Below are 130,428 nucleotides of genomic sequence, written 5' to 3' on the forward strand. Positions count from 1 at the left end.
GGTTACAAACATGTGTTCAAATCTTGGTTGGTCGGCACCTAACCCTATTTTTCCCATAGGGCCTGTTATTTATATTGCACGAGGATTTCTGGGAACAACTATCATGCTAAATGAGGACTGACTGGTATTGTAATAAACTGCTAAGCTCATTAAAATAAAAAGTTTGGATTTTATGCAAAGTCTAGGAGCACATAAAAAATTTAGTTTAAATTAAATTCAAAAGACCATTATTCAACTAATGGAACATTAAGACAGAAATGACCAAATATTCCACAGCACCCCATGACTTTAGAGTCACTTGTGATTTCCTTAATGAATTTTTACACTGTAATCACGTTTTAATATTATATCCATACTGGTGTAAACAACTCCCCCTTTTCCCACCACTAACAGCCAAAATCGAGGTGTGCATATTAAGAATACTGTGGTGAAGCCCCATATCCCGGTAATTTAGTTTTGCATTCACTCACCCCTGCAAAACATTCATAAAATAGCAGCAAAAAGCATCATCAGAAATTTTTAAAATTACAGGCAGCCACTGTATAACACGTTATAGAACTCTATTTCTGAGCTTGTGCTGGGAAAACCCCGCTATTATGTTAGACGTAATTTTCAACGTTTCCAATTTACTTTTTGTGAATCCCCACTGTGGACTTGCTGGTCTTGATTGCCTTCGTGATATTTTTTCTAAAGCACATTTCTGAAGGTCATAAAACAAAAACGATTTGCAGCTTCTGGTTTATTGGTGTAATCAACTATAACAGGTAGTGAACATGATCTTCTTGCATTTGCTGTAGTACAGCTGGAATTCAGTGGGTTTTCATGTTATTATGGTGAAATGCATTTCTCCTTCCATGAAAAACAAATTTTCAGAAACTCATTACTCCCTATCTCATTGTGTATCTTGTTTGTTACAAGTTAATTGCTTATCATTTTTACTGTTTTAAATTAAAACAGTAAAAAAAAAAAAGTCTGAACAGAAAGATCAATTAGTATGCAAATATTAACCTATGGACGTAAGCATAAATTTATTTTTATTTTGCTAACTGGAAAATATTCTTCCAATTTAACTTTATTAATTGGTAAGGTAATAAAGTTAAATTTGTGCTATATATCTTTAAAGTGGGGGTCCAGTCCATTTTGTTGGGAGATCCCTGGGTTAGGGATGTGCTTGTGCCAGACCATAAAAAATTGCGACTCCGAAGTGCGTAGATCGTGACTTTTAAAGAGAGCAGAAGGTACACAAAATCATGGTCGTGCTTAGCGGTGATGAAGAGGAAGAAAATTAAATGAATGTACATTATCTATAAGTATCACAGTATATAAAGTAAGACGTTTGTTCAGTTATTACTATTATAAAAATAATAGTTAAAATACTAAGTTATTACTACTATAAAAATTAACTTCCTGATCTTCGTTAGCTTTTGGAATGTAACCCCCCCCCCTTTTGTACTGGTATTTAGTCCCATATAGCACTGTTTCACATTACATAAGATTTTGTAGGAATCAAACTACCGTGTATACTAGGGTTACCAGTATAAAGTATCACAAAAAAAAAATAAAAATAAAAAAAAAAAATAAATAAATCCTGATGCTGAGGAAAGAACAGAAATAAGGAGAAAAAGAACTATGTATTATTGGTATTACTTTATTGGAAGTCATGAATTTTCTATTTGAGGTGTACTTTTTGTTTGGCACCTTCTCAATTTAACTTTTGTTGCTGAATAAAGAAGTAAGGAAGCTAAACAAATGTTGGTTCTTAAAAGCATGAAAGACTACTCTCATTAGCCATCTTTAATAATTTTTTTACACCTTTAAAGTTACTAACATACATCTAACTGTGAGCAAATCCATGAATGTGATACATACGATCAATGAGAAAAGTTGTCATACAGTGATTTAAAAACTTTTGTGGAAAGGTATTTCTACATCTGCTACACACAATACAAACCTGTTTCATTGAATATTCATTCTACAAATAAAAAAATCCATGAGCACAAGAAAGTTCATGCTGATCTTGTTTAGAATCGTGAACCAGATGATGAAAAGCACAGTTTCAGAACATATGGAAACTTCCCATCTGGTAGAGAGGAGAGAAAAAAAAAAAAAAAAAAACACATCATTTACAAATGTTTCATTAAAAATAAAATTAAATATTGCTGAACAATTTAGGATAGGCAATTACAACTAATTTTTGAAATTTCACATGATTTAACTATACAGATATCAATCTGTTATATATGATCTCACTTCATGCATCTTCACTATACCACAATTTCAAAAAATCAAATTAAAAATTGGTCCCAATGACCGAAACCAGAAACATCACAAAAGGATACCTCATATCTATATCAAAGCAAATCTATAACCATTGGGGGGGAGGGGGGATATTAGATGTGATCAAGAGGTATAACAAATGGACTTACCGTGGAACCACAGGAACCTCTAAAACGACATTAAGAACAATATGGAATGGAGATGAGAAAGACGGCTAATAATATCGCACAGATAGGGCTGTCGCTCATGCAGAAAACATTGCTCAATGGATTGAATATCAAAATCAATGTGCTATTCCTATATCCATCCGTATTATCCAGGCTTAAACAAAAACTGTGAGAACCTCAATGCTATTGAACCCAATCCGAAAGTGCAAATCTTTCTTATAAGTGCCATTTCTTTGTTTGTAGGTTTTATGGCACCAGGGGCTTAGAGGGGAACAGGTATCCTGTGTGTTACCAGACACTCAGCCTAAAACACTGATGGATCCAATATCTCTCTATTACAGAAGATTTAGGAGAAGTCCGGTTGGCCTGCCTCCCTAAAATCCACGCCTTCTCGATGGTAAGCCCTGTTACGTCACTTAAGTGGCAACGAACGTGTAGAGTGGTTCTCTTCAAGACGCCTGGTCAGCGTGAAGAGGAAAAGACCAAACCCTCCAGCAATGAGAGCACAACAATACAAACGGCCCTCAGTCCCCAGCAGCTTTCACTCTCCCTCTTACGGCAGCGAGAGGATCAGAGTGGAAGCAGAGGGTGCTAAGAATCTCTGGGTACGACCAGGCTGCCATGCACGGAAATTGAACTTGGCCTGTTATAACGTACGACCACTCATCGGTGAAGACAGGATATTAGAGCTGGAAAAGGAATTAGAAAATGTGAGTTGGAATATCATCGGTTTGGCTGAAACAAGAAGAAGAAATGAATCACTTATAAGTTTATCAAGTGGAAATCTGCTGTACACTAATGGAAACAATGAAAGGAGTGAAGGTGGAGTTGGGTTTCTGGTCCATAAAGATTTTAAAAACCAACATTTTGGAATTCAAAAGTACATCACCAAGGGTGTCAAGACTAATATTCAAGATTTCTAAGAGGTACAAGCTAAAGGTTATAATGATTTATGCACCAACATCGAGCCATGATGATGAAGAGGTTGAAGAAATGTACACCGAAATTGAGAGTCTTCTAGATGAGCAGAAAACCCACTACACTATTATTATGGGGGACTTCAATGCTAAAGTTGGAAAAAGGCAAAACAGCGCAGAAAGAGGAACTATAGGAAATTTTGGAATTGGTGAAAGAAATAAAAGAGGTGAAAGACTTGTGGAATTTGCAGAATCTCAAGGACTGTCAGTAATGAATACTTTTTCAAGAAAAGGGTGAACAGAAAGTGGACATGGAAGAGTCCAAATGGATTAACAACTAATGAAATCGACTTCATCCTCACTAACAGAAGATATATTGTGAATGATGTTACCGTCCTGAATAAGGTAAATGTTGGAAGTGATCACAGAATGGTAAGATGTACACTTGATATAGATGTAGGAAAGGAAAGGAAAAAACTGACTCGAGTAAATAATACAAAGGTCTTTGAAATAACAGAGGAGGAGAAAAAGCAGTATGTACTGGAACTTAAGAACAAGTTTGAGCTTCTGCAGACTGCTCAGGACCAAGATATCGACGAGGAATATTACAACTTTCTGAAAGTGATAAAGCCCAAGAAACCTATAGGGAAACAGAAATCCAAAGAAGAAAAAATTAGTCAAGAAACACTTGTCATGATGAACCAAAGACGACAAATGAAGAGCAAGAAAAACACTGACAGGGAGAAAATTGAGTATACTGAGTTATGCAAAGCCATTAGAAAGAGACTGAGAGAGAAGATTTAACACAAGAAAAGTAGAACAAGCATTAAGGGAAAACAAAGGATTTAAATCAGCAGCCATGAGCAGTAATACAGAAAGACAAATGATACTGAAACTGAAAAATAGCGATGGTGTACTTATAAACAGCAGAGAAGGCATAATTCAAATAGCAGAAGACTACTATAGAGAATTATACAAGGAGCGAGGGAATGATACCAGCAGTGGGGAAGATGGATTGCAAAGTAGCAACACATACGACATACCCGATATTCTTCCTGATGAGGTAGAACATGCATTGAAGAAAATGAAGAATCGGAAAGCCCCGGGGGAAGATGAAGTTACTGTATAGTTGTTAAAATTGGGAGGAAGAGACATAACACAAAAACTGGCAAGGCTCTTCACAAAGTGCATTAGAAAAGGTGTGATGCCTAAGCAGTGGAATAATGCAATCATAGTTTTGCTGCATAAGAAAGGAGATAAATCAGAAATTGGAAATTATAGACCAATTAGCTTGTTATCCCATATCTACAAGTTGTTCACAAGGGTCATTACTAACAGATTAGAAAGAATACTTGATGAGAATCAACCGAAAGAGCAAGCTGGCTTTAGGACAGGATTCTCAACTATAGATCACCTTCACGTAATATCACGGCTAATGGAGAAAGCAAATGAATATAAAACACCATTATGCCTGGCATTTGTGGATTATGAAAAGCCATTTGACTCCATACAGCATAAGGCAATGTTTCGGGCACTGGAAAGACAAGGCATAGATACTCCATATATTATGATTTTGAAGAAAATATATGAGAGTGCTACATCCTTTATTAGACTAGACAAAGACAGTAGCAAATTTAAAATCGAGAAAGGAGTTCGACAAGGAGACACAATATCTCCGAAGCTGTTTACGGCTGCCCTTGAGGAAGCTTTCAGAAGATTAGACTGGTCGCAGAAAGGAGTCAATGTGAACGGAGAGTACCTAAACCATTTACGATTTGCAGATGACATTGTGGTCATAAGCCACGATCCCAAAGAATTAGCGGAAAATCTTAATCAGTCATGCACAGTTAGTAAGGATTTTGGACTAAAGATGAATATGGCTAAAACAAAAGTAATGATGAACAAGTATGCCACGGAAAGGGAAATAATGATTGAAGGAGCAGTAATTGAAAAGGTGGAGTCATATACTTATCTGGGACAAGTTATTAGCTGTAATAATGATAAATGGCTGGAAGTCAAGAGAAGAATAAATTTTGGATGGTTAGCATTCAGGAAATATAGTCACATACTGAAGAGCAATATCCCAGTTTGTCTGAAACGTAAAATAATGAAGCAATGTATACTCCCCACCATGACTTATGGAAGTGAAACTTGGGCACTCACCAAAAGAATGGAAGAGAAGCTGAGAACTACACAGCGAAGAATGGAACGAATTATACTGGGAATCAGACTGTTAGATAAGAAGAGAAACACATGGATTAGGCAGCAAACTCAAGTAAAGGACATTCTTATCAAAACTAAAGAACTAAAATGGTCTTGGGCAGGACACATAGCTCGAAGACATGATGACAGATGGACTAAGAAAATAACAGAATGGTACCCAAGAGGAGCTAGAAGAAAACCTGGAAGACAAAGGCGGAGATGGATAGATGAAATTCATGAGTTTTTGAGTAGTAAATGGATGGCCAGTGCTCAAAACAGAAGGAATTGGAGAGTTGCTGGAGAGGCCTTCATCCTGCAGTGGATTGAAAATGGCTGATGATGATGGCACCAGGCCATAATGCACCTAACCATGATGTTAAATGCAGTTATATCTGTACAGATGTTATTCAAATTTACACTGCATTGTACAGTTTTATATGTTAGAGAACTAAAAATGTTGGTCACATGTGTCTACTAGGTCAGACATGCTGAAAGAGGTGTTAGTCATGGAAAATGCAGTAAATATAGCTTGTCGATCAGTATTGTATTTCGGACAATCAATAAGTACATGCTGCACAGTGAGCAGAGTGGTGCACTGTGGTTGATCAGTGCCTGCAAGATAAAGATGGGTCAGGCGTGTATGGCCTGTTTGTAGTCGAGTTAATACTACATGTCTTCTCACACATACTTGACTTCCAAGGCCTGAGATTTCTTTATAGAGAGCAGCTTATCAACTTGATTTTACAAAATGTGTTGCCATTGTTCAAAACTTCGCTTCTTTATAATTAACTTGAAATCGGAGAGTGGTATGCTAAAGGACTGATGTACAGGATCTATAGCAGTTTTGGCAGCTAGCAGCAAGTGCTGGAAGGTTGAATGTTTTTAAGAAGTAACATGGATTCTGCAACCCTAAGTTTAAACATGCAAGGCTGTAGAAACCGATTCAGGTTGCCAAAAACTTTCCATCACAACTCCAAGCAACAATTGAAGGCTGTGGTTATTTGCCTCAACAAGTATTCAATGTAGATGAAACAGTTATTGCCGATGAACATGCCAAGGACATTTGTTTTGGTGCAAGAGGAGAGCACAGTTTTAAAGCCTACACTGCTGTTAGGAGGGAATGCAATTGGAGATCAAAATATTCTTGATGGTTTATCATTCCAAAAACCCACTAGCACTGAAAGGCTATTCTAAGGATCATTTGCAGTTGTATGGCAGTAGTCTAACAAGAAATTTTGGATCACGGCTGATGTTGTGATCCTTGTGAGTTTCACAAGCAGGCTTGGAAATAGATTTGGCCTGGTAGAACTGTCTCATGACTTCGAAGTTGAACTTTCAAATTCAACATGTTTTGCCATTGCTATTTGTTTTTTTCTTTTTTAAGGAGCATTAGCAACTAAGGACATATTGCTCCGGGATATGCAGTGGTCATTCCCTGACCCTTCCGCATTTGGTGGTGATGGGCCTGAATCCAGGTCTAATTAAGAAGTGTCTGCTTCGCACTGCAGCTCCTTCCCACCTGGCCACGGAGGCGCTGTTTTGCCATTGCCATTGCAAGGAAGTTGTATTTGAGGATGTAGATGAGTTACGTCAATCCCACACAGAAGAGCTCACCAATGAGGATCTTCTCAAATTAGAGAAACATTTAGGGGAAGATGGCCCTCTTTGCTGCTGAACACCTTTCAACAAAGCATTTAGCTGAATTTAAGCAACTCGACAATGACAATATAGTATCACTACAAACGTTTGGGGGGGGGGGGGTAACATCTCAAGGAATGTGAATCGCATAGGAACCCATAACTGGAAATGTCACGGGGAAAGTAGTAGCAGAGGCACAAGAAGCAGAAATGACACAAGAGAGTAATTAGTGGCAAACATTTATTTAACATAATATTAACAATGGAGTAAGAGATGGATACTTTTCGTGATGTTACAACAAATGCTCGAAGCCATCTTTAATAATTTTCTTACACCTTTAAAGTTACTAACATACTTCTGTGAGCAAATCCATGAATGTGATACATACGATCAATGAGAAAAGTTGTCATACAGTGATTTAAAAACTTTTGTGGAAAGTTATTTTTGCAGTGTCACGCATGCGTGACACTGAAGCAGTATGGATTGGTGGACATCGTCGAACACACCTGGAGTTTCTTTGAGCACAGACGACTCTGGCCACGAGATCCATTTCCGTCTCAACATGCAATTCGTACACAATAGATTTGAGGCCCCCCACAGAAAGAAATCAAGGCTCAATAAATCAGGCAACGGGTCCACCCCGACCAATCCATCGACACCCAAAACGCCTGTTCAAATGGTCACGAACACACCTTCCATAATGAACAGGCACCCCGTCATGTTGACACGAAATGTTGCGTCTCACATTTGCCGGAACATTGTCAAGTAACCCTTGTAGAACTTGTTCAAGAAAGATCCGATATTTAGCAGTTCCTGTGGGATGGTAACAGGTATGGGCCGCCTAAGCAGTCACCGACCATACCTGCCCACACATTTATTGCAAAGCGATGTTGTGCCACATGGGGGTGCACACCATGTGGGCCCTCTGCTAATCCATACACTAGATGCATGTCTGCCAGCTCATAGTTCGTACATCGATGCATGCTCTTTGTGCGGCAACTACTGCTTGAATGAGTAAACCAGAAATTTTCCCTCTCGCGAGGTGATGAACAGTGCCATGTACCGACTTACGGTGACGTTTCCGGTTATGGGTTCCTATGCGATTCACGTTCCTTTAGTGTTACCTACCTCCCCTAAATGTTTGTACCTATATTTTTGAGACACCCTGCATAAAGATGCTGCTAGTCAGCTCGCTCTCTCTCTTGACCTTTTTTTTTTTTTTTTTCAGAGCTGAGAATTGTCAGTCCACTGACCCAGGGCCTGTATTAGTATCAGTTGATTCATTATCTGGTTAAATGAATTACAGTATCAATTCATCCCTATTTTACTCAGGTAAAAATCAATTCTCTCTACATAGTGATTTCTTGAAATTAATCACGTAATGCAAGGGATACCTGCATACTTTTAGGAACAAGTTAAAAAAAAAAAATAAGTTAATGCACCAAAACAACCACCAGTGAATTAGTAGAAAAAGAGAAATGAACATGAGTGTAATTTATTAATGTTAAATACCAGTGCCAGACTTAAGACATTCAGATGTATGAGAGCTGTAATACATTGCTTATACATGAAGTGACAGTGTCAAACCTCATATCAGTATTGTAGTTCTAATTTTTCTCTGCTGACAAATTACTTAAAAACCTGCTGCAAATTTTTGAGCTGCAGCACACTAATCAGCAGATAACCAATTACTTGCAACCAACACTCCATACATGAATACTATGCATTTTTTATAGCGTTGAAGCCATCACTTGTTTTAAAACAACTGCACCATCAATCTTTTGATACAAGGCTTCCATGCTGTCTTTCTTACATTAACAGCCATTGTCTGTCATCTCTAATTTTGGTTTCTTTCAAGTTTCTTTATCATGAATCTTTTTAAGTGATAAAGAAGGGAAAAAAAAAAGACTCCATCACCATTTTTTTTAATTATTTTCTTATTTTTGTCTTAAAGGTGGGTTTTAAAAAATTGAGTTAGTTGTGTGCAAGAGCACACACAACTAATTCAACAATTTTTTTTAAAACCCACCTTTATGAAGTCTCTCCAGAGCATAAAAATCTTATTCCATTCGGAGCAATATGGCCATAGTTGCTAATGCTCCTAAAAACCAAATAAACAACAACAACAATCTTATTCCATTAATTTATGCAATATTCAATTATTTACTGTAATTACAATAAATAATTTTAATGGTGTAAATATGGTTCAGAATAGATGGAACTCTATGGGTGGACTAGTGTAGTATACTAGCCTACTAGCTGAAAGCATACTGGACAGATAAGCATGCTTGTATTGTATGAAATAAAAAGGTTTCAAAAAAATGAAACTGTTGAAGGGAAAATTTATTATTAATATTTTTAAAATTATTTCAAACTATAAATTTAACCCTTTTGGATACCCCATACGTGAAGCCGTTAAGCATGAGCTCAATTATTTGGCTTGTACACAAACCATACAAGAATAAATTTCACTGCACAAGGCACAAATTTAGAACGACTAAGTACTTTAACAGTAAATAAATTTGTATATACATATAAAAAAATATCAGGAAAATTATAGAAACTTGGTAATTAGTGAATTTCTGGAGTAAGATATCACTTTTGGCAAAGCAGATGACACAAGTTGTTTCAGTGTGTTTTTTTTTTTTTTTTTTTTTTAGTTGTTGGTGCATCAGCATGTGGCCATAATGCATCTCCCAAACCTTTTGCATTTACAGGTGATCCACGCTTAGCGAGCGCCACATTCCCATCAGGTAACATATGTATTTGTGAGTTGCGGTCAGTGCCATAGGATATTATTTCCTAATCAATAATAAATTGAAAAGTAATCGGTCAAAATATTTAATATTCAAACATTCGGCATTACATACATATATCATTATGTGGTAACTATTTACGTATCAAAATTAAACTTAATATAGTGATCTGTGACAGGGTTATAGCAAATCAGCATAAAGCGAACTGCTTTATAACGGGGGCCTGTTGTACTCTGATCCAAGCCCCAGCTTTGGGTTGCCAGGAATGTTTCACTGTACTGTCACATGTTTTATTATTGACTATAATTATCAGACCTGCTCATAGCCAAAAAGTGGTGGTTAAGCATTTACAAAGGCAAAAACCATCCTTTTGTTGTTAAAGACTCAAAGAATAGTTAGATTAGAGAAAGTAGTAGGCATGTTTGGATTTGACCACATATTCCTCATTTAAAACAAATACACATGAAAACTCTTATTCATTATACTATTGACTACTATATTGCTGTTTTTCAGGTATCCTTTTTGAAATTACTTAATTAATAGTTGATACGGTGATTTATCCATGCAGTTTCCCAACTTTTGGCTTTTAAAAAGCAGATCAGGTAAATTAGACATAAACAAAACAGATTCTTTACCCCACAAAGACAAAAAAAAATGAGTCAGTAAGTTACCCCAAATTGTTCTAGATCGGCGGTTCACAAACCATTGAGATCCACATATGTGTGTGTGAATGCTACCCACCCTGCAAGCAATTCTTCACTCAGCTAAAAACCATCTTCAGCAATCTTACTACTACCTGGATTATTAATAATCCAATCTGTTTTAAACGTTTTTAGATTCAATCTTTATTACTAGTATTGAAACTTTTGATTTCACAAGCTTGTTCACTTCCATCCCACTCATGGTGGGATGGAAGTGTTTGTGCTAAAACACCAGTTTGGTGTTTGTGCTAAAACAACTGTTCAACAAATACCACGAGAAACTTAATATCTACACGAGTACTTGGGACAACCTCTTCAATCTCTGCATACTCAATAACATTTATTGACATTTATGACTTTATTTTCGATGGCAAGCTTGCATATAAACAAATTATTGGAGTTCCCATGGGTTCATAGATTTCCAGCCTTGTCTCCAACTTATTTTTACACTACTATGATGGCCGACCGGGCTAGCCGAGTGGGTCAAGTGCCTACCTAGCAACCCAAAAGTCGCGGGTTTGATTCCCGCCTCGGGCTTGGATCAAAGTACTGCAAAAACCTTGGGAGGTGCATTATGGCCACAGAAGCCTATGCGCCAACAACTACCAAAAAAAAAAAAAAAAAAACACACTACTACGAGGAATTATTTGTTACCAGCAATCCCAAGCTAAAATTTTTAGCCTTCGGGTATGTTGATGACAATATTACTTTTAAATTCTAACTTTGAATGCTTAGCTGCAGATATTTACCCCTCTGAACTTAAAGTGAATAAAGAAAATGTTGATAATTGCGTAGCCAACTTCGCCAATCTGAAAATTACACTCTGCAAGGATGCAGTTCTTCATCTCATTGACATTTATGACAAAAGAAATGATTTTAACTTCAAAGTCATTTACCTCACAAATTTGCAATCTAATATTTCTAAAATATTTCACTGAATAATTTTATTCAGTTAATTGAATTAAATGGAATGTAATTTAATTACTTTTGTAATTAACATGTATGAATTCTGCAACAAATAAATCATATAATAAAAAAATTAATGTAGGCTGAAATTTGCCCCAACACACACCAATAAGCACATGAACTGATCTACAGTATAAAACAGGCATGGCCCACCAGATGACTTTTATACTACTGACTACATCAGTGGGAAATCAATCACTCAATAATAACCATAATGCCCTCATGGGAAGCACAGTTGATAGAATCCCCACACTGCACAGAAAAGACCAGAGTTCGAGTATTGCTGCACTAGGCACGAATTTAGACCACTCATTCCCTTCTTCGAACCAGAAATATAATACTAGACTAGCTGTACTCCTCTATCTGCAGAGGAAGGAAGGAAGAATGGTTGGGCAAAATAAATTACGGCACGAGATCAAAAATCAACTTTTACAACACATACGTAACAGTTGAAAACTACCTTAAATTAAGATTTTTTGCACAAAAATTGAGCACCTTCGGATACACGTTTCTGAAACTTTCTTTTCAAAATGAAAATTATTAAAAGTAAATCGAGCTTCAATAACAAAACAATTAAGATGTGCAACTACCAATATTGAAGTAGATTTTTAAAAAATTTGAGTGATTGCAAAAAAAAAAAAAAAAAAAAAAAAGAGCAAATTTCATTGAAGTAGATATACAGTCAGTCCTCGTATAGCACGATAGTTGTGTTCCTAGAAACCCTCGTGCAATGCAGAACCGTGCATTATAAACAACAGGCCCTATGGGAAAAATAGGGTTAGGTGCCGACCACCCAAGATTGAACATACATTGGTAACCAAAACATTACCAAACACAATAAATAATCGCAATAAAATACTTATGTATCTTATAACGATTAAAATACGTAATAAAAAATATTATAATTTTTTATAATATTATTATTATTATTATATTATATTTTATTATAATATAATAAATAATATGCAAGTATTTTTTACGAATAAAATACGTATTTTATTACGACTATTGTGTAATAAAATGTTGTTAATGCTTTTGCTTCTATCATAAGAAAACTTGTTTTTTGTTTGATTTTCTATCCAAACAGATGACAGCCGTTCCATCTCTTCCAATTCTTCGTGTCTTAATCTAATGGATTTTAATTACACTTTTGAGTTGTTCCTTCTATGAAAGTTGTTTTTATTTTCTCCGCATTCTTTGTAATTCTCAGCGTTGCCTCATTTAGGTCTGCAGCACGTGCAATATCACATGGTCTTTCATTTCACTCAAAGCGTTTCACAATTTCATATTTTTTCTCTATTGATAGAGGCGGACTGGCCATAAGCCTTACCGGGGAAACGCCGGTGGACCAGAGGCCAGTGTGATTTTGGCCATAAACCATAATACGAGGCTACTATAATTTCCTGGTTAAGAATTTTTGACCCAGTCCACCTCTGTTTATTGATATTGCTTTTTTCTCTCTGAATCTGCAGTGTCTTCACCAGGACGCTTCCTTTTCACACCTTAAGTATTTTACTCATGTTTAGGGAATAAAGCACAATTACAAGATGAGGAGGCACGCTTGATACACAAACAAAGCTGCGTGTGTGTAGCAACTGAATAAACAACAACGTAAAGACAGAGATACACTATTAACACCTCACATTTTACTAAAGCACATTTCTAGGGGTTACTACCATAAAACAATAAAAACTATTTCCAGTTGCGTTTCTGCTAGTGGAATCTGTTATAAACTGGTGGTAAACTCGATCTATCTATGCATTTGCGATTATACTGATAGCTGGAATTGTGTTAGTTTTTACGTTATTATGGTGAAATGTGTTTCCCCTTCACTGATATAAAACACATTAATACATTTTCAGAATCTTCTCTTCATTCCTATCGTGTTGCACTCTGTTCGGGTGAGTCCGCGTTCGACTGCCATTTCTTGTAAACACAAAGACGAATCGTGCATAAGCGAATTCGGATCATGTTATATAAGATATCGTTCCCCTATTTATAAATCGTGTATGATCGAATTCGTGCAGTGTAAACAAGTGTTATACAAGGACTGACTGTATAATAAAAATGAACGAATAAAATAAATTTCTATGACATTCGATTTTTTATTTTTAAAATAAAAAATCAATGTCAGAAATTTATTGCCTCCCACAAATGTCAAGCACAGTATAAGCAACATTAATCCTATCCACTGTCCAAGTGTTCATGTTTCTGAACCTAATCCTTGACAAGGCACCAAGTGTCATGTTCTAACATGACTCTCTGATTACCAAGTGTCACACTGACTTACTATAGTCTTTCTGTTACTCTGTAAAATTCTTATCTTTGTCTGCAGCAATCAAAGATTGGATATTTCCTTCACTCTGGAAAGACTCCTGAATAATGCAGCTACAAAATCAGCACAGCTCACACTAACAGTTGTATGATACACACTACAAATAAACACATTCATAATTACTTTGAAATGATATACCTATTATTTCTTTCTATGCAATGCACATTGTTATACTCATACCTACATATAAAATCTTTGATAAGTCTTAAACATTACATTCATATTTCTGTGGTATCTTGCGTAATGGCATTGTTATAGCAAATTTTGCTCAACTGCACAAAGAAAAGGGTTTTTGAACACCTTTTTGACTAGTACACAAAAAAAAAAAAAAAAAAAAAAAAACACTTGTACCTTTTTCAGGGTACAAGGGTTTGGTGTCAAACAACATTAACTAAAAAATTGCATGTTTTCTTTCTTTTTTTTTGGAGATAACTTTAGTATTACTTTATACAAATAACAATGCATGTGTAACAGAGTCATATCCCTCTGGTAGTTTACAAGTTAGCTCAAGCTGCAAGTACATTTCCAGTAAACAAAGAAAATTTAAAACGACTTGTTCTCCATTAATTACAAAAATGTTGACTACAAAATGATTTAAGCTAATGTTACACTGTCCATATTTTGTGGTTACTGGAACAAGTAAAACATCTAATGTTTTACTTGTACTTGATATGCCATTTGTAGACAAAACAGCATGTTACATCAAATCAAATTAACAAACAACTAAACGTTAAGTGATTGATTACTGTCAATATTGCTGTGTAAATTCACTTACTTGGATTTGGAAGTGGTGTGTGATTACAAGTAATGAGGCCTTCAATTGCTTCAGATACACCATCAAACTCCAGAAGTCCAGAAGAACTCCGTTCACCTAAACAATAGTAATTAACATTCTTTTAGCAACAAATATTTTTATAATAAATGTGAAGTCAACATACACAGCAATAAACAGTGCAGGGAAGCCAGAAAAAAAAAAAAAAAGCTCCAATTATTTTGGAGACTCCAAAGACTCCGCCACCCGTATCCACAGGAGATACGCTCCAAGACCTACTGTGGATGGCTGAAACTGCAGATGTAGGTGAACACCTGCTGACCTACATAACATGATTTTCTTGTACATACAAACTTAATTGATAAAGTAAACACACAGTAAGACATTATCAATAATAAATACAGTAATAATAAAGTACAACAGACTCCAAAAAAAAAAAAAAAAAAAAAAAACACACACCAGAAATCATAAAATTCAACCAATAACTAGAATAGGTATAAACAGATATTTTGAAAGTCATAAATAAGCGACAAGAACCGGCAAGCAACGTAAGTCGTTATTGGGAGATTGGTGTACCTATTATCTTGCGACCCTTGCTGTCTTCACACTTACTGCTAAAAAAAAAATAAATAAATAAAAAAAAAATATATATATAAATATAAATAAATAAAAAATAATCCCCAAATGTTACATATTCCCTGCAAAAGGATAGGCTTTTCTATGTAAATATATTACAGGGGATTCCGGCTATTTGGGGCAAATCTTAAAAAAACTGAAGAAAATCAAGAAAATAGCCAGGGTTTACTTCGCTTAATTGGGACAGCATGCCGTTTAATCGGGGCAGGAGACCGTAGCACTGGATATTACCCAACAATTCTCTCCGATGGTACCACGTGGTTAAGTTGGAATTCTGGAGGTCACAACCATAAAACAATAAAAGAAATTAGCAGCCACCTGTTTATTGGGCTTTTCTGTTAGTGAAATCTCTCATAAATGGACAGTAAACTCGATTTTACTGAATTTGCGATAATACCAACAGCTGGAATTCTGTGGGCTTGCGCTTAATATATCTTTGCTTTTATAGCCTGTGGATAATATTCCTACTATTTTTGCTAATTAGAATTGCTGTTTAATAGAATTAAAATTCAATTCGCAATGACCAACGCTTACTGCACATCGTATAGTGAATGTTACTTTACTATGTTGAGTTTGTTGTAATGTGATTTGATTGTACAGTGAACCAATTGTAAATTTAACTATTTACGTGAAACTTCGGATAATTGGGGCAGCCGCTTAATCGGGCCAAAATGCACTAGTCCCAAATAACTGGAATGGACTGTATTACAAAAATCATTTAATATGCAAGTTACTTTTCACCCTGTGAGAAATAAATATTTTTTTTCTTGATGTGGCTGAGTTAGTCAGTCTCGAGTGATGGTAGCACGAAATATTTCCTCCTGATAATTCAGGTTTCTTGTCAAGAAAATCAGAAAATTAACCTAACACGCAATTTACAGACAAAATACACATGGAGCAACATGGTCAGTCAGTGATGCAACTAAAATCCTAATAAATTTGATAATGGGTGTGCTGTAGTTAAAAATGTATACAGACAAAAACTGTGCAAACAACATTGGATTCTTTCTTTAAATTAGATTAATTTGTTGAAAAGTTAATGGTTCATATGTCTCCTTTTATATTAACATTGTTTTTACTGTGATACTAAAATATTGTATACATCAAAATATTTTCATTTCCATTAATTGCTTTTCTCTTACTTTACCTTACAAAAAAATTAAAACCTTTAAAAAAAGTGTTATTCCTATTACTGTATTGTTAGACAAGGCTTTTGTTTTCATTCATTTTTGATATTAGATATAGTACAAACAACAAAAAAAGGGGGGGGGGAAGACACTTTTGTATTAATGAGATTTGACTGTACACACATAGTATATAATTTCCTGTACAGATAGAAAACACGCAATGTTGTTTTGCAAGCAACTATACTGAAGTCCAGTTCCAGTTTCAAAGTCCAGGTATGGATGAAACTACAGCACGTTCCTGCTATTCGTGGGGGTTATGTTCCTGAGTTAGGGCTCCCATAGTAATAAAATGGTTCCATTCCAATGTATAAAAGATAAGAAACACTAGTCTAAAATTCTGTCTATGTATGTATTATATGTACCTGCATAACATGACGATGTACATATACAAACAGAGAGTACATAGTGAAATACAAGCATAAGGCATCGAAATGAAAATAAGAAACAATTTAATATTAAATGTAATATTTATTAGAAATTTCAAACCAGCCTTTGCTAGCTAAAAAACGTATCCTGCCAGTGCTACCACCATTTTTGTCCTTTCACGAATGATGAGTGAATTTAACAGAATTTTATTTTAAGTTTGGCCCTCTATCCACAGCCTTTTCCATTTTTTCTAATTTAACATCACAAGTTACAGAGAAAAATTTTTACGCAATTAGCGCGTTTTCAGACACTACGGAAGATTTTTTATTCCGATTTCTTGATTGATCATACCGTTGACTCATTAATTTTATAATTGTTTGCCACTGATGAGACACTTTCACCATTAGAAATTTTGTCTAATAACTCAGTTTTACTTGCTAATGTCATCACCTTTAATCTTTTCACAATTCCCCTGTTATTCATAGCCATATTTTTGTAGGGGTTAGAAAAGAACTTATCCACAATAAAGTCACTTTTTTTATTCTGTTTACACCAACACATTGCAAAACGGTAGATTTTTCACTTTTGTAAGCATATTAATTAAAAGTAAATGATGAAACCTTCCATGACAGCGCATAACACATTGAACAAGGATAAGTGGGAAACATCCACGCTGGTGATTTTGTCATCCCTCTCCCCCACCCACTGAGTTCTGTTAGACCGGGCAAGATGATTATAGCCATGCCCATGTTTTTTTATGGCGGAAAATTCACGGCACTTTAAAATTCACATTTTTTTAAGGTTTCATTTTATATTACATCAGCAACCGGGTTTACTGTATAATAGCAGGGGGTTTACTGTATTCTTCTAGGTGGCAGATGACTCAAACTGGTGCAATACCACCACTTTACTTAATGGAGGCTTGAAATTGTGAAATCCATGCTTTGTCTCCAGGGCAAAGTTCCTGTTATACCCCCACCCCATCTGCATGCAGTACGACTGATGCCCTTGGGGCCATCATGGCAAGATGCATTCTTCCTAACATCATGATGGTATAGCTCTGAAGCAGTGTTTGCAGATAGCCTGTAGACTGCTCACCAGATCAAACTAACTGTCCTGGATCAGCTAGTGTACAATCTTGCCGTCTCTACTGTCATATTGACTGGAACGATTCCAAGTATTGCACACGTAAGAAGCATCGTTGAGGCCAAATTATGTCAAGGATGCTCAGTATATTCTTGTTATGTGTACACCATAACCAAAAATTTCATTACTCAATACAACATGTCCATCCAACAATTTCTTACTACTGAATACATCATGAATATTCAAACTAACAGAACTTATATGCAAAGAAATATAAACTTCCCAAAAACTTCTTTGCTCATTTCACAAATATGTGATCCCAGTTCCAATATCAAGATGTCTCTTTCCATGTTACAGTTTTGCCAACTGTTTTTTATAATTGGATATCCCACTTTTCTCTGTGACCGTTCACTGAGTGACCAGCTCAGTTGTAACTTCTTCACTGAAGCATGTTTTTACCCCAGGTTCAGTTCTTTCTTCCACTCCTTTCCTGATCTATATTAATCATCTTCCATCGAGTGGAAATCATATCCAGTTTTATTGATGGTAGACAGCTCACTGCACTTCACCTTTCAGTTTGAGAAACCTTGACCTGTGCAAATAGCTTGCACCTTCTGGAATGTCCACTAGCAATTTTCTAAATGCTGATCTTCAGGTACTTCTCCAGCAGGACAAGATAACTTTCAACTTGATTTCAATTCTTCTAAAACTTAGTCCTGTCTTATACCTCAAAAAATTTCTTCTGTTCTTATGCTCATCTCCAATGACATACAGATTTCTAGAAATCACAAATCTCTATTAGGGGGTTACCCTGACTTCTAATCTCTCTTGGCATAAGCACATCAGAAATGTTGCTTTCTTTGCATCTTAAAAAAAAAAAAAAAAAAAAAAATCTCTGTTTTACCCCTCGCTCTTTACTTTCCAAATGGCTGCTCACTTGCAAATCCACCATACCATAACATTGTAATTACATCTGGAATGGTGCTCCCAAAACCTCTCCCCAGCTTCTAGTTTCCATTTATGGAGGGCAAGTAAGTTAATTAATGAACCATTCTTATAATAGAAAATCTGCACTCTGTCACACAGACATTCTGTTGCACATCTTTTCTATAGATACTTCATGGGCACTGATGTAAATTGGCTTTTATAATTGCTGCTCTCCACCCCCCAAACCAGTCTGAACCTGTGCTGCAACATGTCAGCATCCTTTTATGATCTAACTTCAAATTCACAAAAGCCAGCTTTTCTTCTACATTTATTGCTTCTACTTCCGTTTTCTGGAATAACCTCTCTTCATACGCATTTCCTGAAAATTACAATCTAAAGAAATTCAAATCTAATGTCAAGAATCTCCTTTCATCCTCTCAACTTTCCACCCATGCATTGTACTAAGTACCATATCCTAATACCTTTTTTGTCTGGGATTTTCATAAAAAAAAAAAAAAAAAAAAAAACAGGTGCTGAAGCATATACTCCCTTCTATCATGCCTAGATTGAATTGAAGACAAGCATTTTTAATTCACACACACAGCATTTTTCCAGCTCTATTTAGTCTTTTCTCAGTCGTACATTTATCCGAAAAAATTGCCTGTATGTGCTTAATATCATGGATTTTCATATGAATAATAATTCTCTCCCCCTCTTTCCCTTCAAAGATGACAGTCCGTTTTTATATCAAATATTGCTACTGGTAGACCGGCATTTTTCTACCTTTTTGACATATCAAAATTTAACATAGTAAACTTTCAATCTAAATTAAAAATGTAATTTAAATTCACTTACTCTTAGACTGGAACAGCTTGACACTTTTAGGTGGGTTTACATCAGCATCCTCAAAGACCTACAATTCCAAAGGATTAAAATAAAAAGGCTGTGCTTAAAAATAAAAATCTTACAAACAATATAATTTTCATCACTGTTTAACTCAACTAAGTGCAAAGGTCATCAATAACACAATGTTGTTATAATATGATTATAAAAACATTCACTGAATTAAAAAAAATTATCCACTACACAACAGAAGACAATGTAAAATTGTCTTCTGTGCTAATAGATAACATTGGAAGATAATGTTATCTATTAGCACGAAACGAAAAAATTCTGAGTTCAATATCTCAGAGAAAACTTTGGCCCACTGAACAATGCTAATGAAAGTCCTCTCAATAATTGACTGAATGTTCTCCAAAAAAGAGATTTGTTGCAAAATGAAATTATGGACAAGGCAGAAATCATAGATACCATTATAGAAACATATTGATCTAACTAAAGAAGAGAATTAATCCAAAAATATCTCATGCAACCATGCAAAATGCCTCAGGAAAAAACATTTTACATTATACAGTAAACCCCCGCTATTCGCGATCGCTGATTTAGTATAAAATGAAACCTAAAGAAAAAAAAAAAAGTAAATTTTTAAAGCGCAGTGAACATTTTCCACCATAATAAAAAAACATGGGCGTTGCTGAAGATCCACAATCTGAAGGTGGATCTGAAGATCCACCATCAGATTGTGCTGTCAGACGTTGGTTAAAACAATTTCAAGAGACTGGCAGCGTTCAGCACCAAAAAGGAATGGGAAGACCGAGCACTTCGCAGGAAGATGTTGAAACCCACTGAGTGTTTTCTCGAAGCCCACAAAAAAAAAATCAACTAGACGAGCTTATTTGCAGTTAGGTATACCACAAAAGACTGTTTGGAGGATTGTTCACATCTGCCTTCACCTCCATGCATACAAACTGCAAACTTAAGCCAAATGATAAAATCTGCCGTTTCCAATTTGCCCAAGAGTCAAAATGTCGAAGCTGATGAAAAGATTTAGTGATGAAGCAATGTTTTATGTATCAGGGAGGGTAACTCATCATAACTGCAGAATATGGGGATCAGAAACACCTCATGCCATTTGAGAATTTGAAAGAGATTGTCCAGAGGTCAATGTGGTGTGCTCTGTCATGCTCGGAAATTTTGGGGCCCCTTTTCTTTGAAGACAAAACAGTGACACTGGTGACCTATCCGGACATACCACAGCTGTATCTGTTATCCCAGTTGGAAAATCATCGGCCAAATGTGGTGTTCCAGCAAGATGGCGCACCACTGAGGTGGGCTAGGCTATTATTGTCCGAGAATTTCTCGACATGCATTTTCCTGTGTGCTGGGTTGGGCATGGTGGACCGATTATGCGGCTTCCGCTTGATTTCTTCCTGTGTGAATATGTGAAGGACATTGTGTACAAGACCCCCCCCCCCCGTGACCTCCCTCGATAAACTGAAGCTCAGAATTGTTGTTGCGATCGAAACAGCTACAATGCAAATGCTGGAAAACACCTGGACATCTTATGTGCCACGAAAGCCGTGCATGTTGAAGTTGTTTAGCATTCTGCAGTATCGATTCTATAGGTAATAAAACATTGAGTTACACCATCATATTCCGTAAGCAGTTGTATTGTTGTTGTTTCCGGTTAGAAAATTATAGGCCACAGAAACCCCAACAATAGTTTAGAATTTAGTTTATACAGCAATACCCTGCATAGCACTGAAAATTTGTACCGAAACTGTTCCGTATCATGTGAAACCATGCTAGTTGAGGTATAATTACAATGGACTTTTAATTGAATTTACCAGAGAAAGTCAGTAAACCAATTATAATAAATCTATAAACAATTTGCACTTTAAAGGCAATTAAAAAGATTTGAAATAAAAAACATTGCAAAAATTGTTAACAAAAAGGTAACACAAGAGATGGAGAGAAAGAAAAAAAAAAAAGCAACTTTATTGTTTATTTAGGTATTTCAATAATGAAGTCATCTCTTTTTCTTGGCATAAAATCTTTGTAGCAACGAATTCCATCTTGTAAAATTTGCTGTATCTTCATGTTACATTCAACAGTCAGACCTCCATTCATAATCATCATGGATGGCCGTTGTCTAAAAGCAACAGTATTCTTAACTACATTTCTTCCTCTTTGCAGTAACGTTCAACTGTTGGACAAAAGTAATTTGTGAACCATTCTGTAAACAATTCTCTTGTAACCCATGCTTTGTTATTGAAGCACCAGATTACGGGCTATGTGCTTTTTACACAACCCTTTAGAGCATGGGTTCCCAACCTTTTTCAAGCACAGACCCATTACAAGAAAAGAAGAGTCCATTGATCCCACTTTAAAACTTAATTACCACTAAATTTTTTAAACTTTTTTTTTTCAGTCTTCAACACAAAATGACTTTTTTTAATGCCTAATTATCTTCAACGGAAACAACAAAGAGGATCCTTAGATTGGGCATTTCCCTCTATATAGCACCCAAAACATATATTGTTAAATTTCAAGTTAATTATGATATGTGTTTGGATTTTTTAATCAGTGGTATATTATATTAGCTCTAATTAAATTTTGCTTGACTGATTGAAATAAGCAAAATGTTCCAATAATAATTTTTTTGTACAAAATAATATTACATACAAGTATGAAGTCAGTAATAGTAAATAGGAAACGTAAAAAAAAAATTAAAAATAATATTATTAATGAGTTGGTTGGAATTCATGTTTAGATTGTTTAATATTATCATGTTTAACATCATGTTTAATATTATTCGTAAATTTCCTAGTTCTGATTTATTTAATCTACTTCTACCTTTTCTTAATAAATTATTCAGGTGGCTAAAACCTACCTCCACTAAATAAGAACTCAGAATGGCTAACAATAAGGGTTCAAATGTTTTAATCCTGGGAGTTTTTGGCATATATTTTTTGAATTCCAAAATTTTGCATGTCCATTTGTTTTGAATAAAACTTTTAATTTGAAATCTTCTCTAATTCTTCTCTAATTAATTCTTCTTGTAAAGAAATATCTATTCTGGTTCAAATGGCTCAACAATCCACAATGGCACAACCGAGTTTTTGAGATCTTTAAAGCAAACATTCATATCTTCTTTCAAATAATCAGTATATACAGTGGATTCCGGTTAATCGGGGCAGCCGTTTATATGGGGCAAATGTTAAAAAACAAAAACCAATCGAGAAAATAGTTTCAAAAACATTACCTCTCTTACTGCAGGTAAAATTAATTTTTCACCAACTGTATGAGGATATCCTCCTTTTGCAATTAAGTGATATGTTGTAAGATGCTTTCATTCCACCTTCAACATTTAAAATGGATGATTTAAAAAATGACTGAAGTCCCATTTTTGAACGTAAAAGAAATTTTTCTTTAAAATACTCTAAATTACTTTTTTTTATTAGGATGCATTCTTTCAATGTGCTCTTTCATCTTTGATGGCTTCATAGCATTGTTAGTAAATGTTTTTTCACAGATTTTTTTTTTTTTTTTTCACAGAGGCACTGTATCATTTCCCAGTGTAGAAATAAACCCCAGGCTTAAATATTCTTGGGAATACTGCTGGCACTTTCTTTTTGGTACTGACATATTTATTAAATTCCTTAAAATCAAATAAAAATAATCAAAACCATTCACACAAATTAATATATTTTTATAAACTGCATCTACCATAAAATAAATAACACTAATGTATGTTTAAATTCCGAAATCCACACTATAACTCTGGTCACTGAAACAAGAGAAATTGCACATGACACGTAGCATTCACGTGAACAGTAGACGGGCCTAAAGGGCCCGCATTACATTGTACAACTTACTAGCTACACAAAAACACTAAACCAGACTTCTGAACAATACAAAAATTTTAAAATAAATGAATTTAGTTAAGAAAAATGTATATATAAAAAAATTAAATATAATAATACAATATAGATCTTATTTAATCGACCCCCCAGTCGACAACTAATAGTTCACTGACCCCACAAAAGGTTCATCGATCCCGTGGGGGGGATCGATATCGAACCCCTACTTTAGAGCTCTTCGGTTTTCTGTTCTGAACAAGAGTAGATTTCAATTTAAAATTGCCCCAGATGAGTTTCCACCCAACAAAACTGTTAAACGATCTTTTGATGCTTTATATCCGTGTTGGGCCTTCAGCTAAAAGTGTGTGAGAGTATTACATTGAAAATTTGCTCACCCTTGTGGCCACTTCTTCAATGATGTCTTTCTCAATTCACTGTGAAATCTTGCAGTGTCTTTGTTTGCATTTGCACTTGAGATGACATTATGAAGTCAACATGGTTTTTAAAGTGGAAAAACCAATCACGATGTGCTGTAAATATTTCTTTGGTCTCCCCTCCTCTTCATTTTCCTTCAGTATGTTTGTAATGGTTCATGGCTTTTGCTTGAGTGATGTTTTGACTCAAAGGAATTCTCTTTCGATTACAATCTTCTACCCATATCTATTAATAAAAGATGTTCCATATTAATCAATAACGAACTTCTTTGCTTAGTTATCACCTTTGTCACATAAGATGCTGTAGAAATTCCCTCCTCATACTGATCCTTTTTCGAATAATCGTTTGCACTGATAGTTCATTCATTCCATTTTACAGCACGACGCACCATCTTCGTGGCACTTGACAATATCAAAAAAATTTTTTTAATAATGTAAGCCATATACATTAGCAGCTCCACTGCTTTCATAACTTTTCCTTTTTTGACTCATCATTTCGTATTTGAATGGGTAAAAAATAAATTGTGAAATGAAAAGCTATCACGTCTCGTCAAGATGGAATTAAGAATACTGAACACTTGCCACTGACTGCTTGGGGGGGGGGGGTATGTGAGACAAGAGTTGGCATATATATGCAGCGAGGACCTTGTGGTCCTCCGTTGATATGGGGCATAATGGTCAGTCTACTTTTTTTATTTTGGTTTTATTTTATTGTAGTTAGTCTCTGTGATATTTCACGTAATTTGGAACTGGCAACTTAAGAAGGGGGCACCGCTAAATTCTTATGTAATTAGATTTTCTAAATTATTTGGAGATTTTCTGCTACAATTTTTAGTCTTGCCTTTTCTTTTCCCTCCCAGCTGATTAATCATTATTTTTAATTTATCATTTTTCGCTCACAATAGTTTTGCCATGCTACTCGCATTAATTTTGATTTAATTTTTAATACCAGATGTACATGTCTAGGCCATTGAATGAGTTTTAATATGTACAGTTTTAATTGAAAACTGTGCTAAGCAAGATATTGCTGTATATATAAATATATACAGGTAGCCCCCGTTTTGCGCTGATCACTAACCACAATGCCATTTTTATTTTTGCGATTTTTTTTTATAAATTGAATTGGCAGACAAAATTTATTGGCATTATACTGTGCACTGTTCATCTGAAACGAATGCACAAATTTCTGGGCCAATTAGCGCATTCTTATCAGAGACGAGAAAGATTCCCGCCCTCAAAGTAATCAGTCATGGATGCAGGTAGAAATGTCCATGTGGTGAAGCATTCAGTTGGTTGTCTACGCTATTTACACGTGATGGAAATTTATTACGCTAAGATTTTTTAAAATTAATTGTACTATTAATAAATTAAATAATGATAGTTGTGTACAGTTTTTTCCAATCGTGTTATGAAGTTTTTAATTTAATAGAATAAAGACACGCCATGTCTTGTAAAAGTAGTTAATTTAATCCTAGTGCAATACTTGGAGGATAGAATCTGATGAAAGCCACCCCAATGTGTGTAGGGCTACGAATATGCCCCCATCGACTATTACTGCAACTATGAAGAATGGTAAGTAATAAAATAAAACCGATGCAAAGTGGTAGGTAAAATTTTTTGTGCACAGAACCTAATCCAATGATTCCCAATTGACTCCATTATATAAAGGGTTCCATTTGTGCCTGTTCCCCCAGGAACCTAACCACGACGTAAATCGAGGGCTACATGTATATATAAATGAAATAAGCAGAGGTGCAACATGTCAATTTCATCACCTAAACAGGTGCTTAGAGGGGAACAGGTATCCTGTGTGTTATCAGACACTCAGCCTAAAACACTGATGGATCCAATATCTCTCTATTACAGAAGATTTAAGAGAAGTCCGGTTGGGCTGCCTCCCTAAAATCCACTCATGCACACCTTCTCAATGGTAAGCCCTGTTACGCCACTTAGGTGGCAACGAACATGTAGAGTGGTTCTCTTCAAGACACCTGGTCAGCGTGAAGAGGAAAAGACCAAACCCTCCAGCATGTGACAGCACGACAAAACAAATGGCCCTCAGTCCACAGCAGCTTTCACTCTCCCTCTTACGGCAGCGAGAAGATCAGAATCTCTGGGAACGACCAGGCTGTCGTGCACGGAAACTGACTTGGCCTGTTATAACGTAAGATCACTCATCGGTGAAGACAGGACATTAGAGCTGGAAAAGGAATTAGAAAATGTGAATGGGAATATCATTGGTTTGGCTGAAACAAGAAGAAGAAATGAATCACTTATCAAGTTATAAGTTTATCAAGTGGAAATCTGTTCATCAATGGAAACAGTGAAAGGAGTGAAGGTGGAGTTGGGTTTCTGGTCCATAAAGATTTTAAAAACAGCATTTTGGAATTCAAAAGTACATCACCAAGGGTGTCAAGACTAATACTCAAGATTTCTAAGAGGTACAAGCTAAAGATTATAATGATTTATGCACCAACATCGAGCCATGATGATGAAGAGGTTGAAGAAATGTACACCGAAATTGAGTCTTATAGATGAGCAGAAAACCCACTACACTATTATTATGGGGGACTTCAATGCTAAGATTGGAAAAAGACAAAACACCGCAGAAAGGGGAACTATAGAAATTTTGGAATTGGTGAAAGACTTGTGGAATTTGCAGAATCTCAAGGACTGTCAGTAATGAACACTTTTTTCAAGAAAAGGGTAAACAGAAAGTGGACATGGAAGAGTCCAAATAGATTAACTACTAATGAAACCGACTTCATTGTCACTAACAGAAGATATATTGTGAATGATGTTACTGTCCTGAATAAGGTAAATGTTGGAAGTGATTACAGAATGGCAAGATGTACACTTGATATACATGTAGGAAAGGAAGGGAAAAAAACTGACTCGAGTAAATAATACAAAGGTCTTTGAAATAACAGAGGAGGAGAAAAAGGCAGTATGTACTGGAACTTAAGAACAAGTTTGAGCTTCTGCAGACTGCTCAGGACCAAGATATCGACGAGGAATATTACAACTTTCTGAAAGTGATAAAGCCCAAGAAACCTGTAGGGAAAAAGAAATCCAAAGAAGAAAAAATTAGTGAAGATGATTAACCGAAGACGACAAATGAAAAGCAAGAAAACACTGACAATGAGAAAATTGAGTATACTGAATTATGCAAAGCCATTAGAAAGAGACACAGAGAGGACATAAGATTTAACATAAGAAAAGTAGAAGAAGCATTAAGGGAAAACAAAGGATTTAAATCAGCAGCCATGAGCAATAATACAGAAAGACAAATGATACTGAAACTGAAGAATAGTGATGGTGTACTTATAAACAGCAGAGAAGGCATAATTCAAATAGCAGAAGACTACTATAGAGAATTATACAAGGAGCAGGGGAATGATGCCAGCAGTGGGGAAGATGGATTGCAAAGTAGCAACACATACGACATACCCGATATTCTTCCTGGTGAGGTAGAACTCGCATTGAAGAATCAGAAAGCCCCGGGAGAAGATGAAGTTACTGTAGAGTTATTAAAATTGGGAGGAAGAGACATGACACAAAAACTGGCAAGGGTCTTCACAAAGTGCATTCGAAAAGGTGTGACGCCTAAGCAGTGGAATAATGCAATCATAGTTTTGCTGCATAAGAAAGGAGATAAATCAGAAATTGGAAATTAGACCAATTGGCTTGTTATCCCACATCCACAAGTTGGTCATAAGGGTCATTACTAACAGATTAAAAAGAATACTTGATGAGAATCAACCGAAATAGCAAGCTGCCTTTAGGACAAGATTATCAACTATGGATCACCTTCATGTAATATCACAGCTAATGGAGAAAGCAAATGAATATAAAACACCATTATGCCTGGAATTTGACTCCATACGGCATAAGGCAATGTTTCGGGCACTGCAAAGAAAAGGCATAGATACCCCATATATTATGATTTTGAAGAAAATATATGAGAATGCTACCTCCTTTATTAGACTAGGCAAAGACAGCAGCAAATTTAAAATCGGGAAAGGAGTCCAACAAGGAGACACAATATCTCCAAAGCTGTTTACTGCTGCCCATGAGAAGCTTTCAGAAGATTAGACTGGTCGCAGAAAGGAGTCAATGTAAACGGAGAATACATAAACCATTTACGATTTGCAGGTGACATTGAGGTCATAAGTCACGATCCCAAAGAATCAGTTAGTAAGGATTTTGGACTAAAGATGAATATGGCTAAAACAAAAGTAATGATGAATAAGTATGCCACAGAAAGGGAAATAATGATTGAAGGAGCAGTAATTGAAAAGGTGGAGGCATATACTTATCTGGGGAAAGTTATTAGCTGTAATAATTATAAATGGCTGGAAGTCAAGAGAATAATAAATTTTGGATGGATAGCATTCAGGAAATAGTCACATACTGAGGAGCAATATCCATTTGTCTGAAACGTAAAATAATGATCCAATGTATACACCCCACCATGACTTATGGTTATTGTTATTTGGTTTTCAGGAGCATTAGCAACTAAGGCCATATTGCTCCGGGATATGCTGTGGTCATTCCCTGACCTTTCCGCATTCTCCGTATTTGGTGGTGACGGGCTCGAACCCCGGTCTAATCTAGAACCGTGTGCTATGCACTGCTGCCCTTCCCACCTGGCTACGGAGGCGCCCCATGACTTATGGAAGTGAAACTTGGGCACTCACCAAAAGAATGGAAGAGAAGCTGAGAACTACACAGCAAAGAATGGAACAAATTATATTGGGAATCAGACTGTTAGATAAGAAGAGAAACACATGGATTAGGCAGCAAACTCAAGTAAAGGACATCCTTATCAAAACTAAAGAACTAAAATGGTCTTGGGCAAGACACATAGCTCGAAGACATGATGACAGATGGACTAAGAAAATAACAGAATGGTACCCAAGAGGAGCTAGAAGAAAACCTGGAAGACAAATCCGGAGATGGATAGATGAAATTCATGAGTTTGTGGGTAGTAAATGGATGGCTAGTGCTCAAAACAGAAGGAACTGGAAAGTTGCTAGAGAGGCATTCATCGTACAGTGGATTGAAAATGGCTGATGATGAATATCTAGTGGACTAATGTATTTCAACCACTTACTTCTAGTGTTTACATAAGTGAAGAATATTTGTTGCCTTTGCCAGAGACTTTTCGTAATCTGCTTTGTTGATTGGATTTGTATCTACTGGCCAGTGCTCAAAACAGAAGGAACTGGAAAGTTGCTGGAGAGGCCTTCATCCTGCAGTGGATTGAAAATGGCTCATGATGATGATGATGAAACAGGTGAAAATTGCAAATTTTATGAAAATGAATACAGCAATACCATGCATAGCACTGATAATTGGTACAAAAACTGTTCCGTGTTATGTGAAACCATGCTGATCGAGGTATAATTATAATGGGTTTTAATTGAATGCGTACCAGTCCATAAACAAATTATAATAAATCTATAAACAATTTGCGGTTGATAGCCAATTAAAAGGATTTGATATTTAAAATTTTATTACTGAAAGATAACATCATTAGAGATGAGAAAAAAAAGCTTTGTTTATTTAGATATTTGAATAATAAGTTCCAGTGAAGTCATCTCTTCTTTTTCTTGACGTAGTTAAGGTGCAGTCAAAAACTTATACGTCGAGAAAAAGAAGCACCAAAGAAACATTTTTTAGCATTAAAACCCACCTTGTAAAATTTGCCATATCTTGATGCTACATTCAACATCCGGATCTCCATTCATAATCGGCTCGCAGGCCACATCAAACCCCCCCTTCACCCCAAAAAACTTTCTCCCATTCTTCTGCTGAAAACCTTTTGGTGCCACTTCAGTGTTATCCAATTCACAATTGTTTTCCTCTTCTTCATATGCAGTTTGCTCATCAATTTCAAGGAAAGTTGCATCATCTAAGTCGTTTGCATGTGAGTCAATGCAGTCATGTACATAGGCAGTGTCCAAAGTTTAAAATCACAAGTCTTTTCCAATCTTCACAATGTCTTTGGCAATTGTCTGAATTTGTAATTCAAAACCAGTGAAATAATTTGCCAAATAGGGCAAAACATGCTGCCAAACAGAATGCATGTTGTTGGCAGCGATTTATCGCCAAGATGCAAATATTTTCAATCGTATTTAAAGGAGTAAAAAATAAATTGTGAAATGAAAAGCTATCATGTCATCTTGTCAGGATGGAATTAATACTGAACAATGTTGCACTTTGCTAGTGACTGACCGAGGGAAGCTACTGGCACATGTGCATGTGAGACAATAGAGTTGGCACTGCAGCATATATGTATAGTACATGTCTAGGCTATTGAATGAGTTTTAATATGTACAGTAAATTTTTGAAACTTAATTGAAAACCTTGCTGTTTGAAGCAGTGCTAAGTGAGGTATTGCTGTATACATGTATATGTTTGAAATAAAATCCCAGTATACTTTTCTTATGATTCCTTGGTTTTACTGACTTGGAATTACCTACCCACAAATTTCGGTCAATATCTGAAAATTCCTGTTGATTTACTGTTGAATAATGACATTCTGATTTACTGGCCCACTGTATTTGTCTGTTGCATAAGAGCATTTCTACTGGATAAGCTATTTAGGGTTGGCTATGTGCATTCACATTTTCCGATGAGTGCCACATGCACCATTGGCAATTATTCCAGTGCCAATCCTTGTTCTGCATAAAATCTATAGCAATGGCTACTTTTATATACACCGAATGCTTTCTTTGACATGACTAAACTTTTTATGAGTGTTATCTCAGTAATAACATCAATACATGTAATACTGTGTGATAAGTGCATTATAGCCAAAGCAGCTTATGCACCATAAAACCACTATAACAACAACAAATGTGTGATAAAAAGCCAGTGGCCATATGTGTGTAGGAATGCTGTTCATATACAATTCAGGGCAGTTACACTGGCCACAAGAACCATTAACAGCAGACAAGAAAAGATTAGGGGGAAAAAACCCACCCTGGTGGTATGAAAACCCTTGGTTTGTTCCATTTCAATTAATGGGAGGACCAGAATAAGGGAAAAAAACAGCTAAGTCCAAAGACCCATCCCGTCACATGTCAAAAATGCAGGCAGGTGGGAAATGTGTAATGATGCATAGAATGTGTTCATGTTGGACATTGGACCCATTGATATCAGCTGAACAATGTTTGTATGTTATATATTATCTGGCAATTGTTTCTGATCAGGACCCAGGGCTTGTTTTGCACAACAATGGTGTATCCATCTGCAAATGGGTTCCTCCCACATGATGTGCCACAATGTTAGAGTTGTGCAGTACTAGTTCCAGAACCCTGACAATTAAGTCTACTGTGGTGGCCTATCCAAATCATCAGATCTCAATAGAAATGAGCACGTGTGTTTGTATTACAGATTCAGAACAATAAATTTAAAAGAGCTACGAGAAGAAACTGAATGAACACTGACCAGCATCCCCGTTGCACATTTAACAACACCTTGTCAAGTTCACACTATGAACCCAGGCTGTACCACCGGGGATGGTTTGACACACGCAGTTGGCATACGTTGGACCCTCATATTGCATTACAGTTTAAAAAATAAAAATGCTCACGTCACACGAACAAAGAGTACACTGTTCACAGTCGAAGGAAATTGTTCAGTAATAAAATTAAATTTTGTTAGAAGGGAAGGAAATTTTGAAAAGAAAAAAATAATAATAAATAAAAATAAACAAATAAAAAAAAAATATATATTAAATAAAACACACACACACTTTTAAATGAACACCGAAAAATTTTTTCTAATAAACATTGCTAAATAAACACTGAATCACATGAGTTTCTTTTAAAATCCTGAATCTCAAATTTTGATATGGAAAAGGTGTCGTACATGCTTTTCCACATCAAAGAAAGCAGAGAAGTATTCACATTTAGGGAAAGCATCCGAAATCTCAGATTTGCAAGCTAGTCAGAGCAATGAAGTAGTAATTGTTCGGGATTTTTGTATCCTTACCTAAAGTTTAGGAAATCCAACCACAATTGTATTATGCTCAGAATCTAGACACTGGTTTTCACAATATATTCCAAAGAAAGATGTTTAATCATATCATTGGTGTCACCTGGACCATCAGTGCTAGCCAAGATAGTCTGCCTTTTGAAATCAACATCACTTGCTGTTTTGGAGATTTTTCTTCAATGGTCAGAAACTGGAGAATAAAATATTCAGCAGATACTTTGGCAAATTGTCAGTCCAACTGATTTACTACAACTTTGCTGTTTATTTATTTCTCATGCCCTAGAATTTGTCTTAAGAACACTAAATCAAAACCAAATATCCAGCCTATCATAGCAAAATGAAGTCATGTGATTTCTCCATAAATCACCTTTCAGGTCATGTATATACTTGTCCAGTTTAGCTCTCAGCAGTTTGATCTTTCCTAAGTGTAACTTCTAGTCAAAGATTGGATGTCGCATGCTGTTTACAAAAATTTACTTTGTAACCAATGCAACACACTTGATAAAGGATGTATTCTTCTCAAGATGTAGCTGTTTGTAATTAGTGTTCCAGTGATATACTGTTGTGTCTCTAGCTGAGTGAAGAAAGTGGGTGTGTACAATAATTAGTATCTGACAAGTAAGGTACTGTTGTTTTTTTAAAACACAACTTGAAGTAGTAGTTCATATTTTGAGCATTAAGAAAATTTAAGAAAAGGATCCACGGGAAACTTTTCTTTACAACGGACCCAAAGAATCAATGCACAATTGTCCGTAAATATAGTTTCAATTTCAATAATTCAGATCACCTGGAACCTTTAATGTGATCTTGGTTATTTTGAGTATCTATTTTCCTTTTTCTTCTGAATATTATAATACACCCACTAGGGGATTAGACATAACCACATACAAATAAGGAATAGACAAAGGTGTTTTATGACCCATAGTTATGGGCAAGTAAAACACCCCTGCTTATGCATGTCTCTTCCTCATTCAAAGAATATATGCCATGAGAGTGCAATTTACATGTGAATATCCAAAATTCATTTGAATAATTTATGGGGCATCATTCAAATGATTTATCTTTCCTTTGATTAAGGAATAAATAGACCTGTTATTTTAATATGATAAAAAATAAAACTTTGGTACAATGCTATTAAATATAATATCAATACCTTCTTCATTTCATCCTCTGTGATATTAGGAGGGCTGTTGAAAAAATGAAGAATTCTGGATGGGGGTTGGATGCGATTTTTACCAGCTGAATCTGGATTAGTGAAGCGATTATTTCTGTTTCCCATGTAATCTTTAAAAGATGGAGTTCCATCAGGTAATTCAAATGGTTGCTGGACATCATTCAGGAAAGCTTGCTTTGAATATCTAAGAAAAATATATTAAAAAAATTCACTTAATACAGAAATGTATAACTGGCACAATCATTTTCAGTGTACAGGAATTATTATTTTTAATGAGAACCCCAGGCACAAGATGTATTAGAATCGATAGTGTTTGGTACTGTTCAGGAGTTGCAGAATGTGAAAATGAAAGATACTCGTTGACATTAGACTTGAATTTCTGCAGATTGTAATTTTCAGGAAATACAAGTCTAATGTCAACGAGTATCTTTCATTTTATTCCTTCAACTTCCAAAAAAGGAAGTTGAAGGAATAAACGAGAAAGAAGAAAAGTTGGCTCTGTGAATTTGAAGTTGGACAGTAAAAGGTCGCAGAACATGTTTGGGGGGAAATTAATTATTGAAGCTAATTCAGAAAAAAAAAAAAAAAAAAAAAATTTGCCCATGGAAGTATCTATAGAAAAGGAATGCAACAGAAACTGAATGTCTATGAGATAGAGTGGAGAAACTTTGTAAGAGATAGCTAATGTTCTAAGTCAGTTGAAAAACAAATGCCTTAGAACATAAACTGGATATTTGTTGGCGACTAGATTGCTCAACAATTTGATATCAATGCCCTGTTATACACATTGGAACTAACTTCTCAATAATAAGTATGTGCGTATATACAGCGTGGTCCATAAGTAAGAAAAATGAAGTGTGGCAATGAAGTTTTGTTTGAGGATATTTCAGAATATTTAAGACAAACTTTGGTTCCTTTTTATTGCACCAGTCTGGAAATATATAAAAGTTATTTGGGGTGGGGGGAAAGACTCCTTTTAATTGTTTCGTAGTGATTTGAACATAGTAAAGCACCATGAGACTTACAATAAAGGAGAACACCAAAACATCATATTTTATAATTCCTACCATCATACTGTCATATGAATGACATGGTATTTATAGACATTTCAGTTTGTTGACTAGGCTTGCCAGAAGTATAGAAGTAAATGCTAAATGCATCCTGGTCACCATACTTTAAAGATGTAAATGCTAAATGCATTTACATCTTTAAAGTATGGTGACCAGGATGACTCGAGAAGAGATAACATTCATCCATTTTACTTAGGTAATAATTAATAATTATTTAATAGAGTTCTTTTTAGTATTATGAAGGAAATTTTTTACTTGCCTATTTTGAGAGTTAACAGGTGCACGTGCTAGACCGATGTGCCCGAAAACTTTCCCCAAAATTTATGTGGATAGCAAAAAAATTCAAAGAAAAAAAATAAAATAAATACAGTTGTACCTTTTATTGCGAGTAACTTGGTCTGCGAGTGTTTTGTAAGACGAGCAAAAAATTTTAATAAATTTTACTTGATAAACGAGAGGTCTTGCAATACGAGTAGTCAGTCCTTTTATAATGAGTGTTTACACTACACAAATTCGACCATACACGGTGCATAAATACGGGAACGATATCTTACATAACACGAACCTAATTCGCTTATGCACGATTCGCCTTTGTGTTTACAAGAAATGGCAGTCAAACACAGAATCACCCCAACCAAACGCAACACGATAGGAATGAAGAGAATATTCTGAAAATGTATTTATGTTTTTTATATCAGTGACGGGGAAACACATTTCATTATAATAATGTAAAAACCAACAACTCCAGCTATCGGTATAATCACAAATGCAATTAGATCGAGTTTACTACCAGTTTATAACAGATTCCACTAGCAGGAACGCAACTGGAAATTGTTTTTATTGTTTTATGTAACTCCTAGAAATGTACTTTAGTAAAATGTGAGGTGCTAATAGTGTATCTCTGCCTTTACGGTGTTGTTTATTCAGTTGCTACATGCACGCAGCTTTGTTTATGTGTATCAAGCGTGCCTCCTCATTTTGTAATAGTGCAAGCGATGAATCTGTTTAACAACAATGCAATGTCATATTTCCGTGAAATCCTCAACAGGAGGCAAAAGCAAGTGTCATTGGATAGGTTCCTTGGTAAAGTCGCACAAAAAGAAAAAGTCAACAGATTGCAGTGATTCCGTTAGTGACAGTGAAAAGTCGTCCTACCCAATAATTAATAAATTCGATTTCTTTAAGTATATTAAATTTAAATATTAAAAATATATAAAGGTATGTATGTATATTGTATTAATCATTTTTACAGTATATGAATATTTTTGAGTTTTGGGGAAACTTATGGGGAAATTCGCTTTGATATATATGAGTGCTTTGGATTACGAGCACGTTTCCGGAACAAATTATGCTCACAAACCAAGGTACCACCGTAATATAACGTGATTCTACTATCCACATAATTCAGTAGAAAACTGTTAATCTCAAGACTTGTCAGTGTTTTGGACAAAGCAGAATCAAGCTTATTCCATGTACATAGCTGCCAACTTTAGATGTTAGATAAAAGCTGGAGATTTGTAACAGGCTTTCCCCCCCCCCCCTCTTTTTGATTAACACTGCACTAGAAATTAACTTATAAAAAAAAAAAAAAAAAAAACACTCCAGCAAAGTTATTCAGACTTCAATTTCAATAGCATTTCCAAAACTTCTCTTTCTGGTGCAGTTTTGGAAAATGTTATTGAAACACGATTTCAAGTGTTTTCAAAATTGCACCAGAAAGAGAAGATCTGAATTCAGTTTTTTTCTCATTTTCAGCAGGGCTGAGGAATTATTAAAAATGCAAAGAACATTAAGTAACCTTCATTTCTTTCTGAATTGAGAGTATCACCCCTCGGGGCCATATTGTACTGTCTGCTCTGGAAATGAAAACCTACCAAACCGGGTTTTTTTTTTTTTTTTTTTGCTCACAATTACGACCAACTATTGAGGCATTTATTATAATTCATTAATGAAAAAAAAAAAAAAAAAAAAAAAAAAAGAAGTCCAAAATCACAAATTGCATATTGTTTTCATTATTTTATGCTTGTGACCTCTAGAAATATGACATCCAGAAATGTGCTTTAGAAAAATATTACAGGTGTCCAAAATTGATTCTTATAACTGAAGATGTGATTCCAATGAATGTTGAGTGTAATGAATTTTATTGATTTCCATGGGTTTTTTGAAATTTGATTCCATAAAGCACCTAATTCTAATAACCAGTGATCACTATAACTGGCAATTGTTGAATTTGTACAACAGCTAAAATATTAAACCAAGAAAACAGTGGTTCTGATAGTCTATAATACAAAATTATGTAAAAATAAAATTTAGTATTTTGTACAATTATTTTATTGCCTTGTATGATTATACATACCCCAGTTGCATCTTTGATCCAAAGAAAACAGCATTTTTCAGGTTAGACACAGCCCTTTCAACAGACAATGGATCTCCCATTTGAATCATAACACAATCCTCTTTGCTTTTGAGAAACTTTATCTAGAATTTAAAAAATGTTTGTTTACTATTTCATAAAAAAAACCAAAAAGTCAATATTCACTAGTTTTGTGTCATACAAACGGTACTGCGTGTATACTGTGTGCAGTATACACGCACCCTTTCTTTTTAAATAGGCATGAACTCACTGAATGACTCCAAATCTCAGTAAAGTGATGATTATTTTGAAAGCTGAAATGGAAGAATGCAGAGAACTCCAGCTATGACAATTTAAGACTCTCTATGCTGTCAGGGAGAAGCAATTAAAACTTGATGAAAGGCCAATGAATACTAAGTATACACACTTTTTTTTTTTTTTTTTTTTTTTGGTGGGAAAAGGATAAAATATAGTAATAAAAAGAAGAAAAAAAAGGTCCTATTTTTTGTAAACTTCATTTTTATAGATGGGAGAATTTTCAATTTACTTTCATGGGGGGAATAAAAAACTAACATTCTATTTTGACACTAACTGGCAACACTGCACTGATACAAATAAAGTAAATATAATTAATAAATAACTTCCAAAGTTCAATGCTCAGTTTTACAGGAAGCAAAAGACAACTGCATGCAAACTACAGGGGTGACACTGAACACCTTGCTGTTTGTATAGCCGTTGACACCTGGCGACTTCGCAGCAAGGGGGCAGGAGACACCGAAAGGAAAAGGGATATAGAAGTAGTATAGAAAATGGAGGGAAAGGAAAGTGGATAGAAAGCAAAGGGACGAGAGTAATAGGCATCCCCGGAAAAGAAGCAAAGTAGGAAGAAAAGAGTAAAGTTTGGTGGAAAAGACAATCAATTTTTTAAACTAAGAAATTAATCATTTAGATTAATATTGTAGAACAATAACTGTCTACCAGGCAGCAGTACTAAGAAAATTAACACGTCACAGCTGCAACAATCAGATACCAAGCCATAATTTTCAATTGAATTGGTTAAAACTGTTAACAATAAAACTCTTGATATTATTATTAACACAAGACTATGTAGTGAAGAAAAGACAAGAGGTTAAGGTACTAACCTCTAATGGGGATTTCCCCAGCCAGTAAGAAAGCAATTTACGCAATTGAAAACATCCAATTATTATACTGAAATGCAGCACCTACGTTAAACCAGAAATCACTGTCTTGTGATAATAGAGATATGTCACACCAAGAATTCTTAGTGTGACATATCTTTTTGTATGTCAGAGTATCACAGTCAGGTTTAGTTTTCGGGGCAGTCTACAATTAATTTGTGTTCCCCAAATTTCGGCAGTAGTAAAGTCTTCGTCAGTGGCAGTTTCAATTGCAATGCCTTTTTCTCTAACTTTTGTGATAGATTTTATTTTAATCTGTTTAAGTTCGGATTTAAAATTCGTTGCAATCACCTGTTTAACTTCTTCGCTCGTTTTTAATTCACACTTTTCACAAACTTTAATCAATACTACATGCTTTGAGTTCCCAAGGGAATCAGTTCAGCAGCAGTCTTTATGCCTGCTGTTCGCTGCAGCCACCTAAGCATAAGTGGCCACAGGGGTGGATGTAGGCAAAACTCTTAAATCTAAATTGGTTTTTAACCTCTGATTATCAATGGTGAGATCAATCACCAATTGTTCCAGATTTTACCAGCTTCCACCACCATGGGGGGGGGGGGGGGCAGTGGATTCTGACTTAAAAATATCTAGAAAATTATTTTTCAGAACACTTAAGTAATCTAAATTAAGTGTACAGTTCGAATGTCCCGGGTTATTTACCGAATGCAATGTAATGTTAGAAGTGCCCACCTACTTTCAAATGATCTTTGATTAGGAGCATGTGTAGTTTGCTGTTTTGGAGGCATTCATGATGCCCACTGAGGCCAACACTTTAAGTGCCCATCTAGTATAGCCCTAAAAAGTAGGATGAAGAGATGATAGTGAAAAAAAAAATATTTTTTTTTTTTTTTTTTAATAAATGCAGGGGAACGAGAAACACATTTCACCATAACAAAAACCCACAAAACTCTAGCTATCAGTATTATTGCAAATACAATAACATCTGAGTTTACTACCTGTTTATAATACATTGCACTAACAGGAATGCGATATTTTTCTGGAGGTCACTACCAGTAACTCTGGTAGTGACCTCCAGAAAAATATCGCAAAGGCATTCAAAATTGATTGTAAGTCATGGAGAATTTGGTTCATGGAAGCAAATGACTAAACTCTTATCAATCATAGTTTCGGAGAAAAACCAGTCCTATCCAACAATTTACCAGATATACGATGTAAAAAAAAAAAAAAAAAAAAAAAATTGACAGAAATACTCTCGTAACATAATACACACTTGTCTCAAACACTATCAAAAAAAAAAAAAAAAATCCACACAAACAAACCAGCCTTTAAAATTATTCCAGATAACCAACTTTCTACTCTACTTGTATATGAACAAATGCTGGCAACAGATTTTATAAATCTTTTGCATTTTTAAGTTGTGCGAGGGGAAGAGTTCTTCTGCTTGTGTATTTCTAGAGTGTTAGACAATTGATTACCATGCAGACTTTACCGTATACAAAAATTTTAAATCAAACTTTTGTTTACAACACCAACAGCCTCTGTCCAGACCTGTTGTCTATGAAGAGGATTTCTAAACTCAGTACAGGTCGACTGTCACTAATCCGGCAGCGTTGTGACTTGTGGGGTGCCGGATCACCGGTGGTTATTTTAGCAATTACAGTTTACCCAACAGCTAGCCAATTGACTGCCAAGCTAGTTTAAGAAAAAAATTCCCCAGGGGCCAAAAATATTCAGCAAATAATCTGATTAGTAATTCTAAAATAAATATTTTAATAAAAATAAAATAAATAATTTAACAAAAATAAATTTTTACAACACTGACGTGTTGTAAAAAAAATTCATTTTTGTGTCACGTGTGTGGCCGACATAGCCCAGTAGGTTAATTTTATTTCCTGAGAAGTTATGTCAGCCACATGTGTGACGCTATTGCGGCATACATATGAGGTCGTTTGTGATTAGTTTATTGCAATAAAATAAACCCTCAAATTTCGCAATAAGTTTGTCAGTATTGTTAGAGATTTTGTGAAAACAAGTTCGCTAGCACACTGCATTCTAAAATACAGTATGCTAACGAAAAACACACATAATCCATCCTACTGTGTTGTTAAAAAAAAAAAAAAAAAAATCTAAAAAGGAATGGCTAAAAGAAAATTACAAAAATAAGGAACTGAGAGAAATTGCTGGAATTCACAACTAAGCAGAGTTAAACTTCTCACAGACACATTGCTGTTGAGTTTTTCCAGAAGTTCAACTTTATCTGTCATGGAGAATGTATGGTGTTTGCACTTTACACCACGAGAGGCACTTCCTTTATGCATTGGAACCATGGCTGGGGCTAAATGTGAGCAGGTTATAATAACAAATGCAGAAAAACAAGTAGGAATGGCTTACTGGTGTTTATGAGTTGGCACCAACAGCTGATGCTGCAACCAACGCTACCAAAACAGCATTCTAAAATTTGCTACCTGTTGCTACCAAAACAGTAGCAACAGGTCAATGTGCTGGCCCAGGACATTTGAAATTACGTTCGAATTAGCAGTAAAACCAGATTAGTGATGGTTGACCTGTATATGTTTTTGCATACCTAGCCAGACATTCTCTTACTCAGCACTGCTACGAGGAATTGTTAAAATGCTAAACATAACTTGGGATAATTTATATTTCAAGCTTCCTTGAGCACTTTTCAGTATTGCCAACCAAGGACATCAATTCATTCATTCTTTCTTTCATAGCAGCATCTGGTGGGTTCTCATACTAAAACTCGCAGAACCAATGCTGAAAAACAATTATAGCGTGATCTATTACAATAATTTATTTATCATCAATGGGCTACAGCAATAAAGTACTTTCTCAATGAACAAAACAACTGAATATTCCCCACTTTCTGCCATTACCCTGGCAGTTTAAATGCCTATAATCAAGTGAGACTCACACTTCTGAAAATGAAAGGTTCAGAAACTGCTTGAATAACAATGTGCATGTCACATTCAACATATCTAGCAGTTCACAAGCCAGATTAAAGAGCTCTTCATATTTTCAAAGACATAACACTTAAAAAAAATAAATAAAGCAAATACTGCATTAAGTTTTAAAGTGATTTCAACAATACTTACCCTAATAACATTTCCATAAAGACAAAACAAGTTGAAAAGTTTATCTGCGTTTACTTTGTCTTTGGTGACACCATAAACCATAAGCACAGAACACTGCTGAGGTCCACCACCAGGTGGTCCACCTGGCATTAATCCATATCCTGGACCTTGTGGGGGAGGGCCATCAGATCTGCCATCATAAATATCACGTCCATACCTGTAAGATATATCAGCTGTAACTTTTCAGAATATATCAAAATAAAATGAGGGAATCTTATATACAAGCCTTAAGCACAACTGCTGTATAAGTACAGCAATTGTGCTTAAATTTCACTTTTAGGGACTTGCAAAAATATTTATCAAGTGGCCAGTGAAATTTTTTTTTTGCACAACAGAAGTTTAATTTCTTAACGCACATTATAAAATAAACTACTAAGTTTACAAAGTACAGCAATATCTCGCTTAGCCCAGTTTCACTATAACACGGTATTCAATTAAGTTTAAGTCTGCGACAAGGCTTTTGGTATTGGGTTCCATAATAGTTGTAAAGTTTATTGTTTTATGACTATAATGTTCCATCACCCCAAAAGCTTGTTTGTTTATATTTTTGTATCTTAACTTATAACAAATTTATTAGTTTTCGGAGGAAGCAAAACTTTATGACTAAGTTTAAGTCGAAATTTTACAGTAATAGCCTAGACACGTACTCCACGTATATGCTGCGGTGCCAACTGTATTGTCTTACATGCACATGTGCCAATAGCTCTCCTCAAGCAGTCAGCGGCAACAGTGTTCCTTCCTGACGAGACAATGTAATTGGTTTTTAAACTTTTTATTTCACAATTTATTTTTTACACCTTTAAATACAAAACAATGAGTCAAAAAAGGAAAAGTAATGAAAGCAGAGGAGCTACTAAATGTAAATGGCTTACATTAGAAAAAAAACTTGATATTATAAAGTGCCATGAAGATGGTGCATTGTATGTTAAAATCACCCGTGAAAATGTAATGAATGAAGCATCAGTGCGAACGATTATTCGAAAGAAGAACAGCTAACCTGCTCAGTATAAAGAGCAGGGAATTCTACAGCATCTCACATGACGAAAGTGATAACTAAGCAAAGAAGTTCGCTATTGATTAACATGGAACGTCTTTTATTGATATGGATAGAAGATTGTAATCAAAAGAGAATTCCTTTGAGTCAAAACATCATGCAAACAACATGCTGAAGGAAAAAGAAAATGAAGATGAGGAAATTAAAGAAATATTTACAGCCAGTCGTGGTTAGTTTTTTCGATTTAAAAACTGTTGGGCTTCAACAATGTTCGTATCTCAGGTGAAAGTGCAAGTGCAAGATTTCCCAGTGAATTGAAAGGCATCAATGAGGAAGGTGGCTACAAGGACAAACAAATTTTCAATGCTGACGAAACTGGACTGTTCTGGAAAAAAATGCCCTCACAAACTTTCTTAGCTGAAAATGAAAAGGCCCAACATGGATATAAAGCATCAAAAGGTCGTTTAACACTTTTATTGGGTGGAAACTCATGTGGGGATTTTAAATTGAAGCCTCTACTTGTGTTCAGAGCAGAAAACCCAAGAGCTCTAAAGGGTTGCGTAAAAACCACATTGCCCATAATTTGGCAATTCAATAAGAAAGCATGGATTACAAGGAACTGCTTACAGAATGGTTCACAAATTATTTTTGTCCAACGGTTGAATGTTACTGCAAAGATGAAGGGATGGAGTTCAAAATTTTGTTACTTTTAGACAATGCATCAGGCCATCCACCTGAAATTTCTGATCTTAATGAAAATATAAAAATATGCTTTCTTCCACCTAACACATCTCTCCTATACAACCTATGAATCAAGGTGTAATTGCTACATTCAAGGCATATTATCTGCGGCAAACTTTTTCCCAAGCGATTGAAGCTTCAACAGCTGCTAAATCAGATAGAATTGCTGCTAAATCAGATAGAAACATGTGCATGCTTTTATAACAAAATGATGCAATATCACACTATCTTTAAAGGATGGTGTAAGCACGTTGAAATGATAATTTTTAAATATATATATATATATATATATTTTTTTATTTAAAAATTAACATATCAGTTACTAAATCAGAATGCCTTATGATCTACTCACCGCCCAAATCCATCTGAGGGAGGCCCACCATAGCGGTCCTGGGGCCCTGGGTATGGAGGTCCATAAGGATCTGCACCGTAACCATCATAGCCATCAGAATCAGGACCATAACCCATTGGAGGTCCTCTCCCGTCACCTAATAAATGAAACAGAAGTTAAGTGCATAAATATAAAAATAAACTAAAAACGGAAGAATCACAGTGTTACATTTGATGAATTTCAAAAAAAATGTTCCCTAACTTCCTTATGTTTTGTGTAGCCTTTCAATTTGGAAGTTAATTAAATACCTACTTTTCATCATAATATATATATATATATACACGCCACAAATATGAACTGAATGAACTTGATTAATTCTCTCACCAAAGAACAACAAACTGCTGGTAGAAATTGTAGCCCACCTATACTTCACATATTCTGAGTGATAGGAAATACTGAAATTGTCAACATATAAAGCGTTATAAACAGATTTTGGTATATATTCAGTTATGGAGTTTACTTTGATAGCAAAGAGGGAAAGGGTAGTGCTAAGCACAGACCCCTGAGGCATGCCCTCTTCTTGGGTGAAGACTTTCCAAAGAGTATTCTGCAACCTAACTTGAAATGTCCTGTGGCATAAGAAATTTTGAAATTTAGGAGGATGTCCATGTAATCCATGATGATATAAGTTTTGGACAGTTCCATAATTCCATGCCATAAGCTTTTTCTATATCGAAACAGATTATGTGATCTTTTCAGATAAAGGTACAGTCTGTCCTCGTATAGCACGATAGTTGTGTTCCTAGAAACTCTTGTGCAATGCAAAATCGTGCAATATAAACAACAGGCCCTATGGGAAAAGTGGGGTTAGGTGCCGAAAACCCAAGATTGAACACACATTTGGAACCAAAACATTACCAAACACAATAAATAATCGGGTAATTTTAATCGTTATAAAATACATGTAATAAAAATATAATATATTTTTTATTATATTATAATAAAGTATTTTTAGTATTTTTTACGAATAAAATACGTATTTTATTCGTAAAAAAATTATTATTTTAAATAAAATAGTCGTAATAAAATATTGCTAATGCTTTTGCTTCTATCGTAAGCAAACTTGTTTTTTGTTTGATTTTCTATCCAAACAAATGACAGCTGTTCCATCCCTTCCAATTCTTGTCTTAATCTAATGGATTTTAATTAACACTTTGAGTTGTTCCCGCTATGAAAGTTGTTTTTATTTTCTCCGCATTCTTTGTAATTCTCAGCGTTGCCTCATTTAGGTCTGCAGCACGTGCAATATCACATGGTCTTTCATTTCGCTCAAAGCGTTTCACAATTTCATATTTTTTTCTCTATCGACAGAGGCGGACTGGCCATAAGCCTTACCGGGGAAACCCCGGTGGGCCGGAGGCCGGTGTGATTTTGGCCATAAACCGTAGCATGAGGCCACTATAAATTTTCCCGGGTAAGAATTTTTGACCAAGTCCGCCTTTGTTTATCGATATTGCTTTTTTTTTCCCTCTGAATCTGCAGTGTCTTCACCAGGATGCTTCCTTTTCACACCTTTTAAGTATTTTACTAATTTTTAGGGAATAAAGCACAATTACAAAATGAAGAGGCACGCTTGATACACATAAACAAAGCTGCGCGCGGGTAGCAACTGAATAAACAACACCGCAAAGGCCGAGATACACTATTAACACCCCACATTTTACTAAAGCACATTTCTGGGGGTTACTACCATAAAACAATAAAAACAATTTCCAGTTTTGTTTCTGCTAGTGGAATCTGTTATAAACTGGTAGTAAACTCCATCTAATTGCATTATACCGATAGCTGGAATTGTGTTGGTTTTTACGTTATTATGGTGAAATGTGTTTCCCCTTCACTGATATAAAACACATAAATACATTTTCAGAATCTTCTTCATTCCTATCATGTTGCGTTCTGTTGGGGTGATTCCGCGTTCGACTGCCATTTCTTGTAAACACAAAGGCGAATTGTGCATAAGCGAATTCGGTTCGTGTTATATAAGATAACGTTCCCCTATTTATAAATCGTGTATGATCGAATTCGTGTAATATAAACACGTGTTATACGAGGAAAGACTGTATTTTGCAGTTTTCTAATTCCATAACTAAATTAGTGTTGAACGATTTTTCCTGAAACCATGCTGGATTGAGGTTATTTCTGTTCAACAACCAGGTTAGATGAGCACTGATAATTTTCTCCCTAACTTTTCTGAGGCAACTCTTCTGAGAGCTATTGGACGATAGTTGCGTGGGTCAGAGATATTTCTCCGGTTTTGGGACAGCAAGAATTAATGAATGATGGCAACTGTATGGAAATTGGTTTTCTCAGAATATTCAGTTCTAGTAATGCCATTTGGGATTGATCACTGAGCTGCTTTAACACCATATAGTGAATTTGGTCTGGTTCTACAGCACTTTGCTTTGTCTGTGATAGGGCATGTTTCAATTCATGTAATAATTTCTTGTGGAAAATTTCAGTTTGCCTTTCTACTCTTGTCTTGTATATTTGAAAACTAAGAGTATATGAGGTGGCTGCCGATATTCTGGCAAAGGTTTCGGTGCATTGGTTATTTCTGATGGCTCTGCAGTGACTTGTACATTGAAGTTTAGGATGAGAGTTGCGAGTAATCTGGTATCTGCTATACACTTTGTTAATTTTATTCCAGATAGTTTTTTAGATGGTGTAGATGCAAATTTTATCCAGGATGCTTTCCTATTGGCTCACTTAATATGTGGCTCTTGCCCATGCCACCATGAACAATGAAGTTCACTATAGCTGGATATCTTCAAAAAGTATTCCAGGGTGTTTCACTCTTTTTTTAGCTTGCGCACATTCTACCATGATTTTGGATGTGTTGGAAAGTGAGACAGTGTTTTTGGGATAGAGTACTGCTGCATCTAATGGTTTTTGCTTGATAGTATCAACATTTAGTTTTACAAATGATTTATGTTTCTCAATCTGCTTCATTTGTTTTCTATGCCAATGTTTTTAATTTTATCTGATTTCCACACACAGAATCTGGGAGTTTTACATCGCATGTGATTCATAATGCCATGGTGATGATTATTAGATAGTGATTGCTACTGAGAGGATCACAGTGTGCACTGACCAATCAAGTACTGGAAACATACAGACAGATCTACAGCTGTATTTCCTGGTGGAAGATGTGTATACAGGTAGTTCTCAACTTTACGAGTTAAAACTTGTACAGCAGGAATTTATTTCCACAGAAAATGTTAAAAATAGGGGTTACGTTTTCAACAATGAAATGAAAACATAGCCTGTAAAATCAAGCAAATTATAATAATACAGAAATTATTTATAACTCACAAATGTTGAAAAATGTTTATTCTTCATCATCGACTAAATGCACACTTGTTGATCACTCATTATTGCCGCGGCACTCTGTTTGTTGCACAAGGAGTTGTCTTATTCAGAAATGCTTCAAGAGGCGTTTGTTTCCAAGATAATCTCTCTTCTTTATAAATTTCAATAGCATGCATAAGCATTTTTTAGCAGAACACACAAATTGCAACTAACACAATTTGCACTGAGTACCAAGTTTATGAAAAAAAAAAAAAAAAAAAAAAAGAACGAAGAGAAGATTCTGAAAATCGAAGATTTCAGTAAATGGCAAACACACTTCACAATAATAACGTAAAACCCCACACAATTCCAACTATTGGTATTTTCGCAAATGCAATAACATTGAGTTTACGACCCGTTTATAACTGCTTGCAGTAACAGAAAAGCCCAATAAACCGTAAAATGCAAATTGTTTTATGGTAGTGACCCTCCAGAGATGTGCTTTAGAAAAATATCACAAAGCCATTCAAAATTGGTTCTTATAACAGAACATATGATAACAATGAAAATGCAGTGCATTTAATGATTTTAATTGGTAACTAATACAATTTTAGAGAATTATTCAAAATTAACTTCCAAGGTCGTGAAATGAATCGCCAAAACCAATGTGTTATTGGGTACATGTCACAATACGATGGTAACGGATTAATATCGTAAAGTGGAGTACACTGTATTGTATAGCTATGGGCGTGGTTTGAAATGCGGTATTTATGAATGTTTGACATTCATTTTTTGCAATTAATGTTCATATTTTCGATTTTGTTGATACCTAAAAGATAATAAAAAAACACCTCTTAAAGCAAGAACTGCCTGATGGCACCATGTATATATGTGTGCCATCGTTCAACAAAGTTAAATCATTCTCATCTATCCATTTTTCAATTTGTTTTCCACTCTAATCTGCAGTTGTGTTGCCCCACATAGGGCTATACCCGCTGAGTCGCAAGGTATACAGAAGGGGGTAGGTAACTGCATTACTGTGTCTTCTACGTCTTGTAATAAACTGTTATTACTATTGTATCAAGCGGAACAATCTGGGAAGGAATGCGAGAATTTACTAGTATTGTCACACCACCGTGGGTTGTGTCACCTGTTAATCCCGTCCTTTCAATATCCTGTATAGTTCTTTATTAAGGTAGTCTTGAGGTCTGAGATAGGTTTTTTTATAACCAAAGACATAGCAGTGCGTACTGTGCAATCAGATCGTACATGTCACCTACGTTAGTGTGGGATCGTCTACAGTTACACTGGATTATGGTTTTCATTATTTTGTTTTGGAGAGGTTTTATGACTGTTTCCTAGATGCTGTTTAGATATGGATACCAGAAATATGGTTTTCTGGTATCCACATCTCCTTCTGCAAAAAGCTCTAGTACTGATTCATCTGCTTGGTTGGTCACTTCTGTCTCTATTTGTTCAGTTGACTTCTGGCTTATGACATTACATTTTCTTTTAGGGACTTTCATTTCTGTGTATTTTACATCAAGAGGTGCGGATAGTGGTGTGTTGGTGAGTTCCTCTTGATGTTTTTGACGAGGATTCTGTAAATAGCACTCGTGCCCAGTCTCAGATGGACTTCTTTGGAGGAATTGTAATATCTGTTTGGGTTTCTATTGTACGCAGATTCATCATGACCTGCACATAGGAAGGTCTGTTTAAGATAGTACAGTTCTCTTAGCGTCTTGGTACGTGACAGAATGGTCTACTTTATACTGATGAATCTGCTTTTCTCTTTTCCAATATTCAGTTCTTGGAATAGGCAGAATGGCCTCCCTTACAGTTTGGACATTTAAGTTTGTCGGCTGAACAGTTCTGATTGCTGTGCTCCTGAGACCCACAGTTGGAAGACCTGGAAATACCACAGCATACCATTTGTGAATGACCATACTTTTGGCATTTAAAGCAGTGGAGAGGATTCAGAATGTATGGTCTGATGTTACAATTTAGATATCCGGCCATCATAAATGTAGGTGGTTTAGGCATGTTAAATGTCAGTATGATTGGGCAATTTTAATCCCCGTCATTGCTATGATGCCTTGATCTTCAAGTTCATTTTTAATTTCTTCTTCAGACATGCTGATAAGGTCCCATTCAGAAATTACTCCTTTCAATGTATTTAGCATATTACTGGAATCACACCAAACTGAAGCAGTCTTTCTGCATGCTTGGCATTTGCTGTCTCGACTAGAATTTCACCTGATTTTAGTCGCTTCACATTTTTTGGTGTTTCAGCCACACTTTCTAAACATTTCTGGATGACAAATGGCAAGTTTCCCTAATAACTGTTCTGACATAAAAATTCTGAGAAATTATTTTTGTCTACATGAGGAACTCGTTCCTGAAGTTATGCCTGTATATACACATATGCACGCACACATTTGTTTGTTTGTTATTTGGTTTTTAGGAGCATTAGTAACTAAGGCCATATTGCTCCGGGGATATGCGGTGGTCATTCCCTGACCTTACCACATCCTCTGTATTTCGTGGGCACGGGCCCGAGCCCGAGTCCAATCAAGAAGCTTGTGCTATGCACTGCTGCTCCTGCCCACAGATGCACTTATATATATATATATATATATATATATATACACACAGGGTGTTTCAGTTAAACGTTTCAGAACTTCTAAGAGGGATAGGGTACATCCTGACAACTCGAAATCATATAGCAATGTGGGGTCGGAAATGCTTTCCTGAAGCGGTGTTGTACACAGAAGCACCATAAAGAAAAGAGACCGTAAGTGAGAAATCGTTTTAATAATACATGAAAAGAAGCAAAGGGTACATGGATTAAAGTAAGTGTTCGAAGTTTCTTCCACGGGCTACAATGCACACCTCACATCTCCGACGCATGGACATCCGAACATTCTGGAATACTCCAGACGAATTTCTTCGGCAGCTACTGCGATTCTTGCAACCAGCTCCTCAGCATTGTCAACAGGGGTGTCATAAACTAGCGATTTCATATGACCCCAGAAATAAAAATCAAGACATGATAGGTCGGGTGACCGAGCAGGCCAACGCACGGGACCACCACGTCCGATCCACTGTTGACCAAATGTGACATCCAGGTAGTTACGAACATCTCCGCTATAATGGGCAGGGGCTCCATCGTGTTGGAACCACATTGTCTGTTGCGTCGATGCAGAAATCTGTTCATCTCTCAAAAGTTGTGGCAATACTTGCTGCAGAAAGATCAAGTAGATAGGTCCGGTTAGACGACACGGTAACAGATAAGGTCCGATGAGGTGATCTCACATAATACTGGCCCATACATTGACCGAAAATCGAATCTGTGCTGCACGACGACTTCTGTGTACAATACCGCTTCAGGAAAGCATTTCCGACCCCACATTGCTATATGATTTAGAGTTGTCAGGATGTACCCTACCCCTCTTAGAAGTTCTGAAACGTTTAACTGAAACAACCTGTATATACATGTAGTCCATTCCGGTTATTTGGGACACATCAGGACTAGTGCATTCTGGCCCAATTAAGCAGCTGCCCCAATTATCCGAAGTTTCACATAAATAGTTAAAAATACAAAGAACCCCCCCTTTACAATTAGTTCACTGTACAATCAAATCACGTTACAACGAACTCACCATAGTCAAGTACCGTTCACTATACGATATGTAGTAAGCACCTGTCATTGTTATTTGGTTTTTAGGAGCATTAGCAACCAAGGCCATGTGCCCCGGGGATATGCGGTGGTCATTCCTGACCTTTCGCATCCTCCATATTTGGTGGTCACGGGCTCATCAAGAAACGTGTGCTACTGGCTACGAAGTTGCCACCAGTCATTGTGATCACATTTGTGAATTCAATGTTAATTTTATGTTGTTGTTATTATTATTTGGTTTTTAGGAGCATTAGCAACTAAGGCCACATTGCTCCGAGGATATGCGGTGGTCATTCCCTGACCTTTCCGTATTTGGTGGTCACGGGCTGGAACCCAAGTCTAATCAAGAAGCGTGTGGTATGCACTGCCGCTCATGCCCACCTGGCTACGGAGGTGCCGGTTGTTAATTCTATTAAATAGCGAATCTAATTAGAGAAAATAGGAGGAATATTATCCACAGGCTATAAAAGTAAAGACATATTAAGCAGAAATTTACCTTTATTACCTTACCAATTAAAAAATACGTGAAAATCGGAATAATTAATATGTACATAGCAACTAGTTGACATTTCTGTTCACTGACATTTGTTGGCGGGGGGTAGGGGTATAAGTTTAAAACAGTAAAAAATAAGCAATCAATAACAAAGAACACGGCACAAACAAATTGCAAGTGAGAACAGAGTAACGAGTTACAAAGCTTTAAAAATAGGAATGAAGAGATCTGAAAATTAATTTTTTTCTATGATTGAAGATTTCATGGAAGTGTAAACACATTTCACCACAATAACCCACAGAATCCAGCTGTCGGTATTATCACAAACTCAGTAAGATCGAGTTTACTGTCCGTTTATGATAGATTTCACCAGCAGAAAAGCCCAATAAACAGGTGACTGCTAATTGTTTTTATTGTTTTATGGTTGTGACCTCCAGAATTTCAACTGACCCATGTGGTACCATCGGAGACAATCGTAGGATTGTCTCCAGTGTTGCGGTCTCTTGCCCCGATTAAATGGCATGCTGTCCCAATTAAATGAAGTAAACCCTGGCTATTTTCTCGATTGGTTTGTTTTTTAAGATTTGCCCCAAATAAATGGCTACCCAATTAACCAGTGGTCCAAATAACCGGAATCCACTGTGTGTGTGTGTATATATATATATATATACATATATATATACTGAGCTTGAGAACGAGTATAGCCTTGTGCAGGCGAAGTTTTTTACTGCTCTTGGAATAGAAGTTTTTTTCTGTTTTATTAGCTTAAATTAGCATATTAACTTATTTTCTAGAGCAGCTTTATATTCCTAGTTACGATACTTAGTTTAAAGTTTAACTTAAATAGAGATTTTGTAGGTATTACTTAGTATCGGTAAGGGTATCAAATGTACGTGTTACAAGTTGCAGCTCTGCTGAATGAGAAGTTTTTTAGCCATATTTAGCCGCTTTATTGACCAATTGTTATGTCAAATTATTTTCTATAAGTAGCTTATAGACCTAGTCAGGATCCTTAGTTTATTCTGAATTGAGACAGCAAGATTTGGAAGTTAATTAATACTTAAGCGTCCGTAGATTTACCATTCGTAACTTGCTGCCATTGTTATACGATATGTTATATCCCGAACTAGATAGCGTACACTTAGTATAGTATAGTATAATATAGTCAATCAATCAGTAAAATCTATTAATATTGTTAAACTTCATTGTCAATTAAATTTTACTTTTTAATTAAATACATAACGACTTAGATATTCAAACGTAACATAATTAATACAACTTGATACGGAAGTTATATAAACGATACTGAAAAATATATATAGCATTATAACTGTGTTGGGATACAAGTTTAGGGTTATAATTTTGTACTGAAATTGAAATCATGACTCAGACCAGAGCAGCAAAGCAAAAGGCTCAAGCTAATGGGTGTACTGTGGCTCAGGGGAGAACTGAGGGGGGACAGTTGCCCTGTGAATCACAGCCTTTTAAAATGCACTGCTTGCATGATGTTTGTGGAGCAATCGGGTACAAGACATGATATTGCCATGGGGGATGTCTGTGTGTGATGTAAGGAAATCAGGCGAGAACTCAGCATTGTTATGGGCCAATATGAGAGCTTGAAGGACAGGGTGGATGCCCTCGAAGGATCTAAATTGAGGGGCCCATCAAGCTATCAGCTGCTGACATCAACGCCAGAGCTTGCACCTGGTCATCACGCAACACAGTGGCAACCCCCAAGGCAGAATGCGCTGGTTCCACAGGAACTAGTAGGTTTTGGTGACTACTGTCAGGGAAACGTGCTTTGTAAAAAGGATAGGTGGAACAGGACCAGGGTATGTCTGCCAGGGGCAAAGGTTGATGACACTGTAGAGTGGATATCATCTTTTAAGGGCACAAAAGGTAATATAGTTGTACACACTGGCACTAATGATATTAAGAGTAGGAGACCGACAGAATTACTTAAAAAGTACAAGTCACTGTTGAACACAAGGTGAGAATTACGGTTGAATTTGAAAGTATCTGCAATTCTGCCCAGACACGATAGGAGGGAGTATATGATGTCGATCAATTCGGCACTGGAAAAATTGTGCAAGGCTCAAAGGTTAGAATTTTTTTCAGCCTGATCTGTACTTGTTAACAGGAGCGACTGCTTCTACAGGAATGGGATACACTTAAATAGAAAGTGTGCAAGAATATTTGCTGATGCTATCGAGGCAGTGTTAGATGATCGGAAAACTGCTAGCTTGGGGAGGGATACAAGGAATAATAGATTAACTTGCTTTCTTGCATCATATGCCTCTATTAACACACACACACACACACACACACACACACACACACACACACACACACACACACACACACACACACAATTTTCCCATGTATAAGACACACCCTTTTTCGAAAAATTTGGGGTCTAAAAACTGGGTGCGACTTATGTGGTTGTTGGTTTTTTTTACTTGCATTTCCCGCTTGTTGTCTTTGCGCTCATTGTTTCGGAATTGTTACCAGTATATTGGGTTGTGTTTTGACACCTTCTGCCCAGAAATGGCTCAGAAAAGATTTTTGTACAGTGCTGAATTCAAGTTAAAAGTGATAGTTTGCAAAATGTGAAGGGAAATTGTGCTGCTGAACGTATGTTTTGTCCTCCTCCAACTGAGAAAACAATCCAAGACTGGCTAAGGGAAGAAGAAACCCTATTGAAAATGCCACGGCAGAAGAAGGCCATAAGAGGCAAGTCAGCAAAATGGAGAGAAGAAATTGAAGATAGGGATTGAGGAGGAAAGGGCAATTGGAATTTCTGTGTCCACAAAGATGGTTCAGCATGAGGCAAGAAGAATTGCTGATGAAAAAGAAGTTACTGATTTTAAAGGACAGTTGGTACTTCAGGTTCATGAAACGGAGTGGACTAAGATAATGGATGGGAGTTTTTACAGTGATGAGTTGTATGAATTTTATAATAAATAAAACGATTTCAATAACTTTATGTAATGTTTTTTTTTTTTTTTTTTTTCAAATTTTGGGCCCCAAAATTAAGGTGCGTCTTATACACAGGGAAATACAGCAGGCAGGCAGAAGTGCGCGCGCACACACACACACACACCTCCAACCAGAAGTAGAGGGGTTTATATTGAATAAAGGTGCAATCTTAGAGAAGTGAATTGTTATCACCACCCCTTTCTTTTTTTATGAAAACTCCAAACGAGATGTATTAGAACCTACAGTACTTAGTACCTTGCTTGGGTTGGAGGTTGAGAATACGAAAGAAGATATTTGTTGATATTAGACTTGAACTTCTGTAGACTAATTTTCATGAAATTCGTATGAAGGAATGTTGTTCCAGAAAACAGCAGTTGAATGAATAGACTAGGAAGATGAAAAGTTGGTTCTATGAGTTTGAATTTCGACAGAAAATGGATGTTGGCTGCTGGTGACGGCACATGTTTGGACTGCTTTGAAAGAGACAGCATGAATTATAGAAACCGATTCAGAAGAATCGGTGACCATGGAAGTATCTGTAGAAAAGGAATGCAGCAGAAACAGTCCATCTATGAGACAGCAAGTAAAGAGACTCTGTTAGAGATGGCATTAATTAACCTAACTGCCCTCTTCTGAATGGAATCTAGAAGCCTGAGAGAGGTTTGAATGCACCGCACCAGATGTGGGAACAATATTCCACAGTAGGGTGGATTTGCGATTTGTATCGAGTGAACAGCTGTTTGGAAGAAATGGAACGAGGAGAGTGAAAGAGAAAACCAGGTCTTCTAGATGCAGAGGAAGCAATATTTGTAATGTGCTTGTGCCAAGAGAGAGATTAGAAGTCAAGGTAATCCCCAAAAAAGATATATCAACTTGCCTAGAAATCAGATTGTCACCAAAGATAAGCACAGGAGCAGAAGAATCCTTTACGTGAGATATAAGACAAGACGGTTTTAGAAGGATTGAAATCAAGAAAGTTGTCTTTGCACCAATTGAGAATTTTTCCCAGAGATTGGTAGCAGATATTCAAGCAGTTGAAGCTGACTGAGCAGGGCAAGGTTTCTGAAACTGGAATGCATGTGCTATCATCGACAAAACTATTTATAGGATTTCCAGCCAATGGAAGGTCATTAATACACAAAAGAGTAAAAGAAAGGGGTAAAGAACTGAACCCTTAATGCCGGGGACACCGGCATTAGTGGAGAAGTTAGAAGACAGAGTAATTGACCATCAACCTCAGTGAGCAATGAGAGAAAACTGGATAACCAATTACAAAAAACAGCTAGAAAACCATAAGATGGAAGCTTGTTTATAAGACCCTTATGCTGAACACGATCGAAAGAGTTTGAGATGTCAACAGCAACTGCTTGTGTTTCACTACATTTCTGTTGAATTTGTCCATAAATGAGTAACATAAGCCAGAATATCATTAGGGATTGAGTGATGGAAGGTTTCTAGGCAGTTTAAGGGTTGGCAGTTAATTGATTTTTCCATTACTTAAGAAATCGGAATGGGACAAGAATTGGATGGGAGGGATTTGTCACCCTTTTTAGGAACTGGCTGGATATGAGCAAATTTCCAAGTAGAAGGAAAAAGACCTCTGGAATAAGAAAGTGAAAAAAGGTGGCAAGAACAGCGGTTGAAGAGCACAGGTTCTGAGAACAAATGGAGAAATAGCATCGGGACCTGGAGCTTTCTGAGCAACAGTTCCATCAAAATCCTTCTGACATCCTTTTGAAGGAAGACTACAGGAGGCATTGAATGGACTGTTTTGGGAATGGTGGGGGGTGTTTTATCAAGATCATTAATACGCAAGTTGGAACAAAAACAGGATGCTAGCAGGGCAGCTTTATCCTTGCCTGAAGTGACAACATAATCATCTGGTTTGACAGAGGTCGGAGGAAAGATGGGCAAAAGTTGCAGCCAATAGCTATGGCAAGAGACCAGAACGTTACCATTAGGGCAAGAAGCAAGTTTTCTACTCTTAGCTGGTTCAAAATCTACTTTGGACTGATTAATAACTGCTTTACAATTGTCATGAGATTTGGCGTATGCAGAAATTTACATTGAAGAATTGGAAACAAGCCGATTACGATATGCAACATTCTTCTCTTGAACAGCCTTAGCACATTTATTGGAAAACCAAGGTTTAGATAAAGGACGAGATTTTAAAGTGGAGTGTGGAATAAAGGATTCTATTGCTATGAGAATAATTTCACCGACAAGTTCTGAGCAAACGTTGATATCAAAAGTTTTAAAACGACCAAGGAAAGAAAATCTTGCAGATCATCCCATTTTGCATCCTTGAAAGGCTAAACAAAAAGAGGGTGAGAATAGCCATGAGATTTTACTCTTGGTGATTGCCTCTTCTCCATTGGCGAAGAGGCAATCACCAAGTTGTGATCTGAGGTGCCTAAAGGACCACTCAACTTCGACTGTGTACTTAGAAGGGATGTTTGTGAGAGAAAAATTAAGCACGTTGTCTGTATGGTTAGAATTGTCCGGTACTCTGAACAATCTGTGCAACGTTCTTCTCTTGAACAGCCTTAGCACTTTTATTGGAAAACCAAAGTTTTAGATAAAGGACGAGATTTTAAAGTGGAGTGTGGGATAAAGGATTCCATTCCTGCAAGAATAATTTCACTGACACAATCTGAGCAAATGTTGACATCAGAAGTTTTGAAACAGTAATCCGACCAAGGAAAAGAAATCTTGCAGGTCATCCCATTTTGTATTCTGTAAACAATACGAGGTTGGGAATAGCCATGAGATAAAGGCTCCATTGGAGAACAGACAATCATTAAGTTGTGGTCTGAGTGTCTAAAGGATCTCTCACTTCGACCATCTACTTAGAAGGGTTATTTGTGAGAAAAAGATCAAGCATGTTGGCTGTATGACTGGGATTGTCCAGTGTTCTTGTAAGTAAATGAACAATATGTGCAAGGTCATTAGTAATTGCAAAGGCCTCAGCACCTTAACCAGCTGGAGTTGAACATTAAAATCACCAAGGAAAATTACCTCACTGTGAGGAAAGTTGGACTGGAGAAAGTCAAGTTGAAAATAGAGGAAGTTAAAGAGCTCCAAGTGATTAATGAAATTAGGGAAAACGGTAGACTAGAGATGAATGACAGAATGAGGGAAAGAGATTTGAAGACAGAGAAGATCGAAAAGAGGAGATTCCAAATTACCAAGTCTCTGACAGGGAATAATCGAAACGGATATATGTACAAGTACCACCTTTGAGGCAAAAAATTTTAATAATTTTTAAAATTTGGGCATCTGAATTGAGCAGTAGTTGAATCAACCGATATATGAGATTCTGGCAGAAAAAGTACATGGGGTTTGGCAGACTGCAAGTGGAAATGGACATCGTTAAGATTAGAATTGAGACCACGTATATTTGTGAAATGAACTAGGAAGTGTTTGGGAGGTTTAGATCTCTTTGCAGATAAGCTTACTCTATTAGTTTGACAATTCATGGTATATTCAACAGTAAGAAAACGTGGGAGGGACATGCTGTATGAAGTAATGAAATTTTTGGATATGGCATACACATGGTAAGAATATATGCAGATCCTCGAAAATCCCTCGCATAGACACTACTCAGACTCCCTCCAGTCACTATACGGCACAGTAGAGGTAACCAGATTATACACCAGCTGATCTGGAAGCCTAGTTAGTACACTGGACTGAACCAATAGGTTCAGTCCAGTGTACTAACTAGCAGCCAGCCTGTGAACACCATTTTATTTTGTGAACAGCTGTACCCTTGAAATGTATGGAAGAATGGATCTCGCCATGAAATCCATCATAACCTCAAACGTGCAGTCATATTGTATGATGGTAGAGATGGAAAGGGTTAAGCACAAACTTAGCTCTGGAGACTAAACATAGGTTCCACCACTTCAAGCCTCCAATAAGCAAAGTGGTGCGGCATTCCTCCATGTTGTGTGGGCGCCACACCTTAACCCCTGCTTACGTTGGGGCATCAACATTTTGACTTCTAGGTAGCAAGCACAGCTTGTCTGGCATTTTTGAGAGAATGCCTGGGACAACCTCATGGATCCCTAACTCCATTTTTAGAATGTTATAACACAGTTGGGAACAGATTTTTCTCCTTAAAATTTTAATAATAGTACACCTATACACATGGAAAAAATGAAATGAATTACTATTTTTTAAAATTTATAATCAAAGTGATTGGAGGAATTAAATGATATGCAATGAGACATTTCACTTGATGTATATTTGACTAAAATAATATTACTTTAGAGGCATTACTTGATCAGCCTATAAACAAGACAACAGAACTAAATTGACTGTTAAGAAATACAGCTAATCACCTAATATAGCACATTCACCATTTGCATATAATATCTTTTGATAAGCATGAGAACATGGTGGTAATTAGGCATGGTCTAAAAGCAAGAGAACTGGTACTAGAACCTTCTGTCTTATGTGTCTGTGGCAAATTAGAAACTCTAGAACATATACTGTGGCACCGTAGACATTATCAGACAGTTCCTAGGAAAATATACGAAGAATTAAAAGTGCAGTTTCTGCAGCCATGCAAATTATTTGCAACTTTTCACTCCTACAGAATGTAAGATCTTTGTGAAAGAAGTTTTTCAAAAAAGGCTTATTATGGCGGAATAAAGAAACTAATGTAAATATCTCAGAAATTTTTTAAATTCTTTACAGTGGGACCAACTGATGATGTTATCAACAGCAAATTCTAAATGGGAAGCATTCAAACAATTAATCTTGGAAGCTACTAGACTTTTCATACTAAGAAATATTGTTCAAGGTTTAGTCCTAAATGAATGTCAGATGAACTAATGAGATGTGGCATCCAATTGCATGGGATGCCATATAAATTATCAGGTGACAAGAGTATGGTACATAAGCTAGTCTCTATAATTGAGTATCAACTTAAGTCACAAAGGAGGTTAGGCAAAGGATGCACAGAAAAACAGCAAAGACTTTTACTTATGTAAACTCTAGAAGGGGGTGAATCAGATTGGTCCACTTGATCAGTGGTTTAATTGTCTATGAACCTGCAGAGGTAGCTTACACACTGAATGTGTATTCTGCACCTACAGTCACACATAAGGAATGTCTATAGGGGAACTGGAGGACAGAAGCTAATCAAACTCTAGCAGGGAGCTAAATGATTTTGTAATAACTTACAGCAGCAAAGTGGAAGAGAAACTGAACATCAAAAGGCACTTGGGATGGGTTGGGTGGTATCTATCCAGTTATTATTCAAGTAGGCAGCAAAGGAAGTAAGCAAATCCTTAGACATAATTATGAAAGCTTCCTGGAGATGTGCAAATGTGTCCCCAATCCACAGAGGGTGACATGAGTGATTACAGACCTGTTAGTTTAACTTCTGTTCCAGGGAAAATAATGGAGTTTGGTTAAAGAAACACAGCAAGATCATCTACACAAGACTGCAGTTATAGTTCAGATACAGTATGAGTTTGTTAAGGGAAAGTCTTGTCTGAGATATTTGATTGGATACTATGATGGGGTCACAAAGGAACTTGATGCAAAAATAATTTTGAAATCATATATCTGGATTTTAGGAAAGCTTTTGATACTGTGGCAAAGTATCAACTTATGGCTCTTTTACAAAGTGAGCTAAAAGTTGTTAAAATAACATATTTATGCCTAGCCATGTAGTTGGTTATACAGAGAAGTGACATGGGTGAAATTTACTGTTGATTTCTTCATTCATGCTTTGCATAAATGAAATCAGAATACTCATATAACAATTTTTTCTCACAATTAAAGATGAAATGTTGATTCCTTTGATGGAAATTGGAGGGGAGAATATAAAAAGTAAATTTTTCATACATAAAATATTGGAAACCTGAAATTCCATTGTAATAACGTGGGCTGAACTGCTGGAATTAGCTAAGCATATCATCATTGGCCATTTTCAATCCACTGCAGGACGAAGAGCTCTCCAGTGACTTTCCAGTTCCTCCTAGTTTGTGCAATGGCCATCCAATTACCGCCCACAAACTTGTGAATTTCATCTATCCATCTCCATTGTTGTCTTCTAGGTTTTCTTTTTGCTCCTCTTGAGTAACACTGTTCTTTTCCTAGTCCATCTGTCATCATGTCTTCAAGTTGTGTCCTGCCCATTTCAGTTCATTAGTTTTGATAAGAACGTCCTTTACTTGAGTTTGCTGCCCAATCCACATGTTTCTCTTCTTATCCAACAGTCTGATTCCGAATATAATACCAGAGGTGTATTGCTAAAAAAAAATACCGGAATGCTCATTCTCCAGAAGACTATATGATAATGCCACAATGACGGTACAGTAACTGAATCAGACATCAGGCTCACGGTTCATAGAACAACCAGTTCTAGCATTCAGCTCATGGCAAATCAAAATGCAGCGTTTGCACAAATCACTGTAGATCTCTTTATCTAACACATTGTACTTTAGTAAGAAATGTTTAAGTTTCATTGTGAAATTTATATTTTTGTTTTTAAATAAAATTTTAAAGAAATATATTAATTCTAAAGATTACTATTAATATATATTTTTAATAGCAATGGGCAAAATAGACATTTCTCCCCCCTCTTTGATTATGACATTGTTTCATAATATTAGGTGTATAAATTTAATGATTTTCCATTATGACATTTAGAAAAAAAGTATTGGAAAGTTGTTCCAGCGCATTCCGGCCAGAATACACCACTGTATAATATGTTTTATTCTTTGCTGTATAGTTTTCAGCTCGCCTTGCATCCTATTGCTGAGTGCCCAAGTTTCACTTCTATAAGTCATGGTAGGGAGTATACATTGGTTCATTGTTTTACATTTCAGACAAATTGGGATATTGCTCCTTAATATGTGACTATATTGCCAGAATGTTTTCAATCCAAAATATTTTCTTCTCAACTTCCAGCTATTTATCATTATTACAGCTAATGACTTGCCCAATATAAGTACAGTATATGAATCCACATTTTCAATTTTTGCTCTTTCAATCATTATATCCCTTTCTGTGGCATACTTCTTCATCACTACTTTTGTTTTAACCACATTCATATTTAGTCCTAAATCCTTATTAACTCTGCATAACCAATTAATTCTTTGGGATAATGGCATTTGATCAATGTTATCTGCAAATCGTAAGTGGTTGAGGTACTCTCCATTCATACTGACTCCTTTCTGCGACCAGCAGTAAACAACCTCAGAGATATTTTCTCCTTATCAAACTCCTTTTCAATTTTAAATTTGCTACTGTCTTTGTCTAGTCTAGTAAAGGAGGCAGTATTCTCATATATTTTCTTCAAAATAATAATTACCAAGTAAAAATAAACGCACAAAGCGTAATACGCTACGAATTCACTGCCGAACTATTAGTAATAATTAATTCACAATAATTCGTAGTAGTGAACTACAGCAGTAGCATGAACGGCATTAACTTAATAGTAGCTCATATCGTGACTGCCTTCATGAATTACCATGTATTGCACTACCTCAAATAAGTATTGCTTCACTAATACAGAAGACTACTGGTACTTATTCTCAGTGAATACCAACCCAATGCCTCATACTACTTTTTAGTTCACTTCTACAAAAAAAGTACTGTGAATTATCACATAGTTCAGTAATGAATTCCTAAATCTGTCGTCTATTATTGTTTATTTTTATTAGTAATCATTACTATGTACATCATTTGGCATCTCTGATATTGATTAATTAAATAACTGGGTTGGCATGATTATACCAACCCGATGGTACTGTTACGATGCCTTTCATACTACAGTTGTAGTTCACTACTATGAACAAAGTAGTAGTGCAGTGTGATGCAAGAAAGCAATGAGCTTACGCAGAATCAGCCAAAAAAAAATAAATAAATAAATTACAAGACAATTCCCTCTAAAATGTTTGTCCAGTTCCTCTTTAAATTTATTTAACCTATCAACTTCCACAACGACAGAGGGAAGTGTGTTCCAGCAATTAACCACCTGCTGGCTAAAGGCAAATTTCCACATATCTATTCTACACCTGTCTTTCCTTAATTTGAATTTATGCCCCCTTAGATTGTATTCTGAACAAGTGGAGCGGGCTCAACCCATTCAAGGTATTATACATCTCAATCAGATCACCGCACAGGTGGCTAGTCTCCAGCCGCTGCAATTTGCAGAACTTCAGCCTCTCTTGGTAAGAGGATCCCTTCATTCCCCTCACTAATCTTGTTGCCCTTCTCTGTACACGTTCAAGCAAACCTACATCCTTCCTAAAATGAGGCCTCCAGACTTGTAAGCAGTATTCAAGGCGTGGCCTCAATCACCTTTTGTTTGTTTGTTTTAGGGCTTTACGGCACAAGGACAGCAAAGCGCCTAGCTATGGTGATATTAAGATACATAGTTCTATCTGTATAGCTGATATTCAAAATTATATCATGTTGTATAATTTTATCTGTTTGAGGAAATCAAATATTTTGGTCACATGTGGTGTGTCTGCTAGTAGGTCAGAAATGCTGAGAGAGGTGTTGGTCGTGGGAAATGAGATAAACATAGCTTGCCGCTCAGTACTGTACTTGGGACAATCTATAAGTAGATATGGACAGTGAGCTGGGTGTTACAGTTTGTACACGATGGCGGATCAGTGGCTGCAAGCAAATAAAGATGTGTTAGGTGCGTGTGGCCTATCCTTAATCGGGCTAGTACAACTTCTTCATGTCAGTTTTCACGTATACTAGATCTCCATGGTTTAAGACCTTTTTTTTATGCCAAGTAGCTTATTGTTGACTTGATTCTGCCAGATATGTTGCCATTTTTCAAGGCATCGTTTATTTATAATGTACTTATAGTCAGATGCAGGTGTAGTGAAGGATTGGTCTTCAGGATCGGTAGCAGTTTTGGCAGCTAGGTCGGCCTGTTCATTTCCAGGAATTCCAGCGTGACCAGGAATCCAACATAACAGAATTTGTTGTTTATTCTGGTTTAATTTAGTCAGAGTGTTCCAGATCTGTCTAAGTAAGGGGTTATCATTTTTTGTATTGCGTTGTATGGCTTGGATAGCACTAATGGAGTCGGTATAAATAACGCTATGCAGTTTAGTTCTTGAGAGTGTGTAGTTTAAGGCCATGTGGAGTGCACAGAGTTCTGCAGTATAGCTGCTACATTCAATGGGAATGTTTTTTGGACAAAGTGATGTTAGGAAATACTGCTGCTGCACCAACATGATTGTCTGTTTTAGACCCGTCTGTGTAAATTGGTGTGTACTGGCCGTGCTGGGTTCTCAATGCGGCGAACATTTGCAGTATGTTCTGTTGAGATAGTGTGTGTTTTCCCCAGGCTGTCAATGAAAAGTCACACGGTGGTATATAACATGTCCAAGGTGGGACTGTATCTTACTAAAGTCAATTTGCCAATCAGCCTGCAATGCGCAAAGACGTATCCCGGTTGGTGGATTTATTGATGGATACGCTTGGTATAGGTTTACCCATTTAGGAGAGAAAAGTCAGTTCCAAGTGGGATGGTTTGGATGCCCTTTGAGTTTTGCTGCAGTGTAGTAAAAACATTTGTCTACGTAGCTGAAGGGAGGTTTCATGTGCTTCAGCATATAGGCTGTGGACAGGTGATGTACGGTATGCCCCAAGTGCAAGACAAAGAGCACTGTGGTGCACAGGATCAAGCCAGCGTAAAGCGCTTTGTCTAGCAGAGCTATAAACTACAGAACCATAGTCTAGACGTGAACGTATTAGCGCATGGTACAACTGTAATAGTGTGTATCGGTCAGCTCCCCATGTTGCGCTTGATAGAACTCTTAAAATATTTAGCTTTTTTAGACAGGTAATCTTGAGTGTTTTTATATGTTTCAGGAAGGTGAGTTTTTGGTCAAGTATCACACCAAGAAAGCGGACACTAGGGACAACTGGCATGATTTGATTTTCTAGTCGAAGTTCTGGGTGTGAATGTAGATTACGCTTCCTGCAAAAGTGTATACCGACAGTCTTTTAGGTTGAGAGGCGAAACCCATTGTTTTGGGCCCATTTTGCTAATTGTACATTGCAGCTGTCTCTCTACCATTCGCATATTAGGCGAATGGCAGGCAATACTAAAGTCATCGGCATACAGGGTAGTGGATATTGTTTGTGGCAGGTCCTGTGTTATTGAATTCATTTTTATATTAAAGAGGGTAGCACTTAGCACTGATCCTTGTGGCACTCCTTCCTGTATGAACTTTGAAGATAAGTGGTTGTGAAATCAAACTTGGAATGAGCAGTGTTGTAGGAAGTTTCTTATAAACTGTGGTAGGTGTCCGCGTAGTCCCAGATCGTATAGATTTCGCATTATACCATATCTCCAGGCAGTGTCAAACGCTTTTTCAATGTCAAATAGGACCATCGCAAGATGTTCTTTGCGTACGAAGGCGTCACGAATGTTTATTTGTCTTAATCAAAAGGTCAAGAGTGGATCTACCTTCACGAAAGCCACACTGCACTGGATTCATAAGGTTATTGCGAGCTAGAAACCAGGATAACCGAGCATTGATCATTTTTTCCATTACCTTGCATATGCAGCTGGTGAGTGCAATAGGTCGATAATGCTGCAGATTTGAAGAATCTTTTCCAGGTTTTGGAAATGCCAAAACATAAGCATGCCGCCATTTGTCAGGAAAAGTGTTTTCTTTGAATATTCTGTTGTAGAGCAATAAAAGTGTTTTGAGTGCGGGTTCAGTAAGTTTTGCTATCATTATGTAATGTATTCCATCTGGCCCTGCTGCACTGAGTTTAGTGGAGGCTAGAGCATGATGTAATTCTGACATTGTAAAAGGGAGATTATATGCAGCACTGGATGTTGATCGTTTCGGAATTGCTTTGTCCGCTGCTTGCAGTATTTTGTTAGATATATGTTCTACTGCCAAGTTTATGGGTGTTTGTTGGACTTGTTTTTCTTCTAGTGTAGCCAGCTGCTTGTACGTATCCCATTCAGCTTTGGAGAATATCCATTTTGGAATTCGGTAAAAAATATGGGGAACGCTTATATCAATGCGGCATATCACAGGGTAATGATCACTGCCCAGTGGGTTGCTGTGAATAGTCCATCCGAACAGAGGGTATATGGTTGCTGAGCATAAAGAGACATCAACAGCTGAGGTAGATTCCGTAGGAAGATGCGTATAAGTGTGCGCTCCATTATTGAGAGTTATCAGATTGTGTCGATCAAGTAATTTTTCGATAGTTTTTCCACGCTTGTCCAGATTATGGTTTCCCCATAGCGGATGGTGACTGTTCAGGTCTCCTAGGATACAGTAGGGTTTGGGAAGCTGGATCACTAGTTCTTCTAATTCAGTGTAGCTTATGTTTTGGTTAGGTGGTAAGTATAATGAGACTATGGTTAAATAAAAGTTGACATTGATTCGTGCAGCAACTGCTTCAAGATTTGTCTTTAGTGGGATTGCTTTTGAGGGTATCTGAATGGGATACGTACAAGCAGCTGGCTACACTAGAAGAAAAACAAGTCCAACAAACACCCATAAACTTGGCAGTAGAACATATATCTAACAAAATACTGCAAGCAGCGGACAAAGCAATTCCGAAACGATCAACCGAATTTACCGAATTGACGATCAGCGCTACTCCTCCATGTGCAACGTTGTTCAGATTGTGGGCAACACGATCCTGCCGATGCATTATGTATTTCTGAAGGGAAAGAATTGTATTTGGTGTTAGATTGGTTTCCTGTAGACAGAAGGCAACACGATCATACTGCGAAAGGAGATCTCGGATGTCAGCCAAATTACTGCGATAGCCTCTGCAGTTCCATTGTAAGAAAGTAAGCATTATTTTGGTTTAGTGGAGCCCTCGATTTGTTTTCGAGGTACAGAAGGTTTAGATCGCTCAAGTTTACCTTTTCCCTTCTTTGGGAAATAAGGTTTCGCTGTATCCATCTCCTCTTCAGTAAACAGTTCTAAAATCTGTCCATCTTGGTTTGAATTATCTTCTGAATCCACGTAGTCTGTTTGGTTTGAGTCGGGAGTGGTAGACACTAGTATTCTGCTGTTGAGTCGCATCTGGTTATATTGTGATCGGTGTATTTATTGCTTTGCTTTGTTTGCTTTTTGTTTGGGGTGTTGGCACTGTGGACAATATTGACTTTGCCCATTCAGCTAGTGACTTTGTTGGTGGTATAGTTACCTCTGTTTGGGTAGCAATTGATACGTGATTTTTGGTTATTTGGGCATAACTTGGCTTGTTAGTATTTGGAACTGGTAAAGATTTTTTAGCTTCTTGGTAGGTTACATTATGTTCAGTTTCGTATCGCTGTATCTGTTTTTCGCGTTTCCAAAGGGGAAACTCCTTCGAATACGCCGGATGGGCTTCTTTACAGTTAATGCAGTTTGGAGTTGTGTTAGTGCAGTTATTTGTAGAATGTTCAGTGGATCCACATGTGGCACAGGCAGCTGCTCCTCTGCAGACCGTCTGTGAGTGCCCAAATTTCTGGCACTTATAGCAGCGTAATGGATTTGGTATGTATGGTTTAACTCGGAAGTTAAGGTAACCGGCTTTGATCAATGTTGGTGGTTTAGGATTATCAAAAGTAAGGATTATATTCCGGGTGGGAATTAGTACATTATCCTTCTTCGTGAGAATTTGCCTTACATTGATGACTCCTTCTTCTCGTAATTCTTGTTTGAGTTCTTCATCTAACAAATTGATGAGGTCCCACTCAGTGATGACACCTCTTGACGTGTTCAAGGAAACATGCAGTGAAACACTGACCGAAATTCCACCAAAGGATTGTAATTTTTGTAGCTGTTCAGATTGTCTGGCAGTGACAACTTCAACCAGTAGGTCTCCAGATCTTAATCGACGAACTGTCTTGGGAGTACCTATTAAGCTTTCTAGGCATTTTTGCACTAGGAAAGGGGGGAGTTTTCCAACTGGTTGTTCTTGAGTTGAATGTATAATCAAAAAGGTTGGGGTTCGGATTCTGTCTTTCTTTTGACGTTTCCGAACGTCAGTCTTTTGACGTTTTGCTGCGACAGAACCAGACTCCTCTTGTTCTTGCCTTGTCAGAGTTTCTTCTGTATACCCAGTGTTATTGGGTTTTATGGACTTCTTGCTCCATTTCACCCTGGAAGGGAGACCTTTTTCCCTCCAGGTTACCGGCCCCCCGCCACGTGGAGGCAGAAGCAGTGCCACCTTTGTGACCAAGCGGTAGTGGGTTAGTAGTAATGTGCAAAGAAAAAGGGGGAAAAAAAAGAAAGGTTACTTTTCCTCCTGTTCAAGTAAAGTGATTTCTTTACTGAAGCTTATTTAATTGATTGTTGGTGTAACGCTGTAAATAAAGAAGACGATTTTACTTATTCGAGAGAGTGCAATTCACTGGCAAAGACACTTGATCACAAAAATCGCTTGGCACCTGGGGCCCAATCACCTTTTCCCTGCTAGCAAAATTCCTCTATATCATTGACAAAACCCCATGACCTGCCCTGGCATCATAATATCCAATCAAATGTCAGACAAGACTTTCCCTTAACAAACCCATGCTTTGTCTGAATGATTGCTGCTAGATGATCCTGCAATGCATCTTTAAACAGTCACTCCATTATTTTACCCGGAACGTTTAACTGGTCTGTAATTACTCTTGCCACCCTTGATCCCCCTTTGTGAATTGGGGATACATTTGCACATCTCCAGTCTGTGGGGACCTCTACTGAATCCAAGGATGCTCTCATAATTATGGCTAAGGGTTTGCTTACTTCCTTTGCCGCCACCTCCTTTAATATAACTGGATTATAATAAAGGATATTATATATACTCCAGGTGCCCTTCTTATGCTTAACTTCAACAATTTCTCCCCCACTTTGTTCTCAGTTATTACAAAATCATTAAGCACCCTACCAAAATTTGATAACCTTCTGGCATTTTCAAACCTTAATCCCTCATGTGTGAATGTAGATGCAAAATATTCATTCAGTTTGTTTGCTATCTGAGCAGGATCATCAACAGTCAAACCATCAATATAAAGTGGACCAATCTGATTCACCCCTTTCCTTTTAGAGTTTATATAAGTAAAGAAATCCTTACTGTTTTGCTTAGCATCCTTTTTTTTTTTTTGTTAGTTGTTGGCACATCGGCTTCTGTGGCCATAATGCACCTCCCATGGTTTTTGCACTACTCTGATCCAAGCCCGAGGCGAGATTTGAACTCATGACCTTTGGGTTGCCAGGCAGGCAGGCACTTTACCAACCCAGCTAGCTCAGTCGGCTTAGCATCCTTTTACTGAAGATTTCTCATAATCTGCCTTCGCCTGCCTAACCTCCTTTGTGACTTGATTACAGACTAGCTTATATCTGCCATAGGCTTATTTGTCATCTGATAATTTATATACATTTTTCTTCTCTGCCACGAGTCTCATTAGTTCATTTGACAACCATTTAGGCCTAAACCTTGAACAATATTTCTTAGTATGAAAAGTCTGTACTGTGAATTATCACTGATAGTTTGGGTAGCAAATTCCTAAATTTGTAGTGTATTATGCCTTGTGCGTTTATTTTTACTTAGTAATTGGTAGTATATACACCATTTGGCGTCTCTGATATTATGGAGTTGTACTTCATAACTGAGTTGACATGATTGCAACACCTGGGTACCCACCCACCGACGATAGGCCAATAAGCATTGAAACGGTGGTCTGGCTGATGGTACACAGTGAGAAGTAACAATAGTCTTGTCTATTGGTGAAGGTTACTTATTGGAGGTAGTGCGATACGTGGTAACTCGTAAAGGCAGCCACAATAAGAGAAAATTAAATCGATGCCTTTCATACTACTGCTGTAGTTCACTTTTATGGACGAAGTATTGTGAATTATCATTGATAGTTCGGTAGTCAAAAAATCATACTATATTCGATTTCTATGCCTGTTTTCAGTGTCTGAAACACCGCCTTATACTGTATGCCTTTTCATAATTTGCAAATGCTAGACAATGGTGTTTTATATTCATTTGCCTTTTCCATTAGTTGTGATATTACACGAAGGTCATTCATAGTTAAGAATCCTGTCCTAAAGCCAGCTTGCTCTTTCGGCTGATTCTCATCAAGTACTCTTCCTGATCTGTTATTAATGACCCTTGTGAACAACTTGTAGATGTGGGACAACGAGCTAATTGTCTATAATTCCCAATTTATCTCCTTTCTTATGTACCAAAATTATAATTGCATTATTCCGCTCCTTAGACATCAACACCTTTCCAAATGTATTTTGCAAAGTTTCGCCAGTTTCTATGCAGTTTTTTTTTCCACCCAATTTTAATAATTCTACAGTAACTTCATGTTCACCTGGGGCTTTTTGATTCTTCAATTGCATGTTCTACCTCATATTCACGAAGTATGCATTGCTAATTTGTGACCCATCTTCCCCACTGCATCATTCCTTCGCTCCTTATATAATTCTTTATAGTAATCTTCTGCTATTTCAATTATGCCCTCTCTATTTAGAAGTACACCATCACTATGCTTCATATTCAGTACCATTTGTCTTTCTATATTACTGCCAATGACTGCTGATTTAAATCCTTTGTTTTCCCTTAATGCTTGTTCATGTGTTAAATTTTATGTCCTCTCTGTCTTTTTTTTCTAATGGTTTTGCATAACTCAGTATACTCAATTTTGTCCCTGTCAGTGTTTATCTTGCGATTCAATTTGTAGTCTTCGATTCATCACAACAAGTTCCTTGACTAATTTTATCTTCTTTAGATTTATTTTTACCCATAGGTTTTTTAATCACTTTCAGAAAGTTGTATTCCTCATTAAAAAAAAATTTAATTGTATTGTACAAAAGAAAATTACTGACTTTTTTAAATTTGTAAACTCTGCAAACATGTTTAGATAAGTATGTTTTTTTTTTAAATAAAATAAATTATTAATAAATATACATTCATTTTCTTCTAATTAGGTAACAATTTTCAATAAAAAAAGATATTCTCTGTATAACAGAATTTCTCTATGGCAAATTTTCTTGCCAGATTTTGTGAATTCATTATGGGGAAATGACAATGGGATTTTGCCATCACAGCCTGTCAACTTCCAAAGATATGACCTATACTGCATGACAGATGCATTTCACCTCTTCAAGTCTCCAATAAGCAATCCTCTAGCTAGAGGAATATCATCTATTTCTCTAACTTGTGTGGCCACCACACAATGACCCATTTATATATGCCAGTACTACAGACATTGTTTTTAAGCTTTCAACTCCTAACAATACCACTGATTGGCAGGGAACTTACAAAATTTTAGCCCACTGGACTCCCAAAAAACAGCTTTAGTAGTCACTGCTGGAACATCTGCAAGAAGCTACATTTGATCAAATAGTTGATCTAGTAGGTAAACATTATTGAGTTACTTGCAGAACACCTGCCATTCACAAAAAATTATTGGTATCTTAATCTGGATTGCTGGTGTAGTGCCACTCACATTTTATATAAGGCATGAGATATGGCTTAAATTTCTCTCAGTGCAGTCTCAACAATTTAAGTCTATGTTGTCATCAACTGTGCTTACAATGAATAAGTATCCATTTAAATATTTAAGACACTATAATGAAAACAAGCACACATGCAAATTTAATGATCTTTCACAATGTAGGCCAAAACTGATGTTCTTTGGAATTTGGATCCAAGTAAGTAAGTTTGTAAGTTTGTTTGTAAGTAAGAAAGTAAGTTTGTTTGTAAGTAAGTAAGTTTGTAAGTAAGTTTGGCTGTTGGGACATATTCAAGGCCCCTCAGGTAACAAAAACTTTGCACAAAACCATTCTGGTAGTGTCGAACATGTCTGGCAAATAGAAGCTTCCCCTCAGTAATTGGGAAAGCATAAAAATCCTGAAGTTCTAAAGTTTGAAGACATTAATGACTGTAGTGAGCTAATGAAAAGGCTTGGTTTCAAAATGAGTGGAAGTAGAAAATTTAAGCTATTTGTGGGCCAAGTGAATGGTCTATTTGCAATAAACGTTCAATACTTGCCACCTAATTTAACATCAGTTCTCCAGCCACTTCATCAAGGTATCATCAAGTTCTTTAAGAAAAACTATTGAAGAATCTGTGAAAGTCTGCAATGCATAATGTGAAACCAACATGCTCAGGAAATGTATTTGTATTTTGTATGTCACCTTTTCATTAGTCCCACAAGATTAGGCTGATGATAAAGTGATTGTCAACTTCTTTAAACATGCTGGATTTGTTGCCCAGAACAATGCAATGAATGACAATTTGCATGCTGCTTCTTCTTTGCAAACAATAATAATAATAAATAAAAAATCTATATTATATAATTTGTCTTAAAGATTATGCTGAAGTTGACATGCACACATGCCTTTACATATCAACAGGGCAGAGGCATTTTCATGCAACGACAATCAACTACCTTTCTCTTGAAATTGCAGCCTCGCCCAAGAAAAGCACTTCCAATAGTCTTTTAAAGATCTGTGACCGTCTCCCCTTCAAGTACAAACTCCTTGTGAATCACATCTTTTTTTTGTCGAAAAACATGATTAGCATAGTTTTGATCTAACCAAACACTCACCTACAGTGATAATACAGTCAAGGAAATTAGGACTGTCTTGACAAGTCAGGATGAATATCTTCCTTGCTTCTGCTAATCAGTGAGGCTCTGTGGCACAAATTTTTCGACCTTCCCTTTCCCTAAATCTTTATGCGGAATTTGATGACCCATCTCCTTATTAATATAAACTCATCAGCCATCATTTTGAGGGTCAAATGAGGATCTCTTGCCACAATTTCACACTTTTGCAACTATCCACATTGAGAGGTTGATGGATGCACACTTCTTAGCATTGTGAACATCCTCACATGCCTCTTTGAACTGCTTATACCATTCAAACACACTAGTATGACAAATTTTTAATCACCATAAGCAGTTTTTAACATTTCATATATTTATGTTGTAGATTTTCCCAGTTCAAAGTAAAATTTTATATTTGTTCCTCATTGCAAAATTGTGATACAGAACATGCTATGAATAAAATTGATTGTTACTTGCAACCTGTCAGACTTCTGGACAATCTGTGTAGGGTTTTTTTCCAAACTCATTGAACATGCCAGTAAACAGGACCAGTTCAGAAAAATTATTGACGTGTGTGTGTGTGTGTGTGTGTGTGTGTGTATATATATATATATATATATATATACACACACAAGCATATATTTTATTTTCATAACAAAGGTGTTATTTCCTAAAACTATTAAGTCAATTTGCAAAACAAGTTTTTGCAAATAATTAGCAATAAAATAATGGACAAGAAACTTACGATATGATCCTGATCCTCCATATCCTCTAGGTTCTCCAAGAAGTGCAGGTCGTTCAGTTACAGTTCCCTTTCCTGAAATAATAAGATTGGTTATACTACTACCACATTTGTTGGTATTTTTGAATTGCCAGTGCACATTAAAATTAATATATCTATATAACAAATAACCTACAAAACTATACTGAAAATTGGTGAAAGAAATTTATTTTAACTCTTCACAATACGCACATTTTCAAATTTCTCTCAGTGCAGTCTCAACAATTTAAGTCTATGTTGTCATCAACTGTGCTTACAATGAATAAGTATCCATTTAAATATTTAAGACACTATAATGAAAACAAGCACACATGCAAATTTAATGATCTTTCACAATGTAGGCCAAAACTGATGTTCTTTGGAATTTGGATCCAAAAGTAGAGGAAAGGAATCAAATCAGTGAAAATAATGGAGTCACTGGTTAAGGAAGTGATGCAGGATCACCTGGACAAGACTGAAGTTATAGTTCAGACAGCATGGTTTTGTTAGGGGGAAGAAATTTGTCTTGTTTGACAAATTTGATTGGATATTATGATGTGGTCACAAAGAAACTGGATGCAAGAATATTTTGATATCATACACTTGATTTTAGGAAAGCTTTTGATACTGCAGCACACAGAAGACTATTGTACAAATTGGAGCAGTACGGCGTTAAGGTCAAGTTGCTACAATGGATAAAAGGATGGTTGAGTTGCAGACTAATGCTATTAGTGGAGTCCCGGGAATCTGTGTTCGGCCCAATGTTGTTTTTGGAATTTATCAATGGTATAGATGAAGGTAAGGGTTATTGTCTAAGTTTGTAGACGATGTGAAGTTTGGCATGGATGTTGATAACAGTAATGATGGTACGCTAATGCACCAGGATCTCAAAAAGTTGAGCAGATGGGCTGAGAAGTGGCAACTGAAGTTTAACATTGACAAATGTAAAGTACTACATATGGATAGCATAAACTCCAGAGTAACATACCAAGTATGTGGTTCTACACTCAGGGTAGTGGAGAATGAAAAGGACCCAGGGTTAGTTTTGCAGTCAGTTATGAAATTTTCTGAGCAGTGCAGACAGACTGCAAGAATAGCTCATTATGGTGTGTCAATGATATACAGGAATAAGGAGGTGGTTATCCCCTTGTATAAGGCAATGGTCAGACCACAATTTCAGTACTGTGTACAGGAACAAGTACAGAAAGAGCAACAAGATTAGTGAATGGAACAAAGAGTTGCTCTTACGAAGAAAAGCTTAAGTTTTGCAAATTACAGTGTCTGGAAACTAGGCACCTGCAAGGTGATCTAATTGAAGTGTATAAGGCATTGAATGGTTTGAGCAAGCTCAATGCTAATGGGATTCTTCCACCTGCTCAAGTTTACTCACCTGAGGGGACAAATTCAAATTGTGAAAAGGCAATTGTAGAATAGATGTGTGAAGATTTGTCTTTAGCCAGTGGGTGGTTAATAGTTCAAACAAAAACTTCTATCTGTTGTAGTGGAGGTCAACAATTTGGAGTGAATGGATGGGTGAAATGGGAGGGTTTTTTTTTTTTTTTTTTTTTGCTGATGTTTTATAAGCTTGCTTTCTTGCATCATATGCCTCCACTAATGCTAAATAATATATATATAAATATAAGATATTACTGCGAACAGAAAATTAATGTCAAAATTGGAAAAAAAAAATTAATTTAAAAGCATTTATATAGACAGTTTTTAAATTTTTGTAACTTTCCACACTCAAAACAACTGACTCATGGAAAAGTGAAAAAAACTTTTTTTGGAAGAGGTGGTGAGGGCTTCTCAATACAAATGCTTCATTAACCTTATTCACCATTAACTCCCAAGCCTGAGAATAAATGTTCAAACCAATTGTTGAGATCAGCTCATAAATGAGATTTAGTGTCCTGATGAGATTAAAATAAAATCATATTATTGATGACTAGGATTCTCTGTTGATTTTGTGTTTTATAAATGATTTCAAATTCATTAAGTTCCTTCCCTAATATATATCACTTGATATAGTGTCATTCATTTTTTAAATCTAGTGAAAACATGGAAATTTATTACCGACATAATTTTAATTACACAGTAAATACCAAAAATACACTTCACAGGAGATAAATTGCATATTTCACGAGTAGATTGACAGCTCTAAAAATTCATCCGGGGGGGGGGGGATATGGTACTTATGATAAAATCAGGTCTGTGGTCCTGGGATAACTTATATGGACACATAAAACAGTTACAACGAAGTTATAAAATTCATGGCTATTGCTGCCATTTCAAGTATAATGTAAACAAAAATGTGTTCTTAGGACTTCTACTTTGATTAACCCAGATTCTCAAATGTGGACTCTGAAATTCCTAGAAGATATGTGAAATCACCCAAAGCTTTCATGAGATCCATTCAGAGTAACACTCCTGCTAGAAAACACTTTTTTAATAATTTGTTATATTGGTACTTGGACGTAATAAAAAAAATAAATTAATTAATTAAAAAAAAAAAGTACCCTGATGGGTCATCTCAAAATGAGTAATTCCAGTATTTAAAATTTGTGTTTTCTTTTGCTAAAACCACACAAATAACTGCTGACTTATGAGCAAATTCAACTTCATTGCATTTTATCATCAATCAGTTGTCCATAACAGGTCAGCAATTATAACTTGTTTGTGAGGCCTGAATTCCACCACAGGCTTGATTTTTAAGCATTCTGTTGGAGCTAATGTTGATCCACATAACATGCACTGGTCTATGAATATATAAAATCTCCAAATGGCATACTTAAGCAGACTAATTAGGAGACCTAATGCTAGTTTCTGGCATTCCAATTAAATACCAAAAATAACCCAAGCAGAATTATCAAATTTCAGAAGCAATATCATCTGTTTACATCAGAAAACAGCACAGAACACTCATGTGTGGGGGGGAAATACAAAAAAAAAAAAAAAAAAAAAAAAGAAAGAAAAAAAAAAAACTACTGCAATGCAGTTATTTTAGGAATTCTTAATATAATTTAATCTACCGCTTACAATTCTTTTATATCATTTATTTTTATATCTATTTACATTATTGCACATCCCCATACTTGACCTCCACCTTGCACATCAGCTATAGGTGGCTTTTCAGTAAAAACACTTATATTTACTAGTGTCTGGGGAAATCACCAAAAACTGAACTTCAGAGAAACTTTCCAGAACTTTTATCTGTGATGCCAATAATAATCCTCAATGTATAAAAAGGTAGTACAAACTCTTTACAACAAAGTAGGAACTACAAAAATTGTTTTATCTGCTACCTATATGGATAATACACCAATGGTAGCAAAACAACTACTGAAAAACAAAACGCAGAATCCAAGAAGCCAAAACCAATAATGTAAAAACTGCACTTACGTCAAGCTCCCAGCATTTTATTTTTCTATATTCCTCCAGATTCAGTTATATGAACAACTTGCTGTAAGCAAAATCCATAAACAAAGAGGAAGGAATGAACAAGTTATTCAGCTTTTAGTTTTGAATTTTACTCTCCGGCTTAAGTGTCTTTTCTACCCTGGACTTGTGATTTTAATAACTACTTCAGTAGAAATTATATTTCGATTTGCAATTTTATCTGCTAATTCACTTGAAAACCACTATAATTTTGGTGACTGTTTTGAATAGAATATTAACGGTACATTCTGAAAAATATGCAATGAGAGATCAACATAATATCATTGAAACATTAGAAGTTGGTCTTCATAAACTTATACACATTTAAGTGAATCTACTCATTGCTCAATTTCAGTCCTTTTGGACTTGGAATTCAAAATAACCAATGCGGTATGTTATATTCAGAGATTATTTCTAGAATTTTTTTTTTTTTTTTTACTTAAAAAAAAAATCAGTCTGCGCATAACTTTTTGTGATAGAATGACGTCTCCCACATGCACAATTACAGAGTTAAATAAAAAATAACTGAAAAAACAGCAGTCTCTTAGTGCCAACTGCACTAAGACTTCCAATAATGAAGAAGCATTAAAAAAGCAAGGAGTAATCTATATTTTCTTCCCTTTTATAGTGATTACCAGGAATATATTCCAGTACTACAAGTCATGGTTGCATTTTTGCAAAGAATGGAATTTTCTCAAGAAATATAAACTTCTTAACAATGGGCAAACATTTCAGAATAACCAAATGTTTTTCAAATGCACATGTATTTCTTTCATTAATAAGATATTAACAAGAATCCGTGATTGCACTTGGGGGAGGGCAAAAAGTAAGCAATGCCAAAATGTACACAACTCCAGATTTGCTATAAACCTATTTTTTTTTTTTTTTTTTTTTTTTTTGTAAAACAAAATACATTTCATCATAATACAGGTGGTAAAGAAGAAAATACAAATCCATTTAAAAACTAGACACGGTAAGGAGAATGCAGTAAAAATGCAAAAGGATATACATAACATACAAGTGATTGAAGGGCCATTGAACAATTACAGAAAATGTACCAAGGACCTTCATTCCTAAGATGCAAGCTAACAAGTTTTCTACATGAACTGATAGCTGGTACAACCATACAATATTTGTGTATAGGATTGTTCAAGAACAAAACAGCTTATAACTTGTGAAAAACTTGCAGAGAACATTACAAAAAGTGCACAGCCTGCATGTCACTAAATCGTACATTAAGCTCTATGGAATAATGATGTATCTACATTTGTATAACATATATGCAAATCAATATATAAAATTTAGGAAAATTCCAAATTATTTTTTCCCCTTCAGCATTCATACCAAGTATGCATATTTTAAACTATTTATAATAGTGCAATGCATAAGATTCACTTCGTAAATGACGAAATCAATGACTCTTTGCTTTCACTTTAAGTGCTCAGTGAATAAGCCAAACAAAATGCTCCTAAACCTGATACAGAATCAAATCAAACCATTCTGATATCAAAATCAATAAGTTGTCAAGTTTTGTGGCAAAACCAAAAAAAGTTTGTCAACCAGAAACTGCAAAATACTCCTCCACAGCATAGGTAAACTATTGGAAATGTTAAAAAAAAAAAAAAAAAATTCCACAACAGTAATATTTGTAGAATCTGTTGCTGACCAATAAAAGGAAATATCTCCACGCTTAGCAGCTTCTGCACACATACCAGATGCTAATCAACAAGGTGCCTACATTCTGCAACCGAATGTGACAAGCTGATTCTAGCTTTTTGCACACCCTGTTTAACAAAATATTTTTATTCTTCAATGATAACTGCTCATACACAATATTCTTTATTAGTTCCAAAGTAATTCTCCTCAATGTAATAAATAACTCTAGTGCTGTGGTGCAGGGTAAGGCTTCTTAAAAGGACCATCAAATTTAGTTATCAGACTGTGACAGAAATTAATATGGCTGGAGTTCTCACCTGCATTTTGGTTCCTTTCTCTGCCATTTCTGCTCATTCTCTTTCCTGAATCATATAAAAAATCAGAGTATCCAAAGTATCCATTGGATACTTATTAATGGAAAAACTGATTACCTCTGCTAGTTCACAAAAGCAAATGGTTAATATCAGTTGTGTCAATTGCCTTTTCTGTCATGGTGTACAAAAGAGCAAAGTTAGAGTGAATATAAAAAATTTAATCTTGGGTAAGAACTACTACCTAAAAAAATAAGTTAAATAAATCTATTTCATTTTCATATTTTTTAAGAGAGGAAAATTAGTTTGTTCTTAAAAGGCAGAAGAGTGGAAATTAAAAAATACCACAAAGAATTTAAAATGACTAATACAAATTTAATAATTAATATACATACCTGTGAGCTTCCCAGGGTCTACCTGCATTTTCAGTTGCTAATTTTGTACATTCTATAACCATGGTAAGATGGCAAGAACAGACCAGATATATTTGTCATTTTCCTAGATCACTGGCATATATGGTTAAACATATAGATGAAGAATCTTCATGCTGTCACATCAATTATCTGTATCCACGAAATACAGATACCTTCACAAGGACAGTAGAGTTAAGATGATATGCTACAGAAGTACGGAACACAAGGTAGAAACGTGGAGCCCAGCTGCTTTGATGAATCCTGGAGCCCCTCCTAAACATAGGGGTCAGATCATTAGATGAGAACTACAACTGTATCAAGATTCTATATGAGTTATATGGTTGCACTCTGGTGTGTTCTCCTGCCAGTGTTCCCTGTGGCTCTCTATTTTGTGTTGTTATTAGCCACGCTTGTGTCATATTTCTTCTGTTAGCACACAATACAACTGTGACAGGGTGCACTTTATATGACTGTGCTGTAGCCTGAGCCGCTAATATTTTAATATCATAAAATTTACTTCCCCCTACAGAATGTTTATTCATCAGTTTTATTGTTCAGTTCTTTGTTCTTTTGTAAATTTGTGAAATAGCAAATACTTATGCTTGTTTAACTTATGACTCGTGAATAGTCCCAATTTGGCTAAAATTTTCAAAATACCTTCTTCAAAAGATTTGTGCAATTCATAAAAAAAACTGTTTTATTATTATTTATTCTTTTATTTTAAACTGACCATTAATCTAAATGGCTATAAGGAAAGTGAGTTCTGGTGATAGCTTGAGAAACTAGAAGACATGCCACTGCTCACGTGTATAGAACTTGCTGATCATATAAGTCTTCACTCAAAAGGTTAAGATATGCTTCTGTAACTGTTCCATTACAAAGAGGTCATGCACAACAATGTTGAAATCCAGTGTAGGAATCAATGTACCTTTGTTTTCGTTGAAATGCTTGTACACTTCATGTCAAGGTAGGTTATATAAAATGTTCTTGATTTCTCACATTTTCATGATTATGTTGCGTACAATGTGTATAATACACTTCGTGTGTGGAAAGAGCATCCACAATGTTCCACTTCGGTATCCTTTGAGTAAATAAACTGAATTAAAGCAATCATTCATGTTCAATGTCTGGTATTCGTTGTAGTGGTATCTTGTGACATGTCAGCTTCAGCAATATTATGTAGCCCCATTAATTTAAATGCTTATGCTGTAACGGTTTGTGTCATGACTAGAGATACCTTTGTTCACTTTATGTCACAACTCATGTCTGTGTTCAGAACACTTCTAACATTGCTTCTTGGCACATTTCTGGGGTTTGTGTGATCTTGCAAATAAATCAACTAGAATGCTGGCTGCTCATTTTGACTAGAACATTACACACACAAAAAAAAAAATTTTTTTTTTTTCTTTTTATTTCAGATAGGGTGATATTATCTTAAATACATTATAAAAGACTTTAAACAAAAAATAAATTTATGAACTGGGTTGTCAAAAAAGTTACAAGCAAATAATTTAGCTTTTCAAATATTTTATACCATGAAAAAGAATTTATAAACAATTTATAAAGGCAGTACTCTATTTATGATAGAATCGAATTCTTAGAAGGTATAACTCAACTAGCCACTTTTCCCACTAAAATAACTGGTATAAACAGAACGTCTTTCTGTGAGGTGTAGGTTCATCCACAATTTGACGTGTCCTCAACTGTTATTTTTTACCAATGGTGCAAAGTAACATAATGAAGGGAGTGTGTGTAGGAAAAGTGACAAGCCATCCTCATTTATCTGGATGAGAAAAAGATTTCGCTATGGATCACTACTACTAACTATCCTACTGTCTACAGAGTGGAGTGTTAATTGCCAAAATTTGTTAATTTGGCACCCAAAATTAACAAATTTTTTTTTTTTATCACGCCCCGGTATCACTGTAATTAAAATAATCTCTCTCAACACAATAATCCTTAATGAACATGCAAAAATAAGTCATCTAGGATTTTTTATTTTTTGACCAAAAACTGCTTAATAGTCTCCACACTGACTTGTTTGCATTTGAACAGCACTTTATGCCACACTACAGATCATTCTTTCATCAGTACTCTGTCCATTCTGCATCCTCTCTATAGCTAGTTGTTTTTCCTGCACTTGTATACCACTACAAAAAGAATTACTTTCCCCCCAGTATATGTTGTAGCCATTCTCAATGGCAATTTTCATATATGAAGGGTTTGGAGTGATTTAAACATAACTTATATTTCACTATTTACTACAATATAACAAGCATAGAATTTCCACATGATTAATTATTTAATTATTGCATATTATGCTGTATAGCAGCAGACCAATCAGTGTTCTGTCCTGCTAAGGAGATAAAAACAATTCATAATGGTCTGAGCGAAATCTACCGTTGCAGTAAAATAAAACAAATCAGAATGTCATAAATAGAGGACTACCTCTGTTTATTAAAATCTTTTAATTCTGTAGAGAGCAAAAATTTCTGTAATTAAAAAAAAAAAAAAAAAAAAAACTTGCTACAATTTAATAGGTTTTAACATAGCATGCAATATTTCCTACAAAAGTACACTTACCAAGACCAGGGTTGGTATAATCCCAGCTCTCACTATCATTTTTGTAAACATTAAGTTTGTTGGGCTGAAAGTAATAAAAAATAATAATAAATAAATAAATACACACAAGTTGATTTTTCAGTCTTCATCAATAAGATAAATTTCTTGATTCTCTAGTTATTTCCCAAACTCACTACTTTAAATTAATATTAACATTAAATAATAAAATCAATTCATCAAATACAAATAAAAAAATAAAAAATAAAAATTAAACCTTTAGAAATTCAGATCAATCCAAACATTACTATGTTCCTGCATTACTGTTACCACCAAGAGCAAGTAGCACAGCTTATAAAGTAATGCTCCTCCACCCTTCTAATATGTTTAAAAGTATATATATTACATTGCTAGACAGAGTTGTTTCATTTGGGTTTGGTAACTCTTACGTCTGTTCATATTGCTCTCACACAACTTCTAACCCTTTCTTCAGACTTGTGAAAAGGTTATCAGTCTTCAATCCATTCTGCAAATTGAAGTATTTAAATGTATTGAGAAAACAATGACGATGGATTCCACACAAGGGGACAAACTGAAAAAGGACAGCTGCAGGACAAGATGAACAAAAATTTTTAAATCCTGCTGTTACCTTAACATGCTTTTTACTTGATTGGTATAATCAATTTATCATTTAATGCTTCTTTATCAAAATGTTGAAATAATTTTCTTGGATAACATAACAGATTTTCCTCTTTGGTAGAGGGTGCTGGTTTATCCATTTGTATATTTTTATAATGCTGACCACTTAGGTATAGCCATATGCACAAGACAGTTTAAATCTCATGCTATGATTGAATTCCTATTACACAAATGGAATATTCTTGGCATGTTTCCAGTGAGGTGAGCAATTGGGATGCAGTAAACAATTTGATGAACTACATGAATGTTTACATTCAACTGTTAACAGCAAAAACTTCCACTTCCATCTGCTGTGTGAAGTAAGTGGCTGTGCGCCTTTGATTTTAGTATTTAAAGAAACACTCCTGTTAGAAACAGTGTATAGTCATGGTGCAAACATCTCGTAAAGGCCATTTTTATAAAGAAATCGAGAAATTGTTGGCCCCTTCCAATAATCCTGACACCTAGTAGTAGTGTTGAAGACATCGATGAAAACCTGACAAACTGAAGCTGGTGTGGAAAATTGAAGACGAAGCAATGTAAATGATGTTTCAAACTCTGGGCCTCACTTCATGCTGTTGACTTAAAAGAAGCATATCAGAGTATGTCCAAGATTCTGGATGTAATAAAGTACCATGGTCTTGCGTGGAACATCTGTGCTGATCTCAAGATAACTGGATTATTCGCTCTTCAGGGAGGCTTCGCAAAATATAGGTAACCTTTGTATAACACGGTAGTTAGGTTCCTGTAAAATTTTGTGTAGTACAAAACAGTGTTATACGGGACCAGTACAAAATGGGGAGTTACATTCTAAAAGCTAACAAAAAACACACCAATTTTTTATAACTTTTGCAAAATTACTTTTTTATTAAAAATAGCAATAACTGAAAAAACATCTTACAAACTGTGATACATATCACAGTTTGTCAGACAACGTACGTTCATTTGATTTTCTTCCTCTTCATCACTGCTAAGCATAATCAAACGAGAACACTTGATTGTGCTTTCTCTGTTGCAGAATATCTTCACCTTCTGAACATTCTTCTGCAGCATCTAGATTGTGTACCTTCTGCTCTCTTTAAAAAAAATCAGTAATCTGGGTTTGTTTGCTTTTGCTTGATGAATCTTTGTAAATTTCATGTTATGGAGCTAAGCATTTTTGAAGCTCCCCAAGCTCCCTTTTAAACTCTGTCCTCCTTTCAGTTGAAGGTGCACTCAAAAAATAAGGTTCTAATTGTTCAGCTAAGTAGCTAAGCATGTAGGAAGATGCCTTTCCACATGCTTTATAGTGTGAATTTTGAACTCCAGGAATTATCAGTGTTTTTTATAACTATAGGAAACAATTTTTATTAAAAATAGTAATAACTGAAAAAATGACTTAAACTGTGATACATATATGTCAGATAATGTACAGTCATTTGATTTTCTTCCTCTTCATCACTGCTAAATAGTAATCAAACGAGAACATTTCCCAATCATCAAGAAATGTTCTCAAAATGGCATCAGAGGTAAACAAAATCAATTCAGATCCTCTCCAGTCATATCATCAAAACCTTCTCCTACCGACTTAGCAAATTCTACTATTGCACCGATTCAGTTTTCTGTTGGGTCAACTATATATCCTGAAAGAACCTACCATGGGCATACATTTTTCCAACACGCATTTAATATTAATGAGCGATAAAGCTACGATTCTGATACAGTCCACAACTGAAAAATGTTTCCATGCCTCCTGTACAATTCCTCCAATGGTTTGAGCAGGTTCAATGCTGATGGGATACTTCCTTCAATGGATTTGAAATCAATTTTTCCCAAAATCCATTGTAACAAGTTTCTGATGTAGAGTTTTAAAAAGGTAGATATAATGCCTTGATCCAAAAACTAAAAGAGCTCTCCAGCATATGAAAAGAAACTTTCTAGAAAACCCATAAATAGTGAAATACAAATTCCAGAATCAACAAAAATGGGGCCAAGCTGACTTTTTCCAAAAACTGACTAGCCATTTTCAGAAATCATATTCATAAGAAGACAGTGGTTATAGGTTCAATCCTCACCTAATCTATGATCTGATGTGGAAGAGAATTCAGAGATTAGCTTTTTAACAGAAGATTAGCCTTGAAGCCAAATAGTCTTGAAGGCTGACATTTTATGTGAATTTATAATCAATCACTGTGCCATGTTAATATATCATAAAATGTCAGTATCTGCATCTAATATAAACTGCTGTAGAATATGGTGTAATCCACTCAAGAATTTTCAGGAGATTAAAATGAATTCCTTGGTTTTAAAAACAGTAAATTAAATAAAACTTTCTTACCTTTGCAAATTCAATTTTAAGTGTGCAACAACCAGAGTAGATATCAGCACCATTCAATGACTCCTTAGCTCGTTTAGCTGATTCAATGCTATCAAATGTAAGAAACAGTTAAGGAAATTGGTTTTCATAACTAAGGAAGACTAATACATGCATTTTTTAATATTTGGTGATGATTTTCCAATACACAATACATTTCATAATAGTATCTGAAAATCTAGCTGACACTCTTTGCAGAAATGAATTAGCTTTGGTTGTTGAAGCCAATAAACAGTAACCATTATGCCAAGTCAATGACATTTTGTTTATTGTAAGGTTATCTCTACATAGAGATAGATGTCAAGATTAGCCACAAATGTGTGTACTATGTTATTTATGTGAATTAATAGTCAATTACTGCGCCATGTTAATATATTAACATTGTTAATATAATAGATTGTTATTTATTCTAATCACAAAGAGCATAGCATAAATACTGTTCTCTGCACCAGACCATTCTAAACAACAGTTTGCAAAACACTGCAACAATGCATTGGAGGATTGTTTTTTAAGAAAGCATATAATCGTTGGTAGTCAACCTCGAAGTCCTGTGGCATATAAATCTTGGAGGATGCGACAGCCCCAGGTGGTGTCAATATGCTTTCTCAATATCCAGGCTACTACACCAAACTGTTCTTTCTGAATAAAAGCATTCCATATGATGGACTGAGCTTTAATCATACGAACATGAATTGGTTTTTCAGAAGGCATATTGATTTTCGTTGATGACTGTGCGGGATTCCAGATACAGTCAGTCCTCGTATAACACGTGTTTACACCACGATTCAACTTTGTGTTTACAAGAAATGGAAGTCGAACACGGAATCACACCAACTGAACGCAACACGATAGGAATGAAGAGAAGATTCTGAAAATGTATGTGTTTTATATCAGTGAAGGGGAAACACATTTCGCCATAATAATGTAAAAACCAACACAATTCCAGCTATTGGTATAATCGCAAATGCAATCAGATCGAGTTTATAACAGATTCCACTAGCAGAAACGCAACTGGAAATTGTTTCTGTTTTATGGTAGTAACCCCTAGAAATGTGAGGTGTTAATAGTGTATCTCTGCCTTTACGGTGTTGTTTATTCAGTTGCTACACACGTGCAGCTTTGTTTATGTGTGTATCAAGTGTGCCTCCTCATTTTGTAACTGTGCTTTATTCCCTAAAAATGAGTAAAATACTTAAAAGGTGTGAAAAGGAAGTGTTCTGGTGAAGACTGCAGATTCAGAGAGAAAAAGAAAAGCAATATCGATAAACAGAGGCGGACTGTGTCAAAAATTCTTACCTGGGAAAATTTGTACTGGCCTCATACTATGGTTTATGGCCAAAATTACACTGGCCTTTGGCCCACCAGGGTTTCCTCGGTAAGGCTTATGGCCAGTCCGCCTCTGTCAATAGAGAAAAAATATGAAATTGTGAAACGCTTTGAGCGAAATGAAAGACCATATGATATTGCACGTGCTACAGACCTAAATTAGGCAACCCCAAAAATTACAAAGAATGCAGAGAAAATAAAAACAACTTTTATAGCAGGAACAACTCAAAGTGTAATTAAAATCCATTAGATTAAGACACAAAGAATTGGAAGAGATGAAACGGCTGTGATCTGTTTGGATAGAAAATCAAACAAAAAACAAGTTTGCTTACGACAGAAGCAAAAGCATTAGCAATATTTTATTAAGTAATAGTCATAGTAAAATACTTACGTATTTTATTATGATTATTTATTGTGTTTGGTAATGTTTTGGTTACAAATGTATGTTCAACCTTGGGTGGTCGGCACCTAACCCTATTTTCCCCCATAGGGCCTGTTGTTTATATTGCACGAGGGTTTCTAGGAACACAACTATCGTGCTATACGAGGACTGACTGTACTATACTAGTTTATTGTGGACCATCTTTTCTAATGTCTTGCCTAAGCAGCTGGAAAGATATCCTACAATTGTGCAGACCTGTCTGACCTCCTGGTTTATGGAATGCTAAGGCTATTCAATAACACCACGTGTTAGGATTGTAGCTTTCGGAAGATTTTATTCAAAAATGGCTTTAACATCTAGATGTAACATGAGAGAGTAAATCCTATCAGGATCTGGCACACTCGATTTGTTTAGAACTTATTTTAGTTACAGTACTGTGAAGGACTAATTATATGAAAGGGGTAGTCGCATAATGAAATTTAATTAAACTTTTCTGATCATGTGTTGCTTGTGTGACTTTGCAGCTCTCTGACTAGTTCATCCTGTGACATTCAGAAGGTCCCACTCTGCAATTACTATTGTTGATACATGTGGGATAAATTGCACAGGTTGCACAGGTATATTGCCAAAGTTTGGCAGTTTAAGCAAGGTCTCTGATTGCCTTGACTCATAGTTTCAATCATCACCAGATCTAAGTCTTTTCACCTTTTTGGAGAACCAGCTAATCGCTACAGACATTTTTTGCATGAGAAATGAAGATAGGGTACAAGTGTTTTTTTTTTGTTGAGAGTGAATGATAAGGAATTCCTGTTGCAGCACATCTGTATGCAATAATTTAGACTGAGATGTGTCATGTTTTCCATTTGGTTGGAAGAGGAACATCTATGTCCAAGTGGAAGTCTTATTCCTCCCCGGTTTCTGGTCATTCCAGAACAGTGCTTGGCGTGGCCAAGGAATTCCTTATCATTAACTCTCAACAAAAAAAAAAAAAAAAAAAAAAAAGGAATCTGTTGTGAGTCGACAGTACCACAACACTGCACTAGCAGTCTGTGTGAACATGGCCTGCTATCAATTTTGGGACCCATCATGCCAACATCTTTTTCAGATGAGATTATTATATTTACCATATAATATAATTGACGTGAGAACCTCAATTATTATATGGTAAATACACTCAGATGAGATGCCCAAGACACTGGCAACATACAGAACTGTCAACTTCTGGAGTGATGGACATTGCAAGTCTTCCAGGTTATTTCTCCCCTTTTCAAATTCTTAATATATATATATATATATATATTGGTTATAATTAATTCTGAGTAGATGGCTACATCCTTGTTCTGTGACTGAAGTCATTAGATTACTGATGAATACACACACACACATGAGGGAGAGAATCGGATCTAACAGGCAGAAAATCGAGTAGAGGTGCTGCAAAATAAAATAAATTACTTAGGGGTGCCGTTATTAAAAAAAGGTTGAAACCGCTGATCTAAGCCTTTGTTTTCCAATGTTGAATAAGAAATTGTAATATTACAATATTTGCATATTGTAATTCTCTTGTATTCAAATCTCCACTTCCATTTTCTGCCTAAGCTAAACCTTGCAACAATTGTACAGACTTATTAATCAAGTCAAACAAAATTTTGAACAGCCTAAGAGTAGAAAACTGTGGTTGTCTAAATGGCAGTAGAGAATTTGGTATCTTGTCAAAGCTATTGTCTGCAACTTTTGTCCATCTGTTCTTCTACCTCTGTTAAAGTCTGATAGTTCTCTTACATTCTCAGCTAAAGACAAAGCCAACTTAATACATACATACACACACACAGGCCAAAAAATACCATCTTTGTATTAAGACAGAAGAAACGTAAATAAATGCAAGGAAAACTAACAATTCACACACTGAATATAAAAACTGCACATCTAGCAGGAGCAATGATTCAAGAAACGAAAGCCAACTGGTGTCTTAAAAGCATCCATCTCAAAGGTATCTAACGTTTGAAAAGGAAGCAGTTCTTTCCCATCTCACAAGGCATAAATGTGGCAGAAAAACAATACTTCATTAGTAAAGTTCGTACAATAAGGAGAACTGCAAAAAAAAAATTTGTTATCCAGTGTGCAGCAAATAACTGAATTCAACCAAGCCCTGAACTGCCCTATTTCATCCCATACCATGTGCAGGGGATTGGAAGTCGCCTGCTTATTTGAAAGTCACTAGTTCAAAAAAAAAAAAAAAAATCACTTGCAGTGGTGCCAAGAACTTTATTTGTGATTAGAGTGGAACAATGTAAGAAAGTCATGTGGTAAGGTGGATCACAATACACATTGTTTGGCTGATGGTAGGCAGAGAGTGCAGGGAGAACCTCACGAAGCAATAGACCCTGTTTGACTTAAGACAACCTACCTAAGCACCTGGAGATGGCACCATGGTATGGAGAATGTTTTGCTGGCACACAATGGGCCCCCATTGATATCAATGGTGCCATCAAGAAAGTACCTGAATTTTGTACCAGATCTATTGCACCTTGAAATGTTACACTTTTATTCCAGATTGTGGTGCCCACTTTATGGCTGCAATGCAACAGTGCCTTGTGCAAGAATGGTTCCATGTTGCACTACACACTTAGTGTTATTTAAAACAAAAGGGCAAATTCGATACCCAATAAATGTGCATTTTTTTTTTTTTTTTTTTTTTTGGCAAGTGAGTGTAGCATTCTACTTTTCACATGTGGATTGTTTTGGGTGTTTTCCTTGCAGAAAGAGGAGCTGAATCACTAATCTAATATTCCACTTTATCCATCATGACACTTCATTCAGTGCTGCAAAGAAAAATATGAACTTCGATACCTAAACCAGAATGTGTGGTTGCTTTAGATTTCAAGTATCAAATAAAAAAATTTATCTTTCTATCACAGCCTCTTCTGGGTGAATATAAATCTTTTTTGAACCCCTCCCTCCTCATATTTCTAAGGCCTTTGCTCATGTTTGGCATAAAGGTCTGCCAAACAAGTTCCCATCTTGTGGATTGCTGACTGGTTTTCACAATTGGGTATCCAGTTCTCTATAACTTGCTCTCTGCAGGTGTTTACCAAGGTTTAGTTCTTTCTCCCATTCTTTACCTTTTGTATATTAATGACACTACACTAACTGGAAATCCTATCCATAGTTTTCCTGATGATAGCACATTGCACTCCACCTTCTATGCTGATTTCAGGTAATGCTCCAGTGGAGCAAAGGTTTTTTAGAAAGAATGACTGAAATTTAATTTCAATCATTCTTACTAAAAAAAAAAAAAAAAAATCTCAGGCCTATCTTATATCTCACAAAAAACTATTCTGGCTCTGTGATGTGCTACATTATTCTATTGGAAGAATACATTAACTGATAGATATAGGCTTTCAGAACATTAAAACCCTGCAGAGACTTCTTTAATCTAGAAAGGTACATTCGTAATCTTTCTTTTCACTTTAAACAAGAATTTGATATAAGGTTTGTGATTATTAAAATATCTATCATGGTGTATAGCATTGCAACAATTCATTTCTCCAGGATTTTTTGTTCATATCACTTGTAAAGAAAATATCAACAAAAAACATGTTTACATGTTGTTTTGACCCGAATTGTTGCCAATAATGGTTAATTAAGAAATCCTTTTTTCATACACAGGATGTCTCAAAAATATTGGTACAAACGTTTAGAGGAGGTAGGTAACATCTAAAGGAATGTGAACCCATAACCAGAAATGTCACGGGAAAGTAGTAGCAGAGGCACAAGCAGCAGAAATGGCACAAGACAGTAATTAGTGGCAAACATTTATTTGACATAACATTAAACAATGGAGTACGAAATGGATGCATTTCATGATGTTACAACAGATGCTCGAAGGCTCCACCACAAAACGCGATGCATGCATGACACCGATGCAGCATGGATTGGCGGACACGGTCGAACACACCTGGAGTTTCTTTGACAGCAGCAGCAGTGCAGACAGATCTCGCCACGAGATCCATTTCCGTCTCCACAGGCAATTCATACACGACAGATTTGAGGGCCCCCCACAGAAAGAAATCAAGGCTGGATAAATCAGGTGAACGTGGGGGCCAGGCAAAGGGTCCACCACGGATAATCCATTGACGTCAAAACGCAAAAACACCTGTTCAAATGGTCACGAGGAGCCTCCGTAGCCTGGTGGGCAGGAGCAGCAGTGCGTAGCACACGCTTCTTGATTAGACCGGGGTTCGAGCCCGTGCCCACCAAATACGGAGGATGCGGAAAGGTCAGAGAATGACCTTTCCGCAGAATGAGATATCTCCGGAGCAATATGGCCTTAGTTGCTAATGCTCCTAAAAACCAAATAACAACAACAAATGGTCACGAACTAATGGTCACGCATCTTCCATAATGGGCAGGCGCCCCGTCATATTGAAACCAAATGTTGCATCTGACATTTGCTGGAACATCATCAAGTAACCCTGGTAGAACTTGTTCAAGAAAGATCCGATATTTAGCAGAGTTCATGTGGGATGGTAACAGGTATGGGCCGACTAAGCAGTCACCAACCATACGTTTATTGCGAAGCGATGTTGTGCCGCATGGGGGCACACACTGTGGGCTGTCGTAAGCCCACACATGAGCATTGTGCTGATTGAATAAGCCTTCCCGAGTGAAATAAGCCTCATCCGTGACCAAAACATAGGCTGGAAAATTCAAGTCTTGAACACTTTCTTGGAGAAACCACTGCGCAAAAGCCACACGTGCAGGATGATCTTAGGGGAGCAGTAAACTGAGCCCTTTGGAGATGAAAGGGGTGTAAAGAATCGTCATGCCAGACACTGCACTGCAACGAGACACTCCTAAGGCAGAGGTGATAGCACATGTGCTGGTAGTAGGATTATATTATTCTGGATGGCATTCACACCTTCTTCCACGGCGGGAGTTTGCAAACGTGGTCTGCCCGCACTACTCCTGTTACTTCTAAATGACACATAATTGTACAAATTTTGATGCACACATGCAAACAAACAGTGGTCCGATAGATGCCTGTCTGGAAAGCGTTCTCAATAAATTCGTCGTGCGACTCGTCCATTGCCCTCTGCTAATCTACACACTAGGTACATGTCTGCCAGCTCACATTTCGCATATCGATGCATGCTCTTTGTGCGGCGACTACTGCTTGAATGAGTAAACCCGAAATTTTCCCTCTTGCGAACTAATGAACAGCCCCGTCTACCGACTTACGGTGACGTTTCCGGTTATGGGTTCCTATGCGATTCGCACTCCTTTAGATGTTACCTACCTCCCCTAAACGTTTGTACCAATGTTTTTGAGACACCCTGTATATAAAATATGAAAAAAAAAATACACTTAACAAATAAGGTTATTCAAAAACTAATTTTAAAAATTTTAAGATTTTAATGATACTTTAACAACAAAACTTCAATTTATCAGTTTTTATAAAAGGATATTCTACCATAGCCTGAACACCATTCTTCTTAAAAATCACAATTCTTAAGACCTTGCCACTAGGACTGGAAATAGTATGAATGATGTCCTGCAAAATAGAAATGAATAAAGAAAAAAACTCCACCAATGATATGGAAATTTATGCAAATTTTCTATCAAGCTCTAAAATGTTATGAGCAAGGTTTTGTTTTAAGTAAATGATCCACTTGTAAAATTTAGTTAATAAATAAATCATAAATGTCACAGAGCCTCCCAGGCCCAATGTCTGATCTAATGAAGTGCAGCATTATAACAATTATTTTTTTTTTGAATGAAAATGTTTTATTTTCAACATGACTATTAATTCTATTCCTTGGAGGGGGACACAAAATAAGGTTTGATCAAAAGGATTTTGTGATTAATGTAAGAATTCCTGAATGCATACTAAGTTTGTAAGTATAACATCCAAATGCATCTTCTGGACATTGTGTACAAACAATGCGACTTGTTTCATGCACTCAATTCAACTTTGAGCAAATACGTGTTTTTCTCATGTGGTACGTAACTGTAATTAGGGAAAACTATGAAACTGAACAATGGGTAAAAAAGCATTTACATATGTGAAAATCATTCCTGCTGTACCACAATACTCAACTTATTCCTCTGATCTGACACTATGCAATTTTCGGTTATTGCTAAAATTTAAAACAGAATATGAAAACGATGAGCCAATTCAAGAAATCCAATCAAACATGGACCGTATTCACAATACTTCAAAAATTTAATCAATGGCAGCATGATGCAAGGAGTGCAACTTCAATATTTATGATTGAATAAAATTAATTCTTCGCTACATTCATCACTACTTGATTAAACCCTATACAGGTAGAATTTGGCAGCCAAAATAGAAACAATAAGTGTGTGTGTTTTGTGAAAGCAATGTAAGCAAATGCAAACTGTGCAATCAAGCCTGTATGCAGCATGACAATTAGACTGATCACAACAGCTTATATTGTCCTTAGCCATCCAGAGTGTACACAAATTTATTACGAAAAACAATTAACTTAGATACTAGTTCTCAGCTTTTGAAAGATCCTTTAATGGATGGGCTTCAATAATCCCCCCCCCCACTGGGATGTATCTAGTCCATTAAACAGTTAAGTTTTTGCGAGTGATGTAGGGTCAGTTATATCATCTATCAACCTCTGTAGTATGCATGACATTTATGTATTCTTCTCTCGCTGTTTGTTGTTGTTAGAGGCAATTTACTAATTTGTTGACAGGGATGGCGCTTGTTTGTTTGTTTGTTATTTGGTTTTTAGGAGCATTAGCAACTAAGGCCATATTGCTCCGGGATATGCTCTTAATTGTGTAATCATAAGCTATAGTTATTCCCTGACATTTCCGCATCCTTCGTATTTGGTGGTGACGGACTCGAACCCTGGTCTAATCAAGAAGCGTGTGCTACGCACTGCTGCTCCTTCCCACCTGGCTACGGAGGCACCCCAGGGATGGGGCATTGACTCTTTAAACTTCAGGAAGAGTGATTAGAATAGGTGCTCCATGCACATATTTCTATTAAAAATAAATCTTTCTTGGTATGGTGGAGATCCAAAACCCTTTGCTTTTATTCCTGCATCTGGGCAGTAGTCTCCAATGTTAATAAAAGAAAATGATGTATTCGTGCATTACATTTCAGGCACACGTTAGCTAATGGTAATAATTCATGATCTATTAAAAAAAAAAAAAAAAAAACCATACTTTTGTGCACTAACCAAGTACATTCATTTCTCCAATCAGCACACAGCAACAATACAGCCTATATAATAACTGCCAAATTTCTATTGGTCCAATTTTAATAAAATTTGCCAACGCTCAACAAATTTTTCAAAAGAGTCAAATATAAAACTTCATAAAAATACATCCACTGAGTCGAGTTACATGCAAATGGACAAAAAAAACTGATTTCTTTTGGTCTGATACTCGTGAAATTTGTATGGCTTGATAAGTTCTAAAAGAACCAAATATAAAATTTTATAAATCTATTCATTGAGTCAAGAAGTTAATACAGTCAAACTCATTTATAATGAGCATAGCCATAAGGTTTCAGGTACTTCAAGCAAAAAGAGAAGGGTTTATTGAAAGTGATGTACAAAGGGTACTAGGAAAGTTTTGCAATATAGCTTTGTTTATTTAATTTTTTCAAAGTAATTCCTCTACATTCAATACACCTCTCCATCCTCCGAAACCAATCTTTAAACCAGTTCTGCCAAGTTTCACTAGGGAGTAAAGCACACTCGTTGTCCCAAGCCCGTAGAGGGTCCTCATCACTGGAAAACCGCCTCCCTTTTAGCTTCATTTTCACATGCAGGAACAGTGCAAAGTCGCAGGGAGCAAGGTCTGGTCTGTAGGGAGGGTGCTCGAGAAGTTTCAATCCTGTTGTGGTCAAATATTCGGTGCAGGCTTTGGCGCGGTGAGCTGCAGCATTATCGTGATGGAGGTACCAGGTGTCCATTCTTGACTTTGGCCGCAGGTTCTTCATAGATCCAATTACTTTAGGCAGGCATTGTTCAGTATACCACTTAGCTGTGACTGTCTTCTGCGTGTCCAAAACGACACGTTCCACAATTCCACTCGATTTGAAAAATACAGCTATCATTTTCTTCTTTACAGATCGGGATTTTCTGACAATTACGGGTGTGTCGTCATCATCAAAGACCCAAACTTTGTTTTGAGCCTTGGTCGGCAGATCGTAATAGTACAGCCAAGTCTCGTCACCTGTCACGATGTTGTTCACATACCGAGATTGTCCCTTATCAAACTTTTTTAACATCTCCCGGCACCAAGTCACACGTCGTGTCATCTGCTCTTCAGTCAGTTGATGCGGCATCCAGAGAGAACAAAGTTTCTTCACGTGCAAATGATCTTGCAGAATCGAACGAATTGCTGGTGCATTTAGGCCCAAAGTATCCTCTATCTGTTGGTAGGTCACTCGCCTGTTTTCGTCAAGCATTTTCCTCACAGCAGTAACGTTTTCCTCCGTAACTGACGTTCGTGGCCTTTCCGGCCTCTCAGAATCCTCCAGAGTGAAATTTCCCCTTTGTAATTCTCTATACCACCTGAATATCGTTGTACGATGTGGACAATCATCATCTAGTGCAAGAGTCATTTCTTCTAAGCACTGGTCTATGGTTAAACCACGCACGAAATTATACCGCAAAACTGTCCTTATCTCATTTCGTGACCACGATGCCATCGCAAGCACTTTACACTCTCACTACTAATGAATAACTGAGCCCATCGACTTGGCGCGGCGGCTACTATGCACGTATGAACATGTCTGAACATGCAGCAACAAGCAGCTTCCTGTGATTCATTGTTGCGTCATATTGCAAAACTTTCCTAGTACCCTTTGTATTTTATGAGCATCACGGTTAAAGCAATCATACAGTTAAAAGCACAACGAGCAATATCCGAAATGCATAACAAGGGACTAAGATCTATTACTGCTTTGCCCATTTTATGACATTATCCCACTATCTTCTTCCACATCACTGCCAATAGCAATTTATAACACTTAACAATTCTCAGTTTCTTTTAGTGCAGTAGGCTACCAAAGAGCATAGTTCTCATTCCAGTGGCATCATGTAAATCTCAGAAGATCCCACATGACAGGGGTGATGAAAGCTTATGGGGCTCTAATGGTTCAAGTCCACATTGAGCTTTTTGTTTTTTGTGCCCAATCAACCATTTTTAAAGAATGGTGAGTAACAGTGACAAAGAGCTTAGAAAAAAGATGGGAAAATTTTGCTGATTTTGGACAAGTGCCCACCACATCCTTTTGTTCTCAATCTAACCAACAAGCTTTATTTTTTCAAATCCATTGAAAAAAATTCAAATATCAGTTCTTGGTGCCATCCGATTTGCAAGTGCAGCATAAGATAAGGTCACATCAAAGACCATATACTGTTTTAAATGGCAGGACTAAAGCTCACAAAGTCGATGAAAAAAAAACTTGGATACTGGGGTGGCACGTGTAAATGATTATGAGACCAGGGACAATGACCTCAAGATTGCCGCAATGTCAATAGATGAGGACATTCTCAAAGCTGCTAGAGAAAGACTTTAGAAGACGACAGCAAGGAAGAAGACTGTAGTGAGTGTCCATTCATGCACTGTCAAGTACAGAGGCACAAGCTGCTTAAAAATCTCTTCCTTTGTTTTTGAAACCACTGACAACTATTCAAAATTTCAATTTTATGTCAGTAAAATGAAAGACATTGCTCAGAAATATCACCTTAAAATAAATTTGAAACAAATAATACAAAGACTTCTTTAAAAAATAAAAATATGCATAACACAAGGCTTTTTTTAATAATGAAATTATTTTTCTTGTGAATTATTTATAGTGCATAAATATATCAAACTCTTAATTGTGTAATCATAAGCTATAGTTATTCATCATTATTTTTTTCTCTTTTCAATAAGTACAGTATATACACTGAATGATCACTGAATTATGACCACCCCTATGAAAACTGAATGCAACCCGTTGACTACGTGATGCGAGGTACAAGAGTGTGCAGTTATTTGACTTTGTAGCATAGATAAGATGTCAGTGGCTCAGTAGGTAGTAAAATTCCAAGCGTAATAGGTAAAAGGAAGGAGTAATTGGACTTAGATAAAGGGCAGATTGTGGGTGCTTGACGAGCTGGTGCCTCAATTTCCCAAACGGCTGAACTGGTGGGGTGTTAGAAAGCCACCGTAGTTAAATGTGTATCAGGACAGCCGTCAAAATGGTCAAACAACGACCCAACGGCAAAACTGCAAAAGGTCAGCGAAAGGTTGATGTTAGAGGTGAGCTCCGGGTCCAATGACTCATAGGCACAGTACTGTTGAAGAGTTGACTACCCAATACTGTCATGACCATGAGTCACACGTATGGGTTATACCAGCAGACGACCCCTACGGCATCCTCTCCTAACCAAGGTTCATATGCATAAAAGACTTGCCTGGTGCAAAGAGTGTGAAAGTCGAACGTTAGAAGACTGAAAGGTGTGCTGGTCAGATGAGTCACATCATTTACTCCACACTGTAGATAGTCACGTACGGATTTGGCATCAACAACATGAGGCTCTTCATGTTGTTGATGCCAAATCAACAACATGAAGAGCCTCATGTTGTTGATGCCAAATCAACAACATGAGGCATCAACAACATGAGGCTCTTCATCCATTATGCATGGTATCAAAAGTGCAGGCTGGTGAAGGCACGTTTCACTGGCGGGAACTTGGACCCCTGGTGCGTGTGGAACAACGCATCAGTGGTCTCAGGTATCGTCAACTGCTTGCTGACTGTGCACACCCTGCTATGTTACACTTTTTCCCGAATGGCGATGGTGTCCTCAACGATGACAATGCACAAAGCCATCAGGCACTTGTTGGGCAGGAATTGTTTGAGGAACAGTTCTGACTTCCAGCATACCAATTGGCCACAGAACTTCTTCCCCCCCATATCAGTCCCATAGAACAAGGGTGGCCAACAAGTCAATTGTGGCTTTAATTTCTGTCGATCACAACGAATTTAAAAAATATATTAAAAAGTAGATTAGTCAAAATCTAAATATTATTATGTGCCCCACTGCATACGCTTATTACAAATCTGTTGAACTACGTGACTACTCTTGTCAGCGCGCAGCCAAAATTAACCCAAAAGGATGATAATTCTGATATTTTGAGTTACCACTCTATCATCCACCAACAAGTGTTAACCAGCATAAGATGCATAAGATACTACAAGTGTTATGGACATAGCTTTCAAAATCGTGAATTCGAACAGAGGACAATCTAACCAGAGGAGACTTTTCAAAATGCAACTCGATGAAAATGAACCAGATCTGACATTACACACAGATGTGAGGTGGCTGAGTTGGAGTACGTTTTTACAGAAATTTCGAAATTTGCTGAATGAAATTAAAAAAAAAAATTTGTTGATCAAAGGGGAGATGATTATCAGCAGCTACACGATACAGAGTGGTTGTGTGATCTGGCTTTTGTTGGCAGATTTTACTAAATTAAGTGATCTGAATTTGGAATTACAAGGGGGAAAAAAAAAAAAAAAAAAGTGGGTCACATGTTTAGTAGTTTTTCTACATATAAATATCAATTTTTGACAATGGCTAAGGATCTCAAAGGGAAAAAATTCAATCATTTTGCAAATACACAAGATAATTTGCAAAAATATCCAGTTTTTGGATTTAATAGTGAGAAAGTTGTGGATAATTTTGAAACCAGATTCAACAATTTTAAAACAATTGAAAACATTGTTCAATATATTTCTTATCCTTTTAATGTCAACTTAGATACGAAACAAATTGCAGAAAAAAGAGAAAACACTGCGATTTTTCACGCGGAGAAAATATTACATGGCAAAATGATATCCTCCTAAACACTATACCATCAGAAAAATACTTTTGGAAAAATGTTTGCTGAGAAAAGTACCTACCCAAATGTAAAAAATGCAGTGAACTTTTAAATTCCTGTTTTGGTTTCACATATCAACGTGAATCGGCCTTTTCTTATTTGAAACAAAGAATCGCTCTATTCTTACGGACAGAAGATTCTTTACGGTTGGCCTTGTCACAGTATATCCCCAATTCTGAAAGCTTGGCAGATGACAAACTTCACATAAATAAAAATGAATTTAAAATAAGAATTCTGAATTGCATTTAATTTTAAAATTTATAACCAACATTTTTCAGTATATGTTGATTAACTTTTTTAATCATGTGCAATGAAATTCTTGAGATGGTAGATCGTGGCACATTCTGAAGAAAAAGTAGATTGCATCACAAATTAAGTTGGCCATCCTGCCAGAGAATACTTGTGGGACACTATGGAAAGGGTAGATCGTGGCACATTTTGAAGAAAAAGTAGATTGCATCACAAATTAAGTTGGCCACCCTGCCAGAGAATACTTGTGGGACACTATGGAAAGGCATATCAGGCGTCTGGATACACAAATCACCTCCATACCTGCATTGCTGACTGCATTACACACAGCTTGGTTGGCCATACCTCTCGAACGCTTCGACATCTTGTTGAATCAATGCCACATCGGATAGCAGCTGTACTGAGGGAAAAGGAGGACCTATGAAGTATTAGGTAGGTGGCCATAATTCAGTGATCACTCAGTGTATACCTGTTGGGTTTTGGTTTTTTTTTATAGGAGCATTAGCAACTAAGGCCATATTGCTCTCGGATATGCGGTGGTCATTCCCTGACTTTTCCGCATTCTCCGTATTTGGTGGTGACGGGCTCAAACCTCGGTCTAATCAAGACGCGTGTGCTACATACTGCTGCTCCTTCCCACCTGGCTACGGAGGCACAGTGTACATCTGTGTGTGTGATAAATTAAGTGAGTAACAACAAAAGTAACATTCAGCTACGATAATGGTAATAATGAGAAGTCTTCAGTCTGTCGGACCTTGTTACAACTGAGCTTATCTGTATATGCAGCCAGATGGAATATTACTGAAGGATTTTGTAGATGATTGATTCAATGACTTCACAGTACCAAGTTTCTCGCTGACCAGTTTTGGCCAATTGCCCAAGGAATAAAAATAAGAATAAGACAATACAGTCAAAAGTAGTGTAACATAGAAAAATTATCGAAAAGTATACAACCATTCTTCTGACACATTTTCCCATTATCTGTGCTTGAATGTTGCCATTTCATGATTTGTTAGATTTACTCTTCAAAAACTAGCTGGCGATCTCCAAGTCTAAGTAAGCGTGCCATATTTTGGACATTCCACCAGTATAAACACAATACTATTCATCACTACTATATTAAAAACCATTCATCACTACTATTTTAAAAACCATTCAGCGGGTGATAATTCCCACGGACACATTATTTAATCAAAACCATGTAGGATGAAGGGTTTTTTTGACACTTTGTCAGCTGCCAATATATAGACATATTAGAAAACTTGGTATTAGATAAAGTAAACAGAGAGGAAAAGGTGGATGTAGTAAGGTTTCTGTTTGTCAAAAATGCATCTTATGAATTGCAGAAAGTATTCCTGAAGATTTATTTGGTACTAATTTTTCTAAATTTTCAAAGCATTTTCCAATTAACATTTTACTTGAAATTTCATTATAAGGTCAAATATATATATATATTTAATGATATACCAAAATGTATTTAAAAAAGTTATGAATAGTTTTCACTTTGTTTTTATCTTTTTCACACGAGATAATTTGCTGTTGCTTTCAATTTCACACCATCTTCAGAAGTTTATAATTCAACTGCCAATATATATATACATTTCTTGAAAATTTTTTTAGAATACCAAATAAGCATTAAGGAAACATGTTATGTCAAAATTCTGAGTAGCCTGAATTTCATTTTTTTTTATTTTGCAACAGCTGTGTGTAGAACATTTTGTATTTGATCATCCATTTTTCCTGTTTATGAAAACGGCAATTTCTGGGATTAATAAAAACATTTCGCTGTGTGAATGCAAATGAAAATATGCTGCCAGTCCCATTAAACAGCTACTGTCCTAAAACTGAGCAGGTATTAGGACAATAGAAATGAGGTTTATTTCAGAGAAAGAAAGTCCAAATATGAGTGCAATCTCTATTTTCCTAAGTTTATATAAAAAAACAGGAATTTGAAAACTTTGAATAATAACCCTTTACAAATAATATGAAAGACAATCATAATTGTTAATCCACTTAAAAGGTCAAGTATACTTACCACAGTAATTGGATATGCTGGATTTATAACGGTCATCAGCAGGATATGGTTTGGTTTTTCTTCATGATCTCTAAAGGAAAAATTAGATGTCATGTTCCATAAGGAATAAAAATCACAACTTGGATTTTTGGACATAATCCAATAATCCAACTTCTTCATTCGTCAAAGATTAAAGTATTACTTAAACATTAAAAGATTCTTAAGGAATAATTCTGACAAATCAAAGCAAAATTTCACTGTATGAGCAGATAAAGGCATTTATCATGAATAATAAAACACAGCAGTTTTAAATAAAGAGGCCACATGCTTTTTGACTAATGAGATCCAAACAAAAAATCCAAGTATCAGATCCCTTAATCATTGTAATTTGTCTTTTTTGATATTATGAACTGATGAAAAATCAATTCACAATATTAACAAAAAAAATTCTTGATAGTCATTCTTAAGAAAAGCAGCATAGATGCTTGCTCACAATATTGGCACATTACAAAATTGATAAATGGAAATTTTGTACATAAATGCTTTTAAATATTAATCTGTTCTTATTTTGATTTGATTGTCTACATCGGGTGAGAAATGGTGAATGGGCTGAACAGATAGTTCCCAAAGATATTTACATTTGAAAGAAATCTTGAGATTGAGAAGCATTTGTTAGAAAATGCTACCTATGTCAAAGTGTAGGATCAAGGAAGTGATATATATTCACTTATAATTAAAAGGCTACAGTGTGAGAATACAAACCATTGGGAATGTTAACGAGACCGTCAGACTATAAGATCAGACATTCACACTAATATTAGCTAAGTGGAAGTGCTAATCTCTCCAATCCAAAAAAGGCAGTGCTAGAAAAGAACTGGATAACTATAAGCCATCTAGTTTGACTTGTGGTTAAGGATGCAAATCAGGACCATCTTGACAAGAATGGTATCGGGAATATATTCCAGCATGGTTTTGTTAAAGTGATATGTGACCACTGGTAAATTACTATGAATAGAGTTAGATGCTAGTGACAATTTAGTATAAAACCAGATAATAGAAAATAGGCCTCTGTACCCAGGATTCATATTTAATGTAAACAATGTAGTATATCACTGGGAAGAAATGGATTAAATAAAACAGGTTGAAATTAAAAACTCATTTAATAAACTGAAACAGTTAAAATAGGAACAAAAATAAAAGTAATAAACAAAAAAAAAAACATTCGAATAGGAGACATCCTTCAGTTGTGACCATTATTGCAAGAGTACAGAATGTCACTTGCATGCTGTGGTGGTCATGCGAGGTGAAAACTACATGCTACAGGTGCAGGCAACAATTAGCTGTTCGAACTGAAGGGTTCAGTTGTTGACACCTAGGAGGATAGTTGCCTTAATGATGGGATGGATGCGACCTCCTCTGTTCCAGTTAAAGGAATAGCTACAACACAAGATGTGGAGAGATTCCAACCAGGCATGGTGACGTAGTGGCGGGATCGGTCAATAATCTCGACATTGTGCCATGGATTGATGTTGTGCTGGGTAGACTGGAAGTGCACAGCAAAGTGCTCCACATCCAACAAACAGATAGCTTTCTCGTGCTTAGACTCAATCGAGTCTTCTGCCAGTTTGCCAAATGTAGCAGCCAATGCAGTCATGCATGAAACACAGTACACTAAATCACTTTGTGTTTGGGGGGGGGGGGGGAGAATCAGTGATTTAACCCTCAAAATGAGGGACAACAATCTTCTGCCTGGTGGAAATTGCAAGCACTTTATCCCACGAGCCTGAAAGACCCAAGAAAGTTGTTGCGACAGGTTCAGGTAGCAGGGGATAAAGGTGGTAGAGACGGGATCATCACTGAGTGTGGCCCCTATACTATAAGTTGGTTGGCAACATGGTCACACCTACCTAGGGCACTAGTAGGGTAGCCACACTTTGCCAGATCTACCTTCACCTTAATCTCAGAGTGCCTCTCATTCACAGAACTGGAGTGGTTTCAGGCACAGGTTAGTAGGGCTTGTGTCGTGCTGAGAAACTGGGTGTGTGCATGTGCTGACTGGTAGTTGGTGAATTGGCCACCACATATCAGCTTGATGATGTCTTTAAACACATCAGTTGTCAAAGCTTGCTGATAATTTGAAGGTGGACACAGAATGGTTAACAATTCAAGCCAGGCCATGATTCTTCAAATAGGCTTGGATCATTTGCATCATAAGGTCTGGAAAATGGGAACAAAAGTATGCTTTTGAACATAAGGTTACATATAAAGGGGTCATGTATAAGCTATGGGAAATAGCTGAAAGTGATTCAATATGAAACAACCTATGTTAAATTCATTTTGACATAAATTTCCGATGCAGTTTAAGCAGTTGGCTACAAAGGCATATGGTGTTGAAATAAAACACGCACATGTGTGAAGAATGGATCAAGTTTTGACTGCAAAGTTTGATGAGACATCTAGGGGAAGATCTGATTGAGTTGTATGAAGGGATGAAGAAAATGAGCAAAATGAATGAGGATATGCTCTCTCTCATAGGTGAGTTAAGAACCAGGGAACATAAATATAAAATTAAGGAATAGCAGAAGAGCTATTCCTCAATTTTTTTGGCTTATATGGAAATGATTGTGTCCTATTGTCATTTGGGTTTACTAATACTGTGTCAGTGTACAATACCACACAAGTAACCTTATGCCTTCTTTTCTTCACAACAATACTAGAGCCTCTTTTTGGCAACTGCAAGCATTTTTCAAATGCCACTTTACTATACGTAGCAAAACACAGATGTGATTAAGAATTATATTTAAGAAAAACTGAACATAAATGCAGCAAATAATGTAATTAGGGTTATTCTTCGCAAGTTGCAATTCTGCTTCCATGCACTAAACCTTCAATATTCAAAACAAAATAAAATTATAGAAATATAAGCAAAAATAAGCCAAGAATTCTGTTTGGATTGTACAGGAACATCCACTACCATCTGATCTGACAGTAGTCAATAATTGAAACATGATCATTTTCAGAGTTTGCAAGCACTGATATTCCTCAAAAAGGTAGTGCTCAAGTTCCTGGTTTTTGTTTGTTACAAAAGTGATATTCTTTGAGTGGTATCTGCAAACTTCTTGCATAGTGCACTAAAACTGCAAGGTGGGTGGGTGGGTGAGTGGGTGAGTGAAGCTTTTTATTTAATGTTTATTTACTTTAATGATTTAATTTTACTTTGAATATGGGAGTGGCTTAGCATATAAGAGCAGAATCTCACCTTGCCATGCATAACCTTAATTGGAATATTAATTTGCTATATTTGTTACAGGATTTAGTGTTCTTTTTTATATCAATTTCAAATTCCTTGGTCCTTGAGGTTGTCACAGACATTCTCTCAGATATGCCAGACAAGCTGTACTTGCTACCTGGGAGTATAAAATGCTGATGGAACTGATATTCGGGTGACACTCAAGTCAAGTGGAAACAATTTCGGCAAAGTCCGGACAGTCTGTGACAGCCAAATCCTCTGCTTGCACCTTCACAATGGCGGGACTGTTAGTAATCCTGGGTATAACCTCCATGCACAAGTACATGGTGGGTGACCACCCAGGTGTGAACCAACGTAAGCAGGGGTCGAGGTGTGGCGCCCACACTACATGGAGGAACGCCGCCCCTCTATGTTACCAGGCAGTACTAGGTGGTAGATGACTCTCATCAACCGGTGAAATACCACCACTTTGCTTATTGGAGGCTTGAAGTGGTGGAACCCATGTTTAGTCTCTAGAGCTAAGTTCCGGTCAACCCTTCCCTATCTCTTCCATCATACAGTATGATTGATGACTTTTGAGGTTATGATGAACTTTGTGGCGAGATCCAATATTCCTTACATTTCGAGGGTCCAGCTCTAAAACGGTGTTCACAGGCCGGCCGCTAGTTAGTACACCGGACCGAACCTATTGGTAACTCTCTAGGAAGCTTCCGGATCAGCTAGTGTATAATCTTGCTACCTCTACTCTGCCAGAAAGTGACTGGAGGGAGTCCGAGTAGTGTGTATATGGGGAGCATTGTCGAGGCCACGTTATGTCAAGGATCTGGGTATATTCTTACCACATGCACGCCATATCCAAAAATTTCATTACTTCATACAGCATGTCCCACCTACTTTTTCTTACTATTGAAAACACAATGAATTGTCAAACTAATAGAGCAAGCTTATCTGCGAAAACATCTAAACCTCCCAACGACTTCTTAATTCATTTCACAAATATACGTGGTCTCAATTCTAATCTCAACGATGTCCATTTCCACTTGCAGTCTGCCAAACCCCATGAACTTTTTCTGACAGAATCTCAGTTATCGGTTGATTCAACTACTGCTCATCTCAGATGGCCAAATTATTCGCTGTATGATTCCTTTCGCCTCAAAGGTGGTACTTGTGCATATGTCCGTTTTGATATTCCCTGTCAGAGACTTGGCAATTTGGAATCTCCTCTCTTTGATCTTCTCTGGCTTAAAATCTCTCTACCTCATTGTGTCAAATTCATCTGTTGTGTCTACCGTTCTCACAACTCCAATAATCACTTGGAGCTGTTTGACTTTCTGTCTTTGCAACTTGACTTTCTCCAGTCCAACTTCCCTAACAGTGAGGTAATTTTCCTTGGTGATTTTAATGTTCACAACTCCAGCTTGCTTCCATTTTCTAGTCACACTGACCCAGCAGGTCGAGATGCTGAGGCTTTTACAATTACTAATGACCTAGCACAGATTGTTCATTTACCTACAAGAATATATCCCACACTCCACTTTAAAATCTTGTCCTTTATCTAAACCTTGGTTTTCCAATAAATGTGCTAAGGCAGTTCAAGAGAAGAATGTTGCATATTGCAATTGGCTTGTTTCTAATTCTTCAGTTTCTTTTTCTGCCTACACCAAAGCTCAACAATTTTAAAGCAGTTATTAATCAGTCCAAACTAGAGTTTGAACAGGTTAAGAGAAGAAAACTTGCTTCTTTCCCTAATGGTAGCCGAGCATTCTGGTCTCTTGCCAAAGTATTGGCCGCAACTTTTGCCCATCTCTGCTCCCACCTCTGTCCAAACCAGATGGTTCTGTTGTCACTTCAGCCAAGGATAAAGCTGACCTGCTAGCATCCCATTTTTCTTCCAACTTATGTATTAATGATCTTGGTAAAATACCTCCCACCATTCCCAACATGCTCCATTCAATGCCTCCTGTGGTGGTCTGCCGTCAAAAGGATGTCAGAAGGATTTTTATGAATCTTGATGCTAAGAAAGCTCCAGGTCCTGATGGTATTTCTCCACTTGTTCTCAAAACCTGTGCTCCTGAACTTACTGCTATTCTTTGCCACTTTTTTCACTTTCTTATTCCAAAGGTGTTTTTCCTTCTGCTTGGAAATTTGCTCATATCCAGCCAGTTCCTAAAAAGGGTGACAAATCCCTCCCATCCAATTATCTTCCCATTGCAATTACCTCTACTCTTTCTAAAGTAATGGAGAAATCAATTAACCGCCAACTCTTAAACTACCTAGAAACCTTCCGTCTGATCAACGATCGCCAGTATGGATTCCGTCAGTGTCGATCCACTGGTGATATTCTGGCTTATGTTACCCATTTATGGACTATTTCAATGGAAAGGTTCGGTGAAACACAAGTAGTTGCTCTTGACATCTCAAAGGCTTTTGATCGTGTTTGGCATAAAGGTCTTCTAAACAAGCTTCCATCTTATGATTTGCCAACTGTTTTTAGTAATTGGTTATCCAGTTTTCTCTCTGATCGCTCACTGAGGGTGATGGAAGATGGCTCTCTGTTTTCTAACTTCTCCACTAATGCCGGTGTCCCCCAAGGTTCAGTTCTTTCCCCCACTCTTTTCATCTTGTATATCAATGACCTTCTTCCATTGACTGGAAATCCTATCCATAGTTTTGCCGATGATAGCACATTGCATTCCACTTTCCATTTTGAGAAACCTTGTCCTGCTCAAACAGCTTCAACTTCTCGAAAATCTGCTACCAATTCCTTAAATGCCGATCTTCAGGTAATTCTCCAGTGGGGCAAAGACAACTTAGTTGATTTCAACCCTTCTAAAACTGTCTTGTCTTATATCTCGCAAAAATGATTCTTCTGCTCCTATGCTTAACTTTAGTGACACTCCTATTTCTAGGCAAAATAATATATCTCTTTTGGGGATTACCCTGACTTCTAATCTCTCTTGGCACAAGCACATTACAAATATTGCTTCCTCTGCACCTAAAAAACTTGGTTTTCTCTTTCGCTCTCGGCGTTACTTTTCTTCCAAACAGCTGCTCACTCTGTATAAATCGCAAATCCGCCCTGCCATGGAATATTGTTCCCACATCTGGGGTGGTGCCCCCAAAACCTCTCTCAGGCTTCTTAATTCCATTCAGAAGAGGGCAGTTAGGTTAATTAATGATTCATCTCTAACAGAGTCTCTCCACTCGCTTTCTAATAGATGCACTGTTTCTGCTGCATGCCTCTTCTACAGATACTTCCATGGGTACTGTTCTTCTGAATTGGCTTCTATAATTCCTGCTCTCTCTTTCAAAACAATCCGAACACGTGCCGTCACTAGCCAACATCCATTTACTGTCCAACTTCAAACCCACAGAACCAACTTTTCATCTTCCTCATTTATTCATTCAACTGCCGTTTTCTGGAACAACCTTCCTTCATACGTATTTCCTGAAAATTACAATCTACAGAAGTTCAAGTCCAATGTCAACAGATATCTTCTTTCGTCTTCTTAACCTCAAACCCAAGCACGGTACTAAGTACTATAGGTTCTAATACCTCTCGTGTTTGGGGTTCACATAAAAAAAAAAAAAAAAATTACACCAAATTTATTTCCTTCCACCAATATAGTAAGGGGGAACGATGAATACATAAAAATTATTTAAGTTACAATCTAATTTATTCTAAAATTAAAAAAATTTACCCTCTTCCTCCTCTGTGTTGAAAGTTGTAATATCCTTGTCCACCATAACCCTGCCAAAGAAAACAATTTGAAATATTAAAAAAAAAAAAAAAAAAAAAAATATATATATATATATATTAGAATATACATTTAGTTATTTATATTATATAAGATATTTTATATACAGGCAATCCTCACTTACAGGAAGTTATCTTTCTAAAAGTGTAGTAATTAGTATGTTATTTTTCCAGGTAGATTATCAATTTCTTATTTCCTGTAGAATAAGAAATAGGGGATATGTTCCTCACCATGTGTCAAATACAAAGCTTTAGAATACAGAAAAGCAGCATGTGAAGCAAACTATAAATCAAATATAAAGATATCATTTCTATTATCTGTTAACAATATCACTGTAGGTATTTAATGACTTTTTTGTTGTATTCCAGCACTGAAAGATTCCATGGTTTTATTCTTTTTAATGCTTTTGATATAAGTTTTATAGTAGTAAAAAGCTTCATATCATTTTAGTATATATTTTAAAATAAAAACTATTTTGTGTATTTTAAAAATAGACTGCCTAAACTATTGGCACATAACATTTTTTTTCCTATAATTATATAACAGACTTAGACGTGAATAATTAGAAGACTTTATATTCCTAAGGAATTAACAGAATGGGTCCTTGTTATATATGAACAACAATAGTTAAATATAAGTAATGCGTTAAGTCCTCCTTTGATATAGGTTCTCTATGCAAATTTTAACAATTCTGTCACATCTTTCTCAGTCTCACCGAAGGCCACACCTTGTGCAAGTAATGTGATGCAAAAAAGCAAATGTATGAGCTTATGCAGCATCAGCCAAAAAAAAAATTCACACAACCCTACCCTCTAAATGTTTGTCCAATTCCTCCTTAAATTTATTTATCCTATCAACTTCCACAACAACAGATGTAAGTTTGTTCCAGCATTTAACTGCCCGCTGGCTAAAGGCGAATTTCCACACATCTGTTCTACATCTTCCTCAATTTGAATTTATGCCCCCTTAGGTTTGTAATCTGAACAAGTGGAAGAATCCCAACAGAATTCAGTGTTCTCAACCCATTCTAGGCCTTAAACACCTCAATGCCTAGCTCCAGCCGCTGCAATTTGCAGAACTTAAGCCTCTCTTGGTAAGAGGATCCCTTCATTCCCCTCACCAATCTTGTTGCCCTTCTCTGTACACGCTCAAGTAAATCTACAACCTTCCTAAAATGAGCACTCCAGACCTGTACGCAGTACTCAAGGCGTGGCCTGACCATTGCCGTATACAGAGGGACAATCACCTCCTTTTCCCTGCTAGCAAAATTCCTTTATATATCATTGACAAAACCCCATGACCTGGCCTGGAAGCTTGTCTGCATTGCTCAAAAAACTTAATATCTGACTGCACAATTACTCCCAAGTATTTTTCATTTTCTACAACCCTAAGTGTAGTACCACACAGTTGGTACATTCCTCTTGGGTTAATTCAACCCATATGTAGTACCTTGCATTTGTCAAGGTTAAACTTCAGTTGCCACTTCTCAGCCCATCTTCACAAATTTTCTAGGTTCTGTTGCAGTAGCACACTGCCATTACTATCATTAACAGCCCTGCCAACCTTTGTATCATCTGCAAATTTCTGCACTAAGCCTGATATACCTTCATCAATAACATTGATAAATATACAAAACAACAGTGGACCCAACACCGAACCCTGTGGAACTCCACTAATAACATTAGTCCACAAAGAGCAGCACCCACTGATTACCACCCTCTGTCTTCTCCCACTCAACCATCCTTTTATCCATTGTAGCAACTTACCCTTAATACCATTCTGCTCCAATTTGTACAGTAGTCTTCCACGCACAAGTGTTAAAAACTTTCCTGAAATCCAAGTATATGATATCAAAATTATTTTTTGCATCCAGTTCTTTTGTAACCACATCACAATATCCAATCAAATTTGTCAGACAAGACTTTTCCTTAACAAACCCATGCTGTGTCTGAATTACTGCTGCAGTCTTGTCTAGATGATCTTGCAATGCATCTTTAACCAGGGACTCCATTATTTATTGCAGCCATTTGTTCAAAGCTTGGAAATCATTGGACTATATTTTCAGCCATACTAAATTCAAATTTTAAACTTCTGATTTCACCCAAAATTCCCCAATACTGGTAATGGCATGCATGAAGTTACTTTGCAAGAATTCAACTGTTGTTCTCAATAAGAAATGAGTTTTCGGCTGAATGTCAGCCGAAACTCATTTCTTATTGAGAGCATTTAAGAGAAGTGGTTAAAAAAAAAAAAAAAAAAAACACCCAACATTGAAAACACTGAACTCATGATGTGAAAAATGGAAGACAAAGTGATTTCTTACTTCATGAAGTTACAAAGTTTTCAAAAAGTCAACTTTGCCAGTAGCAGCAAAAGACAAGACACTTGATCTAGCCCCACTACCACTATGCCACCACGATTTCATCTGAGGAATAACTATATCACAACTCTGCCTCCTGCCCTGAAGCCATCCATCTAAGGATTTTCCTTTTGACTCCAATCTGCTCTAGCTTATAGTCGCTCATATTGGTCTTATTGGTTTCAACTTAAAATATTTTCGACATACATGGTTTTGTGGAACAAATCATCGAATGTTACTCCCCACCCCAGTAAATAAATTTAAAGCCTTAAACAGCTTGAGCACATCACTTTGCAGGTGATTAGTCTCCAGGCACTCCAAGTTTCAGAAACGAAGCATTTCCTGAAGTGCACCATTTTCTTTACCTCACAAATATCACTGCTCCTCTCTATATCCATCACAACAGATACCATTTCTTCCTAAAACAAGACTTCCAGATCTGTATACAGCCCAAGAAGTGGTCTCATCATTACCTTATAGAATGGAATAATCTTGTATGCTGGGAAAATTCCTGTATATTACTGATAAAACCCAATGAGCTGTACTCACTTCCTGCCAACACTGCCCTGACAAGTTCATGTCTGACTGCACAATTATTCCCAGGTCTTTTTCATTCTTCAGTAAGCTAACCTGGTGTGGTACCAGACAGTTGGTATGTTAATCTAGAATTACTCTGGGGTTACTACATATGGGAAACAGTAACCCCAGAGCAACGTATCAACTCTACGGTACTACACTGACAGTGGTGGAGAATGAAAAGGACCTGGGGGTAATTGTGCAGGCAGATATGAAGTTCTCTGAGCAGTACAGACGAGCTGCAAGGGTAGCTCATGGTGTCTTGTCAATGATATACAGGAATTTTTCTAGCAGGGATAAGGAGGTGATTATTCCCTTGTATAAGGCAATGGTTAGGCCACATCTTGAGTACTGTATACAGGTCTGGAGGCCTCATTTCAAGAAGGATGTAGAGCTGCTGGAACAGGTACAGAGAAGGGCAACAAGATTAGTGAATGGAACAAAGGGTTGCTCTTACAAAGAAAGGCTTAAGTTTTGCAAATTACAGAGTCTGGAGACTAGGCACCTGCAAGGTGATCTGATTGAGGTGTATAAAGCCTTGAATGGTTTGATCATGCTCAATGCTGATGGGATTCTTCCTCTTTCTTACTCAGAATAATTACCTCAGAGGGCATAAATTCAAATTGAGGAAGGATGGATGTCGGATAGATGTGCGGAAATTTGCCTTTGGCCAGCGGGTGGTTGGTTGGTTGGTGGAACCGACTTCCATCACTTGTTGTTGAAGTTGATAGCCTAAACAAATTTAAGGCTCAACTGGACAGGTATTTCGAACAAACGGAGGGGTGAAATGGGAGTGGTGTGTTTTTTTTTGGCTGATGCTGAATAAGCTTGCTTTCTTGCATAATATGCCTCTACTAATGCTAATGCTAAAAGTACCTTGCATTAGTCAATGTCAAACTTCAATTTCAACATCTAATCCCATTTACCTAATTTTTATAGATCTTTTTGCAATAACATACCTGATCAGGCATTAACCACCCTGCCAACCTTTGTATCATCTGCAGACTTTAAAGCAAAACTTATTTGTCACCAAATCTAGATAGTCTGTTAGACAAAGTTAGATAGTCTGTAACAGTTAAAGCAGTTTGGCTTATAGTTAGAGGTGAAAAAAAAAAAAAAAATTATTTAGTGGGGACAGTGTATTAACTGATTTCTGGGTGATGTCTTTTGTTATATTTGATTATATCTGTCTATACATTAAAAAAGTTTCCCTCCTAGTGATATTTATTCGAGCCAATAGGAGAAGAGGGCGAGGCAATTAAGTCACTACAAATGCAATTAATTATTGACAACTGCCTCCATAATGTTCACCAACCCCATGCATGTGATTCTCTATCTAACATTTGATATTCCATTGTAACCTTTTTTGTATATTAATGAATATTGTACACTGTATTTGTAAATACTGCAGTTTAGTATTTTGTAAATATTTTAGTCCTGCACTTTGAGATGCAACAATATTCCTCATGTATTATGGAATCCGAAGCAAAAGGCCTTTTCCTAAGTTACTTACGTAAACGCAGGTAATATCACATGTAAATAATTACATGTGATATTGGCTGAAGTCCAGGATAGTATACACTGGCAAGTAGTTCGATGAAAGTGACGAAGATGGCAATAATTGACAGCATCTCCCTTTTCTGATTGTTTTGTGCAGAGGAGGGGGGGGCTTAGCTTAGGTAGGGCTTTTATCCTTCTATCCCGCTGTTTTAAAGTGGGAAAACGAGTTACTAATTTAAAAGCAGCGGCAAATGTGGGGAAAAACATCCTAGGAATAAAAATGCCCTAGGAGGACACTGGGCAGGGAAAGTAGTGGCATCTGCCAATCACTGCTTTCCCACTGTTTTGCTTGTTGCCATGTTGGAGGGTGTACACCACTCTGGAGATTTACCATATTTATTCGACCTTGAGAATGCCGTGCACTACAAATGCACAGGTAAATAATTACATAGGTCGTTTCCTGATTAGATACCTCTACATTTTACATAGAAAGCGAGCATGAGGGTGGGTGAGAAGGGGGCAAAGCTCCCTAGTAACCTATTAATTTCAAATAGTGAAAAACTTCTGGTATATTATTTTCATCACCTAAGTGAAAACAAGTTTCAAAGTAAGGGTGTTGGTCTTTGAAATCGACTTAAAATTAACAGGTTTTAGTAATGACCTTATATTTATCAAAATCATTTTAAAAAATAATAAAATAAAAACAATGCATCCAGCGCCAAACCCTGAAGGACTGCTAATTACATTTGTGCAAAAGCAGTGTACTGTTAACAACCATCCCCTCTCTTTTTCTACTCAACCATTCCTTCATCCATAGTAATAAATTGCCCTCTGTTAGCATAAGTAGAGGCATATGATGCAAGCAAGCAAGCTTATGCAGCACCAACCAAAAAAAAAAAAAAAAAACCCACTCTCCCATTTCACCCCTCCATTTGTTCCAAATCCCTGTCCAACTCAGCCATAAATTTATTTAGGCTATCAGCTTCCACAACAAAAGATGGAAGTCTGTTCCAGCAATCAACTGGCTAAAGGCAAATTTCTGCACATCTATCTTTCCTCAAATTGAAACTGTCCCCTCATGTTCTTAGTCTGAGCAAGAGGAAGAATCCCATCAGCATTCAGCTTGCTCAATCCATTCAAGGCCTTATACACCTCAATCAGATCACCTCGCAGGTGTCTACTCTGAAGGTGCTTTTTTTTTTTTTTAAGGAGCATTAGCAACTAAGGCCATATTGCTCCGGGGATAAGCGGTGGTCATTCCCTGACCTTTCCACATCCTTCGTATTTGGTGGTTACGGGCTTGAACCCTGGTCTAATCAAGAAGTGTGTGCACACACACTACTGCTCCTGCCCACGGGGGCACCCTCCAGGCGCTGCAATTTGCAGAACTTAAGCCTGTCTTGGTAAGAGCACCCCTTTGTTCCCCTCACCAATCTTGTTGCCCGTATTTGTACTCATTCTAGGAACTCTACATCCTTCCTAAAATGAGGCCTCCAGACCTGTACATAGTATTCTAGGTGTGGCCTAACCATTGCCTTGTATAACGGGATTATCACCTCTCTTTGAGCTGTATAAGGCTTTGAATGGGTTGAGCATACTGAATTCTGATGGGATCCTTCCACTTGTTCAGATTACGAACCTAAGGGGGCATAAATTCAAATTAAGAAGACAGATGTAGAAAAGATGCACGGAAATTTGCCTTTGGCCAGCAGGTGGTTAATTGCTGGAACAAACTTCCATCTGTCATTGTGGAAGTTGATAGGTTAAATAAATTTAAGGAGGAACTGGACAGGCATTTGGAGGGAATTGTGTGCGGTTTTTTTTTTTTTTGGCTGATGCTGCATAAGCTCATATACTTGCTTCGTTGCATCACATGCCACCATCACTACTACTACTATGTCCCTGCTGGCAAAATTCCTATATATCATTGATAAGACTCCATAACCTGCCTTGCAGCCCATCTGCACTGGTCAAGGAACTTCATATTTGACTGCACACTTTCCACTTCCCTGAGTGTAGTACCACATAGTTGGTACGTTTCTCTCCGGTTATTGTTACCCATATGCAGTACTTTGCATTTGCCAATGTTAAACTTCAGTTACCACTTCGCAGCCGATTTGCCCAACTTATTTAGATCCAGTTGGAGTAGCATACTGTCTTTACTGTCATTAACAATCCTGCCAACCTTTGTATCATCTGCAAACGACATTAAATTTGATATACCCTCATTAATATCATGCCCTAAATGCCACTGACCCCATTTTCAGTTAGTCTTATGTGCAATAGTATTAAAAGCTTTTCTGAAAGCCAAATACATGAAGTCAATTATTTTTTTACATTCAGTTTCTTTGTTTCTGCATAATAGTATCCAATCAAATTGGTCAGACAAAACCCCTTATAAACGCATGCTGTGACTGCATTACTTTTTAGACCAGTGACTCCGTTATTTTCCCTGGAAAAGATGACAAGCTAAGACGTCTATTTACTCACTGTCACCCTTTGATCCCCTCTGTAAACTGAGGATAACTACCCTGAATCAAAAGATGCTTTCATACTCATGTCTAAATGTTTGCTTCTTTTGCTATCTCCTTTAATAAAATTGCATCGATCCCATCCACCACAGGTGTTCTTACATTTAGCCTCAATTTCTTTTCCACTTTCATCTCAGTTATGAAATTATTCAGCTCCCAGTTAGAATTCCATACATTTTTTACATCCCCCTAAAAATTCTTCATATCTCAATATAGAGGCAAAATACCTATTCAGTAAGCCAGCAAACTGAGCAGGATCAACAGCTAAACCATTCATACTACCTAGAGAACCAATGCGAACCAGCCCTTCGTGTTCACACAAGAGTTTGATGTGTCTTTGTATTCTTTGCCACACACTTCTTGTAATCTGCCTTAGCCTAACCTCCTCTGTGACTTGAATGCAGATGACTTTATATCTATTATAAGGCTTGTATCACCTGATAACTTATACAACTTTTCAGCAACAAGTCTCATCAGTTCATCTGACATCCATTTAGAACTAAGCATTGAGCAGTATCTCTTAGTTGTATAAAAAAATTATATCTTAGTGCTCTTTTAGAATTTTCAGTGCTGACTTCAGTTGGTTCCACTGCATAGAATTTAAAAACTGTCTGAGACTAAAGTAGTCACCTTTGAAAAAGCCTTTCCTTTTGCCCTTGACAATAGTCACATTTATAAGCAAATCCCTCATCAATACATCATGATCACTGCAAGTAATGGGTCTTTTATTTTTAGATTCTTAATGCATTGCTGCTAAAAATCATATAGTAGTATTGTTTTCTCTCAGTCCCTAACGTGCTGGTGTAGGAAACATTCAATAAATCCGCAAATGTCCTAACACTGTGTGGGTGCGAGTTACCAATCCACATAGTGTATCCCATCCCCATAAAAACTCATTTTTGCATGCAGAGATCATGCTGTGAAAATTTTTACCCCATGAATCCAGCAATCTTTCCAGCCCCAAACTGATCTCATCTGTATTCCCACCTGTCGTGTCTCATAATTTCTGGCTCTTTCAATTCTAACATGACTTTTTCTCAACATTGCTCTGTATTGATGATCAAATACTCAGATTTATTCTTAATATTATTAGTGCCAATGTGTACCAACAATATCAGCATTTGTGCTCCTAAAAATCTGACAGCTGTTCTAAGACATCATCAGCTCCTGGCAGACATTCTGCTCCTCTTCCACTTGTCCTTTTTACACAATATATTTCCAGTTTCCCTGACAAGTGAAGCACCAACTACAGCACTATTCCCTGAAGCAGATACGAACTCTGCTGTGGAGGATATCATTGTGTTCTCTAATGCTGGAGCATGGGCTCAGGCATTGAGCCCATGGTTTAGTGCTTAAGCTCAAGCACTGGGCAGATAACTGCTTGTTGGATCCCTCTCTTGTAATCATTTGAGGGCATTGCCCTACTCTACAAGCCCTCATGTCATACAATATAAACATTTAATCAGAATTATCCTCCAGAATAGTGATATCTAAGATATGGGCACCTCCGTAGCCAGGTGGGAAGGAGCAGCAGTGCGTAGCACATGCTTCTTGATTAGATTGGGGTTCGAGCCCGTCACCACCAAATATGGAGGATGCGGAAAGGTCAAGGAATGATCACCACATATCCCGGAGCAATATGGCCTTAGTTGCTAATGTTCCTAAAAAAAAAAAAAAAAAAAAACCAAACAAACATCTAAGATATGAAATTAAAAACAAAAACACAATTTTTTTTACATCTACAGACCTCTAGAAGTAATTTTTCCTGCCTGTAATATTCATTTTTATTACAAACAAGTGTGTTCACAACAAATGCTTAAACCTCATTACATAAATTGGTGTATATCTGAACACATAATACTCAATTATTTTACACAGTTACTTCTCAAATTCCATCGAAATCAGGGATACAGATCAAAAGTGAATGAATATTAAAAGCAAAATTTATATCATTCTGATATCCATTTCAATTTTTTTTGGCACATTGATATATGTAATCATGGCTATCACTGGGTACGAAATTGGTATTGGATATTTGAAAAGTTGATGCTGCTTGTACAGAATAAGTTTTCTCAAACATAAGATGAAATGCAGTGTACTATCAACAAAAATGGAGGACTTATGAAAGACCTGAACCTCTGGAAATAACAGTATTAGTTGAGAAGTTAGAAAAGCAGCAGAGATCTGATGATCCAGCAGAAAAATAGATAACAGTTTGAGACAATAGGGCAGCAACAATCTGACTGTTATTATTATTAGTAGTAGTAGTAATAATAATAGCAGCATATGATGCTAGAAAGCAAATCTAAAAAGTAACAGGGGAAAACAAAAAAAAACTTTCCCACATCACCTGACCTGTCCATCCCATCCAGTATTTTGTCTAGTTATCCGTTGAATTTATTCCTACTGCTCACTTCCATTCCACAACACCAAATGGAAGTTTGTTCTAACACTCAACCACTCACTGGTTGAAGGAAAACCTCCACACTTCTATCCTGAAACCATCTTACTCAATTCAAATCAAGTGTGGTCTGAGCAAAAATGCAATCAGCATTGAGCTTGTTCAATCCATTTAAAAGCTTAAATTACCTTCAAAGATCACATCACAAGTGCCTAGTCTAAAGGCACTGCAAAAAGTGTCTTGGGTGTGAAGGAAATGAATGGGGTGAGAAAATTATCCTTTCATTCCCTTTGTTAATTTCATTGCCCTTTTCTCCATCTACTCTATCAGATCTACATGCTTTCTAAAATTAGACCTGTATATATAATACTCAAATGTGGACTAAATGGCCAAATTTTACGGTGTTAAGAGTTAATTTGCTTTGTTAACTTGATATCATTATGATTAGCTTTTTAAAAATCGTTAATGGTTGTTTTTTTTTTAATTATTTCTTTGTATGAAAGCCCAAACATGAAAAGTATTAGAACCTATAGTACTTAATACCATGCATGGGATGAAGGTTGAGAAGATTGAAGATACTTGCTAACATTTTCCATCTGAACACATGCTGACAGATTGCTACATGTGTTCAGATGGGTTTAGAAGAGACTGGGGGAATTAGAGATGCATTTCAGAAGAATAATACCAATGGAAGTATCTACAGAAAAGACATGCAGCAGAAAAATGTCTTGATTATTATTTTTGTATCTTAGTTTCATGTGTTGTTTTTATATTAAAGTTAGATTAAACTCATGCCTCAAAGTAGCAGAAATGCTTTTGTTTGGGAAAGAACTTACAAGGGCAGTTCTATAAATCAGGACTATATTACACTCATTACTTGTTCCCTCTTTGTATGCTATCTTTAGCAGGGACATGATATAGACAGGGCAAACACGGTTATTTGTGCTCGTTGCAAAGAGCAAGGAGGAGGTTAAGTACAAATTCCGAGTACAATGGGCTGATGCTGTCAAAGAATTAAAAGAGAGAAACCCATCAAACAACCAATAGGCCAGCCCAACACAAGTCCATGCTCCAGCAGACAACAGATCCTTTGTCCAAAAAACTACAAAATCATTTTGCAGTAAAGGTTTTTCTAATTAACCAAGAAAGTCATTTGACATTTTCTTGGTTTAAATAAAATGTGCTTATAGCCTAAGCTAACGCTGAAGTACTAGACATACAGCAGTGTGACATGATATGCATTGTTATTTGTATAAAGTAAAACTAAAGTTATCTCAAAACAAAAAGGCAATTTTGTAGTTACTGTTGTTAGACACTAAACCATTGCAGTACAGAGCAATGTTGAGAAAAAGTCATGAGTTAGAATTAAAACTGAAAGTGTTTGCAATCATTGCAGGGGCCTTGAGGCTGTCACAGATGTTCTCTATAGTATGACAAGTGGGGATTGCTATCTGCGAGTCAAAAACACTAATGGAACTAATATTCCGGTGACATTCAAGTGGACTGAATTTTCACCTTCAATAGTGGGACTGGGTATTAACCGTGGGTATAACCCCCATCTGCAATTCCTGAACAGCACAGCAAGTATACTGGAGGTTGGGTGCAAACCAACGTAAACTAGCTGTCAGGTGTAGCAGCTACATCACACAAAGCAGAGTGGTGTCCAACCTCCAGCACAGATACAGCCCCAGCAGAAGGTGAACTAGAACAGCATTTTAAATTTTAATTATCAAAAAAATTTTTCATTAAATGTTTTGTTTAGTAAATGTACTTGTGTATTGTACTTAATAAAATTTGTGAATATTTTCAATTTTAGATGTGTCATAGTTATCTATTCACCTTAATATTGAAAAGCAGTGATCCTTTTCAGGTTGTGCAAGTGAGCACTTAAAAGCAAAAGTAAGCTATTTTTTTTTAAACAACAAAGTCATAGATTTGATGCACATAAGCGTTGGGAATTTGCATTTTTTATATATAGCCTGAAAATAAAAAAAACAATAAGATGAAAACAGACTTCCTTTTACATGTAACAAGATATGGAAAATGTAACACTAATTGTTCTCAAATCACTCAGTATGGCCAGAGAAACAAATCTAACTTTGAAAATGGACCCTGTATGCGAAGAAGTTGGACACCACTGGTGTCCAACTTTTTGTTATTTAGGAGCATTAGCAACTAAGGCCATATTGCTCTGGGATATGTGGTGGTCATCCCTGACCTTTCCGCATCCTCCATATTTGGTGGCGACAGGCTCGAACCCTGGTCTAATCAAGAAGCGTGTGCTACGCACTGCTGCTTCTTCCCACCTGGCTAGAAAAGAGTAGTCATCAAATACTGCTTTGGTTTAAGGTAATTAATGGATATTCTTCAGATTAGTGTGGGAACAGTTCTTGGACCACTATAGTTTTTGATTTTTATAAACATTGATAAGATAGAAAACATTGTAAAAATTTGCAGACGATGTAAAGTAGAATCATTAATGATCAGTGCCAAGCAGCACTCCTTCAAGATGAAGGAAAATGGTCATTATGTTCCAAAAATGGAACATTATCCTGTAGATAGGCCATAATCCAAATGTATAAGCAATTGTAAGATCACATTTAGAATGCTGGGAACATCTGAAAAAAGGCAGATCCTTGAAAAAGAGTTCAAAGATGTCAACTTACATGGTGATATTGGCAAAAGTATTGGCAATTGGCAAAATTGGCAATTGTATAAGTAAAAAATTCATGTGGGCTGCACAGCTTACAAGAGGCATTTCAGAAATGACCTAATTGAGATTTATTACACCCTGAGATGGGTTAGTAAAATGTATAAAGGTGGAATTTTCACTGTTATAGAGAATTTCAGAACTAGGGACCAAAAATTTAAATTACAAGGTTTGGAGTATATTGCAGGAAGTTTTAGCCAGCAAGTCGCTGATTGCTGAAACAAGTTGCCCTCACAGGTAGTTGAGACTGATAGTTTCAAGAAATTCAAACATTTACTGGATATGTGAGGAGGGAAGCACAATTTGTATTTTCTTATACTTCGCTTTTTGTTTTTTTCTGCCAGTGCAGCAAAATCCCGTGGCTTCCTTGTACTGTACTATATGGCAAATACCATTACTATTTCAAGACCTACTGGGAAAAAGCAAATATTTGGGCTGTGGGGCTGTGCTAGGGTTACAAAGAAAGAGTAAAAACAATTGCAGGTAGTCTTGTATGCCAAATGCTAATGAGCATGGTAAATAAATTTGATGAATTTTAAGTGCTAATCAAATCATTAAATGTACACATTGTAAGGATATCAGAGGCACTGTGTCAAGATCAATGCCATGAGTTGTATAGGCTGATGGCAGTACCATCAATAAGAAATTCCGCACCCACAGCAGTACTAGGAAATGTTGCAGAAATGGTAATTTTTCTACCATACTAAAAATAGTACCATGAGCTGCAAGTACACTGGAAAATGTTTGGACAACTCTTAAATCTTAGCTGTACGTGAACCTGAACTGTAAATTTTTTCCATAAATTGCCACAAAACAGTTCAAATTAGTCACATGTGACACTCCTCAAACTGCAGTAATACTTATCTCTGAAAGGCCTATATAGCAAACAGTTGAAATGCACACGAATTGTACTTTGATTTTATAAGTTTTCTACAACCACCTCTAACCAGTGTAAACATAGCGATCGATGTTTGTTTGTTTGTTATTTGGTTTTTAGGAGCATTAGCAACTAAGGCCATATTGCTCTGGGGATATGTGGTGGTCATTCCTTGACCTTTCCACATCCTTCGTATTTGGTGGTCACGGGCTTGAACCCCGGTCTAATCAAAAAGCATGTGCTACGCACTGCCGCTCCTGCCCACCTGGCTACGGAGGCGCCGCAATTGATGCACTAGCTTGTACTCATTGCATACATAAACATGATTCCAGTATTCTAATGCTCCGCATATGTATGTAGACCTCTCACTAATTCCATGTTTGTTCAGCTTTGTAAAAAATGATCCATGACTTGTAATGAGAAATACTTAAGTTTCCTTCTACCCTTATGGTCTACTGCTGGAAATTTTTTTTCATTATCCTTCATTTAGAACTACAGTTTTCATACTGCACTCCACTCCACTCCACACATAGTAACAGATTGCTTTGAAAATGAAAAATAAATCTAGAAGTAGCCATTCTGCTATCACCTGCAGAGCATCACTGAACACTGGAGAATCTGTGCATTGTCATTTTTAGTAACACTGAATGGTGAATTGGAAACAATTTTCTCACATTTTTTTTTTGTAGCATAGATTAGCTCTATAACTCAAAAAGAAAATCAGGCAAAAATGAAATTGTAAAATACAGGGTCGTTAAAATTAAAGTATCCCTATGTAGAGGGCTCTGGAGCAAGTTCTAAGGCTCGTACTGAAGAGAAATTGGAAAACAGGTACAATAAAGAATGAACTCACCATTTATTGGGGGGGGGGGGAATTCACCGTACGGCACTGTATCATTATAACTATCTTAGTTACGATTAGGTGTTGTGGCAATAACTTACGTTATTTGCATAATCATAAGTTAATGCCACTACTCAGCTCTACTGTACTGTATAAAAGCAAAGCAGTCTCTTCAAAATCATACAGTAATGTTTGCCTGCACTCCAGCAGCAATGCCAACAACATTGCAGGAAAAGGTGCATCAGTGAAGCTGTACTTCACTTTAAAAAAAAAAAAAAAGCATTTTGTAATTTTATGCATTAACAAGGAGCATTTTCATCGTCAATGCACGTGGAATTGTCTGGTAATGTATGGGTGAGAAGTATCAGTGGTTGTCTGCTGTTCGTTTTTTCTACTCGGTTTTAAAAAAATTGCCTTTATATTCATCTATTTGCTCCTTTTTACAGTTTCTTTTTCTTGATTTCACCTCCAACATTGTGATTTTATTGATACCAACCTGTAATGTGAGGGCAAAGGCAGTGAGTGAGGTACCTTCACCTGCCAACTTCTTCCTCATATAGATACACCATAAACTGGAGTTACCAAGACTTGATTAAATGATTGGTTCTTCTCAATGGTTTTAATGTGCTTGTTTCTAAATTAAAATTGTAATTTTAATAGTATTTTCTTAATAATTAAATACCAGGGTTTTTTTTTTTTTTTTTTTTTTTTTTAAGTTTCTGGCTTTGCTGAGCCCAAATATCAGATTTTCAGGACAGCAGTCAGCTGAAGCAAACGTGGGTTCAATCAGGAGTCACAGCTGATGCACTGTAAATGCTGCATTCTGTTTTTTTTTTTTTTAATAAATTATTTTACTAATATTTAACTTGTGATAGATTATGTTTATCACAAGTTAATTAACTGAAAAATGAAAAATTGTAATCGATAAAAGATTGCATTTTTAAAAATTATTGAAATTAGCTACACTGGCAGGGCACACAAAAGTAAAATGGAAACACTTCTGATGTAGTGGGGTTTTCAACGATTTGTGGTGTTCTAATAATGCATTATATATAACGGTATAGTGACTTTTTCTTGCTTATTTCAAAAGTATTAAGTTAATCAAAAACGATTGAATATAGACAAATTTTGTCTTAGCCCGCAAAGTGAACAATATCGTACTGAATCAGTACAATCACCACGAAGGCATTCTCAACAGAGAGAGCAAATGTTTGAAAACAAAAAAATTACAGGAATTCTTAAATTAACGCTTACACAACCAAAAACGAATTACACATGCATTACAAATAAAGAAAATATGCTAAAAGAATATGGAAAAACAAAGACCAAACAAGAAATAAGAGCTACCAAAAAAAAAAAAAAAAAAAATATATATATATATATATATATATATATATTGTGAAAGAATAACAAATATTTCGTGGGGCCAACATTGTACTTCAAAAACAAATCTTAATTCAAAACATACATTAAATTATACAATACGAAGTAACTATGGGAAAGTTTAATCTAATAAACACTAAAAAACAAAAATGTAAACTTACCCGCTCATTCTCAGTTCTTTGTCTTTTCGACGTATGACCATCAAAACCAGCCATTTTGATTTTCAAGCAACTGCACAGCACGTCAGACAACGACACAAAGCTAAGAAGAAATAGCGAAATACTCATCAAACGTCAATTATGACCCCTATACACACAAATTATATAGCAAAAATAAAGGAAAATTGAAAAATAAATAAATTAATTCATAATAATAATAATAATCTTCGAAATAATAATAATAATAATCTTCGAAATAATAATAATAATAATCTTCGAAATAATAATAATCTTCGAAATAATAATAATAATAATAATATGCAATTTTGGAAAAAATCAAGCAGGACGTGAGCGATCAACTACAAAGGATAAAGAATTTGGAAACCAGAGGAGAAAGAACATACCACCACCACCACCACCGAACCTGAGGAGGAAGAGCAAGAAGACATACAACCCAAAGGAGCAGAAGTGGAAAGAGACCGGGTCATCATATTCAGAATATAGGACGAGTGGAAGAAAGCCCTAACAGAATTCGAAGGAATGGACCCCAAAAAACACTCATGTGATACCGAAGCAGAGGACTAAAAGAACCTCGTGGAGATTCACAAAACACTTCAATCGACACAAAACTATATTACCTCGACAGCAATGGCGAAACACTGGAGGTCATGCACACAGTCGTGTATTGTGCTGCGGTAGCAGCCAGGAGGAATAATGGAAGAGAAACGAGAGTCCAGAAGCAGAAGAACCGAAAACGGAAGGAACCGCCAGCTTGGGAAAGAAGACTTCAGCAGAAGATAGAAGAATTAAGAGTCAAGATAGACCAATTTACCAAGGGCAATATTGACGGGGCAATAGCATTAAGAAATTAATTGGAAAAGTGAAGAGCATTCTCAAGAGAGAGAGAGCATCCACAGCAAACATGAGACAAAAAATCAGAAAATAAGAGAGCACTCTACCAGGCCATAAGGAAAATAGGCAAGCGGTTACCCCACTCAACCTAACCGAGGAGTCCCCCTCCCTCCACCCAGACGGCACAAATGAAGCAAGAAAGATGTACAAAGAAGACACTCCAAGGCAGACACTACAATGATCTCCATCAAGATCACATAGATAAAATTTCTTTCAATTTATGTCTTACGATGTGACGCTCTTCCCCAAGAATGAACGATTCATGCTCGCCATCCAAGACCAGGTAATCAATACCAAAAACTGCAGAACATACACTGCTAAGATGCCCGGAGTGTCAGATCTCACATGTCGACGATACCACCCGGTCTCAGAAACGTTCCAGCACATCACCGCGGAAGGCGCTGAATCGTTTCCGATCACCCAAACTAAGTACACCAAGTAGACATGACCTAGTAGCCCGGATAATACATCAGAAGCTAGCAAGGCAATACCAGTTGATCGAATAAAGTGTACCATGTTACAAGTACGAACCCTAGGCAGTACTAGAGACCCCAACCCACCCACAAGCTGTACTGGGACTGCGCCATAACAGCAGATAACACAATCCCGCAGAACAGAAAGAACACAATCCTTGTGGCCAAGAAGGAAAAGGCTACCAATCTGATTGGCGTACTGGTACCCAACTTGGCAACCTGCAGAAAACCAATGGGGAAAAAAATCAGGAAGTAGACGAATCTAAGACAGGCCATCAAAGAGATATGGCATATGAAACAAGTAACCACAATCCCGTTCATCGTGTCAACCACCAGTACGGTGCCAAAGACCTTACATAACAGCCTAGCAGTAATAGATCTCCCACCGAACGCTTACAATGAACCCCAGAATGTTGTAATCCTGATCACTTTTAGGAGAGTCATAGAGTTCCTCGACCAACAGTAACACCAGACACCAGACATAGGGTTGAATTTGAAAGTGTCTGCAATTCTGCCAGACACGATAAGAGGGAGTATATGATGAGAGCCTTGTCAATCAATTCGGCCCTGGAAAGGTTGTGCAAGGCTCAAGGGGTAGAATTTTTTCTGTCTCGTCTGTACTTGTTAACAGGAGAGAATGCTTCTACAGGGATAGGATACATTTAAATAGAAAGGGTGTAAGAATATTTGCTGGTGCTGTCGAGGCAGTGTTAGATGATCGGAAAACTGCTTGCTTCTGGGGGATACAAGGACTGATAGATTAACAGTAGCCACTGGCAGACGTGAAAGTGATTCTTGCACTGCTTCTATTGGAATGAGCAGCAGCCTGGAAAACAAGATGCAGGATATTTCAAAGACTGCTGGCAGTCATTGCGGTACAAGTAAACATATGGGTTTGTTAGGGTAGCTAAGAATAGGAACAGGTGCATGTATACTTGCGTGTACACCAAAGCTAGGAGTTTGGTAAATAAATTTAACGAATTTGAGGTATTGCTCGAAACATCAAAGGCAGATATGGCTGGAATATCACAGACATGGTGTCATACAGATATAAGGAATGCAGAACTAGAATTTGGGGAGTGCAATGTGCCCAGAAAGGATAGGAAGGGAGGAGGAGGTTATGGTATTAGTTAAGAAACACATAATATCCAAGGAAGTGAAGCCGTCGACATCGCTGGACAGTGCAGTGTCGAGTCAGTTTGGTGTGACATAAGCATTGGGAGATCAAAATTGAGAGTAGGAGGGTGCTACAGGCCAAATGACTCTGATATGAATACAGGGTGTTTCAGTTAAACGTTTCAGAACTTCTAAGAGGGGTAGGGTACATCCTGACAACTCGAAATCATATTGCAATGTGGGGTCGGAAATGCTTTCCTGAAGCGGTGTTGTACACAGAAGCACCATAAAGAAAAGAGACCGTAAGTGAGAAATCGTTTTAATAATACATGAAAAGAAGCAAAAGGTACATGGATTAAAGTAAGTGTTCGAAGTTTCTTCAACCTCGTATTGCTTTCGCACAGTGGTACCTTGGAAAATATGCTACAAATCCCCTTTTTCCTGCTGAAGTGTTGTTTTCCGATGAGGCATCCTTCACAAGGGAAGGAATTTTCAACACGCATAACGACCATATCTGGGCGGTCGCGAACGCGCATGCAATACGACGTCGTGCAGCACAGATTCGATTTTCGGTCAATGTATGGGCCGGTATTATGGGAGATCACTTCAGCGGACCTTACCTGTTACCGTGTCGTCTAACCGGACCTATCTACTTGATCTTTCTGCAGCAAGTATTGCCACAACTTTTGAGAGATGAACAGATTTCTGCATCGACGCAACAGACAATGTGGTTCCAACACGATGGAGCCCCTGCCCATTATAGCGGAGATGTTCGTAACTACCTGGATGTCACATTTGGTCAACAGTGGATCGGACGTGGTGGTCCCGTGCGTTGGCCTGCTCGGTCAACCGACCTATCATGTCTTGATTTTTATTTCTGGGTCATATGAAATCGCTAGTTTATGACACCCCTGTTGACAATGCTGAGGAGCTGGTTGCAAGAATCGCAGTAGCTGCCGAAGAAATTCGAAATTCGCCTGGAGTATTCCAGAATGTTCGGATGTCCATGCGTCGGAGATGTGAGGCGTGCATTGTAGCCCGTGGAAGAAACTTCGAACACTTACTTTAATCCATGTACCTTTTGCTTCTTTTCATGTATTATTAAAACGATTTCTCACTTACGGTCTCTTTTCTTTATGGTGCTTCTGTGTACAACACCGCTTCAGGAAAGCATTTCCGACCCCACATTGCTATATGATTTCGAGTTGTCAGGATGTACCCTACCCCTCTTAGAAGTTCTGAAACGTTTAACTGAAACACCCTGTATAATAAGAAACTGCTCAGGGAAATAGAGATGCCCAGAAAATCAGAGAGTCTTATAATGGGGAATTTTAATTTCCCAGATATTGACTGGAATTTGTGAGTTGGCCACTCACACACTAGCAACGCTTTTGTGGATTTATTGGATGATTGTTTTCTATATCAGCATGTCCGGGAAGCAACTAGAGGGAGTAATACTCTTGATCTGATTATCAGTAGTGATTCTCCATGCATTAAGAATCTGCAGATAAAGGAACCAATAGGTGGCAGTGTGCTGAAGTGGGATTTACTCAAGGAGGTAAATACCATCAGGGGTAAAGGGAAGGGTTTTTGCTTTCGTAAAGGCGATTACGATGGTCTGAGACAGTATTTAAATTCTATACAGTGGGACCAACTGATGATGTTACCAACAGCAAATTCAAAATGGGAAGAACTCAAAGAACGTATCTTGGAAGCTACTAGGTTTTACATACCAACTAACAAATATTGTTCAAGGTTTAGGCCTAAATGGATGTCAGATGAACTAAAGAGACATATGGCAGAGAAGAAAAATGCATGGGATACACATAAATTAACATGTGACACAGAAGCCTATGATAGATATAAGTTGGTCTGTAACCAAGTTACAAAGGAGGTTAGGCAGGCGAAGGCAGATTAGGAGAAATCTTTGGCAAAGGATGCAAAGAAAAACAGCAAACAGTTCTTTATTTATGAAAATTCTAGAAGAAAGGGGATGAATCAGATTGGTCCGCTTGATATCGATGGGTCAACTGTTGATGATCCTGCTCACGTAGCTAACAAACTAAATGAAAATTTTGCATAGACATTCACACATGAGGGGAATGCCAGCCGTGTTTTCAACTCTGGCAGTAAGCTAGATAATCTTGTAATAACTGAGAATAAAGTGGAGGAGAAATTGCTGAAGATAAACACAAGAAAAGCACCTGGGGTGAAGGGGTTCTATCCAGTTATGTTAAAGGAGGCAGCAAAGGAAGAAAGCAAACCCTTAGACATAATTATGAGAGCTTCTTTGGACTCAGGACTGGAAATGTGCAAATTCGACCCCGATTTGCAAATTTGACCGCAAAAGAGGATCAAAGGCTGACACAAGTTAATTACAGACTTGTGAGTTGAACTTCTGTTCCAGGAAAATTAATGAAGGCCCTGGTTAAAGAAGCACTGCATGATCATCTAGACAAGACATCAGTTATAGCTTAGACACAGCATGGTTTTGTTAAGGGGAAGTCTTGCCTGACCAATTTGATTGGATACTATGATGCAGTCACAAAAGAACTGGATCCAGGGAATAATTTTGATGTTATGTATTTGGATCTTAGAAAGGCTTTTGACACTGATGCACAGGGAAGACTGCTGCACAATTTGGAGCAGTGTGGCATTGGAGGCAAATTGCTGCTATGGATAAAGGGGTTGTTGAGGGGAAGAAGACAGAGATGTGGTAATCAATGGACACTGCTCATCGTGGACTAATGTTATAAGTGGAGTCCATCAGGGTTCAATGTTGGATCCATTATTGTTTTCTGTATTTATAAAGTATTGATCTTGATGATATTGATCATGGTATATCAAGTTTAATATCCAAGTTTTCAGACGACACAAAGTTGGCACTGTTGCTAAGGACACTACTGACGCTATGCTGCTGCAACAGGATCTGGAAAGGTTGAGCAGATGGGCTGAGAGGTGGCAAATGAAGTTAACATTGACAAATGTAAAGTACTACATATGGGAAACAGCAACCCCAGAGAAACGTATGAACTCTGTGGCACTACACTGACAGTAAAGTGAAGTGTAAAGTGTGTTTAGGGTCAAGCGGCACCAGGGGTTTCCCCCATCTCTGCGTAGTTTACATTGTGGGTGAACCAGTTGACTGGAAAAGCCAGAGATTTTGTAAGGACTTTGTATATATTTGATGCCTTGTACCGTTGTTCATCTGGTCATTTAGCCGCCAGACCCCTACTGAGGCCCGACGTTGTCCCACTTTTGCCCCGTGGAGGCAGACCAGGTACTCACTAGTATATAATTCACTCTGGCAGGTCCTGCCACGTAATTTCCTAAGTTTCAGTGGCTAGAACCTTAAAAAAAAAAAAAATCGCGTACGAGTCGCGGGGAGCGCTAGAAGTCCAAAATGTTGGGCAAAATTAATTTAGATTGGTGATTTTAGATTGTGTGGGGCGTGTTCACGTTGCTATCAGATAAAGTGGGGTGAAGGCTGAAGACTGGGGGGCAAATAGACAGAAATATGGAGCCGAAAGGGAAGGCAACTCCAGTTTATAGTGGGCATGCCCATGCCCCACCAGAGGGAAGAAATAGGGTGACAGGGTGGGGAGGGGACAGTTTACTGTCCCTTCCCCACCTGCCAGGAAGAGGTGAGACAGTGAGCCAGACAAGAGAGCTGGCTCAGGTTGCCAATGTAGCCTGTGTGCATGGGTGGGAGCAAACCAGACCGCAGGGTCAGGTCCGCACCATCCAGAAAAACTTGAGGTCCAGTAGAGGCGCTCCAATGTCGGTTTGGCTGAACAGGTCGTGCAAAATATCACAGTTGGGAGTCATTCATGGGACTGTTGTCCCGTCCGGTAGTCAATGTTCTGGGAGCTGTAGTTTTCTCACTTCTCATAAGAGTTCCAGTTCTGTCTTGCATGAAGGATCAAGCAGTCAAACCTGACATCTGGTTGGGGGTCACTGAGACGCTTTGTTTGACACATCTATTCGAAATTTGCAGGCAGAGGAATGGTCAAGCGTCTAGCATACAGGTTCTGGGCAAACTTGGTGAACGCTATATATGAGGCTTCATCTTCCAGTAAGTAGTGTTCCCGGTTTTTGGGATTAAGGCGCACTTGGATGATTAATTCAACACAAAGATCTTCATAAAATTCGCAGTCATACATCTGGTGTCCCCAGGTCTCCACAGAGCCACATGCACACATTGGGTTGTTTTCGAGTCCGAGAAGGTGTAATTTGTGACCGATCGCTCCTTGTCCTGTTAGGAGATACGTGCTGTACAATCCAGGGCAAAGCCATACCGGATAGTGTGGGTATATTTGTTGTAGATCGGGGAGGAACCTCCGCGTGACTTCCCCTTTTGTGGAGGACGTCCAGCGCTGCTGCCATATCGATCGCAAATAGATCTGGAGTCTTTTCTTCTCCAATTTGCAGTTGGGTCTGTGGTGTGTCCGATTTGCAGTTGGGTCTGTGGTGTGATCCTGGAAGGTAGTTGGATTCCCGCGTCTAAGCTGCTGTAACATGCCTAGGCGAATCACTTCAAGATCAAGAGGGAGAGTCCCAGTGAATACTTGCAGCGCATGGGTAGATACAGTGCGGCACGCTCTGGTGAGGGTTAATAAAATCGGTCGGTGAATGATGTTGAGTAGCCGACGATTTACCGCCGTAGAGACCTTATGGTGCCAGACACCAGAAGCATATGCAATCGCAGGGATGATGGCTGCTTTGTAAAGTATTGCAAGGGTTCTTCTTTTCAGCCCCCAGTCGCGGCGGGTAATCCTGGCACTGACAGTGGTAAAGAATGAAAAGGACCTGAGTGTAATTGTGCAGGCAGATATGAAGTTCTCTGAGCAGTGCTGACGGGTGCAAGTGTAGCTCATGGTGTCTTGTCAATGATATACAGGAATTTTTCTAGCAGGGATAAGGAAGTGATTATTCCCTTGTAGAAGGCATTGATCAGGCCACATATACAGGTCTGGAGGCGTCATTTCAAGAGCTGTTGGAACGAGTACAGAGAGAGGCAACAAGATTAGTGAATGGAACAAAGGGTTGCTCTTACGAAGAAAGGCTAAAGTTTTGCAAATTACAGTGTCTGGAGACTAGGCACCTGCGAGGTGATCTGATAGAGTGTATAAAGCCTTGAATGGTTTGAGCGTGCTCAATGCTGATGGGATTCTTCCTCTTACTGAGAATAATCACCTGAGAGGGCATAAATTCAAATTGAGGAAAGACAGATACAGGATAGATGTGCGGATGTCATCCTTTAGCCAGCGGGTAGTTGATTGGTGGAACAGACTTTCATCCCTCGTTGTGTAAATTGAAAGCCTAAATAAAATTAAAGCTCAGCTGGACAGGTATTTCGAACGAACGGAAGGGTGAAATGGAAGTGTTTTTTTTTTTTTTTTGGCTGCTTTATAAGCTTGCTTTCTTGCATCATATGACTCTACTAATGCGAATGGTAACAAAAACTACAATCTGTACTTGGTAAGAATACCCGTCACGAGGTTGAACCCCAATCACGGAGAAATAATAGATAACAGCAAAATAATAATAACAACGACACACATCACAACACTCACCCTCAACAAGTAGACGACATTCACACAGACAGAAGAAACTAAGACAGATAGATGGACGAAGAAGACTCTCCATGGCAGACACGACAGTGTACGTTGTGTTTAGTGTCAAACGGCACCGGGGGGGGGGGGGGGGGCTATTAAAAAGACTTCCATCAATACGCAGAAAAGATGGATTTTAGAACTTCGATTACGAACCGAGATATGAGAATTCACCAAGATATGAGAATTCATGCTGGCCGTTCAAGACTAGTTAAACCAAACTAGGAACTACAGGAACTACATTGTGGCAGACCCAGGAGTAACAGATCATACATATCGGAGATACCACCTGGCACCAGACACAATCCAGCTCCTCAAATCGCGGGATGCAGGTTGATAACCCAAACAGATTACACTCACAGAGACGACCAGGTGGCCAAGACAACACACAAGAAACTAGCGCAAAAATGCCAACTGATCACAGAAGTTGACATTATTACAATTACATGCTTCGGGCGGTGCAAAAGACCTCTTCGAACAGCCGACACCGGTTCCGTGCCCTAATAACGGACAAGAGTATAATGCACGACCAACATACCAGAGATAAAACTCATCGAGAAGAAAGAAATGGCTACCTGCTCGAATGACATAAAGATGTTCCCAACACCAGCAACCTCCAGAAAACATGAGGAAAATATAAGGAAGTACTGAGAAATGACACAAGAAGTCAAAGATATATGGCATACCGATCATCGCGTCAACCAGCGGCACGGTGAAAATTAGCTTCAATAAGAACCTAATAATAATAGTGCTAAGAGAGACCACCTAAAAAGGCCGCCGTAGCCTAGTGGTCA

General features: G+C 36.9%; 1 protein-coding gene across 1 annotated transcript; it reads right to left on the reverse strand.

The window, feature by feature from the left end:
• Positions 1–1,790: 1,790 nt before the first annotated feature.
• Positions 1,791–121,627, reverse strand: LOC150084571 (heterogeneous nuclear ribonucleoprotein L-like). The gene is made up of 14 exons (XM_090376491.1): positions 121,522–121,627; positions 106,126–106,175; positions 99,196–99,265; positions 90,451–90,538; positions 83,244–83,338; positions 80,273–80,336; positions 71,860–71,931; positions 43,071–43,206; positions 40,945–41,140; positions 36,678–36,799; positions 33,231–33,435; positions 19,789–19,846; positions 14,735–14,830; positions 1,791–2,080 (listed from the first exon to the last, which is right to left on the reverse strand). Exons 1-14 carry the CDS (start codon positions 121,573–121,575, stop codon positions 2,022–2,024), a joined length of 1,365 nt encoding a protein of 454 aa, XP_090232617.1. The 5' UTR covers positions 121,576–121,627; the 3' UTR covers positions 1,791–2,021.
• Positions 121,628–130,428: the final 8,801 nt, after the last annotated feature.

The sequence above is a fragment of the Mastigoproctus giganteus genome, chromosome 6 (genome assembly GCF_048544385.1).
Source record: "Mastigoproctus giganteus isolate SK-2022 chromosome 6, ASM4854438v1, whole genome shotgun sequence".
Lineage (NCBI taxonomy): Eukaryota > Metazoa > Arthropoda > Arachnida > Uropygi > Thelyphonidae > Mastigoproctus > Mastigoproctus giganteus.

Bases quoted from the DNA above. Each gene is read 5' to 3' on its own strand.
- LOC150084571 (XM_090376491.1), bottom strand. From the start codon at position 121,575: ATGGCTGGTTTTGATGGTCATACGTCGAAAAGACAAAGAACTGAGAAT. The intron at 83,339-90,450 runs ATCCTTTTATAA...TGTTTCTTACAT, and splicing joins TGTTCAGGCTATGGTAGAAT to TTGATAGCATTGAATCAGCT. The intron at 80,337-83,243 runs GTAAGAAAGTTT...TATTACTTTCAG, and splicing joins TTAAAATTGAATTTGCAAAG to CCCAACAAACTTAATGTTTA.